At 44.3% G+C, this 121,896-nt stretch overlaps 1 protein-coding gene across 3 annotated transcripts; it reads left to right on the top strand.

Annotated features, from left to right (window-relative positions):
• The first annotated feature begins 61,741 nt into the window (after positions 1-61,741).
• Positions 61,742-121,602, top strand: GLDN (gliomedin). Of its 3 annotated transcripts, XM_005900466.3 has the most exons (10): positions 61,749-62,264; positions 84,643-84,694; positions 96,148-96,165; positions 96,534-96,641; positions 104,838-104,975; positions 107,215-107,352; positions 110,665-110,748; positions 112,291-112,416; positions 113,416-113,566; positions 116,340-121,602. In XM_005900466.3, the coding sequence occupies exons 1-10, from the start codon at positions 61,902-61,904 to the stop codon at positions 116,815-116,817; spliced, it is 1,656 nt and encodes a 551-aa protein (XP_005900528.2). In that variant the 5' UTR covers positions 61,749-61,901; the 3' UTR covers positions 116,818-121,602. The 3 variants fall into 3 exon arrangements, with proteins under 3 accessions (XP_070233996.1, XP_005900528.2, XP_070233997.1); XM_070377895.1 differs by lacking the exon at positions 96,148-96,165 and having other exon boundaries at positions 61,742-62,264; XM_070377896.1 differs by lacking the exon at positions 84,643-84,694 and having other exon boundaries at positions 61,850-62,264.
• The last annotated feature ends 294 nt before the right edge of the window (positions 121,603-121,896 follow it).

Raw genomic sequence — 121,896 nt, forward strand, 5'->3', positions numbered from 1 at the left:
CCCATACTTCCCCAGCTCCTAAGAGTTTCCTTTTATCTCACATTCCTGCTCAGATTATTCCCAGGAACCACTTGGGAAAGATACAATGTGTTTCTCTTTGCACAGTGCCTGGCACATAGTAAGCACTCAGTAAATGTTAGCTATTAGACATTAAAGAACAAATCCAGAATGAAATCCAGGATGCTTACATAGAAGCTGCTAGGAATAGCCAGGGGACCAGAAGAGTGGTGGGCAGCTAAAATCTCAGCACGTGGTGGACTACTTATTTAACGGTTATGAAATGGAGGGAGCTGCATGCAGTTCTTTAAAGGAGAAAAAGAATGCATTTTAGCCAAATGAAAATGATAAAGAGTATTTTATTATTCCTAAAATCTCCAAGAAAGTTGAAAAAAGTTTTCTCGCACTGGCTGAGTATAGTGCTCAGTACCTAAGATGGAGGTTTATGGCAAAACATCACCCATCTGTCTTCTGTCTTGGTTGTGAGAATTCCTGCTCGTCAGATGATGTAAAAGATTTCATAGGACCCAGTGCCATCTATGGGAGGAAAGAAAGCTAGTGAGAGGTGTAAAACCAAATAAACAAGCAGAATTTGCAAGATTCCCACCTAGAGCCGGGGAACAGAAAGATAAACAGCTGAGGTTCTGCCTTCAGAGTCCAGAATTCATCTTACTGCCTAAAGCCCAGGATCACAGCCCTGCTTTCTTCCCTCCCTCTCCTTTGTCATGTTGCTCTCCACATGGAGGCCGGAATTCTTTCTCCATTCCCTGAGTCTGTCTTGATTTCCAGCTGGTCCTCCTGTAGTGCCTTGATTTCTAACCGGCTCTGTGGGGGTACAGGTTTGCTTCCCTGCCCAAGACTTGCCAGGACGAGGGCAAGAGTTCAGCACCTTGGTGCAGGTAAAGCCCACACTTCACCTTGACCATCGCCAGGACCCCAAAGCTCTAGACTGGATGCCTTTGGGTAGAACACTGGCTCTCCTTCCCACCAAACGCAAGATTCTGTGCCACTTTCACCCCAGCATGCCCTGTGATTGAGCCAGTCAAGGTCTGGCAGAAAACTAGGTTGGTGGCAGATCCGAAACCTTAAAGTGAAGGCGTGGAGTGGGGGTGGGGTCACTGCAGGTGTTCAAGCAGGGAGGCCGCATGTGGGCAAGATGGACTGGACAGAGCCTCAAGGCATAGAGACTGGTCACATGGACTTAGATAACTTCCCCTCAAGGTGGAAAGGAGGCAACCAATGTGAGAGATGGTTCAGAAGAACTGACATGAATCCGGGGAGGTGTAGGGGAAGGGAAAGAACATATTATGTTAAACAACTAGGTAACTGCAAAAACGTCTTTTGAATGGTGCCTTCCCCTATGAGCCCGCTCTCCTAACCCCTTGGTCTCTGTTTACTTGAGGTTCCCACTCAGTTTCCCAGGAAGCACCCAGGGAGGCAAACCCCCTTATAGGAAAGATGTTCGTGCTAAGAAGAAACGGACAAGGTGACCAACATCTAGCAAGTTCTTACTATGGAAGGAGCATTGGTAGCCTACAAGGAACCTGAGAACCAGGGACCTTACCTCCAAGGCTACCCATTAAAGTGCAGAGCCAGAGTCCAGCCTAGGAGCATGACCCTGAAGTCCTTGCCCCTGGCGGTGCAGAGTGTTTATCTACAGAAGCCAGAAAGAGGAGCAAAATAGAGGGGGAAGATGACCACTTTGAACAGGTTGAGGGGCTGGCAGTCCAGTCAGAAGTCAAGAGCTGTGGGCTTAGAGATCTGTAGATAGATCAGGACCTGGAGAGACAAACCTGGGCATCAGCCACTCCTGGACACGTCAGATCTCCAGCATAGATACAGAGATCAGAAAAGAAGGTGCAGGCCACCACCCTGAGGGACACCCTCGGTTCAGGAACTAATGAAGAAGCAGAAAAGAAGCCACGGGGTAGAAGGAAAACCAGGAGTGGATCATTTAACTGGAGAGTCCAAGGAGGGCAATGTAAAGACAGGAGCAAGAAGCCATAAGCTTAGAACACTATACTGACAAGCTGAAAAAGCAAGAGGAGGCTAGTGGCTTCAACCATTAGAAGAACACTGCTGCTCTGCCACCACTCAGATTCTGTCAGATGGTGAGCAGAGGAGCTGCTGAGCAGCGAGTGTGGACTCTTCTTTCAAGAAGAGTCAAAGAGGAGAGAATTGGAAGAGGTGGGGGAGGGTGGGGGAGGGGACCCTCCCTCCTTCAGGCAGGATTGCACAGATTTAATCATTCATCTCACAATCCCTGCAGTGTGCAAGAGAGAAATCATCCCCAACCAGATTATTTATTGGCCTGGACAGACCATACTTCAGAGGCAACAGTTTTACAGCACCTCCCTTTCAACTCAAACTCTCTGGTGGGGGTCATTCTGCCACCACCACTGGCTGTAAAAGTAGCGTATCTCTAACATGATGCTAGAATCTTGGCGATCACCTCAACCAACCCGCCACTCTGTGTGGGAGCAGTAATGGCTCAGGCTGACAAGCAGCCTTGGGGATCCCCAAATCTGTAGAAAGCTCCGAGCATTTCCAAAAGGGGCCAATCATATCCAACTTGTGTGGATTTAAGCTGCTTATTGGTCTTACCTATTTCGTCAGCCTCTGATTCAGGAGGAACAATGTTAAAGGCCAAGGAAAAGACCTCTTTACTTAGGGCCAAAGGTGCAGGGGCCAAGTGGGAATGAAATCCAGCTCCTGCTTTCTTGCCTAGTCCTGGGTCCATCCAGATGCGACACCTTTTTCTAAACTGCCCAAAGGAGCGTAGGCTAGTGGGGGCTTGCTTATACATGTACGTTGGGAAAAGGTCTGAGGTCCCTCTGTGTGGGTGGAGGGCAGCTTTCTCCTCAAGAGAAGGATTTTTTCTTTTTTTTCCCCTGACTGCCGTCCTCTCGCCCTCACAGGCCTAGTCTCCAGTCACCAGGCTCTCTGGCTGGCAGTCCAGGGTTGAGGAGAGGCCGGGATTGCTAGGGCTGAGTGCTCCACAGGCCATGGTAGTCTCAGGTAGAAAGGTCAGCTTCCAGAGGAGCGCTGGATGGAAAAGGGGAAGGGGCCAAATCCGCTGAGTTACGGGAACAAACTTTAGTGGTCCAATGCCTGGTGCAAAACACTGTTGACTGTCTGTGCAAATTATTTTAAACACAAAATTGGCAAGTCTTCACTAAATAATGCTCTCCCTGGTCCTTGAATGAACCAGCTGAGACCAGACCAGAAGAGGTTAAATCATGTGGAAATCCCTATTTTAAAATGGAGCTACATTTACTCAAGAACCACTTATGTAGGATATGTCTTCAAATTGTTGCCATTTGCCAGAGAAAATATGCTCTAATTCCTTGATGCCAAAGAATGTCTGATACATTGTATAATGAAAGTAGAATAATTGAGCTACTTGTTCATTACAAAGCTCTCCAGCTGAATACCCTAAATTCTTCAGTGGCTGAGTGGGCTTGCAGTGAATTAACAACGTTCCTTATAAAAAAAAAATATATTTTGAGGTAGGGCACAATATTTACAATAGAATTTTCTGTGAAGTGTTACTAAATTCCTTTTACTTCAAGAAGGATCATGCATTATTCTTTGTTGGTAATGCCAGGGTGATTCAGGACAGGCGAAACATTAGCCAACGTGTTACTCAAAAGTCTAGACAAGCTTCAGTCTGGTCACTTTTCTCTCAGTTTCCACCAGGGATCTTCCTTGACTTTCATTCTCCTAATTTCCCGCCCCTCTCTCACAGAATTCCTGCCAGCTGCCTTGTCTCCAGGTAACTGAAACACCAGGATTTGGGGAGCCCCGTAAAGGGCAGCAAAGCATGTAGTGTTATCCTTCCCGCCCACAGAAGCAGGCAGCAGGGTAGTGTACGCCTGGGAGGCTTTCAGGGGGGCACTGGTGTTGGGTACAGAAAGCTAGGGTTAGGTGAGAGACGGAATAAAAGCCGATAAACCAAGACCAAACTCAGAACGACTGATGCTGCCAGACAGAACTGACACTGTCTCCACATCTTTGCACTTCCCAGAAAGAGTGAATGAAGTGCCAGCCCAGTCAGGGCTCTCTTGTCCTCTTCTGGCTGTGGCTCTGGGAAAGCAGGCTGCAACGTCAGTCACAAAGCTCTGGCAGCAGAGAGGTTTGGGGAGTGGAGAGAAGAGTGAGAAAAGAGAGAAGGGACACAATGAGACGTGGCCAGGCAGGCAGAGCCTTGTTTATAGGAGCACAGGAACATTTTAAGGATCACAAGTTGAGTTTGAGGACAACCAAGAAAAGGCCCTTGATTTCCAAAAGTTACTTTTCAAGTTTTCAAGTGATTCCAGAGGGGTAAGGATAGATGCTAGATAACAGGAGGGTTAAAGAGGGGCTTGGGGCTGGGGCTGAGGAGTGGTGGTGCAGTAGGGTGCAGTAAGGCAAAGACCACACATTTCCAAAGCAGCAGAGAATAAAAACTGGCATGCGGGGCTCTGTGTGTGTGTGGGGGGGGTGGGGGTGCTGTGTCACTGGGGCCGGGAAGGGGAGTGGACACTGGAGTTTTATTTTAACAGCAACCCTCTGGGCAGCCATTATGGCAGAAGAGGCCTTAAGGGAAAGAATCTGAGGAGCAGAGGAACTGTACTGTTTCTCTGAAGTCGGAAGGAAATAGAAAAGAAGGGCTATAGGTTTGATTTGTGTTCATGAGTCTCGCTCTCCCACATCCACATGGCACAGTGGGTGGCAGGAGGGAGCCATCACCGTCGGTTCTCTGTAGTGTGGGCTAGTGGCTAAAACAGGCAAACGAGCAGCGGGGTGGACCCAGTGACCACCATCAAAGGACACTCTCTCCTCTAAACCAGGGGGCCCCAGGGCCAATCATGGACCAGTGTCCTTCCGTGGTGAACTTCTCACTGAAATAAGGACAATGAGGTCCTTTTTTCATAGAGCTAAATTCAGTGTAAAAGGTCTGTCCTTTATGCTGAGATTACATCCTTTCCCTTTTTTTTTTTTTACATTAAAGTGTTTTGCTAAACATGAAACAATGATCACAGATCAGAGTTTGGGTTTTTCCCTTAATATCTTAGAAAAAGGAAAAATGCTGTTCCTGGTGCAGCCTGCCCTTGCCGCCACCACCTTTTTTCATATTTTTGTTTGTAAAGTGAATTCTTAGGAACCACTGTTCTCAAACTCATGTTTATACACCTCTAAAATACAGTACAATTATTTTATATAAAGTATTTCAGAATGCTGGAAGAAAGACGTTTTGGGGTTGGTCTCCTGGGTCAGGATTTATCACCTCCTGCCGGTGCACCAGTTGAACTGTGAGCTGTTTTCTGCAGGGAAGGTTCACCTTGAAGATGAGTGGGAAGTCAAGTCTTTTCAACTCTTTTCCAAAAGGACCACATGACAACTCTTATGTATACACCTCCCTCCAGAGACACCAGTGAACAGGTATGTGGTGGGAATGGGGCTTGTGGAGCCCTAGGATCCCAGCCCTCGAGACCTGGAAGGAATTCCAAAGTTCATCTTGTCACCTAATCCGAATTATTCTGCCTGAGACCCTCTTTAAGGAAGCAGGTTTGTCTGAGGCCGAATCATCAACCATTAGCAGGGTCAAGAGGAAAGAGGGGCCAGGCCCACTTTCCAAACCCCCAATCAGGCCTCTCCCATCTCCACCTGTTCCTAACTCAAAATTATGGCAAGCCACCTATTTCCCAGCAAGCAAGCTTCAAGCCAAACAACGGCAGCCTTGGCCCAGCATGCTAGGCCTACCAGGTGGTACTTGGAGGAGAATGCCATTTTATCCTTTGTAGTAATGGCTATTTGCCTCCAATCTTTAATGCCTTTCTGACTGTGTGACTCAGAGCTGCTGCTGTAGCCGTGATCCCCTCCTGGGGAGGAGTTTTCTTCCAGTGACCCAGAGGTCATAGTCCACCTCAGCCTCCACGATTTCAACAAGGCTTTCCTGCAAACGTCTCCGCTCCCTGTCCCCTCCCCAACCTCCCTGGTTCAATACCGTGCCCTCACACACCCCCACACCCGCCCCAAGAGTGAAATCTTTGTCTTTTACAAACTTCAGACCTCATGAGCGTTCCAGTTGAACTGATTGGCATAAAAATTCTCACAGTACTCTGTGAGGCTAAAACACTGGGAATTACAAACAAGAGCACCTCTAGGGCTGGCACGACCTAGCAGAATCACCTCGTACTTTGGCTGTAAGGGACATGGTGAATAGGGCCACTGTGGAGAAGTTAGAATGGGGAGGGGGGGATTGGGGCCACTCTGAGGAATGGGGGGAGGACCCAGGAAAGCTTCACAGAGAAGACATTTGAGCTGGGTCTGGAAGAATGAGTTAAGAGGCAGAGAGGGGACTTTCCAAAGCCAGCTCCCTGCCCCTTGCCATAGAACCAACACACCCCAGAGAGCATAGAGCAGTTACAGAGGAAACTCACACTGAGAGCCAGGGAGGACCCACCAGCTGGGGTGCAGCTGCCATTTGCGGTAGTATAAAACCAAACAGCCCTTCCTTACTCACTTGCATTATGGCCCCCACCTGAAAAAATAAGGTCATCTGTCCACTGGCTCTAAGCTGAGATTTAATGCCTAAACTCTGTATTTTGGGGTTGTCTAATTATCTTTTTTAGACATTGTGGAAAAACTTGAAGCTTTATTGAGCCTGTGCCATAAAAAATAAAATGTAGTAAATTAATGTTTTAACTTTGACACTGGCACGTTTGACAAGTTATATTGACATCTCACTATCCTTTACGCCCTTCGGTAATGATGTGGCCACTTCATGATGCTTGCAATGATAAGGTGTTTAGCTGGGGATATGTTGTGAGCATGTGTATCTTGGAAATTAGCATAAAGAAATCCAGAAAAAAATTCTATCTCTGGGGAGACAGCATTCACATGGGAATCAGAAAGACCTGGCTTCTTTCCCCAGCTCTGCCCTGACAGTAAATGCCTCATCTCTAACTACCATCCACTTCACTTTCTCATCTGTAGAAGGGAAGCAGTTGCCTAGGGAGGGGAAAAATGGAATAGATGGTTTCTAAGGACTCTTCCAGCTCTGCCATTTCTATGATGAAATTCTAAAGGATTCCTTTATTGAACAGTGGTCTAGGACATTCCCTTCCATGCCAATCAACCTTGTGTAATGTTTGCTTCCAAAATCCTGAATCCTTGCTTTCTCAGGAACCTTTGCATTAGTAGTTAAGAGTTTGCCTCAACCATTAATACTGTTCTCCCACTTTAGATGTTGCTGAGAAAAAGCCAGCAGGGCTGGAACAAAGTGTGAAAAAAGGAGCTGATCTGGGGGCAAAGAATCGCCCTTGGGGTCATGGATCACTGCTTTTCCTCAAATTAGAAAAACGAGGCCTGAGCTGAGTGCAACTGTGAGCTTGTTCCTACAGCTAGCAGAAAGCAAGGAAGGCAAGTGCCTGGGGCCAGGCCCCCATCTGCCAGCTCCATGCAGGTTCCTAGGAACCAACAAAGGCACTTTCTTGCTCCTTCAATACTCTGCCTCAGAAGGCTCCATACAGAAGCGAGGTACCTTCTGCCAAAACAGAGGACCCTTTATCCTGAGCCCCTATGCACTCCTTTTCCATTGTGGGTGGCATCTTCTGTCTGGTGGCGCCTGGGCTTCTTGCCATCACCAGGGCTTCCTTTTGATCCCTGGTTTGCATGGCTTTCTGTTGAGCAAACAAACACATCCGTCCCCCCCCCACCAACAAGACAAAGGCGATTCATTCATAGGAGCTGTTGCCCAGCTGACAGATGTTCTGGCCTTCTTGCCCTGCAGCCAGGCATGTTGCTGACCCCAAAGGTGAAAGGCCATGCCACCCATTCTCATCCCCCAGTTGGCCAGTTGCTACTCAGGATCATACAAGAATTTTGATGTTTGTCTTTCCTCCCTACTCCTGCCTCCACAGTTCTTAGTGGCTCTTAGGACAGAGCTGTTTCCAAAGTGGCCTTTGATCAGGTCAGCTACAGCCTGGAAAAGATGGGCCATGTGGTCAGAGATGCCCTGCCACAGCTGCTCAAACCCTACATCTGCAGACCTGACCGTGTCTTCAGGAAGAAAAGGCCGTGAGGAACCCTTTTGAGGTACTTCCACACACAGAGATAGTGTGTAATGGTTCAGAAAACAAGCGTCGCCCTTCTGGTTTGTCCTGACTTTGGGGCTCAGCAGTCTACTTTTCACGTTTAGTTTATGGCCTATTGGGGGGGGGGACAAGATCGTCACTAACTCTCCAGCTTTTAGAGTTCAGATAAGCTCCTGACCAAATGGCCACTTAGTCTAGAGGAGGGAATGTGCACTTCCAACAGGATACCCATGGGGGGGGTCCTACGGAGGCAGTGACATTTGAGCTGGCCTAGAGGAGAGGTAGGATTTCACTGGGCAGACATGGAGATGGGCAGGCTCTCATCTGTGCAAATTCTTCTGTGTGAAGGCAGGAGAATGTGGAGCCAATCTGAGCAGCAGGGAGAATGGAGAGGCAGCCAACGAGGCAGGACAGATCACGCTGCCACAAATATGCTCCTTGAGCTCGTCAGCCAGCCCACCAGGAGTTCTGAGCTCAGTTTGAGTCAATGCTCTTTAGACCCCTTTCTTCTTAGAAATTCACCAAGAGATTTTTGAGGGAGAAGTAACCCCTATGGAGTCCACTTAAAGGGCAACTCTACGATCTCAATTCAACTTACTTTCTCTAGGCTACTTTGGAAATCATTGCAACAAACATTTGGAATCTTCCAGCATTTTTCTACATAGGTTACTGAGTGCTCTGTTTTACCCCAAGCCACAGCTGACAAGAAGAGCTACCAACAGCATACTAACTTGTTGTGTAGAGCTAAGAGTCTCTAGAAATCCCTTTGGTGCTTTTCAAAGTCATCTTCAGGGTGCAATAGAAAGGTTTGACAGCATTGAGTGAAACTGACCCTTTGCTCCCCTGCCAATCAATAGTCAAGGCAGAGAGTTTCTGGAATAAGATCCTGAAGAGCGCTACCACCATACGGGGCAGGCCTGCAGCTCTAGCACCAGCTCCTTTGCTGGAGGCCTGCAGAGTTTGAAGAGGGCTGCCGCTAGCTCCTCCTCTAGCCCTGGCCCTACAAGGGGAACTGGCTCCCTGCTGCTTTTCCCTCCTACAAGGAACAGCCTTTCTTTCCCCCAAATTATACCCATCCTCAATGCCCTTTCAGTATATCAAGTGATTAGAGATCCCTGTTAGTGTAACTTTTGTTGTTGTTGTTTAACAATGTTCAATAAGAAGGACATTCCCTTTAAGAAAATCATCGCCCCCCCAGAAGTAGAAAACAATAGTAAGGGGACAAACTGAGTTAGACACCAATATGATTGAAGGCCGGCAAAGTGTGATGGGAGAAACAGCAGGAAAGAGAAAGAGCTGAAGAGAAGTGAACATAAAGCTAAGAAAGGAAGCCACCTCCCCAAGGAAGATAATGGAGTCGGACCAGGGGCGGGTAGGAGCAGCCATCAGAAGAGAAGTCAGATCCAAGGAGACCTGCCACGCTGAGGGCTGAAGATGTATTTTCATGGGCTTAGAACGGGCATGGGAAAGTTAGTCTTTGGTGGCAAACTGTAAGGCAGAGGCTGGAAAGACTGAGTTTGGAGGTTGAAAGAATACCAGTGTGGGAAATCCCCGAAGGCAGTTTCTTGCATTGGACTTGGCCATGTTGCTCCTCTTCTTTTCCTTCCCTTTCTGGTACCCTCAGGTTATTTGCACTCTTCTCTGGTTCCCACTGCACAAGGGCAGACACTGAGCAGGTACCTGAGAGGGCACAAAGCTTCCTTTCCAAATCAGGTTTAGCCTTTTATGGTCCTGAGCTGACCAATGGCAGGATTCACCTAATTCTGGATGCAAGGCCTACACCTCCGAGGCCAAGGGTCCTCCCCTTTGAGCTAGGTGTATAAAAGGTCAAGCAGAGAATGAATGTCCCCTTCCCACTCCTGAGGGTTCACAGGCCTACCTGTTTGACCCTACTCTGGCTTGACCAACAATGCCTTTGTTCCTTTTCTTATCTGGCGGTGAAGACATGCTACTGCTGCTCTCTCAGGCCGGAGTGTTCTGCTCTTCATCCTTTGATGGACTAGACCTGATTTAACTGCCTGTTTCTTTTCCATAAAGTATCTTCAGGTTGCTTTGTCTTTCCAAGGCTAGGATTACTGCTAATTAAATTCAGACTACTGGGAGTGACTACAATCCTGGGGAAATACTGGTTATGGTTGGGCTTAAAAAGCAAAAGTCTAAAGAGTGTGATATCACTGATAATTAAGCAAAAATTATTCTTGGAAGTTATATAAACATTTTTAAAACAGTAAAACTTAGGTAACAATATCCTTGCCAAACAAAAATTTTCACAAATTTTCTACAAAAATTACAGAGCTACAATTCTAAAATAGCAATGAAGGAGAAAAGGAGAACTAGATTAAAGTGTAGACTTCTTACATACATTTCCCCTTTTGTCTTTGTATTATCTTGTTGCCCTTTCTTGAATGTGTGTGTGTGTGTGTGTGTTTGCATCAAGCAACTCTTTCCTTCTCCTCCCCACCTTGGGTCAGCTCCAGTCTTCTCACTTCTGCCTACAGACACTTCACAACATGTGCCCATACTATTTTTGCTGGCAGACATGAACTAAACATGGACCTGACATTCTTGCAGATTCAAATGAACAGTCTTGAGCATCTTCACTCTATGGGGTCCCATGTCCCATTCTGCTGTGAAGCCTCATTGTTCACTTAAGGGCATTCACTGATCGAAACATCTTGCCTGGGTCTAAAGGTGTATCATTAGCTGCCCTTCCAAATCACAAACTCATAGGATGATGGGGCTGAGGGTCACCTTAACTGCCTTCAGAGAGCACCTGTCATTCCAACCCTGAGTTCTCAACTTTTAATCACTGCTCCCTATAAACAGAAGCCTATTTTCCTCTAAGCAGTATTGGGAAAAAAGGTAAAGCAGGCCAAGTGTCATCTTTGGTGTCCTCTTTCTAGAGAATACGCCCAGAGCCTCCTTGGCCTCTTTTGCACCTTTCTCCAGCTATCCTCTCTTCAGATCACAGTTTTAGACTGCAGCTACCCATCACCATAACTAGTACCACCTTCAATCTCTGCCTGTGGAAAATTTCCTCTCAGCCTCCTAGGTCCAGCTCAAATGCGACCTCCACTGACAGGCCTTTCTTGATGCCCAACCTGCATCTTTCTCTCTTCTGCAGCCCCAGTGACCTTTAGAATGGTATTTGCTATGGTACTTGGCATTTTCTACATTAGACAGTAAACTCCTCGAGGGCAGGACCCATGTCTGATACATCTCAGGATCCTCTGCAGGGTTGAGCCCTGTGAACCCTTTCTGAGGCATGCAGAAAAGGCTAAGGAAGGAGGGAGGCTCTAACAATGATACAGTGTGCTCTGCTGGTAGCCTTGAGTGTGGAGTCTACCTCTTCCTAGGACTGGCCTCCCTCTTCCCTCCCTTTCTCAATCCCAGCCATTGCTGAAGGACATCTCTCTTTAACTGTCTTCAGCCAACTGTCACTGTGGGACTGAGTCCTCTGGGAAGGCTTCAGCTGTTAACAGCTTAGAATGTTGCTATTCCCAGAAGTCTTTGCACTGAAGAGAGGGAAAGATGGAGGTGGGGTCTTTGAAGGAGGTGAGGGTATGAACCTTTACTCCTCAAAGCCATGTATGTTAGAGAATTTGGGCATGACAGTCTGGGCAAGCGAGGAATTTAGGGGATTGAGAGGGCTATTTATTGACACTCTTTCAATCACTGTCCCTTAGTATTCTGAGTGGGTTTCCTTCTCTCTATGCCTTTGGCTTTTTAAAAGGTGTATGCCCTGGCACTTAGCAGCCCTTAAATAGTAATCATTCTTAGTATTGTCATTACCAATAGATCAAGAATATCAACAAGACAGACAAGTGAAAACATACAGAGCCCACCCTAAACACATGAGCATGTGGAGGTGCCAAGCAAGAGATGTAGATGGATTTTGTTAGGCAGAATTTCTGAAAATAAGTTTCTGAAAGGAAGTATCTGCCTCCCTGGTGGTGGAAACAGTCTGAGCAAAGACAAGGAGGTGAAAACAGCAGGTTATGTGTGCACAGGGGATGGCCAATGACTGGGAGAGGCCCCTTCTAAGAGACTGACCAGTGGAGCTGGTTAGATGGCAGGAGGCAGTGGGCCAAGATGAAGGAGGTATCATGAGGAATTCAACTGGAGTTGCAACCGCATGTGCTGGTGGGTCAGTAAGAAGTCCCCTAGGAGCCGAAAGTTTCTAGGCTGAGAGTGAAGAGGTGGAGCCTAGGCTCACCGGAGTGAGTGAATCTTGCAAAGGAGCAAGTATGAGGGAAAGGGAAGGGTGTGGGATGCAAGGGGTGTCCCAGTGGAAAGTGTTGGGGATGGGGGTGACAATAGAGCGATAGGAGTGGAACTTCTAGCTCTTCCAAGCTCACCAGTTACAGCAGAAAAATCCAGAAATATAAGGCCAGGAAGGAGGAGAATGTTGTTAGAAACCTCAAATGTGCTCTACATGCAACTTTGTTTAAAATGAATATTGATGTGGTCTTTAGTTACTGATTTAAAAGATTAACATCTTTATTGTTTTTCTGGATTGGGAGATATATTGAGGGCTTGATAAATGTTGAGTTGAAGTTCCCACTTGGCCATCTCCCTGGTGCTTGGTTTGCATTAATATGAATATATCTCTTGCCTTGGGGGTGTTGCAAAAACCGTTACTTTCTCCCAGTTCTTCTCTCTTTAGCTGCCAGCCAGGTAGAAAAATATCACTGAATAAAGTCACCTTTCCATCTACCCACTGTCACTTAGCTAATGATTAATGCACATTTTTGAAGGGGGGTAAACAGTCCTTTGCAGGAGTATAACTCTCTCCCTATTTTTTCCCAGTCCAACTCGTGTTAATGATGGTTTTCAGTAGGTAATGAGGTTATGAGGAATGTTTATTTCCTTTACATTTTATGCATTTTCCAAATATTACTTAGTTAATTTTCTTGTTTTGAAGGAAGAAAAGCAGACCGGACATGATTGGAGTCATCACTCTTAGTCTTCCAAGAGAATCTCTGTAAGCCGTGAGATTCCTAGTGACATGACAATACCTCTGTGCCTCCTTTGAGAGAATATCCTTGGCATAATATTCAAGATTTTCAACTTACTTTTTAAAAGATGCATGAGCATAAACTCTACAAGGTAAACTTTAGGATTGCACTTCAAAATTGAGTGTTTACTAGCCCCCACATGGCTGGTTCTCTTCTTCCAATGTAATATCAACTCTTATAGGAAAATGTGACTTGGGAAGATTCCTAAGAATAAGGCATAACCTATACGACTTATGTCATATTTCTAGCAGGAAAACTCAGCTAGCGGGGAGAGCAGTCGTATGGTTAGGACTGTCTCAAAACCAAATTCACCCAATACGAATTCAACCCGTGAACACTGCCGCTGCTCACTGCTCCACTTGTGCCCTCATCACTGCCTTCATGCCCCAGTGCTCTGGGCCAGTTGACGACTCCCTCTACATCCCTACATACTCTCTGCTGGCCGGCTGCTGGGCCTTGCTTTGGCCAGGGGGCCACATCACGATAAAGGCTGGGGAATGTAGAGTCACCTGCAGCCTGTTCTGCCAAAATATTCAGTGGAAGACTGAGCCACGCTGACCTCGGACATGAGGAAAAGAGATGTGGTAGGTAGGATTCTAAGGTAATTCTTATGATTCTACCTCTACAGTCCCCAAGATTCCATCCCCTCACCACCATGCACATGTCTGTGTTATCCCCCCACCCCTTGAGAATGAGCTGTGCTTAGTCACTCGGTCATGTCCAACTCTTTGTGACCCCATGGACTGTAGCCCACCAGGCTCCTCTGTCCGTGGGGATTCTCCAGGCAAGAATACTGGAGGGGGTTGCCAGTGAGCAGGACTTAATGAATATGAGGGAATTTCACTCTTGTGATTATTACCTTGTATAACAAAGGGGATGTTGTAAATGAAGTCAATGACCCTAATCAGTTGACTTTGAGTTAATTTAAAGGGAGATTTCTCTGGGTGAGCCTGAATTAAGCAGGTGAACCCTTGAAAAGAGTCCAGGTTTTCGAAGTCAGAATGATTTCAAGCAGCTGAGATGCTCTTCTGTTGGCCTTGAAGAAGCAATCCTGTCATGTTGTTGAAAGGGCTACGTGAAAGCGAATAGCAGGTGGTTTCCGGGAGCTGAAACTGAATTCTTCCAACAAATAGAGAGCTTGGAAGAGAAATCTAAGCTGTGGATGAGACTTCAACCCTGGCCAACACCTTGATTTCACTATAAGCAGAGGACACAGCCAACTCATACGTGGACTCCAGACCCATGCAAGAAAGATTTCTATTGTTTGAAGACACTAAGTTTGTGGTAATTTGTTATGTAGCAATGGAAAACTAGTACAATCAGTAAAGGATGTCTTCTTACATCCTTGAAGACAGAGGAAGATGTGAGATCTAAAGTCCTTTGAGAAGCTTTGGAAGCAAAAGAGCATCCTTGCCAGCTAGAGTAATTCAGTGAGTGGTGCTGAAATATAAAATCAAGCAAAGAAGCCTCCCCCTCTTCCTAAAAATCCCTGAGGTAGGGGTTAAAACCCATGTCTTCCCCTCTCATGAAGAAAGCTCAAGTAAGTGGTGCTGGCTGCCGGTCTCTGAGTTCTCCACCTAATAGGAGATTAGTGCAGAGGAGAGGATCCGGAGATGAAATTTACACCCTGGGAAGGTATCAACAGTGGGTTTCAGTCAAAGACAAGCCCTTCACTTGTGTCTCTTGAAACTTGGCAAATTTCTTCCCTGAAATTTACTCATTTCCTAGGACTTTATTTCATGTTGTGTGTGCATGCTAAGTCACTTCAGTTATGTCAGACTCTTTGTGACTCTATGGACCATAGCCTGACAGGCTCCTCTGTCCATGGGATTCTCTCGGCAAGAATAGTGGAGTGGGTTGCCATTTCCTTCTCCAGGGGATCTTCCTGACCAAGGGATTGAACACATGTCTCTTACATCTCCTGCATTGGGGGCAGATTCTTTACCACCAGCGCCTCCTGGGAAGCCCTTTTGTGCTGTTACTTGCTACCAAAGGCACAGAAACAAGTTGCACTGTTCTGTGGTGCATTTTTTTAAAAAATAAAAGCACAACCAGTTTGCTTTTCCCCCAGAAGAGCCAATATTTGGTTTTTCTTTCTTCTTCTTTTAAAAACAATTTTGGAAGGGTGACACCAGTTTCTTTCAAACTGGTGAATCATATCAATGTTTAAATAATTTTAAAGGGTTCAGAGGGATTATTTCTTTAATACTGGGAATAATTAAGAGATTATATAATATCCACAGGAAAGACAAATAGCTTTAAAAAGAAAACCCTTCATCTCTTTTTCTGATACCATCTCAAGGGCCCTAAGTCTCTACTAAAAACAATAAAACAGTCTAAGTGAAAAAGTTATCTTTAAATTTCAGATCTCTAGTAGATTGTGCAATAGAATATTTTTTTCATCTCCCTAATTTTATTTATTTTTTCTTTTTAATTGAAGGATAATTGCTTTACAGTGTGTGTTGGTTTCTGCCATACATCAACATGAATCAGCCATAGGTGTACATATGTCCCCTGCCTCCCACTTCCAACCCCATCCCATCCCTCTAGGTTGCCACAGAGCACCAGTTTGAGCTCCCTGAAACATAAAGCAAATTCCTTCTGGCTACCTTATTTTACATAGATACTTCCAGATGTCTAAGCTGGGTTTAGAAAAGGCAGAGGAACCAGAGATCAAATTGCCAACATTCACTGGATCATAGAGAAAGCAAGGGAATTCCAGAAAAACACCTGTCTCTGTTTCACTGACTATGCTAAAGCCTTTGACTGTGTATATCCACAAAATGTGGAAAATTTTTAGAGATGGGGATACCAGACCATGTAACCTACCTCCTGAGAAACCTGTATGCCAGTCAAGAAGCAACAGTTAGAACCTTGTATGGAACAACTGACTGGTTCAGGATTGAGAAAGGAGTACAATAAGGCTGTTTATTGTCACCCTGTTTATTTAACGTATACACAGAGCACATCATGAGAAATGTCAGGCTGGATAAGTTACAAGCTGGAATCAAGATTGTGGAGGGAAATATCAACAACCTCAGATAGGTGGATGATAACATTCTAAAGGCAGAAAGTGAAGAGGAACTAAAGAACTTTTGATGAGAGTGAAGAAGGAGAGTGAAAAAGCCAGCTTAAAGCTAAATGTTAAAAAAACAAAGATCTGGTCCCATTACTTCATAGGAAATAGAAGGGGAAAAGGTGGAAACAGTGACAGATTTCCTCTTCTTGGGCTCTAAAAAGCAGTGAAAGGAAAGACATCACTTTGCCAACAAAGATCCATACAGTCAAGGCTCTGGTCTTTCCAGTAGTCAGGTACGTTGTGAGAGCTGGACCATAAAAAAGGCAGAGTGCTGAAGAATTGATGCTTCAGAACTGTGGTGCTGGAGAAGTCTCTTGAGAGTCCCTTGGACAGCACGGTGATCAAACCAGTCAATCTTAAAGGAAATCAACCCCAAATACTCATTGGAAGGACTGGGGTTGAAGCTCTGATACTTTGGCCATCTCATGCAAAGAGATGACTAATTGGAAAAGACTCCGATGCTGGGAAAGATTGAAGGCAGAAGGGGAAAAAGGCAACAGAGGATGAGATGGTTGTACAGCATCACCAATGCAATGAACTTGGGCAAGCTCCTGGAGATGGTGAGGGACAGGGAAGCCTGGTATTCTACAGTCCATGGGGTCGCAAAGAGTTGGACATGACTTGGCGACTTAACAACAATAGCAATCTGTTTTACATATGGTAATGTATATGTTTCCATGCTACTCTCTCCATGCATCCCACCCTCTCAATAGAATATTAAGTGCTATTCTATTTTGTGAGCTGCTGTCACATCCACACGTGGAAACACATTTCAGATATAACAGCGATCTAATTTCATGTGACATGAGGAGTCCAGGCAAAGGTGTGATTGCAGAGGATGGGGAAATTGCTTAGAGACCAAGTGACCAACCTTGAGCCCATCTTTAAAGGAAGGTTAAAGTCCCATCAGTGATGAGGACTGAGAAGGAAGGGACCGCTGGTCCACGCAGGAAAAAGTTGGGAAGGTTGGAGGAGTCTGGGCATATTTGTGTAATATTAAGTGAACCAGTTATGTTGGAGGTGGAATTCATGGCAGGAAGTAGAGATGTCTGGAAAAGCAAGCAGCTATGGAAAGTTTTGGTTACTGAGCCTAGATCTTTCCTGTATGTAGTGGAAAGCCACTGAAGTCATTTGGATCCATCAAAAGCAAATGTTTTATGAAAATCCGTGTTTAGCTGTGTTTGTCTGAATTGATGGCAGGGAGCCGATGGGGAATTTACAGTGAAAGTGATAAAGACCTAGCCAAGGCAGTGGAAGGAGAGGAGAAGATAGCAATCAAAATACAATACACACACGCACACAAATTCAAAAAGCATGGTGCCTCTCTAGGGAATCTACTGGCGTCACAAGCCTTCAAAGGTTTTGGCTGGGACCCTGTTTGTTTGGTGCAGCCAAGTGGCCTAGGCAAACTTCTTTCTCTTTGCAGAGAAATATAATCATACATGGGCTTATTCTGACATTTTTACAGAATTAGCTCATGCCTAATTGAGAATTTCAGAGATTAAAAATTAGCCACATCAGGAACAGAGCATGGTAATGGTGTGAAAGGCTGCTTCCTCCAGGGCAAGTGTGAGCCAAGATTTAAAGATGCTCTTTGGGTCCAAACTGATGCTGAGAGATGCTGCTTGGGCCCTAAGTTTCTATAGGCTTCCACATATCTTCTTACTTGGCTCCCTGCTAAGCCGTCAGTTTCTGGGTTTCCTGTTTCCTCCTCAAGAAGTCTGTGTGATCAGCCCTAATGTTAGTTTCATTTTAATCCCTGCCATTTTGACATTGTTCTTGCCTACATCTTCAGCAATCAGACTAAGGAGTCACCTACTGCTTAGGTGGATTGTACCTGGATTCTAGTGAAATGAAGAGACGCTAAAGGTAAGAGCTAATTATCTGTTGAATACTTACAATGTACCAGCCCCTCTTCTAGATGAACGTAAAGTGCTTAACAAGGTGTCTGGTACAGATGGGGCTCAAGCAACATTCACTTCTTTTCTCCCTGTTATTAAATTATAGAGAGGGCGTGAGATGGTGAAAAAAAAAAAAAAGGAGCCAAAAGGGAGATGGGCAAGGAGAAGCCCTGTCTTGTCTGAATGCAACATGCAGGTAACCCCCACCCTCCTGGAGCAGGAGGAGAAGCTGCTCCTCACCAACCAGTTAGGAAGAAGAGAAGTCTTCCCCTCCCCCCGCACCTCAGAGCACCCAGCTCCCCTCTGAGCAAGGGCCAGCACTGAGGCCTGGGAGGAACTCAGAGGGATAACCCTGCTACTTTGCTACTTGCTGGCTGTCCTCTGTTCCCAAATCACCCTTCTGCTCAGAGGAAAGTGTCTTGGAAAATGAGCCCTCCTTTAGCTTAGCTTTTCTTCCTTTGTATAATAATAGGTTCTGATTTTTAAATTTTTTTAGAGAGGGTGATTAACACTTGCTTGAAGTATACTCCAAGGAGATCTAGGTCTGAAGAAGCTGGGACGTGGCTTCCTAGCAGAATTCTTCCTCTTTTGTGAGCCTGTAGATCCCATTGTCAGGGGCAGGATATCTTTCTCCCAAAGTCCTCAAAATGACACACTCGTCATGCAGAAGACTGCTATGGCTCTAGTAATGTGAGAAGGGAACATATTCAGACTGAATCTTAGATGCTGATGCAGTAGAGAAAATAGAACCCATACGCAGAAGACCTGGATTCTAGTCTATGGTCTTACTGCTTTAAGAGAAAATCATGTCACCCTTTGAGTCCTGGTCTCCTTGTGTACCACCTAAGAACCACAAATCTTATCACAGTGTGGTAAGAATGGCAAGATAATCAGCACCCTTGCTGATGTTTAGTACCTGTGCTAATTCAATGGTTGGCCCCTGTTCTTCCTCACATTTTTATCTCCTTTCCCAAATTCAATACTCTGGTCTTACTTTTATGTAGAAAGAGAAGGTAAGTTCTTTCAAAGAGAAAAGGCAGCAAGGCAGAGGCAGAGGGAGGGAGATGTTCATCTTCCTTACGAAGGATTATCTCCTTGGCAGGTGGCCTCCTCTTCTCCCACTCTTTTTTTCTTTTTTCTTTTTTTAATATAATTGCACTCATCTCACATGCTAGTAAAGTAATGCTCAAAATTCTCCAAGCCAGGCTTCAGCAATATGTGAACTGTGAACTTCCTGATGTTCAAGCTGGTTTTAGGAAAGGCAGAGGAACCAGAGATCAAATTGCCAACATCTGCTGGATCATGGAAAAAGCAAGAGAGTTCCAGAAAAATATCTATTTCTGCTTTATTGACTATGCCAAAGCCTTTGACTGTGTGGATCACAATCAACTGTGGAAAATTCTGAAAGAGGTGGGAATACCAGACCACCTGACCTGCCTCTTGAGAAACTTTTATCCAGGTCAGGAAGCAACAGTTAGAACTGGACATGGAACAACAGACTGGTTCCAAATAGGAAAAGGGATACGTCAAGGCTGTGTATTGTCACCCTGCTTATTTAACTTATATACAGAGTACATCATGAGAAACGCTAGGCTGGAGGAAGCACAAGCTGGAATCAAGATTGCTGGGAGAAATATCAATAACCTCAGATATGCAGATGACACCACCCTTATGGCAGAAAGTGAAGAACTAAAGAGCCTCTTGATGAAAGTGAAAGAGGAGAGTGAAAAAGTTGGCTTAAAGCTCAACATTCAGAAAACTAAGATCATGGCATCTGGTCCCATCACTTCATGGCAAATAGATGTGGAAACAGTGGAAACACTTGCTGACTTTATTTTTCTGGGTTCCAAAATCACTGCAGATGGTGATTGCAGCCATGAAATTAAAAGACGCTTACTCCTTGGAAGGAAAGTTATGACCAACCTAGATAGCATATTAAAAAGCAGAGACATTACTTTGCTAACAAAGGTCTGTCTAGCCAAGGCTATGGTTTTTCCAGTGGTCACATATGGATGTGAGAGTTGGACTATAAAGAAAACTGAGCACTGAAGAATTGATGCTTTTGAACTGTGGTGTTGGAGAAGACTCTTGAGAGTCCCTTGGACTGCAAGGAGATCCAACCAGTCCATCCTAAAGGAGATCAGTCCTGAATAATCATTGGAAGGACTGATTTTGAAGCTGAAACTCCAATACTTTGGCCACCTGATATGAAGAGCTGACTCATTGGAAAAGACCCTGATGCTGGGAAAGATTGAGGGCAGGAGGAGAAGGGGATGACGGAGGATGAGATGGTTGTATGGCATTACCAACTCAATGGACATGGGTTTGGGTGGACTCCAGGAGTTGGTGATGGACAGGGAGGCCTGGCATGCTACGATTCATGGGGTCGCAAAGAGTCGGACACGACTGAGGGACTGAACTGAACTGAACTGAATATCTGATTCCATTCTTTTTCCATTTCAAGTACTACTTTGGAAACTCCCATGTCTTCACTTCCCTTTTGAGTTCTGGAACCCCAAACCAGGCTGTGTTCTCTAAGACTATATGTAGTGGACAAAAAGATTTCTATACAGAGTAGTCTTGGCAGTTTGTCAAGTTCACAAAACTACAAGTAGTACTTTACATACTGTTTGATAGAAGTGCTTCGTGGTTGGTCCCCCTTAGAGGAGAGAAGCAATTAAAGATGTTTTCTAGAAAGGCAGAGCCCCAGAACAGGTGGGAAATGCTCTCTATGTATTGTGGTTTGGGGGCTAACAGGAGATCTTGAGAAAGAACTAAGTTTGGGTCCTAAATTTCTAGTCCACATTCCTGTTATTCCACTATACCGTGAGCTCTTTGAGGGCAGGGGTCAAGTTTTAGGCATTTTTGTTTCCCCAGGATATAGCACATAGGGGCATATAAATACATCTTTGCCAAGTGAACATGTGCAATGAATATCTAGCCAAATAAGGCAGAAAACTTGGAGCCACAGACTCTTGGGAGCTGGCACCACCAGACTAAGGTATATAGGATCCCCAAATACAAGTTCTATCAGTGGGCAGCTACCAGTGACATTCAGAGGAGCGCCAACAAAAAAAAAAGGATTCTATGTGTGCTACTAGACTTCTGGTTCCAACCAAATGGAGGAGACACATTGCACTCTCTCTCCCACTTATTACAATTAAACACTCTGAACAAGATAAAAAAAAAAAAAAAAACAAGGCAATTAACTGAGGACTCTGAAAAGTAGGTAAAAGCAAAAAGTCTGGGGGGAAAATAAAAATACAATGAATGATCAATATGATAGAAGCCAGTTTCTTGAAATTTTTTTCCTGGATTTGACCTGTCCATGACTGCTGTACAGTTATGAAACTGCATGGCAGTCATGGACAGCAGCAGCTCCAAGAAACAGCCCATTTTTCCGGTCAAATGATCTGAAAAATTGAACCCAATAATCCAGAGAGTGGGAGAAAACCCTGTTCTTTTTTCTCATTTTTTTATTTTTTCAGTTCAGTTCAGTCACTCAGTTGTGTCCGACTCTTTGTGACCCCATGAATCGCAGCACGCCAGGCCTCCCTGTCCATCACCAACTCATGTCCATCGAGTCAGTGATGCCATCCAGCCATCTCATCCTCTGTCGTCCCCTTCTCCTCCTGCCCCCAATCCCTCCCAGCATCAGAGTCTTTTCCAATGAGTCAACTCTTCACATGAGGTGGCCAAAGTATTGGAGTTTCAGCTTTAGCATCATTCCTTCCAAAGAAATCCCAGGGCTGATCTCCTTCTAGCTCAGCCTTAAGGCCAGATGCAGCTCCCAAACTGTCCTGCCACCACCATGCCAGCTGCTCAGGTACCTAAAAGCCCTGAGAGAAAACCTCTACCTCTGGATTGAGGAACTCAGAAAAATCCACATAATCCTATGATGGAAAGAGTATGAGGGTAGTCCTCATTTTTTCTCTTGTCACTTTGTTGTGATTTTAAGAAGACCCAGAGTCTCATTACATACCATACAAAATGTCCAGATTGCAATCTAAAATTACCCAACATGGTAAGAAGCAGAAAAATCTGACCATTTATCAAGGAAAAGACAAGATAATGTTGTAATTACTAGAAAAAATTTAAAGCAGCTATTATAACCATCCTTCATGATGTAAAGGCAAACACTTTTGTAAAGAATGGAATGCTAGAACTTCTCAGTAAAAAATCAAAAACAATTTTTTTAAAAGTAAAAGAACCAAATGGAAATTTTAAAACTGGGAAATACATGAAATAAAAATTCACTTGATAGGTTTAATACAGAAGGCGAAAGACAGAAGAAAGTATCAGTAGGCTGAAAGAGATAAATAGAAATTATTCAATCTGAAGAACAGAGAGAAAATGTTTGCAAAATAATGAATAGAACCTCAGGAATCTGTGGGAAGATATCAGATGGTCTAACATCCATGTCTTTGGCGTTCTCAAGAAAGAGGTTGGTAGAGAAAAAATATTTGGAAAAATAATAGCTGAAGATGTCCCCAATTTGGTGAAAGGCAGAAATTTACAGACTCTCCACAAACAGGATAAACTTAAAACTGAACATCCCTTCCTACCATCTTACCCACCAACGCCCTCCTTCTCGCCTGCCTGGACCCTAAACACATCTAGAGTTCTTGACCCTGGTGTCAGGGAAGGAGCACATAAATATAAGACACTTGGGAGATGATTAATCCTGGCTCACTGACTCAAGTGTGAGACCCAGGAAAAACTAGGTCCCCTGACTAGTCCTCAGTTCCTCATCTGGAAAATCTCAAGTTTGAGCTAAATGGTCTCCTAGTTTCCCTTCCAGCTCTAAGATATCCATTAGCAGTTCTTATGTAGACTTTTCTATTCAAAAATAACATTATTTATCAAACCCAATACTGTGGAACAAGAGACCATTGTCCTCCCACAAATTTTGCACCCTTTGTAATGACTGAAAGGCATTGACTGTAATGGAGATGCTCATTGAACAGAACCAAAAATGGAGTTTCAAAGCAACCAGAATCGAGGTCGACTTTCCCCAGCAGCTTCCTAACAGAACATCTCAAGCACTATGGAAAGGCTGGAATTCATTGCAAAGGAAAGGAAGCGCCATAGAAAATATTCACTTTCAATAATTTCATTTCAAACATCAGCTTTTTCAGATGCTAAAAAATGGAATGTCCCCCTTGCCTTGGATTCCCAGGGTAACATCAAGTCTGTCAGAAAACATTTAATTTACCACGTCTGTAAACACAGTGATAATACCACTGATGTAGCATCTTACAGTTAGTAGAATAGGTCTCATTTCACACATTTTGTCATTTCATCCTCACAACCACCACCTTCTCAGGTAGTTGAGAGCAGTCACCTCCTGTTTTCTCAGAGAAACCAGTCTGAGAGGTTTTACCCCAGACCATCCAGCACTAAGCCGGAGAAAGAGCCAACAGTCTGGCACCCAATTCTGTGCTCTTTTCCCACACCAACAATCAGAGGCCCGGGGTAATGCCAGAGTCAAGCTGTGAGCTACAGCTACTGGGAGCAGGGCCAGTTACTCCACTTTAGGAGGGCAGGATGTAGTAGATTAGATCCTCTGGGCTCATTCCTCCCAAGAGGAACACAGTGTTGAGAGTCAGCTCCAAGATATGCTGTCCCTTTCCCATCCTCTCATTTGCCTCCGGCCAGGCCGTTTGGCTGGGGAGGCTCTCTGGTATGAGACACACAGAGTTCTCCATCCCCCCACCCTGCATATGAAGGCTCTTTTGCAAAAGTCCTTTCTTCCCTCCCTCCAGTGCCTGTGAAAGTGCTTGCTAAATCAAGCAGACTTGGGGATTGGTGCTTGCTTCTTCAGGTTTTACCACTGAGGAGTTTTGAAGGGCTTTGCTGCGTGGCCTTGTCATCTGCTCCTCCTCACCATGGAATTCTGTCCCCTCGCATTCCTGCACATTCATTCAGCCTCCAGGCTGCATTGATGTGCTCAGAGGACTTCTTTCCCTCCCAGCATGAGCCATTTTCAGTTCATTTATTTCATTTCATTTTCAAGAAAAAAATACAAAGTAGTCTTCTTTGAGTGTGAATACTGAGTCATTGCACACTGTCATTTCAGAACAAAAAGAAGGACAAAAGGTGGGTAGGCTCATTTCATCTAGCAAAGGAATAGACCTCCTCTTCTTTGTTTTACCCTTAATGACTCATTCAATCTGAATCAAAGCTGAGTAGTCTTGGCTTTGGAATAGGAGGCTGGATGGGGGAGGAGGGGGGTGCAGCGAGTTGGAGGAGTGGAGTGTAGGCATCACATAAGCGGGGATCATGGGCCAAACCCCTGGAACCATATCCAGGAGACATGAAGAGAGCAGAGGGACTGAGAAAATAGAGTGGCTGAATGGCGCTATGCAAAGCCCTTGCTCATCTCTGGTCCTGGTTCTTCCCTCTACAGAAACTTTAAAAGGCTCACATGAGGGGGCTGGGAAAGGACCTCAGGCACACAACTCTAATGTAACTATGTCCCTGGATCTGTGTGCTTTCTACGTGGGCACTGGAGTCTGGATTCAGGAAATGAGGTTTGATGCTCACCTGTTTAGGAAACTGGACAGGTGGAGAGAGGAAGTTTTGGTAACAGACTTAGGTTTGGATCCCACCTCTGTCTCTTCTTGGCTATGTGACCTTGGAATAAGTAAACTGAGTCTCAGTGTTTTTGTTTGTAAAAAGGGAATAGTAGTACTTGTCTTGCTAAGCCCTTGTGAGGATAAAAATGTAACATTTGTGACGTGCCTTAGCACAATGCTGCTGACGTTTTCTCTTGGACTTCCCTGACTCACAAACAGGACAGTGGGACAGAGAACAGTTTGGCTTGGTGGCTTTGGGCAGCCATTTAATCTCCCTCAATTTCTTCTTCAGTAAAAAAGGATAATATGTGCTTCACAAGAGGATCGTAAGCATTAGAATTGATGGCATGAAGAGTCCGGCACAGTTCTAGGGCACTGTGGCTCCTCAAGTGGTTGTAATTATTTACCTTAGAGGTCACTGTCAGGGTCCAGTGCCCCTAGAAAGGGGTCCCTGGGAAGATTGCAGCAGCCCTTAGAACTAATATCAGAGGCTAGAGGCTGGACCAAGACAGGAGATACCAGCAGATTTTGAGACAGGGTAGATGGGATGAGGGTGCCATCAGCTGGAGCCAGTACCCAGAGGTGTGGGGCAGGGTGCTCAGAGGGCATGGTACCTGGCAGGACACTTGCCCCTATGGCCAGAGAGGCTGCTCCACACCCCTGGTTATGCAGCCGTGTCTTTCATAGTCTTGGGCTCAAGAGTCTTTCTGCTGGGTCCACAGGCCCTACTCAGAATGTAGGCTGCCAGACAGGCTTCTTTAGGGGTTTAGAAATCGTAATGCAACACCCAGGCATAGCACCTCTAACCATGGGACCTGGGTCACTACAAAAACCCACAGGCATAAAAGCATTCCTTTGGGGGAAGGAGGACCTTTTGTCTTTTTTTCTGGTGGAAACTGGGATCTGTGGGATTTTGGTCATGCTGGGTTGTCTAATGATCCACAGACCCCTTGAGGTTCCAACACAAGGGGCCTTGGGATGCATGACGAACACTCTACCACTCTGAAAGAGCAATGAGATTCATCTCTCCAGTCCTTCCTTTCATCAAAAGTTTTAGTTGTACCCCTGGAGGACCAGCTCTTTGTGGCTCTCCCAAGAAAACCACAACCAAACCATATGCTTAAAAGAACACACAGTTCTATCTCAGTACTTCTACTTGCATCATTGTTCAGCCTGGAACATCCTCTCCGTTCATCAAAATCCTACCTATACATAAGACCCAGCTCCAATCTCAACTCTTCCAAGAAGCCCTCTAATATCTTTTCAGCCCACAGCAGTTATTCTTGCCTCTAAATACAGTCATGCAACCATTTTTTTTTCTGGATAGCCCCCTATTCCATGGCTTTGTTAACATCTGCCTTTGTTTAACTTTTTTCTTTATGAATATTGGTTTCCTCTATCTTTCCTTGTGTCTTACTTCCAATAGTCACCAAAGACCATTGGTTGTGCCTCTCAGCAACATCTCAAATCTATCCACTTCCATCTACCTCTCAAGGCCATTTTCTGGTTCAGGCCACCATCATTGCAACAGCCTCCAAGTGGTCTCCCTACATCTAGACCTGGCCCTCCAATCCATTCTCTACCCTGAGGCTAGAGGACTCTCTAAAATACAACTATGCCACAAGCACTTGATCTCACTAGCATCAAGATAAAATATGAACTCTCTAACAGACCTTTCAAAGTCCAGCCCACCTTTCCAATCACATTTCTCAATATTCCCCACCCCTCTCTTCCACCACCATCACAGAGGCCTGTCTTACTCTGGTCATGATAAATCCTTCTCAGCTCCTCAGGCATACTTCTTTGGACATTCTATCTGGATCACTCTTCCTTTCCACCCTCCATGCACCTCACACAGCACTCAGTCTTCGATCTTCAGGCCTCCTCTTCAATGTTATCTCACCCACTAAGCCTTGACCCTCCCCCTAAAGCCCGGTCCAGGTGACATACCTGGAGTACCTTGTCCCCTCCCTCTCAGGGCACTTTTAATTCTGTTTTGTCGTTGCCTGCTCACTGGTCTGTGTCCTCCACTGGACTGTAAGCAGTTTCAGAGCAGGAAGCATGTCTGTACAGTTACTGTTGTATCCCCAGTCTTGGACCCAGCATCCACCTTTAGTAGAAGCTCAATACATAATTTTTTTAACAGATGAATGAAAAGAAGACTGAATCTGTACATCCACATCTTCAAGGGCAGCGACCATTTCTTATGCTTCTCTTCAGGACCTCGTTCAGGACCCTGTGCATTCTAGGTACAAAGGAAAGGAGGTAATTATTTGCTGTGAGCGAAAAAGTCTCGTTATTTAAATAGCACACTCCTCCATTTCGTGAAGTTTCCCCCTCTCAGATGGAAGGCTTTAACTACATGCCAGCAAGGATGCAGCTGACAACGTGGTGACCTAAATCTGCCTACAGGGGAACTGGACACGTAGCACCCCCAGCCAGGACTGGGAGACCCACAGAATTCAAGGCCTCTAGAAACCGAATGGGCCACTCCTCCACAGAGGAGCAGAAAAACCCTTGACAGAGTCCAGAAACTCACATTCTAGCCCTGGTTCCTTCCTTAATTATGGGACAACAGGCAAATTACTTCACCTCCCTGGAGTTCAGTTTCATCATTTGTAGAATGTAGAAAGGGGGAAGGGCCGATAATGTATCTTCACTTAGAACTCTGAATTATCATTCCATGAAAAACCATGTCACCACATTCTTACCTGAGGTGAAAAAGAATCAAGATGTTTCCAACCTAAAGATAAGGACACGCATACCATTTCAAACAAGGTGTTTTGTAATCATAATCTTATCTGTTGTATGAGGCTTTGAACTTGGTAGTGGGCTTTCATAACTTTCATTCTTTTAAGTAACTGACAGAGACAACCATATGGGTATGTCAGTATCTCTTCCCTCCCTCTTCCCTATCAACTTTATTAGAAATAGCAATATGCTCACTTATAAAGAATATTCCCCAACCTCCCTTACAGCTAGAATGACCATGTGACTGAAGTTCTAGCCAACAAAATGATATGAGCAGAAGTCGCATATAGCATCCAGAACATATTCCTCAAGGGATAGAAGACACCTTTTGTGCTTTTTCCCCTCTCTTTTATGCTGGATGAATGAGAATGAGATGACTAGGACTTGGCAGCCATAGTGTACCATGAGGTGATGTGCTAAGAATGTTGGAGCAGGAAGACAAAAGGAGCATTTGTTCCTGACTTCTGGAGCCATCATCCCAGCTCTAGGCCAATTCTGTTGGATCTCTTTTCCATAAGAGAGAAATCATTCCTATCTTGTTTAAGATACTATTTTTATTTTCCTGTCACATGTAAACAAACCTAATCCTGATTGATAAAATGATCATCTGTTTTATGAAAGATCCTGTACTGTAGGGAATGCAGAGGTACATAAGATTTAGACACAAGACTTAGGCAAGAAGGTTCTGTCTGGGTATGAAGGAAAAAAGAAGAAAGGTTTGGTTTTGCAGGTCCATGTGGGTATGAAAAGAATTTATGGGAGTCAAGACCAGAGAATGTAATGAAAGGAATTTGACTGCCAGGCCAAAGAGGTCAGATTTGATCCTATGACAGACAAGTAGATGACCTTGCCCCCATTGCAAACAAAGAAATCTGTGCCTAGGTTACAGGACTTGCCTAAGGCCACCCAGCCAGGGAGGGACAGAGTCAATCTCAATTCTCTTGACACTCAGTCTGGTGTTATCCTGCAATTCTGTTCTGCATTTGAAAGGATCTGGAGCAGCAAGAGTAGAAATGGAGGTTCTACACTCCGACATAGCCAGGGAGTTGGAGTGTGCACTGTTCCAGTCGCCTGCCCCCCAACCCTCCAGGACAGAACTTTGTGAATTGCCAAAAATCTAGGAGCCAGACCTACCTTTAAATCTGAGGACCCTTTCTGGGCCCCCTGATTAGCCACCTCTGTGTGGCTACCATGGCCAGGGTGCTCCTTTACTGTGTAGTAAGCCCCTCCCCGAATGTCAGGTACAGCTCTGCCTGCTCTTTATATATTATCTGATTACTCTCATTTATTTGAGCCTAATAAAGTTATAATGTCCATTCCTGTTTTACAGATGAAGATGAAGAAACAGAGGCTCAAGAAATAAAGTCGCCTATCCAATGTTGCTCAGTTGACGGCAAAGTTGAGGTAAAAAGCCATGTTTGTTCAACTCCATAGACCTGTTCTGAGCCCCACATTCTAACATCTCCCCAGTCTCTGCCAAAGCATGGAACAGTCTCCTGTTCCTGCTCAGATTCCAAGGACTTACCTGGTTTGATGGGTTGACCAGCACTAAGAATCTCCTGCCAGATTCCAGCTGTGCTCATTCCACCTGCATCAGGAACCGGCACCCCATCCAGGAGTCACACCACCATACTCTGCACCTGACCCTGTGTGGGTGAGGCATCTCCTGGAAGACAGTGGACCCACGGATGCCCAGTCCTCTGTGAGGGCTCTCAATTTTGTCTGGTCATGGGGCAGGGATATCGGAGTCCTCCCATTCTAGGTTCTAGAGTTCACAAATTCCAGCAAGCTGTTTCATGGGATCAGGGACACTTCGTTCTTTGCGTCCATCCTGTGACTGTCATGGTTAGAATGCATTTGTTCTGATTTGCACTGACATTCAGTCAATAAACAACTGGTCATTGGAACTGAATCTCCTATCACTGCCAGCATTTGCAAAGCTGAGTTTCATTTTGCTGATCATCCAGTGTGTGTCTCTCCAGTAATGTGGTATGTCCAGTGTTCCAACATGAACCGCATATTCCCCTAAGCTGACCACCCTGGCTTTCTTCTGGAAATTCCACCGGAAACACCCTGAGATACTGTAGCCTGCAAAGCTGAAGGCAACGGATAGACCTTGGTCCTTCTACATCCACTGCCTAAGTGTGAGGGACAAGCCCTATGCCAGGCTTTGCCCTAGCCATCACATGTCTACCCTGTTCTTGTCTTGCACAACCTCCCTTTCCTCTGTCCAAACAGTTGCTGTTTCTTTCCAAGCTCAGTCTACGATTCTCACCCCTATACATGCTCCCCTAATCAGGCTGAAGACAGAATATGCTCACCTTATTTTACTATGACTAGATATATCAGTGATATATCAGACTTAGCCTAAGTCTAGCAGATTTTAATAGTTATTAATAGAATATTCGTTCTTTTCCTTATAAACACTATAATCAATATTCTTGTTCTCTCATGTACCACTTAAAGTATCTGAAATCAGACATGAAAGAGTAATTTAAATTTGTTGAAGACAAAGCTTTCTCTTTATTTTATTTTTTAAAATGTTTATTTTATTTTGGAATATAGCTGATTAGCAATATTGTGGTAGTTTGAGGTGTACAGCAAAGTGATGCAGTTACACATATACATGCATCTATTCTTTTTTCATTTAGGTTATGACAGAGTATTGAGCAGTGTTCCCTGTGCTATATGGTAGGTCCTTGTTGGTTATCTGTTTTAAATATAGCAGTGTGTACATGTCAATCCCAAACTCCCAGTCTGTCCTTCCCCTCTACCCATACCCCCAGTATCTATAAATTCATTCTCTGGGAATCTGTTTTTGTTTAAGTTCATTTGTATTATTTTAAATTAAATACCACATAAGAATGATTTCATATATTTGTCTTTGTCTGACTTACTTCTCTGGGAATGATAATCTCCAGGTTCATCCATGTTGCTGAAAATGGCATTATTTCATTCTTTTTAATGACTGAGTAATATTCTACTGTATAAATGTACCACATCTTCTTTATTCATTCATCTAATAATGAATATTTCTTCCATGTCTTGACTATTGTATAAAACAATAAACATTGGGGTACATGTATCCTTTCAAACAATGTTTTTCTCTGAATATATACCCAGGAGTGGGATTGTTAAATTATACAGTATCTCTATTTTCAGTTTTTTAAGGACCTTCCATAAATTTTCAATAGTGACTGTACCAATTTACATTCCCGCCAACAGTGTAGGAGGATTCCCTTTTCTCCACACCCTCTCCAAACATTTATTTTTTGTAGACATTTTGATGATGGCCATTCTTACTGGTGTGAGATGATATCTTATTGTATTTTGAGTTACATTTCTCTAATAATTAGCAAAGAATGCTCAAACTACCACACAATTGCACTTATCTTACACGCTAGTAAAGTAATGCTCAAAATTCTCCAAGCCAGACTTCAGCTATACGTGAACCATGAACTTCCAGATGTTCAAGCTGGTTTTAGAAAAGGCAGAGGAACCAGAGATCAAATTGCCAACATCTGCTGGATCATGGAAAAAGCAAGAGAGTTACAGAAAAACATCTATTTCTGCTTTATTGACTATGCTAAAGCCTTTGACTGTGTGGATCACAATAAACTATGGAAAATTCTGAAAGAGATGGGAATACCAGACCACCTGACCTGCCTCTTGAGAAACCTATATGCAGGTCAGGAAGCAACAGTTAGAACTGGACATGGAACAACAGTCTGGTGCCAAATAGGAAAAGGAGTACATCAAGGCTGTATATTGTCACCCTGCTTATTTAACTTCTATGCAGAGTACATCATGAGAAATGCTGGGCTGGAAGAAGCACAAGTTGGAATCAAGATTGCTGGGAGAAATATCAATAACCTCAGATATGCAGATGACACCACCATTATGGCAGAAAGTGAAGAGGAACTAAAAAGCCTCTTGATGAAAGTGAAAGAGGAGAGTGAAAAAGTTGGCTTAAAGCTCAACATTCAGAAAACGAAGATCATGGCATCTGGTCCCATCACTTCATGGGAAATAGATGGGGAAACAGTGGAAACAGTGTCAGACTTTATTTTTGGGGGCTCCAAAATCACTGCAGATGGTGATTGCAGCCATGAAATTAAAAGACACTTACTCTTTGGAAGGAAAGTTATGACCAACCTAGATAGCATATTGAAAAGCAGAGACATTACTTTGCCAAAAAGGTCCATCTAGTCAAGGCTATGGCTTTTCCAGTGGTCATGTATGGATGTGAGAGTTGGACTGTGAAGAAAGCTGAGCACCAAAGAATCAATGCTTTTGAACTGTGGCGTTGGAGAAGACTCTTGAGAGTCCCTTGGACTGCAAGGAGATCCAACCAGTCCATTCTAAAGGAGATCAATCCTGGGTGTTCTTTGGAAGGACTGATGCTAAAGCTGAAACTCCAGTACTTTGGCCACCTCATGAGAAGAGTTGACTCATTGGAAAAGACTCTGATGCTGGGAGGGATTGGGGGCAGGAGGAGAAGGGGACGACAGAGGATGAGATGGCTGGATGGCATCACCGACTCAATGGACATGAGTTTGGGTGAACTCCGAGAGTTGGTGATGGACAGGGAGGCTTGGCGTGCTGCAGTTCATGGGGTCGCAAAGAGTCAGACACAACTGAGCTACTGAACTGAATTGAACTGAATAATTAGCAATGTTGAACATCTTTTCACATGCCTCTTGGTCATGTGTATATCTTCTTTGAAGAAATGTCTATTTAGATCTTCTGTTGGTTTTTTTGATTGTGTTGTTTATTTGTTTTAATATATATGGAACTGCATGAGCTGTTGTAAATTTTAGAGATTAATGATTTGTCGGTTGCTTTGTTGCAAATATTTTCTCCCATTCTGTGGGTTGTCTTTTTGTTTTATTTATGGTTTCCTTTTCTGTGCAAAAGCTTTTGAGTTTAATTAGGTCCCACTTATTTATTTTTGTTTTTATTTCCATTACTCTAGGAGACAGATCCGGAGAAGGCAATGGCACCCCACTCCAGTACTCTTGCCTGGAAAATCCCATGGATGGAGGAGCCTGGTAGGCTGCAGTCCATGGGGTCACTAAGAGTCGGACAAGACTGAGTGACTTCACTTGCAGTTTTCACTTTCATGCATTAGAGAAGGAAATGGCAACCCACTCCAGTGTTCTTGCCTGGAGAATCCCAGGGACGGGGGAGCCTGGTGGGCTGCTGTCTATGGGGTTGCACAGAGTCGGACATGACTGAAGCGACTTAGCAGCAGCAGCAGGAGACAGATCAAAAAAGATATTGCTGAGATTTATGTCAAATAGTATTCTGCCTCTGTTTTACTCTAAGAATTTTATAGTATCTGGTCTTACATTTAGGTCTTTAATCCACTTTGAATTTATTTTTGTATATGGCATTAAAGGATGTTCTAATTTCATATTTTTACATGTAGCTATCCAGTTTTCCAAACACCATTTATTGAAGAGACTGTCTTTTCTCCATTGTACAGTCTTGCCTCCTTTGTTGTAGATTAATGGATCATAGGTGAGTGGGTTTATTTCTGGGCTTTCTATCCTGTTCTGTTGATCTATATTTCTGTTTTAAATGTGTTCATAACAAGGTTTTCTGAAGATATAAGCAGATTTTGTCAAATGCAGAAGCACATACACTTCTCGCAAACACATGTTGTAGCATAGTCAAAATAATCATTAAACCTTGTCGACATTCTTAGAGTTTTTACACAATCCTCATAACCTATCACTGTCACCAATAAGTGACAGCCAGTTAAGTAGCTGAATCCACATGATTAGCAAAGGCTTATTGCTTCATTGGCTACAGAAGTTTTAAGAAAATCATGCAGTAAATGTCTTGTATACAGCAGTATGTTGCATTTATACACCCTTCTACACCCTTTTACCTGGAAAATTCCATGGATGGAGGAGCCTGGTGGGCTGCAGTCCATGGGGTCGCTAAGAGTCGGACACGACTGAGAGACTTCACTTTCACTTTTCACTTTCACGCATTGGAGAAGGAAATGGCAACCCACTCCAGTGTTCTTGCCTGGAGAATCCCAGAGATTGGGGAGCCTGGTGGGCTGCTGTCTATGGGGTCGCACAGAGTCGGACATGACTGAAGTGACTTAGCAGCAGCAGCACAAACACTCTTTTACACCCAGCTGATGGGCACAAAAGGAACTCTGAAATCTGTACCATGCACATGTACTAGCTTCTCTTTTAGCCAAGCAACAGCAGAGACTGGCCTAAGTAAGGCTGGGATCCAGGCCCAGTTTACCTCTTAATAGTGTGTGATCTCTAGTAGGTCAACACTCTCTGAACCTCAGGTTTTTCATCTGCAAAATGGAAATGATACCAATGCCCACCTTATCTGAGGTTAATCAAGGATGAGAAATCCCTGATAGGCCATGAAGCAACAATCAAAGGCCATGAAGCAACAATCAAATATTAGTCATTTTTTTCACACACATTTACTTTTCACTTTGCCCCTGTCAAAGTGACAGTGGCCCAGCTTCTTGGCCCGGTCCTTTCTCACCACTCTGTCATGAGCCATTGGCCCTAAGTCTGGGAGCAAACTGGTTGTCTCTGGGGAGAAAGGGGCTGAAGGAAGGTAGTCAAGCCCCCGACGCCTCCACTGCCCATGAGCCCTCTCCCAGGCCCCAGCCACCTGCAATACAAGTGTGTTTCCCAAACACCTGTGGAGGGAACCTCTGCCTCCACCCCAGCCCTGAGCTGAGTAAGCACTAGGGCGAGCAGAAGAGGCTTGTCATCTGGCTGAGGCCAGAACTCAGATGCACAGGTAAGCCACAGTCCTGAACAAAACAGCACATGGTCAGGTGCCAAGGGAGTGAGAAAAATAGACAGTCCCGGAGGCTCTGTTTGTGGACACTGGCAATTCTTGCAGTGCTCTGTGGCCCCAACAAGCTGAGAGACGCGATGTGCACCATCTGCCTCTTCCCCGCTCTGCCCTGTCCCTTCATGACCCCACAGCCATCTCCCTCACTGGCCTATAGGAGCCACGGGGTCAGACAGTGGACAGCTCCATTGCCACACATACCAGGCTGGACCCAGAGGCTGTCCCCAGTGAACACCTACTGAACTGAGCAGACGGAAACAGAGAGGGTGGACAGCACCAGGGGCTTGTCCTCTGGCCTTGGAGGCCTGCCTGCAAAAGAGCGTGCAGGAGGGACCCTGTCCTGGGAAGGAGGTTGCCTAGGCTCTTGTGGGAGGAGCTCCCTAGAAGGAGAAAAAGGGAAATTCATCAATGTCCCATGAATTACATTGAGAGCAATGCTGTTTAGAAAAGAAGCCTGGAAACTGAAATTTCTGAGAGCAGCAGCTAAGCCAGGGAGCACATTACTCCCTTGTCAGAGGTGAGAATGTAGAGCTGAGGCTCTATTCCTAAGTCCTGTCTGCAGGGCCTTCCCACTGCTGGCTGCCAGGGCTGCTTCCTGGACTGCAGGTGGACTGAGTGCTGCTTCCTGCCACCTTGCTGGGTCGGGGTGGGGCTCATCTGTGAGTTTGAAGGGCCCTGGCATTCTTGGAGAAAGGTGGCCTGCTCACCAGGCCCTGTTCTTTCCTGACCTCCCGCCGAGAACAGATGAAGCTTTCTCTGAACTGTTCAGTCCCTTACCTGATTTGGAAGCATGAAGGGAATATTAAGATAGAGAGCTACTGTATGTAGATGTCTGTCTCTTTTTGTACTATATTTACAGAAAGGAACTGCTCTGGCTTTTAGAGTGAAGTGTGATGTAAGAGTTTGTTGCTGCTACTGCTGCTGTTCACCACCGAGCAGTAAAAACAAATTGGAAATATTCAAATGTCAATAACACCATCAAATTGCTTTAAAATATATCATAGCCCCCCCCCCCCCCACTTCAGCTGTCATTTTTTAAATCCTTGGAAGAATAGAGAACTTTGTGAGAGAAACTGTCATACTCTAATGCTTGACAACACGGTGTCCACCTTCGCCCTCCAAACTCTCCCATCAGGGCCTTGCAAATACCTTTAATTTCAACAGTTTGGGGTGAGACTAGCTCACTGTGTGGCCTTGGGCAAGTCCCTGATGTCAGGACCTCCAGGTTTCTCTTCCACTCTGGAGCCCCTTTCAGTTCCATGAGTCTTTAACTGGTGATCCCATTAGGAAACAATGCAGTTGCTAGAATGATGAGTCTTCAGGGAGCACAGTCCACTTCTGGCTGAACTGTTCCCAACACTGCCGCTTACACAGAGGTTCCAAACTTTCAAGCCTCAATAATGACTCCAAGGAATTCAGCTTTTTCTTCTGTACCAAATGACTGCCGGAACCACAGGGGCCCTGGACAGGCCTTAGCTGGCCCAGCAGAAAGAAGGAAATTGACCTTCTGCCCTCCTCCCAAGCTCACTCTTTCAGTGGCCTCCTGGGCTGCCTCCTCTGGACCCCTCTTCACAGCCCCACCACCCCACAAATCCAGGCCCTTGGGCAGCCTACAATTGCCCACTTTGTGGGGCTTCTCCGGCCCTCTCCTCCCCTGACTGCTGAGAAACTCCTTCTAGAGGATCTGCACTCAAGTGGGAAGGAGACTTCTGACTAACTCACACTCAGGTTCAGTGTTTCCTCAGGAATGGAAATATGGATGTCTCATAGGAGAAAAAAAGCCATTACATTCCCACAGAAATCAATTTTGAAGAGTTGAATTCGAAGCATCAAAGATGAACCAAGAGAGGGAGATGTTTTGTGGCGCAGAAGGCTTCCAACACCAAATTTCTGGGTTTGGGTTTGGCCCTACCTTGTCTTTAAAAATTGTGTGCTCTTGGGAAATTTATCTAACCACTCTGAAATCTGACTTTTATGACCATAAAATAGCTCTGGAGCCTCTGACCTACGCCCACTCCATCATGTGAGAGCGCTTGCAAATAGTAAAGCTCAGCACAGACAGCATGTCGGTGCCCCTCACCACTTCCTCCTGCGTGTCTGGAAGCGGCCCCCTCCTCAAGTCAGCTCTGCCACAGCTCTGCCACTCAGAAGCCCTGGGGAGGGAGAGATGCCAGCCAGCACTTTCCCTTCCAGCCTGCAGATCATGCTCTGTCCCCTTCCCACCTCCTAATCCCTGTAGGGATCCTCCCCCCACAAGAAAACACCACAGGCAGGGTTTCTGGCTTGGGCTGTAACAGGGCAGCAGGAGACTGGCATGCAGGGCAGAAGAGAGGAGGGTCTGTGTTATGGATAAAACCCAGAGACATGTTTTGTTTTGTTTTTTTTAAAACCAAGACAAGAATGTGGTCCTTCTGGCACTGTTTATAGCATCTCTCAGCCCCCTTGAAGACTGGGCAGCACTTCTTGGTGCTATTTTAAAATGAGGCAGCCCATGGAATGGGGCTATTCTCACACTTCTTTCAGTCAAAGGACAGCTCTCCAACACCCAACACAATGGACACTCTCCTTATTTAAATGTAAACATTTCTCATAGTTTCCCAAAATCAATATTTATAAATACTATGCTGGCAATTATTCTAGTTATTCCTAATTACCATTAGGCTTGTATGATGATAATGTGCTCCCATATAAGCTTGAAAATATTTCTAAAAATGCTAACAGAAATGAGTGAATTATTTTTTCTTAAAAAGCCAATTCATAGGACACTCAAATATTGTAAAGAGAGGTGCCATTATGTTTATTAAGCCACAGTCTGATGAAATTAAGTAATGCATGCTGGATGACAAAGTCACACACTGATCAGAGCTGGGGGAGAACCCAGTTCTCCTAATCCACTCATGGCTGGTTGAGAATGAAACAGAAAATAATATAAACTAAAAGGTAATTATGAGCCAAAAAGATAAAAGGCCAATTCAAAGCTGTTTTAAAACAAACTAAACACTGATTTAAATCCAACAGTAAACAAACATATGGAAATTAAATTTCAATGAGAAAAAGCATAAGTGGGTAATGCAAGTTTCAGACAGACAGAGTAAACCCATTTCAGCTGTCCTCTGATGCAGTTTTTTTTTTTTTTTTTTTTGATGCAGAGTCTTTACTGTCAGCTATCTGGATCTCTGTGGGTCATAATTCTGAGGAGGAAATGATTACTGGGAAAACAAAGGTCATCGGTAAAAAATACTGTAATAAAATGCTGGGTCTTTTCTTTGACACAAATTGAAGTCAGAAGTGGAGATATAACCTCATTTTTGGTGAAAATGACCAGGAAAAATAAAGAAAACAGTTCTTTCTCTGCTTCCCACAAAAGGGAATAAAATACCAAATAAACAAGAAAGACAAAGTAATTAAGAGAACTCCTAAGCCCAGATAAACTGGCCCAGTTTGATTGGAGTGGGTGCGCACTGCAAAGCCCTTAGAGTGCTTCTGGAAAGCACTGAGGAGAGATGTGCTGTGGGTTCTTGTAAGAACTTGCAGCCTAAAGATGTTCACCTCCTTCACCATCTGCTTTCCCTGTTCTGTCTTCTTGTGCTCACAGTATGATGCTAAACCAGGGGGCTTGTCTCATACTTACCCAACAAGTAACACAGAGAATTCCTGAGTCTCCCTAGTCTCTCCCATTTGATTAAAGTAGGTGTCCAAATCAGGTTGCTATGGAGTAAGGACCGATTTTACTGAATGCAGTCAGCTCAATCCATAATTCACCTAGCGTCTCCTAGCCATGGTTTCCAAGAGGCCAGAGGCAAAGCTCTTCTAGGAAAATGAAGAAAGAAAAAATCCATCTGCAGTAACTAAGTCAAATGTCCAGAACTCCTGGACAACAAAGAATAAGACAATAGCAAAACTAATAGGAACATGACATGGACCTTACAGTAAAAAACAAACAAACAAACAAACTTGTTGGAATAAATCTCAACTGCAATGAAGTGTAAAACACGGCTAAAGCTTAATATTAAACTAGTAAATCCCAGGTATCTAAACTTTCATTTTTTTTTAATCAAAACTGTCTGAAGTTATGGGAAGTACCTAAAGAAAGGACCCATGTACATAAGACAGCATTCAAACACCAAGGCACAGGGCTTTGGGAAGAGCCGGTATAATGAGGGGCTTTAAAGCTTGAGTGTCTTTCACTGCATGGCACATCTACCTCCGCCAATGCATCACTGTGAAATTCCTTCAAATAGTAGTTTACTGCATTTCACTGACTCGTAGACTTTTAACCTGGAAATATGAACTGGCTTGTCCGTGGCCACATAGCTAGTTGGTGAAAAGTCAGAGATCAAGTCAGTCTCTTGAATCCAAATCTAGACCTGTGTTCCCTACACCCTCTACACCTCTAACTACTTTGTATACACTCCTAATCAGCCAAACTGGCTCAGGTTCTTGGTTTCAGGCAATCAATAACAGATCTTAGATATCTAGCATCTCAAAAGAATAAACACTTCTAGCATTCAGAAGTAAAGTAACCTACGTGGAAGCTGGCAGGTGATATATGGCACCATATGTCACACTGGTGACAGCCCAGCTCTCTCTGGCTTGAGCTCATTGCTGTTCTCCATTTCTTCCAGAATCAGGTGCCAGGGCTAATTAAATTCCTGATTAAAGCCCAAGGCACCACTAGGGGTTTAGCTGGTGAGCTGGCTGGTTAGAAAGTACAAAACAGTCCCTTCTATTTTATTTCCACAGACACTAGGAATAAATTAGTAGAGCTATCCAATATTCCTTCCACATGATAATACATCCACTTATTTATTCACTTATCCATTTATTCATTCAAAATTCTTTCATGAGTACCTTGGGACACAGGACACATCAACCTCTCCCCTCAAGGAATTTACAACTCATTTGAGGAGATATGAAATGAATCCATGAAAAGAAGTTAAAATGGAGAAGTATAGGCAGATCAGGGAAGGAAGAGAGAGGTTCCTTGAGGTGGAACTGATCCAGACAGCCTTCATGGAGGAGGCAGAGTCGATAAGCTCCTGGGAGTAACTAAGTAGGAAGCCCCTTGATCCTTCCATCCCTTGGTTAAATAAAGTAATATCTCAATGATACTAAGGAGCAGGACACATCAGCCACTTGCCTAGGGATTTGTTAATCTCTGAAGTTAGCCCGAAGTGAAAGATAATAACCTTATATTACTATCTTTCACTTTGGGCTGTGAGGACCCAGTATCCTCACTGTACAGGCCCCTTGGGGCCAGGCTTGTGACTGACGGATAGAGAAGCATTTCTTCAGGACACTGGATCACCTGGAATAGTGGCTCTCAGTAACATTAGATCTGATGCACTTTTTATAACAAATAATTTGTAACTCTCCCTTTCTCATACTCAAAGCCAAACCAGAGATAAAACAATCTGCCTGTACACAAAATTTACCCTCTAAAATCCATAATTTCAAAAAAATATAGAATCATACATTCACTGCACTATATTCAAGGAACAAAGAAAAATAATTTATAGTAAAATGATAAGTACGTCAATACCTGAAAAAAAAAAGTACACAGCTACAACTGTAAGACCTAATGAGGAGTTGGATGTCTGCACCTATATGCAGAATGACCATGGATTCAATACGTACGAACACACACAGGTTCACGTGTGTTTTAAGGGCCACTCAACTACTGTGACTGGCATTGCCATTTGTAATATTATTTTCCAGAATGGTGAACAACCCTCAGTAAAGTTCTGAACAAAATTTACCATGTTCATCCAACCTTGCACTCCTGAGAAATTCAATGTGTGTTAAAGCTAAAAGCAAAAAAACAAAAAAAGCCCACCTTTGTGTTTATATATAAAATGAAGTTGGAAGCTCAACCCTGATAGTTATGAATAAGATTTTCACAGACATGAACGTCCAGTTTGTTTGAAAGTCAAGTAAGATAGTCCCTTGTGGTGTAGACTGTCCTGACCGCTGCAGAACATCTGACATTTCTGCCCATGTCCACTAAGTGTCGGTGGCAACCCCCCATCATTGTGACAAATGCCTCCATAAGTTCTAAAAATGCGTCTTAAGAGGTGGAACAACTTTCTCTGGGAAGTCTAAATTAGAGGGCAGGGGTGTATTGTGGGGGAGGGAGTGTCTTCCAGTAGCTAGAGTTAGGGATTTTCTGCTTACCCTATTGCCCTCTATGATGCTTAATTTTATGTGTCAGCTTGACTGGGTCATGGGGTGACTGCTATTTGGCCAAATATTCTGGGTGATTCTATGAGTGTATTTTTGTTGCTGTTTTTCTTTCTTCTTTTTTTTTTTTTTTCACTTGTCTTGAAATCACTTATTATCAGGGAGGAGGAAGTTACAATAAATTGTCACAGAGTTGGTACACAAACATAAACTTTCTTCAGCATTAGTTATTTTTTTTAATTGAAGTATAGTTAATTTTTACATTTTTATTTTTTTTTTTAACACCAAAAACATTTTGTGTTGGGGTATAGAAAATTAACAATGTTGTGGTAGTTTCAGGTGAACAGTGAAGGGACTCAGTCATACATATACATGTATCCATTCTCCCCCAAACCTGTCTCTCATCCAGGCTGCCACATAGCATTGAACAGAGTTCCATGTGCTATGCAATAGGTTTTTGTGGGTTATCCATTTTAAATATAGCAGTGTGTACATAATCTTCCCCAAATCCATAACTATCCCATCCCCCTGAAAACCATGAGTTCATTTTCTAAGTCTGTGAGTCGCTTTCTGTTTTGTAAGTAAGTTCATTTGTATCTTTTTTTTTTTAATTCCACATATAGAGATGGCATATGGTATTTCTCCTTTTCTGACTTACTTCACTCAGTATGACACTCTCTAGGCCCATCCGTGTTGCTGCAATTGGCCTTATTTCATTCTTTTTAATGGATGAGTAATATTCCATTATATATATATATACATATATATACTGCATCTTCTTTATCCATTCCTCTGTCGATGGACATTTAGATTGTTTCCATGTCTGGGCCGTTTTGAACAGTGCTACAATGAACATTAGGGTGCATGTATCTTTTTGGGTCATGTTTTTCTCTGGATACATGCCCAGGAGTGGGATAGCAGGGGCACATGGTAGCTCTATTTATTTAGTTTTTTAAGGAACCTCCATACAGTTCTCTCTATGAGTAATATTTTTGGATTAGAGTCCCATTTAAATCGCCTGAATAAGGCAGATTGCCCTTCCTAATGCGGAGAGACTTCATCCAGTCTGTTTAAGTCCTGAATAGAACAAAATTCTGGGACTCCCTTGGGTACGAGAGAATTCCTCCTGCCTGTCTTCAAACTGAAATGACTTCTTCCTGTCTTAGGCCTCAAACTGAAACAAGGACTCTTCCTGGGTATCAAGCCTGCTGGCATTCAGAATGGAGCCACACCATCAGATTCCCAGTTCTCCAGCTTGCCAACATCCTGAGTAATCTGTCAGCCTCCAAAATAACGTGAGTCAATTCCTTTTAATAAATCTGTGTGTGTGTGTGTGCGCACATGTGTGTATATAGACCATCTATGTATTATCTATACTTATCTATATACACATTATATTGGTTCTGTTTCTCTGAAGAGCCCTATGTAATACACTCCCACACAAGTCTGAGCCATGTCCTTGCCCTGGCCTGCCTCCTGCCTTCTGGTGCCTCCTTCCAGGGTGCTGGGCTCTCGCCATCATAGCCCTTGGTCCACTCTAAGATACCCTGAAGCACTGTATTAGGAGGCTCCAGCTACAGCACACAGGACCCCACCCCAAACTCAGCATGAAGCAGGCAGTGGCAAACAGGAATGGGAGGGACGGCCAACAAGCAGCTTTTACAACTGATTGGCCCCCCGGGGCTTGGGCCCTTTTGCAGTATCTGCTTGGACACTCAGGTTTAGAGTGTTCTGTGAAACAGAGAGGACCTTTTCAGAGAGACATTGGTATTAGTAGTGTTTCCCAGGAGGCCAAGAAGGCTAGGACCAAAGACGGGAATTTTACAAGGTAGGCAGATATATAGAGAACCCCTTCAAATACCACCTGGGATGAAGACAGTTTCTCAAAGGCGCACCCTCTCTCTCTGGGCAGAGGGAATGGCAATGTGAAAATTTGATTAGTTCCCCTTTAGTGACTGAATCTTGTGGTCAGGAAAGAAGCCTTCAGAAAGAAACTGTAGAAAGGGTATTTCATTTTATCAAGTATTCATTCACTCATTCAAAAATGCGTTGAATGTCTCCTGCATGCCAGGCCTGCATTAAGTTCTGAGACTTTAATGATGAACAAGATGTAGGCCTACACTAAGAAGCTCACTGCCTGACAGGAAGATAGACAGGTAAAAAGGCAATTATAAAATGACGGGATGCACACCAGGAGAAGTAAACACAATCACAGTGGAAGCATATAGTTGGGGCATTTATCCCACCCAAGGATGAGGAGGTTTCCCCAGAGGGAATAGCAGAGGTAAGATGTTCTGTTTATTAAAGTATAGTTGACATACAATATTTTGTTAGTTTCAGGTGTAAAGCATAGTGATTCAGTATTTTTATACACTGTGAAAAGATCACACTATGAGTCTAGTTACCACCTATCACCATACAAATTATTACAGTATTATTGGCTATATTCCCTATGCTGTACATTATACCCCCATGATTTAGTTTACTACTGTAAGTTTGTACCTCTTAACCCTCTTTACCTATTTTGCCCATTTCTCTGGCAACCACTAGTTTTTTGTCTGTATCTATGAGCCTGTTTATTTGTTATTTTAGATTCCACATATAAATGCTATCATATGGTATTTGTCTGATTCATTTCACTCAGCATAATTTTGAAGTATGAATTTAAGTTGGGGCAGATAGAGAAGGGAAGAAGGATGAAACAGGCTAGAGATGAGTGCTGCTGTAGCAGAAGTCAGGGAAGGAGCGGGTATCTCCTGGAAGCTGGAAGAAGGAATATAAGGCACAGTGTGGGATGGTAAGAAACAGGCCAGAGAAAACAGACAGGGGGCAGGTCATGGAAGTCCCTGTGTGAATCATGTCAGCAAGTTTGGTTTTCACTATGAAGGCAGTAGGAAGCAGCTGAAATATTTTAAGCAAACGAGTTACATGATCAGATCTGTGTAGTAAACATATCACGGAGACTGAAGAGTCAAATTTAGGTGCATAAGCTAGAAGACTGGGAACAGGACAAACATTAGGGACAATATTGCAATAGTCTGGCTGAGGCAAATTAAGGCACAGGGGAGGAAGGAAGGGGTATAAGGAATATCAAGGGGGGAAGGGTTTGTGTGTACACACACACACACAATTGATAAATAAAATATGAAAAAAATATTGCCATCACTAATAAAGTAATAAAAAGTAAAAGGGATGGTGTTTCCTTCTATGAACTTGATAAGGGTTTTTGTTTTGTTTTCAGGGAATAAAGTGAGCTTAAAACTCAACATTCAGAAAACCAAGATCATGGCATCCGGTCCCATCACTTCATGGGAAATAGATGGGGAAACAGTGTCAGACTTTATTTTTCTGGGCTCCAAAATCACTGCATATGGTGACTGCAGCCATGAAATTAAAAGATGCTTACTCCTTGGAAGAAAAGTTATGACCAACCTAGACAGCATATTAAAAAGCAGAGACATTACTTTGCCAACAAAGGTCTGTCTAGTAAGGCTATGTAGTCATGTATGGATGTGAGAGTTGAACAATAAAGAAAGCTGAGCACCAAAGAATTGATGCTTTTGAGCTGTGGTGTTGGAGAAGACTCTTGAGAGTCCCTTGGACTGCAAGGAGATCCAACCAGTCCATTCTAAAGGAGATCAGTCCTGGGTGTTCATTGGAAGGACTGATGTTGAAGCTGAAACTCCAATACTTTGGCCACCTGATACGAAGAGCTGACTCATTGGAAAAGACCCTGATGCTGGGAAAGATTGAAGGCAGGAGGAGAAGGGGATGACAGACGATGAGATGGTTGGATGGTATCACCTACTTGATGGACATGAGTCTGAGTAAACTCTGGGAGTTGATGATGGATAGGGAAGCCTGGCATGGTGCAGTCCATGGGGTCACAAAAAGTCGGACATGACTGAGCAACTGAACTGAACTGAACTGAAGGGAATAAAGCAATAGGAGACTTGGGGAAAGTTTGGATGTGAATTTGAAGTCCTTATGGGCCTCCAGGTAGAGCCCATTGGTAGTTGACTTTGTGGGTCTAGAGCTCAAAAGAGAAGCATAGGCTACAGAGTTTGAAAGTCTTCCATGGTAGGCGGTGATCAAAAGCTTTGGAAGTAGATGAAGTCACCAAGAGAATCTGAGTCTATAGAGAGGATGTAAGGCAAAACCCAGGCTTTCCTGATGGCTTAGCAGGTCAAGAATCTGCCTGCAATACAGGAGACATGGGTTTGATCCCTGGGTCAGGAATATCCCCTAGAGTAGGAAATAGCAACCTGTTCCAGTGTTCTTGCCTGAAAATTTCCATGGACAGAGGAGCCTGGTAGGCTACAGTCTAATGGGGTTAGTCCAATGTTGTTGCAAAGAGCTGGACAAGACTGAGTGACTAAGCACGCACATAAGGCAAAATCCATAAGTATACTGGCCATTGAGGTGAGAAGAAATTGAAGAGCAGTTGAAGGAGGTGAGAAAGAATGCTCAGAGAAATATAAGGAAAACTAGAATAAAGTGATATCATGGAAACCAAGGGAGGAAGGAGGGACAAGAAGGAGGGAGTGAGTGGCTAAATGTTGCAGAGAGGTCGAGCAAGACTGACACTGAGGCAGAAAAGTATATGTTGTGTTTAACAAACAAGTCATCGGTGACTTCTTTCTTTTATTTCACTTAATATTCATTACTTATTTCATCCCTCCCCCTATTTCCTTTGTATTAATTAGCTCAAGTTGCTGTTCATTTCTTTTATTTTCCTTCTTAGTTTGGGAGCTGTCCCTTTCCATTCTACCAGCTGCCATCTCTTTTGTGTCACTCACAGGCAGACCCATTAAATGAAGATGCATCCAACTATTTCCTCCAAATTCGCCATTCTCCTGCTATTTCTCTTCCTCTGCAGGATAAAATCTTTAGAATGCTTTCACTTCCCACTCTCACACAGCAACATGAGACCTGTGGCAAACTTTTACTTCCCCTCTTTCTCCTTTAGTACTTTTAGTTTCAGGCTATTATTAACATTTCCCTTGAAATATGTCTCTTCTATTTTGTGCAATTCTATTACACATTCCTAAATGGACTATTATTATCCATCCAAATGTAACTAATTGTATATTTTACAGATCCTTGTTCAACAGATTTTTTTTTCCCTTTCTATCCTCCCTCCATTCTGAAGCCTTTAAACTGATTCATTCATTGTTTGATTAGCTCTCTTCTTAATATTATTTTCTCTGATAAAAGATGTGGGTGACATGTCCTTTGAATTTTTGCATATCCTCAAATATATTTCTATGGCTCTGACAGGAGGGTAAGATCTTGCTACAGGATTCTCAGTACGCAGTATTTTTTTTTCTGGTAATCCTCACATGATTCACTCTAGTCCTCTTTCTGCTTCAAGTGTCATAGACAAGAAATTTGATGCCCTCATGATACTTCTTCCTCTGTAAGTAACTTGTACTTTCTTTCTGGAAGAGAACAAGCTTTTCTTTTTATTCTCAGACTTCAGGAATTTACCAAGCTATGACTCATTTGTCTTGCCCACAACTTACCGAAACCTTCCAATCAGCAGAGTTTAATTTAGCTTGGTAATTTTACTTCCTATTACTTAAAGTGTTAGTCGCTTAGTTGTGTCTGACTCTTTGTGACCCCATGGACCTCTTTTCCATCTACTTAATTTGTCTGCAGAGCTTGCCCTCTAGTTTCAGAAAGTCTTTTTGTGTTCAGTGCAATCTTTACATCCTAATCTTATTTTTAAAGTTATCATTGTTCTCTATTGCCTTGGTTTCATGTAAGTCTCTTCTACGAGTATTGCTGGGCCCCTTAGGTATTATGGTAGTCTTTCCTTTTGTCTGATCCCTGGGCTCAGTGCCAGCTGCTAGGGAAGCTTAAGAAGCAGCAGCCCCACAAATGGTGGTATTAGTCCCCTTATCAAGGCCACAGGAGGAAGACTCTCATTCCCCAGTTTTCTCTTACTTGCTACTCTCAGGAACAAAGATAAACTCAGTGCACCTGTATGATTCCTCTCCCTCTCACCCAGCTGGTCCCTTTGCCAGGATACCTACTGGTGCCAGATACTGGTGCCTTCTTATGATCACAGAAGAAGGGGCAGTGTAGAGATCAGGTGCTCACATGCCCAGCTTTAAGAAAACAGTATGATTCCATTCGAGAAATCATTTCAGAGTGATATCTGAGATGGATATTACAGTAGAGAGACTTAAGCCCTCTTTCCTATTACAAACACACCAATTTGGCAACAATTCATGGACAAAATTACTTCAGTCAGAAACCCAGAAACCAACTGAAAATTTCATGTAAGCCAGACTTGCTGAAGCTAGTAAGGAAAGTCAAAACACCTGTTTGCAATAATTGCTACCCCAGTACAGTTCCATATGACCAAGAAGAGAAACCATAGCTCCAAGTTTCTCCTAGGAAGGAAAACAGCTGTTCCACATGTCCAGTGCCACAATCTTCTTTCAAGGGGGCTACTCAGACAACTGGCTTCTGTCTTGCCAGTCTTGGAGCTCTGACATGTCCAGCATAGTCTAACCACACAGGGGAGAAGAGAGACAGCCATGTGGCCTGGGAGATACCATGGCTTCTCCTCTCTATTTAGCACAGAGTGACCAAACAAAAAACATAGCTGCCTGATTCTCCTTGGCAAGGGAAAGAGTTGGCCCAGATTTCCAATACCACAACTTTTCCCGGGGCTCCCTGCAGGACTAGCTTCTAACTTGTTTGTCTTGGAACGTTGATGGGATCTGGCAAAATCTATCCAACTGGGGGCTAGTGAAAACAAAGACATAGATTTGAGCTGGCAGTCACCATCAGTTCAGTTCCGTTCAGTCGCTCAGTCGTGTCTGACTCTTTGCGACCCCATGAACTGCAGCACACCAAGCCTCCCTGTCCATCACCAACTCTGGGAGTTCACCCAAACTCATGTCCATCAAGTCGGTGATGCCATCCAGCCATCTCATCCTCTGTCGTCCCCTTCTCCTCCTGCCCCCAATCCCTCCCAGCATCAGAGTCTTTTCCAATGAGTCAACTCTTCCCATGAGGTGGCCAAAGTATTGGAGTTTCAGCTTTAGCATCATTCCTTCCAAAGAACACCCAGGACCGATCTCCTTTAGAATGGACTGGTTGGATCTCCTTGCAGTCCAAGGGACTCTCAAGAGTCTTCTCCAACACCACAGTTCAAAAGCATCAATTCTTGGGTGCTCAGCTTTCTTCACAGTCCAACTTTCACATCCATACATGACTACTGGAAAAACCATAGCCTTGACTAGACAGACCTTTGTTGGCAAAGTAATGTCTCTGCTTTTGAATATGCTATCTAGGTTGGTCATAACTTTCCTTCCAAGGAGTAAGCATCTTTTAATTTCATGGCTGCAGCCACCATCTACAGTGATTTTGGAGCCCCCAAAAATAAAGTCTGACACTATTTCCACTGTTTCCCCATCTATGTGCCATGAAGTGATGGGTCCAGATGCCATGATCTTCGTTTTCTGAATGTTGAGCTTTAAGCCAACTTTTTCACTCTCCTCTTTCACTTTCATCAAGAGGCTTTTTGCATAGTACCCTTTCATGTTGCAGCATAGAGCAAGCAGTGTTGTTTTTTTTTTTTAAACCTAGTTTCCAGATTCTCTTTAGGAAAGAAAAATGTTACACAGAGTGTCCAATAACCCTAGACATCTACAGACTGCAAATAACAACAGAAGTGGACTTAGCTTAGCTTAGCATGAAAGACTGAGAGGCCTTCAGAACTGCTGGCCAGGCTAATTGGTGGGTGTCTCCTCCTATACAAGGCTACTGTACTTTGTCTAGCACAGACACTAACACAGAAAGTTGAGGAAAATAAAAAATCATGCAAAGATCTCCCAAACAAGGAAAAGACATAAATCTCCAGAAGATTACCCTAATGAAATGGAATTATATGATCCACGTGACAGAGAATTCAAAATAACTGTCATAAAGATACTCACTGGGGTCAAGAGAACAATGCATGAACAAAATTATAATTTTACCAAAAAGGTAGAAAATATTTTAAAAGACCAAATGGAAGTCATGGAGTTGAAGAACACAATAGCTAAATTGAACATTTTTCTAGAGGAATTCAGCACCTGACTGATAAAACAGAGAAAGGATCCATGAACTCAAAGACAAATCATTGAAAATAATTCAGTCACGGGAGCAAAAGGGAAAGAGAGAGAATATAGACATTTTAGGGACCTATGGGGCATCATAAAATAGACCAATAGCTGCATTGTGAGTATCCCAGAAAGAGAAAAGAGAGAATGGACTAGAAAGCTTATTCATAGAAATAATGACTGAACACTTAGCAAATATGGAGAAGGAAATAGACTTCTAGACCCAAGAAGCCCAAAGAACATTAAATAAGATGAACCAAATTAAAAAAAAAAAAATCACCCCACATTGAGACAATCAAATTGTCAAAATTCAGACATAAAGAGAGAATTTTAAAAGCAGCAAAGGAAAAGAAACTTGTCACATAGAAGGGAGCCACCAAAAAACAATCAGTGATTTCCCAGCAGAAAGCTTGCCATCCAGAAGAGAATGGTATGATATATTCAAAGTGCTCAAAGGAAAAAAACTGCCAACCAAGAATACTACACCTGGCAAACTATCTTTCAAACATGAAGGAAAGATAAAGAATTTCCAGACAAACCAAAGCTGAAGGAGTTCATCACTACTAGACTCTCCATATAAGAAACGCTAAAGGGAGTTCTTCAAATTAAAATAAAAGTGTCCTAAACAACAACACAATAGTATAAGAAATATGAAAACCTTGGTAAAGGTAAATACATACACAAATTCTGAATTTTGTGTTCCTGTAATGGTGGTAGGTAAATAATTTTTAATTCTAGTGTATACATTAAGAAACAAAAATATTAAAATAACTATAATTTTAAAATATGTTAAAAGATACATACATGAACAGATGTAAATTGTGACAATAGTAACATAAGGAGGGATCAGGAGAACTTACAGGGTGGAACTTTTGTATCTGATTGAATTTAAATTATTAGCTTAAAATAGACTCTGATAGCTATGAGATATTTTATGTAAGCCTCAAAGTAACCATAGAGACAAAATACCTAAAGTTACACAAAAGAAAAATCAAGACATAGCAATACAAAAAAATCAACAAAATACAAAGTAAGACAGTAAGAGAGGAAAAGACAAGCAAAAGAATTACAAGACTATCAGAAAACAAGAAAATGGCCATAGAAAATCCTTCCCTATAAATAATTACTTTAAATGTAAATGGATTAAACTCCTCAATGAAAAGACATAGAGTGGCTAGACAGATAAGAAAACAGCACCCAAATACCTGCTGTCTATAAGACACTCAATTTAGATTTAAGGACACACATAAGCTGAAAAACAAGAGATAGAAAAAGGTATTCCATGTAAATGGTAAACAAAAGAGAGCAGAAGTGGCTAATCTTACATCAAACAAAATAAACTTTAAGGCAAAAACTGTTACAAGAGACAAAGAAGTATATTACATAAAAGTGTCACTCTACCAGGAAGATAGATAGATATCACACATATACATACACACACATATACATAAACACACACTCAACATCAGAGCACTTCATCATATAAGTAAACATCAACAGGATGTTTACAACAACTGAAGGGAAAATAGAGAACAATAAAAAATAGACTATTTCAATACCCCACTTTCAATAATGGATAGAACATTTAGACAGAAGATTGATAAGAAGGTGTACGACTGGAACAACACTATAGACCAAATGAACCTAACAGATATACACAGAGTATTCTAGCCAACAGCAGAACACATTCTTCTCAATTGTTCATTGAACTTTCTCCAGGACTGATCCATATTAGGTCACAAAACAAGCCTTAATAAATTTAAGAAGATTGTTACCTTTTCTGACCACAATGGAATTAAACTAGAAATCAGCACCAGAAGGAAAACTGGAAAATTCACAAGTGTGTTGAAGTGTGTTGAAACTAATCAACACACTGTTAAGCAATAATAAGCTCAAAGAAGAGGTCAAAAAAAAAATTAGAAAAATACCTCAAGACAAATAAATACAACATGTGAAAGTGAAAGTCACTCAGTCATGTCCGACTCTGTGACCCCATGGAAGTGGATAGCCATTCCCTTCTCCAGGGGTTCTTCCCAACCCAGGGATTGAACCCAGGTCTCCTGCACTGCAGGCAGATTCTTTACCATCTGAGCCACCATACTGAAACATATAAGATGTAGCAAAAACAATATTAAAGGGCATTTTATTGAGATAAATACACTACAAATGAAGAAAGATATTAAACACCCTAACTCTACAGCTCAAGAAAAATAAAGAACAAACTAAGGTCAAAGTTAGCAAAAGAATGGAAATAATAAAGATTAGAGCAGAAATAGAGTATAAAAAATTAATAGAAAATAATGAAACTAAGAATTAGTTCTTTGAAAAGATAAACAAAACTGATAAACCCTTAGCTAGATTAAGAAAAAAAAGAAGACTCAAATAAAATCAGTAATGAAAGAGGGGACAGAACAACCCATGCCACAGAAATAAAAGGATTAAAAGATACTGCTATGCATGATCATGTACCAACAAACTGGATGACCTAGAAGAAACTGATAAGTTTCTAGAAACATACAATCTACCAAGACTGAATTATGAATATATAGAAAATATGAGCAGACCTGTAACTCATACAGAGATTGAATCAGTAATCAAAAACCTTACAACAAAGAAAAGCCTAGGACTAGATGGCTTCATTGGTGAATTCTACCAAACATTTAAAGTAGTATTGGTGCCAATCCTGTTCAAAGTTTTCCAAAAGATTTAAAGGCGGGGGAGAGCAGTTCCATATTCACTTTATGAGACTACCCTGTTACCAAAAGACAGACAAAGACACCACAAAAAACAAAAAAACTGCAGGCTGACATCCCTGATAAATATAGATGCAAAAATCCTTACTATTAATAACAAATTTAATTCAACAGCACATTAAGATTATCATACACCATAACCAAATGGAATTTATCTCTGGGTTGTAACAATTTTTCAACAAATGAAAATCAGTTAATGTGAGCCACATTAACATAATAAAGGATAAAAATCACATGATTATTGCAATAGATACAGAAAAATATTTGACAGATTCAACATACTTTCATGATAAAAACTTCTCAACAAACTAGGAATAGCATAAAGGTACCTCAGTATAAAAAAGCCCATAAATGAGAAGCCCACAGCTAATACCATACTCAATATTGAAGAATTAAAGCTTTCCTTCCAAGATCAGGAACAAGGTAAGGATGCCTACGTTCACCACTTTTAGTCAACATAGTACAATACCAGAAGTCCTACCCAAAGCAAATAGACAAGAAGAAGGAACAGAAGGCATCCAAATTGGAAGAAAAGAAGTAAATTTGTCCTTGTCTGCAGACAACATGATTTTATAAATAGAAAACCCTATAAGCTCCATTAAAAAAAAACTTAGAATAAACAAATTCAGTAAAGTTGTAAAATACCATGTTTCTATACACTAACAACAAACTATTTGCAAAAGAAATTAAGAAAACAATTCCTTTACCACAGCACCAAAAAGTTAAAAGTCTTTTTACTAAGGAAGTAAAAGGCTTACATACTTAAAACTACAAAACTGACAACAACAACAAAAAAAAAATCAAAGAAAATATGCACAAATGGAAAGACAGTTTGTGGTCATGGATAACAAAACTTAATATTTTTAAAATGTCCATACTACCCAAAGTATCTACAGATTCAATGCAATCCCTATTTAAATCTCAATGGCAACTTTTTTTTTTTTTCAGAGATAGGATAAGCAATCTAAAATTCACATGAACCAACAAAAGACCATGAATAGCCAAATCAATCTTGAGAAAGAACAACATAGCTGGAGGCATCACACTTCCTGATTTCAACATATATTTCAAAACTGTACTAATCAAAACAGTATGGTACTAGCATAAAGACAGAAATATAGACAATGAACCAGAATAGGGAACCCAGAAATAAATTCATGCATGTATAATCAACTAATCTTTGACAAGGGTGCTAAGAATACATAAAGAGAAAGGATAGTCTCTTCAACAAATGGTATTGAGAAAACTGGATATAAATATTAAAAAGAATGAAATTGGACCCTCATACACAAAAATTAACTCAAAATGGATTAGAGACTTAAATGTAAGACCTGAAATTCTACAACTTCTAGAAGGCAATATAGTGGAAATCCTTCATGACATTGGTCTTGGTAATGGTTCCATGGATCTAACATAAAAAGCAAAGGCAATATGTGATAAATGAGATAACTGAGACTACATCCCACTAAATAGCTTCTGCACAGCAAAAGAAACAATAAACAGAGTAAAAAGACGACATGCTGCTGCTGCTGCTGCTAAGTCACTTCAGTCGTGTCCGACTCTGTGCGACCCCATGACGGCAGCCCACCAGGCTCCCCCGTCCCTGGGATTCTCCAGGCAAGAACACTGCAGTGGTTCACCATTTCCTTAGGGAGTGGTAAAAAGTATTTGCAAACCATATATCTGATAAGAGGTTAATCTCCAAAATATATAATGAACTCCTACAATTCAATAGCACAAAAACTATTAATAACCCGATAAAAATAAACAAATGGGACCTAATTAACCTTAAAAGCTTCTGCACATCAAAGGAAACTATTAGCAAGGTGAAAAGGCAGCCTTCAGAATGGGAGAAAATAATAGCAAATGAAGCAACTGACAAACAACTAATCTCAAAAATATACAAGCAACTCCTACAGCTCAACTCCAGAAAAATAAATGACCCAATCAAAAAATGGGCCAAAGAAATAAATAGACATTTCTCCAAAGAAGACATACAGATGGCTAACAAACACATGAAAAGATGCTCAACATCACTCATTATCAGAGAAATGCAAATCAAAACCACTATGAGGTACCATTTCACACCAGTCAGAATGGCTGCGATCCAAAAGTCTACAAATAATAAATGCTGGAGAGGGTGTGGAGAAAAGGGAACCCTCTTACACTGTTGGTGGGAATGCAAACTAGTACAGCCACTATGGAGAACAGTGTGGAGATTCCTTAAAAAACTGGAAATAGAACTGCCTTATGATCCAGCAATCCCACTGCTGGGCATACACACTGAGGAAACCAGAAGGGAAAGAGACACGTGTATCCCAATGTTCATCGCAGCACTGTTTATAATAGCCAGGACATGGAAGCAACCTAGATGTCCATCAGCAGATGAATGGATAAGAAAGCAGTGGTACATATACACAATGGAATATTACTCAGCCATTAAAAAGAATACATTTGAATCAGTTCTAATGAGGTGGATGAAACTGGAGCCTATTATACAGAGTGAAGTAAGCCAGAAGGAAAAACACCAATACAGTATACTAATGCATATATATGGAATTTAGAAAGATGGTAACAATAACCCTGTGTATGAGACAGCAAAAGAGACACTGATGTATAGAACAGTCTTATGGACTTTGTGGGAGAGGGAGAGGGTGGGAAGATTTGGGATAATGGCATTGAAACATGTAAAATATCATGTATGAAACGAGATGCCAGTCCAGGTTCGAGGCACAATACTGGATGCTTGGGGCTAGTGCACTGGGACGACCCAGAGGGAGGGTATGGGGAGGGAGGAGGGAGGAGGGTTCAGGATGGGGAACACATGTATACCTGTGGCGGATTCATTTTGATATTTGGCAAAACTAATACAATTATGTAAAGTTTAAAAATAAAATAAAATTTAAAAAAAAAAAGAAATGGGCTAACTGCTTGAGTAGACATTTCTTCAAAGAATATATACATATGCCAATATATACATATGGCCAGCAGGTATATGAAAAACTGCTTAATGTCACTAATCATTATGAAAATGCAAATCTAAACCATAATGAGATATCATTTCACACTGGCTATCATCAAAAAAGCAAAAGTCAACAGTGTTGGTGAGGATGTAGAGAAATTGAAAGCTTTGTACACTGTTGGTAGGACTATAAAATAGTGCAGCTGCTGTGGGAAACAGTATGAAGCTTCCTCAAAAAGTTAAAACTATCACATGATCCAGCAATCCCACTTTGGGGTATTCATCCAAAATAATTGAAATCAGGATCTTAAGGATATTTCTGCACTTCCGTGTTCATTATAGCACTATTTACAATAGCCAAAATGTGGAAACCATAAATGTCCATCAACAGATGAATGTATTAAAAATATGTGGTATATACATTCAATGGAACATCTATGTGTATGCTTAGTCACTCAGTCGTGTGTTGCTCAGTTGTGTCTGACTCTTTGCGACTCCATGGACTGTAGCCCACCAGGCTCCTCTGTCCATGGGGATTCTCCAGGCAAGAATACTGGAGTGGGTTGCCGTGCCCTCCTCCAGAGGATCTTCCCAGCCTAGGGATTGAACCCAGGTCTCCCGCATTGCAGGTAGATTCTTTACTGTCTGAGCCAACAGGAAAGCCCAATGGAACATTTACACAGCCTTAAAAAATAAAGAAACTCTGCAATATGAGACAGCATAGATGAGCCTTGAGGACATTATACTAAAAAGGCTTCATGAAAAAAGACAGTCATGAAAGGCAAATACTGCGTGACTGCATTTATGTGAGGTATCTAAGATAGTCAAGTTCATAGAATCAAAGAGTGGAATGGTGGTTGCCAGAGACTGAGCAGGGGAGGAAATGGAGAGTTTCTAATCAAAGAACATAATATTTTAGTTAAGCACAAAGAGGACATCCTAGAGAACTGCTGTACAACATTGTACCTACAGTCAACAACACTGTATCACACACTTAAAATTTGTAAAGCAGGTGGAGCTCATGTTAAGTGTTTTTACCACAATAAATGTTTTAAAAAGAAAGAAGGTAAAATGATACACAAGAGTAATTCATTCCTAATTGTTGTGTAAGATAGTGGGGAAAAAAAAGAATGAGAGAGAGAGAGGGAAAGATAGGTGAGACATAGCCCAATATCACAGCTGTGCACATCTCTTAAAAAAAGAAAGTCATCGAAGTCAGGATCTGTAGTCTGACCTGCACTCCCCCTGGCTGGTGGCAGTCCTCCAATGCCTGGTTTCAGTCCCCTGGCTCTGTAGATGGAGTGCCATCTTCACCAGTCTTGATATTGGCAGGAATCCCTTTGGTCCCTCCCACTTAGCCGCTGGAGAGATGAGGCATATATAATCTTGCTTGTCACTCTGCCTTTTGACCCCAAGAAGAAAAGGTCCTGGGCTCTTAGTCTCCTAGTTCATCTTTCTTTCAGGTTTATTATTCATCTCTGAGATGCAGAAATGATGGTTGCACTACCTAGTCTCCAGGAGATCATATTCTGACATCATTGCTCTTTGTAAACCCACCATAAAATGCCAGATCTAGGACTGGTTTCCTCTCCCTTGTGAAGCGCACACATTCTAGCAGTGAGTGCTTACCCCGCCTTTGTTTTTAAGCCTTGGAGCCAAGTGCCTCTCTAAGCCCTTTTCCATTTCATCAAATTGAATCCTTTCCCTGTCCTATTTTCCCTACTTCCTGCCCATCATCTTGAGCATTCCTGACTGGCCAAGATTTAGGCCCCAAAGGTTCCCACTTTCAATGAAGAGGGCATGGATAGATGTTGGTGAGGTTACACCAGGATGATGTTCGGGCAAATTGCTTACCCAACCTGAGCCTTGTTTTTCCATCTGTGAAATGGTTGTAAGACTTCCCCTGCAAACTTCACAGGCTTATTATAGGGCTCAAATGACATGAGAAAGTACTTTGAAAACTGAACTGCTCTACACATATAAAGCTTTGTTTTATTTTTCGAAAACAGTGGTTCAAGTTTCTTAAGTGGGGCTTTGCAGTATTAACTTACTTCCATGAATTTAGCCATTTCAGAACCACTCAGAGCTCCTCTTCATATTTTTCCCTTCAGTTTCTGAAAACAATTACTTCTTTTATTTACTGAAAGACCATAACTCCAGTTGAAAAAGAAAGCTTCTCTTTACGGTGTAACAAGGTTACAATTTAGATTCTACTAATGTTGGAGTCTGGGGCCCTGTCTGTCACCAATCAGGTGGAGATGTGGACATGGAGATGTGCCCACATCCCCCGTCAAGGGAGGACTTGCTGCAAGGAGTAGGGGAGGTGTGCCTCAGCTTCAAGAGCTGCCTGGCCCAAGGCCACACCCTCCCCAGTACAGCCCACATCTGCCCGGTGACCCAGAGAGATGAGGGAGAAAGCCCAGTCATTCTGGCCTGATACAGTATACTGATGGGCAATACTCAATCCAGAGCCTCCCAGTTGGTCTGGCTAAGGCTTGGTAGGACTACACTAAACTGGACTTCTTCTGCTCAGTTCTGCTTCCTCTCTTTCTTTCATAGGTACTGATCCCTAATGAATATCTTGTACCCCAAATTCCATCTCAGCATCTACTCCAGGGTACCCAATCTGTGACAACTGGCTACCATGCACTAAAAGGGCAGGATGGGATTGGTGGAGGGGTATGTTTACTGCAAACAAAGGGAACAAAGAAAGCACAGGAAAGGTAGAGCGGAAATCTGAAATAGCACTACTGTACAACCTGGGACAGCTCCAGTCTATCAATGATTGGGTTACCCAGATGTCTAAGAAACTATAACTATGATGGGTGGAAATCTGCTACTACCAAAATCTCATAAGGGACGCAGAATCATCCAGCCTTATTCAGGGCATCTATCTCATCATCTCAGTCCTAGGCATAACATGATTTGGTGGTCTCAGCCTAAGGCGCCGAAGGCTGACTTCTCAGAAAATGCAAATGTTACTGGGTATAATACAAAAACCTCAGTTAATATCAAGACTAGCCAAATCATCTAAATGTTAGTCAGGGTTTTATGTTTCAACTGCCTTCAAATGTGCAGTGAAAGAAAAAGTGGCATTTTCTGAAACTCAATGTTTTCTTATTTCATTCATAAAAATGGCTTTAAAGGCTGAGATGTAGTCTGGTGGGGGTAGAGATTAGAGTTTCAGTAGTGCCAGGAGCCACTGAAGATCCAACAATAAGAGGTAATCTCTGAAAATGAAAATCCGTCATCTGTGATCCACCAAACCAACCTCCCACCACCCCAGTACACACACTCAAAACTCCTCACTGGCTTCCCACTCCTCTTACAGTAAAGACCCCAGCCTTATGAGGTCTAACCCACAGAGACTGGCCCCTAACTCTTTCTCCAGCCTCACTGCACGCTCTCCCTTCCTTGTTTCCAGTGTTTTCCGCGCTGCAGCCACATTGGCCTTCTTATAGTTCCTCAGGGCCTCACACATACTATCCCCTCTGCCTGCAACTCCCCCACCCAAACTGTCACCTATTAATGACAACTCACCTTTAGTTTCCAACTCAGCCATCGTCAGTTCCTTTGGGAAGCCTTCCCTGGCCCCATACTCCACATGTAAGATGGGTTCCTCAGTGGTACAATCTCACAGAATCACAGTCAGTTTTTTCAGGGCATCTATCTCATCATCTCATTTGGAATTATACCCTCACATCTGTGAGATCTATTTGGTTAATTATCTCCCTACTTAGACTGCAGGTTGCAGGAAGGCAGGAATGATGTCCCAGTTCGCTCTCCATCTTATTCCTAGATCCCAGCACAGTTCCTGGCAGAAAGTAGGCACTCAATTTGTCGAACAAGTGGATAAACAAATGTTGAATGAATGAGTGAGTGAACAAACAGGGAAAATGAGAGAATTTCTCACTTCGGTTGGGTGACTTGAAGTTTCTTGGGGTTAAAATGTAGAAAAAGGGAGTTAAAAGCAGAGATAGTTGGGTGGGAGATAGATGTACATGCTGACAAAAATCAGAGAGACTTTCTCCCTAACTGGAGGTAAAGAGGAAGAATAGGACCGGGGAGGTAGCAAAGCACCATCAGAAGTCACAGCATAGCTGCCAACCTTTGGACCAAAATACCCAAGTGCCAGGCCTTAAAATAAATGAAAACTATTCACTTCACCATCAGGAGAAAATGCTATGGAATTCAAGTTGGAGTGTATTATTGAATTGGATTTTATACTCCAGGGCCTTAAAGCTAACCTGGAATCATTTTTTAAGACCGTTCTATTTAACCTTTGAAAATGAAGCATCTGCCTTTTAATGGAAAAACTACTTATTGTAAAGACAGCACATGATGTTCTTGGCTCCCTTGGTCTCCAGCAAAGGAAACTCAGATATCTCCCCAGGTTCCCATTGTACCTTGAACCCCCTATGTCACCACAACAGGCCAGATTAATAGCTAACTTTATTTTTTAATAATAAGTACAATGTACCAGCTCATCCAGATGATACTAGGCAGGGCAGTCTACACAGACATACCTGCCTCTCAAAAGTCTCAGGAGACAAGAAGCCAAAGATTGAAGGGCCGCCTATAACCAACCTCAAAGGCACTGTATTCAGACAAGAGGCTAAGTTTACCAGCCACTCAAAGTTCTGTTCCTGAAAACAACACTGACAATCAATTAATCAAATATTCTTACTTGGCACAAGTCCCTGCTGTGACAGACACAGTGAAGAGAGATCCCTTCCTTAAGCACACTATAACCCAACAAAAGAACTAAGATCCAGAAGAACTAAGAAATTGAGTTGAGTAAGGTACCTAAAGTTGCATAAAAAGCAGTTTCTGGTTCAGGTCCATCTGATTCCAAAGCCCTTGCTCAGAACCTCTGAGTACCTGAGGCTTGCAGAGTTCAGGGAGTGGGAAAGCTTGAGGTGGGCATGGATGGCAAGGCCTGACGAGAAAGGAGGTTCTGAGCTAGATCTTAAACAGGGGCAACCCTGAGATAGACCAGAGAAGGAGAAAGATGGGTGTGCGGTGTACAGGGCACAGGCAGGAGAGAGGAGAACAGGGAAAGAGAACAGAGCAAAGTCAGCTGCTTGGATACAGTTGGTCTGGGGTGAGGGATGGGTGAAGAGATCTGCCTCGTAGGCCACCATAACATGCCCCAGCCTTCTCCTTTCTTGTAAAACACTGTATTCTTGCACAGAAAGACTTGGAGAGGGAATGGGAAGAAGAATCAGGTGGAAGATTCTGGGAAATCTGGCTTTTCCTTTGTCCTCTTCTTGCCTACTTCTTAGCCTCTCAATACAATATCTCGTGTACTCTAACCATCTAGCCCAGTGTTCATGCCAAGTGGAGTCCTATATCCCAAGAAGGGCAGCAGCTTGTTCTGAGGTTGTCAGATAAAGCCAGGCTTGTTCCAAGGGGAACTCCTTCTACAGGCTGTGGGCTCTGAACCAGAAGGGATGGGGATGTGTGTGTCAGGCTGCATTCACTCCCATGACCATTAGACAGGCAGCCTGCCAAGGACAGGGGGGCATGTTCTGTGGCATAAGCAGTTTCATGCTTAAGCTCTACTATCACTACACACACATCATTTAACAAAGCCATGCCCTCACCATACAGCCTTTCGTTCATTCATTTGTTAATCTGCTCATTCAACAGGTAACTGCTGAATGCCCATTTTAAGCCAGGGACTGTGTTAGGTGTTGGGAGGAGACAGGGTTAAACAAGATGTGGCCCCTGACTTCAGAAGCTGTACACTGTTGTTAATGGTGGGCATTGGTAACAGATAGTCAGGCAACAGTAATTGTATGAGCATTGGGATAAAAGGACCCTCAAGAGGCTCCTTTTGCTTCCTCTGCAAACTGTTTGTCTTGTTCATTTTTTTGTACTCAGCACCCATTACTGTGCCTGAAATACAGTAGGCACTCAGTAATCTTTTAGTGAATTAAATGAAGATCTTACTGGGACTGACCTCCAATCTGCCTCTCTGTGACTTCTCCCTATTGGTTGTAAGCCTGAAAATTGGCATCCTAAGCCTAAATGAAAAGAGAGGAGGATAGATAGCAATTCTTCCAATAGGTCATAGTATGCTGGGATTGGGACACTGTCTGTATCACTTCCATCCCCTACCAGACCTCATGTCCCCATAGTTGAGGTCGTTCATGAAGCACTTGGGCCTTTATGCTTTCCTGATTCCTCATGCTGGATGTTCTTTTAAGAATACGCAAGCTGGTCAGCCTCGATTAAAACTAAGGAATCCAGACCTTGACACAGAACCTTGACAGCTCCAGCTGGCTCAATGGCAAGGAGCCAGCTCCTTCTCTGAGATAATGGGCTGTGGAAACAGCAATCTTGGTTTTAAGTTGTGGCTTCCCACACCACCAGGGCCTCCTGCAGGCCCTGGGGCCCCAGGGAGGTAGTCATTCTAGAGGAAACTGAGAAAAATGGGGAGTGAAGAGGTCCTGGGAGAGACTGAGAAGTGACTGCCTTGGGGGCCAGGGGCAGGGGTGGTTAGTGGCCTTTGAGGCACAACAAGCATATGAGCTAACAGGAGTTGGAGGGAGCTGTGAAGAGGTAGCCGGGAGGTATGAGGCAACTGCCTCCCTCTTGCCTGGAGAGTCCCATGGACGGAGGAGCCTGGTGGGCTGCAGTCCATGGGGTTGCACAGAGTCGGACACAACTGAAGCGACTTAGCAGCAGCAGCAGCAAGGTAAAGTCCAGTAGTGGCCTGGCCACCATCCCAAACCTTCAGCCAGAGAGCACCTCAGAATCCGACCAGAGTGTTCTTGGGACAAATCCCTCCAGCTGGGTAGCAGCAGAATAAGGTTAGAACCAGGAGTATTTTTTTTTCCTCCCAGTTTCCACTCTGGAGTTTTTTTTCTCATCACTGTGCTACCTCCCAGATATGGATCTCATGGGAGAGTTCTTGGCCTGTCACATTCTGAAAATCTCCCTTCACAGATGACCCCTGCTTGTCATGCAGGGCTGGGCCTTTCTCCTTCTGATGGATGGCTTTTTGAACCATCCAATGCCAGCTGTTTCCCTGTCTGTATCCATTCTCCTCCCAGGAAAGATGGAGTAGGGTCTTCAGTGGCCACATGAGGCCTTGTGACCCTGGGGAGGAATGACAGGCAGCCTGGGACTCAGCCCAACAGCAGACTGCCCAGGGGCAGTGGGCACATGCCTTGGCATCTGGGCATGCTGATCTTTTTCTCCAGAGAGGGCAGTGTAGGGGGAGGAGGGGGTGGAATCCAGCGACATCTCAGGCCATAAGAATTCCTGCTCTCCCCCTCAGTCTGACCCTCCTTATACCCGTCTAGGCCATGGCAATGCCCACGGTCAGGGCAGTGGGGGAGAAGGAAGGAGAGGCGGGTTTGCTAGTTTGCTTGGCCAGGCACCAGGAGTGTGAGCCTGCCCTCCTCCGCAGACTGTCTCGCTCCTGTCCCCCACTCCGCCGGCCTGTCCCTCCGGGCTGCTCGAGCCCCATTACTACTGTCCCCAGCCCGCCCCGCCAGCAGGGCCAAAGGGCGGCGTGACTCACGGCGCTGCCACCAGCCCACGGCTTGCCCGAGGCGTATAAAGGCTGCCGGGGTGAGAGGCGGCAGAGCCTTGCCGGACCCGGTCCGAGGCGCGCAGAGCATGGCTGGAGGCGCGGAGCGAGGCCGCGGGGGCGCGGGCTGGGGGCTGCGCGGCGCCCTGGCCGCAGTGGCGCTGCTCTCGGCGCTCAATGCCGCAGGCACGGTGTTCGCGCTGTGCCAATGGCGCGGGCTGAGCGCTGCGCTCCGGGCGCTGGAGGAGCAGCGGGGCCGGGAGCAGCGCGAGGACAGCGCCCTGCGCGCCTTCCTGGCGGAGCTGAGTCGCGCGCCTCGCCGGGCGCCCGCGCCACCCCTAGACCCCGCGAGTGCCGCGCGCAACAAGCGCAGCCACGGCGGGGAGCCTGCGCAGCACATCCGTGCGGAAAGCCACGACATGCTGATGATGATGACCTACTCCATGGTGCCGGTAGGCGGGGTCTCAGCTCCCTTTGACGCCCCCGCGGGGTGGGCAGCGGACAGTGTAGGGAGAGAGCCTCAGACATCCTCTCCTCCCCTGGCCAGATGGCACGGTGCTTGGGGAGAAGTCCTGGGTGTGAACCCGCTGGGAAAATCACCTTGGCGAGCACCTTAGCCCATCTGGGGTCAGTTTCCTCATCTATTAAACGGGGGAGGGGTGAAGGGGTAAGTCTTCCAGCTCTGACGTCGTTCAGACTGCAGATAAATTAGTGGGTAGGCAATGTTCTTAAGAGCCTACTTCGTAACTTTGAACACAGGTTTTCACCTTCTGGTGTGACAGGAGCCACAGCGGCCCGAGCTCTGCCTGTGAAATTCGCAGGGGCCCCCTGAGAGCACAGACGTAACATTTCTGGAAGAGCACACACTTCTGTAAAGTGATTCTTTCTCTGACATCATCTATTGGTCTGGCTTTTCACCTGGCCTCAGCTCATCCCACCAAGACTGACAACCTAATAGTTTAGGTTTATGTGAAAACAGTCCTAATTTTACCAACCCCTGGGACCTTTTTGAGGGGAAATTTACTCTTGGGTACCAAGTGGTTACAAATAATGGAAATCAACATAGAGCAACTTTGTCAAAACGCAATGTGAAGGTTGGGGTTTATCATGTGGGCTCAGAGACGTCTATCAGTTCAGTCGCTCAGCTATGTCTGACTCTTTGAGACCCTATCGGCTATAGCCAACCAGATTCCTCTGTCCATGGGATTTTCCAGGCAAGAATACTGGAGTGTGTTGCCATTTCCTTCCCCAGGGGTTCTTCCCGACCCAGGGATCAAACCCACCTCTCTTATGCCTCCTGCATTGGCAGGAGGGTTCTTTACCACTAGCGCCACCTGGGAAGCCCCCAAGAAGTCTATGGAACCTCAGGAAATGTCAGAGTGAGCTCTTCATAGGCTCATGCATCTAGGGGAGAGTCCAGAGCTTTTCATTAGATTTTCAAAGGCCACTGTGCTCCTCAAAAATGATTTCAGAAACACTGCACTTTAAAAAGTCTTTAAAGCAAAGCCTCAAAAATCTTTCTTCCAGTTTTAACTTCATTTGTTTTTGCTGATATTAGCTCAGTAATTATCTAACTATTACACTTGGATCACATTGCATTTCCCCATTCTATTTCATTATCCATTACAGCTGTGATGGATATTTTACTTTAAATTTACAAAGATTTCAGTTGTCATCTCAAGTCAAGTGTGAGCCATATTTCAGAATCCTAGGTGTTTGAAGATAAATTCACTTAATCCTATTATCATAGAAGCTTTTAAATAGCTTACATGAGCTGAAGTGCTTTCATAACTACATGAAAGTACTACACACTTCAAGCACATCTTTTGGGAAGGATCACATTTTTCCATTCCTGAGTTCTTTTTTTTTTTTAACCCACATTATCATTTAAAAATCTGGACCCAAGCAAAAAATTCAGAAAAGGACCTCTGTAAAGTGAAAAAATCTCTTTAGGGAAATTCACTCTTTCTCTTGGCTCTCCACTGTGCATTTTTAGGGGTTTGTTAAATCATCCAAGAAGGTTGCACCTGAGCATCAACATTTTATATTTTTAATCCTGCTTTTAAGGTAGAGGCTTATGTATCCAGATTGCATTCTGTTCATCATTAATCCAAGAGAATGCAGACACTCATATCTGTGTCAGTATGAAAGCTGATTTAACTACCACTACCTGCTCTGTAGCAAGTCAGAGAACAGACATTACATTTACCTGGATGAGAAGCACTTGAAGATTGTCCCCAGCTCATCCCCACTTGCAATGGATGTGCTTTGACCTTTAGGAGTCACTGAGGGATTTTCCATGCAGGCCAGGAGAAAGTCACCATCACAGTCCTTTTGGAAGTAGTTCCCAAACAGTAGACTTAGGGTTTACCTGGGAACACATTAAAAATGCAGATTTCAGGGTCCCACCCTCAGACTTGTAGAATTATAATCTCCAGAATCAGCTTCCTTAGGTCCCCTGACCTACCCATCTCCCACCCTCCCAACCCCTTGGTGAGTTTGATACAAGTGGTCCAGGTGCCAACACTTTGAGAAACGCTCCTCTAGACCACCACTTCTCTAATGTGCATCTGAAGATCTTGGAGATCTTGTAAAAAATACAGATTCTGATTCAGAAGCTATAAGTTGGGGACTGAGGCTCTGTGTTTATAGCAGGCTCCCACTTATATTGGTGCTGCTGGTCTGAGAACCACACTTTGAATAACTCCATTCTAGAGCAGTGGTTGCACAGTGAAACCATATGGGGAGTTTAAACATGACTGATGCCTAGGACCCATCTCCCAGAGATTCTTAATTAATTGTTAGGAGTGCACCCGAGGGCGGGTGCCCACTCACCAACACAAAGGGCCTTGGCATGCCTTCCTGATGGTGGTCAGTTGTATTAAGCACCTCACTCTCACCAGGTCTCCCTTGAGGCCTCTGCTTTAGGCAAAGGAACAAACTTAACGGTGAAAAGCTTTTTACATACTTTATTGTGACAACATTCTCACCATTCACCTCTGCAGATTTTCCTCATCTTTACTCTCTGTGTTTCTCAGAACAGAGAATTATTCACATGAGGAAACAATTTTTAAAAAGAACTTTCTCAGGGCATGTAGAGTTGGACATAACTTAGCGACTGAACAACAACAGGGCACCTAAGTAGAAAAATTGCTAAGAGAACTATTAAAGATGTAGGATACAGCATGGAGGTAAGTGTACCAACTTCTTAGGGTTGAAGTCTACACTTTACCTCACCTTTCTATATAGTGCCAGTAGGTCTTCAATGAGGGTGAGATCAGAGGTCCCCTCACTACTGAAGTCCTATGTCCTGAGAGATCTCGGAACAAAGAAACTGCATGCAGACTAATTTCAGCATTGCAAAAAGTCTTCCAAAAATGGCTCATTTATCCAAGATGAGCCTTCTCAAGCCAACCAGTACTTCTAAGTTCTATGCTTTTGGCTGAAAGTACTTCAACTCAGCATGTTAATTCTGGTTAGCACAGTCTGACCAGAAACTGATTGGCAGCTGTAAGTGATTTTCTTAAAAGGACAGAATAACTAATTATTACTTAAGTACAATTAGTTTGGTTGTTATTGTTTAGTCGCTAAGTTGTGTCTGACCCTTTCGTTACAACCCACCAGGTTCCTCTGTCCATGAGATTCTCTAGGCAAGAACACTGGAGTGGGTTGCCATTTCCTCCTCCGGGGGATCTTCCCAATCCAGGAATCGAACCCACGTCTCCTGCTTGTCAGGCAATTCTCTACTGCTGAGCCACCTGGGAAGCCCATTAGTTTGGTACAGCCATTAAATCTTTAAAAGGAAGTGAGTATTTTTGAGAAAAGTAATGAAAAGGGTCCTGGGTACCACTGAGCTAGACCAGTAATGGGAACCCATCTGCCAGGAGCTCCTGCAAGAGATGTTGGTGCTGTATAGTCTCCACTCCCTCCCACTGCTCTTCTCACTCCTCCCCACATCAGTTTCTCTCTTTCATCCTATTCTTCAAATCTCACCCTTATTGATGTTCTGGTAGCTTTATCATCCTCCCTAAAATCTTGGGTTAAGCACCCAGTTGGAAGAAAGTTTTACTACTTATAATGTGTGCTTTAACAAGTTCTAAATGAATCAAAAGTTTACATTTAAAAAATGAAGTTCTAAAACTGTTAGAATAAAATATGAGTAAGTTCATTTTTAATCTTGGAAAGGGAAATGAGAACTATAACTCAAAAGCCAAAAGCAAACAATAAATGAATAAATTTAACCACATTTAAAAAGGACACACACAACAACAAAAACTGCATGACAAACAATTATAAAAACAAACACATACACCATTATCCAAGGCAAATGATAAATGATAGACTGGAAAGAAATATTTGCAGCTCATATCATAGGTACAGGGCTAATCTTCTGCATATATTATATATGCAGATTATATATATGCAGAAGATATATATATATATATATAGCAGTTCTAGAAGCCGATTTAACAAGGTAAGAATTTAATAGGGAAACCCACAACAGAAATAGGAATCCGGTAGGAATATGGAACGCATAAGTCTCAGGAAAAGAAATGCAAATTTCTCTTAAAAACACAGGAAAAGAACTCTTGATTTAAAAATGCAATTACTGCTCCAAAATATAATTCTTACCTTTCTGAATGGCAACTGCAAAAGTTTGACAACATATTCTGTTGGGGAAACTAAAAGGAAACAGACTTGCTCTTATACTGCTGTTTGGAATGCAAAATGCTACAGCCCATAAGTAAGGCAATTTGGCAATACCTTTGGATAACAAATACATTTACTCTCTCACCCAGCAATCTTGCTTATGGGAATGTATCTTGCACAAGACTTTGTCACCTATGAAATGACATATGCACATAGTTATTCACTGCAGAATATCGGTAAAAACAAAAGACTAACATCCTGTGTCCACTACAGGACTAATTAAATAAACTGACGTATATATCCACTGGGATACTAGATAGCTATAAAGCAAGAATGAGTAAATTCTCTGTTCTGCTATTGGAACAACCCCCAAGATATATTTTTAAATGACAAAAGTGTAAGAAAGAAGGGGAAAAATAAATGAAATGAACAAAATCACTTACTTAGGGAGGGTCGGGATAAGGTGGGCATGAGACTTCACTGCATAGCTCTGTGCATTATTTTGACTTTTGAACCACGTGATTGTGTTACTCTTATTGTGAGTGAAAAGGCTGCAAGCCCAAGGTTACATGGCAGCTGCCACTGGGCTGGGGGCTATAGGGCACAGTAGGGACTGTGCCCACCCAAGGCTCATGTGCTCTGTCTACAGGGGAGGCTTTTGCTGATGGTTGCTGTACATGAATGAGAGCCTCGTGTGCCTGATCTTTTGATTTTTGTTAAGAAAAGTAAAAAATCTGTCTTTTTATGTGAAATCTTTTGGCTTTTAAGTATTGACAAAAATTTTCTCAACATGTTTTTAATTTGACTGACAGTGTGTTGGCCGAACAACACTCACATTGTTAGGGGCTGAGTTAAGACTTGGTCTTGAACAAAACGGTTTTATTTAGTTCCACCACAACCCCCACCCGCACCACTGATTTCCCAGCCTAATTTTGAAAGGATAGTGAAATCTGTACCATTGTTATCATTGTTGGTGGTTAAGTGGAGTTGATTTTTTGCATTTCATTTGGTTTGGTTGGTTTCATTTTGTTTTGGTTTTGGCTGTCCCTAAACATCAACTATAGGGGCTTTTCTGGTGTCTCAGTGGTAAAGAATCTGCCTGCCAACGCAGGAGACGTGGGTTTGATCCCTGGTTTGGGAAGATACCCTGGAGAAGGAAATGGTGATCCAATCCAGTATTCTTGCCTGGGAAATCCCATGGACAGAGGAGCCTGCTGGGCTACAGTCCATAGGGTCGCAAAGAGTTGGACACAGCTTAGTGACTAAATGCGAGCACAAAACATAAATTCTGCCTTCAGTGGATGGAGATTTCCAGTCACTGTGGCTTTCAAAAACATTTACTGTGGGCAGTTCTCATAGAGGAGATTCCAGCTATGTTAACTAGTAATGCATTGTAGCAAACAGCTTTTCATGATGACCACTCTGAGGTACATGAATCTGTACATTATCTTATTTACAGGGGACAAAAGTCACATTACCGTAGTCACAGCTTCTGCTTGCATGGATGCTGTATCTCCTTGAAGGCCTTAGCTTGATCATGGCAGGGGTTACCTGCCTTTCCCACCCCTTGAACTGGGTCACTTCCATGGTGTAAAAGCTGAGGATTTAGATCAGGAGTCAACAAACTATGGCCTAAGGTCAAATCAAGCCTGCTATTTGTTTTTGTGCAGCTTGTGAATTAATGATTTTTACATTCACACGTGCATAGGAAAAAAGTAAGAGGAACAGTATTTTGTGACACATGAACATTGTATGAAATTCAAGTTTCAATAACTATAAATAAAGTTTTATTGGAATTCATCCATGCCCACTTGTTTATGTATTGTCTGTGCTTACTGTCACATGACAACCACAGGATTGAGTAGTCACACCAGAGACCATATGACCCACAAAGCCTAAGGTATTTCCTATCTTGTACAGAAAAGTTTACCGACCTCTCATTTAGACAGTGGTCCATGGGACTGGAGGGCCCTAGGCATTGTACTTTTGGAGAGCTAAGCTACTAAATCGGGGTTGTTTAAGCAGAGTGTTAACCTTGGGGTTTAAGCCCTCCTGCAGGAGGGAGTCCAGGACAGAGCTGCACTGAGAGTAGACTCACTCTAGAGGAAGGCAGTGGGACTGAGCCAGCCCTCAAGCCTGGTTCCTTCTAAGCTGACTTCCCAAGTCTGGAGTGGATAATGTTAGAATAGCCACCCCTTTAGCCTCATATCTAGGCCTTGTTTCAAACCGCATCTATTTGGTTCAGCTGCAGGGGAGAAACTTATACCCCATTAGGTCCTGTTGTATAGACTGGGCCCTGATGAGAGCTCAGAGGCCTGACAGAGCAGAACAAAATAAGACAGGCGGCCAAAGCAATAACCCACGTGTGGAGCCTGGCTGTGGTGGGAGAGGAGGGCAGGTTCTGTGGCCTTTCTCATACCAGCATGTGCTAATGGGCATTTGGGATGTCACACGTTAATTTGCGTGTCAGAAGCCGTGTCCAAGTATCAGTTAAGGGTAAGAGAGAACCTGAAGCTACATCTCAGCTAAGCTGTGTCTGGTGTTGGTACTATGAACACACCCACAAATTTTGTTCATGTATCAGGTTGTGATGGTATGTGAGGAAGACAGGAGAGGGCTGGCCCCTTAGCTACATCCTTCAGACACTTTCTTCATTGATACATATTCTGCACACATGCAGATAAAACCTTCAGGGAAGATATACAGTTGTCATGCTTCTCTAAGGACTTATGGAAGAAACAAGTGGGTTAAGACTGAGCATCTGGACCTGTGGGGACAGGAAGGTTGTGTTGGCCTGCATGAAAGGCATTGAACTGTCTGGACCTACTCTCAGGTCCTGCGGTTATGCGAAAGCTCCTAGTTTCTTTCTAGCTATAGCAGCAGAGATGAGGGCAGCAGGAATAAGCCCCCTGAGCCCATACAACCTGAGCAGGATGAACCTCCCAGGGCCTGGTGACTTGTCCACTCCCATCTTTTTCTGCTGTTTCCCCGCCTTTCCTTCAACCTTCTGAGCCAAGGATAAAATGAACTCAAGGTCATGTTCCACCCTCTGGAAAAGCACCACTCCACTCTGGGGAGACGGCTGAATCTGTCAGACCTGCCTGTCATTTCGCACCACTGCCTACTAGATGACAGGCTGAGAGATCTCTGGGTAGAAGGCTCTTTCTGGGTGCGTTGCAGAACTTCTCAGACCATGAGTCTTCCCATGCTGAGATGCTGCTCACCCTCCACAAAGCCCTTATCTCAGGATCTCTCTTTGGCTGGTCCAGGCTTGCCTCCACACGATGCTGCTGCCATTACGTGCCTGCCCTTAACTCGGGAGACCTGGAATTCCTTCTTCACGGTCAGGTTCCCAGGCAAATTCTCTCTCGCCAGTGCTTCCCTGAAGTACGTTATGGCAGTAAGTAGTGTGGGCCTGGGAATCAAGCAGATTCATCCTGGGCCCACAGCTTGGTAGCTGGGCACCTTTGGGCAAGTCTGTTAACTTCTCCCAGCCTCTGTTTCCTCCTCTGTAAGACTGAGATAATAATATTGAGTATGCACCTCAAAGGGTTGTTTGGAAGTTTAAGGGAGATGATATAGTTAAAGGACAGTGCCTGGTATAGCCAGACTTCCAGTAACTGTTCATTGTAGCCGTTTCTGAGGCTAATCGCTGTGAGTTTATCTTGTAGCCCTCCTTGCCCCATGCCCTCAGTATCGTGTTTCTGGCTTTACTCTTTATCTTCAGTCTCTTCAGAATGCCGAGTTGTCTGATCATATGTGCTGTTATCAGCTGCTGCTTTGGGATCCTATTTTGCCTTTTGAAGCCTAGGGTGGCATCGCACCAACCTAAATCATCTCGTCATTGAAAACAAAACAGAATTAGCCTTGATGTGGCTTCTTCAACAGTTCAGGCTTTCCCAGCGCCTCACCCCTGTTCATGGCCACTGATGACGAGGTTTGACACCCATGAGGAGAGTCATCTTCACCCCCATTCTGAGATACTGGCATAGTTCTTGTGTACTCCTGTTGATTTCTGTTGATGGCAGTTCTGAAAAAAAGTTCTGGATGCTTTCATTTGGAAGACTGACAAAATGTGAGTGGAAGATAGAGCAAAAAACTTCTAAGAAAGGGGAACAATTTACTTCTTGGGGTGGGGTGTCTCATGTTATCCAGGATATGGGTACCTATGTGGGAACTACCAAAATAGTCCTAGAGCTTATAAGACATAACTTATCTGGCGAAAAAAGACATTTTAAAAATCTACATTCTTTAAACTCTTCTTCCCTCCCTGCCTCAAAAATATCCTTGGCCAAATCTAGTTGACATTCAAGCTTGATTTACATGCATTTTATCTACAGACTAAAGGTCATGTTGTGTAAAACAAGCTGAAGCTTTTAGGTTGTAATTCTGCTACAAAGGGAGCATTTTTCAGCCCATCAAATGCTTTTTTTATGCAGCTCTTTGAGTTCTAACAGCTCTATATTTTAAGTAGATATAATTTACTTCTAGTTTAACTGAAGTTCAGACACAATTTTCTTTACTGAAAGGTAGAGTTAAAAGAACAAGGCCAACTAAAGATCACTTAAAATGCAATTCGTGGAATTGTTCAGAATGCTATAAGTAGAGTAACCCCATCTTCCGGCCACTCAGAAAGTTTCTTGTGTTCATCAAAGTGCTGGGAATTTTGGAGATGCTGCATAAGCTATATGTAAAACTGTGAAGGACTTGGAAATGCATTGTGGGTAACTGTACCCAAGCTAAAATGATGAGCTAGCAACTGCAAAATAATTCCCCAGTATTTCAGTGACTCAGTGCTTTTGGGGTCTGGAATCTTTTCACTCAAAGGTGGAAAATGCCTTCTTCCTGTAGGCAACACTTGAGGTCCTTGGAATCCATCCCTCTGAACAGGCAGGCCTTTAGAGAAAATTCTTTAACAGTTAGCATCAGGGCAGTGACAGAGAAAACTGGTCCTCACTCAAGTGATGAAGGAAGGTTTTGTGGAGCAGACAGAACTGGAAATGGGTAATGAAGGGTTGATAAGATTTGAGCAGGCAAGGAGGGGAAATCAGTGCAAATGCAGTTAATAACTTGAGCCAAGGTCTGGGGACAGGAATGAACATGGTTGCAAGGCTGAGAGAGCAAGAAGCTTTCCTACACTGAGGAGTTTGGGCTGTGGGAGAGGAATTAAGGGGGCCACAGGAGAAAGAGCCTTGAATTTCTACTTTTGAAAAGCTGAGAATGAATCTGATGAGCAATTGGGAGAATCTTCCATGGGGCACTCATGAAGGAAGCAATTTTATAGGACTGATCTGGCTGTACAATACAGGAAAGATTGTACTGGGGAGAGATGAGAGGCAGGAAGAAAGTTAGGAAGTTATTGCCTTAGTCCAGGCAGGAAATGATTCTGTCTAGCTAAGGTGATGGTATCAGAAATGGAGAAGATCTATATCCTAGAAATACCACGAAATAAGGATGAATTGAACTTGGGAACTAATTGGATGTAAGAAAAGAGAAAGAAGCCACCTGGTCCACATCCATCCAAAGACGGTGGAGTGATCAGAATTGAGGGAACTGAAATGGGTTAGTTTAGATGTGAGAATGCTGCATTTGTTTTGAGATTGAACGTGAGATGAAAGTAGAGGAAAAGGGGAAGGAAAACTGAAGAAGGAAAGAATATTCAAGGAAAAGAGAATACCCTTCTTCCAAGAACTATGTGTTCTCCACCAGAGAGGTCTTTACAAGTCTAAAAAGTAAAAGTCAGTTCCCAAAGCCTATATAATGACCTCTAGAAAGAATGTTATTTCCCAGATAGTCATTTTTATGTATGGTTCATGGGTTCAAACCATACATATATGCTGGGTATTGAATTTAGGGAAGTTAATTACACTAAGCATAATTTGTAAATATTCATGTTCAAGGTGAACTCATGCATTCATTCTTCTGTTGATCCAAACTTTTTGAACCCCACAGAAACAGCATGTTTGTCAAAGCAACAGTTTCATCCAGCCAATGTTTCAGTGCTAACAACATCCACAACTGTTGTGGATGAGCATCTCAACCCAGCTGCTGCTGCTGCTGCTGCTGTCGTTTCAGTCATATCCGACTCTTTGCAACCCCATAGATGGCAGCCCCTGGAGAAGGCAATGGCATCCCACTCCAGTACTCTTGCCTGGAAAATCCCATGGATGGAGGACCTGGTAGGCTGCAGTCCATGGGGTCGCTAAGAGTCAGAAATGACTGAGCGACTTCACTTTCACTTTTCACTTACATGCATTGGAGAAGGAAATGGCAACCCACTCTAGTATTCTTGCCTGGAGAATCCCAGGGACAGGGGAGCCTGGTGGGCTGCAGTGGGGTTGCTAAGAGTCAGAAATGACTGAGCAACTTCACTTTCACTTTTCACTTACATGCATTGGAGAAGGAAATGGCAACCCACTCTAGTGTTCTTGCCTGGAGAATCCCAGGGACAGGGGAGCCTGGTGGGCTGCCGTCTATAGGGTTGCACAGAGTCAGACACGACTGAAGCGACTTAGCAGCAGCAGCAGCAGCAGCAGATGGCAGCCCACCAGGCTCTTCTGTCCACAGGATTCTCTAGGCAAGAATATTGGCATGGGTTGCCATTTCCTTCTCCTTTAAACCCAGGGACCTCCTCTAAATATTTTCTGGACTAACCTCTTATAGCTGTTTCTTGTGCAGAGGGAGGAGGGGGCTGAGCAGGGAGTAGCTTGACAAAACATCTTCACAAATGTTTTTGCTATGTACAAAGAATGCCAAAGGGCAGAGTTTGGGATAATGGATTAATTCTTTGTCCACCCCCTCAACACTGGACAAGTTACTTAACTACCATTTATGTATACTTTTCTGACTATAAGGTGAAGATAAGCATACTTAGATAAAAATCAAAATTATCTGAAGATGCTTGTTGAAAGGAATAATGGGAGCACAGAATATTACTATTAACAGTTAGTGAAAGATTATTCCAGCAGCACTCCTGCTTCAGAAAAATCCATTAGAGGCCTGGGGGAGACAAGTGATTCTTAGCTCACTTCAGAATACTCATCTCTTCCACCCATAACCTCTTATGCACTTATTGTCTGTATCACAACTAAAACTTTGTTTGTGTACAGTTTTGGTCTCTAATTTGTCATCTCTAGTTACCTTTGTCTCTTTAAATATATCTCACCACTCTGCTACACCATTAGCGAGGTATTTGATGAATATCTCTTCATTGATACAGGCATCTACAACTCAGCAAGGGCAAATATAGACTAAGATACCTGCCAGTTTCTGAATCTAGTTTCTTTACACATGAGGAGTTTTGGAGATGAGTCCTGGAGTATTTTTAAAGTCTTTTCTAAGAATTCTTGCTAGCCATCAAATAGGAGTTTGTGTCAGGTATCGGTAAGACTGATTTAGCAGGCCTGCTCTACCTGTTGGAGATTGCTTCATTCATCTGACATGTAGTTACCTACTGTATCACAGGCACACCGTGGGGGCACAAGAAACAGTATAAGCAAACCATGCAAATCCCTGTCTTGTTGGGGTTTACATTCTGGGGGGGTAGCGACAGACAAGAGCCAAGGTAAATAAGTAAATTACCTGCAGTATTAGAAAGTGATAAGTGCTATGAAGAACAATAAAGCGGCATGAGGATTAGGGAGCAGGAAGGGGGAGATGCAGTTAGAAGTCTTCTGGGTGGGAAAGGCCTCACTAAGAAGGTGACATTTGAACAGAAAACTTGAAGGAGGTAAGGGAGTGAGCCATGTGGAAATCTACGGAAGGGCTGTTCAGGCAGAAGGAAGAGTGAGAGCAAAAGCTCTGAGATGGGGGAGTGTACAGAGAGCACAAGGAACAGAAAGAAGAGGGAGTGGGTGGGAGTAGTAGGAAATGGGGTCAGAGGATAACTGGGCAGAAAAAGGACCACAGGACCAGTTCATGTAGAGCCTTGCAGGATGTTGTAAAGACACTGGCCTTTGTGGGCAGGGGGACGGGGGGTCTTTGAAGGATTTTAAGCGGAGTGATATGATCTGACTTGCCTTTCCCAAGGATCACTACAGTGGACTAGATTCTTTGGAGGGGAAGCATGGGCAGTGGTAGCAGGGAAGCTATTTACTTGGCTATTGCAGTGAAAAAACGGTAGTGGCTGAGGGGTGGTAGCAGTGGCTGAGGGGTGGAATGCTAACTGGACTCTGTCTAGATATGTCTGATGTCAAGCTGCTAGAATTTGCTGACAGCTTGAACATGTGATGTGAGGTGGGGGGCGGGGGGAAGGAGTTCAATGACTTCAAAGTTAGTGGCCCAAGTAGTGGAAAGACAGAATTGTCATTAATGAGCTAGAAGAACTGCAGATGGAACGATTTTGAGGGGAATATCAAGAGTTCAGCTTGGGGTATGTTAATACCAAGATTTCTGTTAGATGTTTAAGAGAAGATATTGAAGAGGCAGCTGAATACCTGAGTCTGTGAGGGAGGGAATCCCTGCTGGCAGTGTACCCAAGAAATAGTGGAGAGGCCGAGCATGCTAATATTCACTACCTGGACACAGGGAGACTCTAACCAATAGTCCATCTACTCCTGAGGTTACTGAGGCTTAGAGAGATAAAACATCCTGTTCAACATCACAGAGCCAGTGAGTGAAGGAACTGGCACTCACATCAGACTTAACTGTGTCTGACTCCCAAAACCCATGTACTTTATACCACACCTTTCAGCCCTGGGTGTTATCTTTTAATTCTTTTACAGGGTTTTCATTTTTTTTGGGGGGGGGGGTGATTTTGTTGTTCAGTCTCTTAAGTTGTGCCCAACTCTTTGCAACCCTATGGACTGCAGCATGCCAGGCTTCCCTGTCCTTCACTATCTCCCAGAGTTTGCTCAAACTCATGTCCATTGAGTGGATGATGCCATCCAACCATCTCATCCTCTGTCACCTTCTTCTCCTCCTGCCCTCAATCTTTCCCAGCATCAGGGTCTTTTGCAGTGAGTTGGTTCTTGCATCAGGTGGCTAAAGTATTGGAGCTTCAGCATCAATCCTTCCAGTGAATATTCAGGGTTGATTTCCTTTAGGATTGATTGGTTTGATCTCCTTGCTGTCCAAGGGACTCTCAAGAGTCTTCTCCAACACCACAGTTCAAAAACATCAATTCAGTGCAGCCTAGCCTTCTTTATGGTCCAACTCTCACATCTGTACATGACTACTGGAAAGCCATAGCTTTGACTATACAGACCTTTGTTGGCAAAGTGATGTTTTTCCTTTTTATCTTTTTTTTTTTTTTTTAAATTAACGGTCCTCAACCCGTTCCTCCTGGCGGCTGCTCAGCCGAACGCAGAGACCCCAGGGCTTGCTCACAAGGCGGCCGAGCAGGAGACGGGAACAAATCAAGTCTGCCTCTGTTTTTCCTTTTTAATACACTATCTAGGTTAGTCATAGCTTTTCTTCGAAGGAGCAAATGTCTTTTAATTTTACACTGCATTTTCTTTGATGTTTGAGACCACTTTTCATTCAGCACCCCAGTCTCTGTCTGGCTGACTCAGCCCTAACCAGATGTCTCTACTCAAGAGAGCATGAAAGGTTTGTGTTATTTCCATCCAAAGCAGGGGCACATCAATAGCTCCTGCTTTTGCGATGATATTGCTATGGGCAGGACAGAGATGGCCACGTCTCAGGGACCCTAATAGGATAATCCTCAAATCTCCGGGTTCCCGTTTTCTAGGGATTAGTGGAGTATTTGCCAAAATAAAGTTATCTTAGGCAAATAGACACAAAGAGAAACAGTAACCACATGCTAGATGTTTGGTTCCCATAATCTACTGGTTAAAAAGGAATAATATCTTTGGCTGAAGAGCACATTCCATTCCTGGTAATCAATCAGTTCAGTTCAGTGGCTCAGTCATGTCCGACTCTTTGTGACCCCATGAATCGCAGCACGCCAGGCCTCCCTATCCATCACCAAAACTCCCAGAGTTCACCCAAACTCTTGTCCATTGGCTCGGTGATGCTATCCAGCCATCTCATCTTCTGTCATCCCCTTCTCCTCCTGCCCCCAATCCTCCCCAGCATCAGAGTCTTTTCCAATGAGTCAACTCTTCACATGAGGTGGCCAAAGTATTGGGGTTTCAGCTTTAGCATCAGTCCTTCCAAAGAACACCAAGGACTGATCTCCTTTAGAATGGACTGGTTGGATCTCCTTGCAGTCCAAGGGACTCTCAAGAATCTTCTCCAACACCACAGTTCAAAAGCATCAATTCTTCAGCACTCAGCTTTCTTCACAGTCCAACTTTCACATCCATACATGACCACTGGAAAAACCATAGCCTTGACTAGATGGAGGTATTAATACTTATCAAATATCCACTATATGCTGAATGTCATTCTAATGCTGGCAATGGGACCAGATGAGAGAATGGGGCATACAGTAAGAAGATGAAAGAGTTCTTACCAATAGATGCCTATTTGGTTGGGGAGCCAGAACAACATGAAGGAGCACAGTGATGTTGCTGGGCTGTAAAGGAAATCAGTCAGTGGGGATGGAGGTCTTTGGGGAAGGTTGGGCAGGATTTGGCTGGACTCTGAAGATACCATTTGAACCAAGAGCACTCAGCCCCAAGCCATCGGCATGGGATGGCCAACATTTGTTCCCTTGCACCAACAAATGCCTGGACCTTTGGCTGATCTTCCTGTGGCACTGCAAGAAGAAGGTCATGCCTCAGTATTTCATCCACAGACATGGCAAAGCCTACCTTCCTGTTGGGGTCTGTAGATTGTCATCACCACATCTTGGTCCCAGTGTGAATTCCTGCCTTTCAGAGGGATGAGTCTGGGGTAGCTGACCCCAGCTTCAGACTCCATGAGGGATTCCTCTAACACCTGTGGTCAAATTCTTCAGCAGCTGGGCCAAGGCTTTCCTAGCTTAATCCCAGGCTGATTATCCACTCCCAGGAAGCTGTTTCTAAAGGACTATTTGCATGCACATAATAGCAGCAATTTGCACAATTAAGGAGAGCCATACAGCTGTCTAAGAAAAATGGAATTTAAGTTACAAAATAGGTCACATCTGAAAGGTGACTTGGAATTAAACAGCATCCTCCACAGCAAACCAGAGCCAGTACTTGGGGAACGGCAGAGAAGCCATGACAGACACATTATTTCAGCAGCATGCAAACTGGTGGTGATGGGCAGGTTCGCTCTTTTACTTTTTTTTATGATCAGTCCTGACAGTCAAATGTGAGAGGAAGGGAGTTCAAGAGGGCAGCCGGCCAACCGCCTGAGGCTTTGTGTGCAGATGAGCAGTGGCAGTACACTGCATTTCGCTCTATTCATCTTGATGAGAAAGAAACACTTTTGATTAAGCCTTTCATTTTTGAACAGAAGAGACTGCTTGAAGCTGATGCAAAATCAACTAGTAAAAATCTAGTGTCTTGTTCACATTCAAAGTAAACTAAAGCAGAGATTTGCATTTCCTGTTGAATTTCACACAATTCCTTTTGCAAAATCTAAATGGTATAAAAATAGTAGTGTGTGCTAAGTCACTTCAGTTGTGTCCAACACTGTGTGACCCCATGGACCACAGCCTACCAGGCTGTCCATGGGATTCTCCAGGCAAGAATACTGGAATCGGTTGCCAAGAGATCTTCCTGACCCAGGGATCAAACCCTCATCTCTTAGGTTTCCTCCATTGACAGGCGGGATCTTTACCACTAGCTTCACCTGGGAAGCCGCAAAAAATATAGATGTGGTACGAAATAGGACTTCTGTCCTGGAAGCCAGCTCTGGGAGCCTGGGCCAGCTACTTCACTTGATTTCTTTGGACCTCAGCTTTCTCATCCCTCCTCCGCTTGACTCTAGGTCTCTGGGTGTCTCCCCCTACTTCCTCCCCAATTCCTCCTGGGAGTAGAATTTGAAATCATCTGTCTACTTCAACTCTCTCATTTTATGGATAGGTCAACCCAAAGTAGCTCCATTCTATTTGTTTTCTATTTAGGGGGTTGGCAATTTATGTGGGAAAAAGAAAAATCTTATGATTAATAAACAACTTCAAAATCACTAGACAGCTATTCTAGTTCATTCTACATTCACTTGTCTAGAAGAAACAGAGATCTGTCCAAGTTATTCCAAGTGATGGGCGTAATGAGGAATACATGACATTGTGATTCCTAGGGAAAGCTCTGTAATTAAAACCATCCTTTGGGCTCATATAATGTTTGCATGCTCTCTTCTCTCACTCTGAATTATTAAAAACACAGCAAGTAAAAACCACCCATAATCCCAATGTATCTTTTCAAATGATATAAACTAATAAGTGAAAATTACCCTTTAATCTCCTAGTCTCAGTCTTCAATAGGAAACAAGATCTCAATGGTTTGGTTCATGAGCCTTCAAACTTTTCTCTGTGCTTATCCAGACATATCTAAATGTTCTTTTTCAACCAAAAAGTTCTACTGTTATGTGGCTTGTGCTGTTTTTATCACTCAGCAGTATGCTTTCAAGATTAGTACACATAGATCTACTTCATTCTTTTGCACCTGCTTAATAAGTGCCTTATTCTAAAGGAGATCAGTTCTGGGTGTTCTTTGGAAGGAATGATGCTAAAGCTGAAACTCCAATACTTTGGCCACCTCATGCGAAGAGTTGACTCATTGGAAAAGACTCTGATGCTGGGAGGGATTAGGGGCAGGAGGAGAAGGGGGCGACAGAGGATGAGATGGCTGGATGGCATCACTGACTCGATGGACGTGAGTTTGAGTGAACTCCGGGAGTTGGTGATGGACAGGGAGGCCTGGCGTGCTGTGATTCATGGGGTCGCAAAGAGTCAGACACGACTGAGCGACTGAACTGAACTGAATAAGTGCCTTGTTGTGTGTGTGTGTGTATGTGTGTGTTAGTCACGTAGTCATGTCCAACCCTTTGTGACCCCCTGGACTGTAGCCCACCAGGCTCCTCAGTCCATGGGATTCTTCAGGCAAGAATACTGGAGTGGGTTGCCATTCCCTTCTCCAGGAGATCTTCCCGACCCAGGGATTGAACCCAGGTCTCCTACATTCCAGGCAGATTCTTTACCATCTGAGCCACCAGGGAAGCCCAATAAGTGCCTTACTGATAAACATTTAGATTGTTTGCATGCTTTTGCCATCACAGTGTAGAGATGAACATTCTCATCAGATATCCTTGTATAGTGTTCTTACAAGTGAGGTTCCCAGTTCATAGCGTTTTCTTTCTCATAGAGGCTGCAAAATTAGTCCCATCTATTTTTAGTTTTAATTAAAGACAACTCAAGCCAACTGGTGCCAGATTAGCAAGAAGTCCATTATTTTTCTTCAGAGGCTTTTTCCTTGCCCCTGAATTGCCCAAGATTCCATGGGTTCTACTAGTCCAGTGAGACCAGTTCTGTATCCAGAGAGAAAACTGGGAGATCTGGTCAGGCCACAGATGGGACCTATTTGGGCTGTCTTTTCCTTCATTGCTGCCATATGGTATAAAAGTTGAAAGCAAGTCCCCATGTATTGTGATATGTCTTCGTCCACTGCAGCATGACCTCAAGGTGACCCTGAGATGCCACAGCATTTCTTCTGGGAGGATGGCCCCACCTCCTCAGCAAAACTGACCTAAGCTATCCGGGGGTACCATTCTTTATGTTACACCCGGGTTGACAGCCGTTGTCACCTGCTCTCAAGACAAGCTGTCCTTTGGAGACCATTGACATACTTTCCTACTTGAACCCTATCTCACCAGTGGAAAAGTTCTAGGTCTGGAAACAGGTACTGTTCTGTGCACAGGGATACAGACAAAATAGCAAATTCTCCTGCTGTCAAAATGCCTTCATTCTTTGGAGGAAAGGCACAGGTAATAAACAAATGCATACAGAAGCCAAGATAATATTGGATAAAGGTGAGTGCTACACAGGCTGAAAGCCTTGAGGTGATGGGGACTGGCTGCTGGGGTTACTCTCAGGTAGGGAGTCAGGGAAAGCCTTCTTAACGATGTGGCATTTGAGCTGAGGCCTCTGTGAAGATGTGAGCAGTTTATAAGGCTTGGCAAAGACCAGAGGTGATGGTCAGTGTGATTGGAGTCGAACAGTGGTGGGGTGGGGGTAGATGGCCTCGAGAGAGGGCAGGGCCACGTCCTGCATGGATCCTGCCTGACACCCCCAGGGCTATGAGTTCTGAGGCTGTTTTCAGTTCACCATTCTCAAATCCTAAATGAAGATCTAGAAAGCCTGGTATACTAAATATGACTCCTTAACTTGACAAGCTAGGTTTTATGACTTTCAATTTTGAATTTTCTGATTTTCATCCAAATTCATAAGCATTATTATTACAGAAAAAAAAATGTTTCTGGTTTTCTTATGGTCATACCTTTTCATACCATGTTTTACTTTGATACAATCTTATATAAACCATGTTTGTTAAAGAATATTCCCAAGTGAAGACTGACACAATTTACTGGTAAATATCTAAGTTAACTTTTAGCATATAAATGAAGCCAAAAGGTCAGGAAATGAAAACTCCATCTTTATCACTTTTATAGAAGCTATGCTAACACCAACTCCAGTGATGAACATAAAAGAGAGAAAGGTTAATTTTCCCTATTGATGCTCCTGTTGTTTCCAACTACTTCTCCTGCTGTGATCCCCCAGGCAACAAATGAGGCATTTATGAAGTCTCTAATGGTTCTCTCAATGAACAATTATGCATATTTTAAGAAGATAAATTTTGTAGTGCAGCTGATTGCATGAATTTATGAAAATGACCCAAAGCAGTGAATCGAAATTTCTTCTGGCTATGTTATAATACTCATCCGAGCCACAACAGAAAATACAGTAGACCTAGAATCAGGAAACCTGGAGTTGAGCCCAGCTTTTCCACGCGCAAGCTGTGTGACCTTGAGTAAATGACATCACCTTGCTAAGCCTCTCTGTTCTTATCTATACAAAAGGGAGAGTCCCACTGCCCAAAATACTTCAGCTTAGAGAGTTTTGGGGGCTAGGAGGGAACGGTTTATGTTGGGAGGGACACCTGGGATGTCCTAATGCATTGCTGGGCTGGAGGTGGTATATGGATGTTTGTTTTATTATTCATCTTATACTGTAGGCACACATTTTATATTTTTGTGGTATATATGATATATTTCACAATAAATTTCCAAAGTAGTCAGTAGGCACCTGTGACACACTTCACAAACAGTAAATACAGTACAAGTCTTCCTCCAGGTCCCCTAGAAAACAAAATAAACCTATAGAAGACAAAACAAATTTTCTCTTCAAATCAAAACAAGTTTTCTTTAAAAAGAGTTTGAGAGAGAAATCAGCAAAATTTTTGAATAAAACAAAAGTGCATTTTGTTTTATTAAGTGCGGGCATTAGTATAGCTCCTTCCCACCCTGGCTCTCTACTCCTCCTTACTTAAGGAGGAGTTTTTAGGTTTTAGTTCTCCTTTTTAAGGTTCTCTCCAGAAATAGTCTAGAAAGTCATAGACAAAGAGAATCTGGAAAGTAGCAAGAGAGAAAGTGTATAGAAGCATTTTCATATGTACTACTTTTTTACTTAAATGAAAGCTTCTCTATATCTTGTTTGTTTTTTTTTTTCATTTATCTTAGCAATCTTTCAATATTGGCTTTATGGATTTAAATTTAGTCTTTACCACAGTATTTCATTGTATGAATATGCTACAATTTCTCTAACCAGACTTTGCTGATAAATATTGAGGTTGTTTCTAACTTTTGCTCTTGCCCACATTTCTAAAATAACCATCTTTGTACATATATCCTGTCATACATACATGAGTGTATCTGTAGGATAAATCATAAAATATAATGAGTCAAAAGACAGATCCATTTAAATCTGAGTAGATATTGTCAAAATGCCCTCCAAAGAGGCAGTGTCCCTTTGCATTTCCATCAACACAGTATGAGAGTGCTCCTTTCCCAATACCCTTGGGGAAGTACTCTGTTATTCTTTTTATTTACAAACCGAAAAGGTAAAAATAGTATTTCATAATTGGATGTGTTTCTTCAGCTATAAGTGAAGATAAGACACTCTTATTTTCCTTCTTTGAGCTTTCTGCCTGGATCCATTGCTGATTTTCCTTTGTTTTTTGTTCCTTTACTCATTGCTTTGTAGCAGCTCTTTGTATACAAGCTCTTTGCATAATTATTCTAAGTTTGTGTTTCTCCTTTGTTATTGTTTATACTATTTTATGTCTTATAGAAATGTTTAATTATTAGACAGTCAAATTTATCACATTTTTCCTATATATAGTATGGGGATTGTTTCTTCCTTAGAAAAGTCTTTCCTACTCTAATACCATTATAAATATTTTTCCAAAGGTCTCCTTCAGTATTTTTACTAGCTTGTTTTTAACTTTAAAATTTTCAACTAATGCTGCTCAATTAACTTTTTTAGTGTAAGGAGTGAAATAGGGATCTGTATTTATGTTTTCCCCTAGATGTGTAACCAGCTGTCTCAACTCCATTTCCCAATTGATAAGGTTTCTTCCCACAGTTTTGAAATGCCACCTTACTTGGGTTTAAAATGTTCTCTATGTATGAATTTGAAATTCTTAGATGGTAAACTGATAAATTAACTAAATCATTCCTGGCATATCCAAGAGACCATCAAAACAATAGCATAAATAGAGTTTGCTTATCCCATACCAGGCCCTGTTGTGAGTGTACTGCATGTATTCAATCATGTATCCACATAACCATGCTATAAGTAAGGTAGGTACTGTTAGCTCCTTTATAGACAAGGATGCTGCAGCACAGAGAGGTTAAGTAACTTTCCCAAAGTCACACTATTTGTGAATGACAAACCCGTGATTTGAACACAAGCAATTTGACTTCCCGATTCATGCCTTCATCTGTACTTTCTGCTGCCTTCACAAAATAGAACACACTTTTGTGTAAGCTTCCTACATCCAAGGAGCTGTTCTAAGAACTTCATATATAACTTCACTTAAGTTTCACAGCAATCCTAAGATGTTGCTGCTAAGTAGCTTCAGTCGTGTCCGACTCTGTGCGACCCCATAGACGGCAGCCCACCAGGCCCCACCATCCCCGGGATTCTCCAGGCAAGAACACTGGAGTGGGTTGCCATTTCCTCCTCCTAAGATGTTAAGTACTACTAATAGCCCCATTTCACAGATAAGCAAACTGAGACAGAATGGAATTTGTTGTTTTAGTCTCTCAGTTGTGTCCAACTCTTTTGCAGCCCCATGGACTATAGCCCCGAATGTAGCCCACCAGGCTCCTCTGTCCATGGAATTCTCCAGACAAGAATACCGGAGTGGGTTGCCATTTCCTTCTCCAGGGGATCTTCCTGACCTAGGGATTGAACCTGTGTCTCCTGCATTGGCAGGCAGATTCTTTATCACTAAGCCACTAGGGAAGTAGAACTACAGAACAGAAAGAGAGGGGGGGATGGTGTGAGATGAGGCCAGATATAGAGGAATTTTGCTATATCTTTAGAGCAGCAAGGCATCACGAAAGTGATTGAATCAGGGCTGACCCGATCAGATTTGGCTTTTGTGAAGCTCACAAGCAACAGCATGGAAAATGAATGGGGGCAGAGGGGAGAGTGTATAGTGGTGTGTGGAAATCTTGTGTCAAGCTGATAGCATGGTGCAGTGACCATGCATTCCAGATGGACATCCAATGGCAAGTAAGCAGTGTCCCCATGACATGAGAATCACTGCTCTAAGGGCAGTTTCCACACGCCATGCATGGAGCTCCCTAACCCTAAAAGCAGCAATTCATATAATCTACATTTTCAGAAGAAACTGAAACATCAAGGAGTCAAGTACCTTACCCATACCCACTTACAGAGTTAAGTATGTGCTTCAGACTGCTAAGTTCACCAGTCCTGTTTATTCAGATCCACAGATTGAGTCCTTCAGACACTGGGGAGCCAGCTTGGGTTTAGATTTGGCTGTTCCTCCCCCATCCTCTGCCTTCTCAGAGTTTGATAGAAATCAAGGAGATTCTGTTGATGACGTCAATAGAAATAGCTGCTGATACAAGAAAAATCTTTATCTTTAGCTCTTTCAGGGGTGTCTTTTCAGTTTTAGGTTAACTTTTCCTCGGACTTCTACCTGTTCTTCTGAAGCTATTTTGGAAATTTTTATAATTGTTTTCTGCTTGTCTGAATAAACAGCAAGTTCAGGGTCTACTGCCTACCGTGCTGCTGGTAATGGTCCTCTCTTCCCACAGATCCGAGTAATGGTGGACCTGTGCAACAGTACCAGGGGCATCTGCCTCACAGGTAAGCTGGCCAGCATTGACCAAGAGCAGCTCACATGGGGAGCGCGTGTGCTGGCCGAAGGGCCTGGGGCAGAGTGAACACCTAGGAACTCCTTAGCTTTATGAAAATGCTTGCTGGTTTACTTGTATACCAGATGTTTTCAATGGGCTAAAACTCAGTAGTAACATAAATTTTGAAAAACAATAATATTTTTGGTATTGCCATAGAAATCCAGCCATGGCAAAGAACTAGGTCTTGGGTAATTAGAAATATGTGGTACCTTGAACTGAGGCCGATACTAATTCCCATTAGTGTTTTAAAAGGGAAAAGAAAGGAAAAAGACCTTGCTAAGTAGTAGAGAGCCCTTACCAGAAGTAGTTATTTCCCCATATCGTACATATAGCTTTAATGGGAAGCTCTAGATGCAAACTGCTAATTAGTCAAGAAAACTTTTTTTATGACGATTTCTCTATGCGGTGCCTACTATGTGCTCGATGGGACTGGAAGTTGGTCACACCCTGTCCCCTTCTATTCAATGAATCAAAGACAAATAGAAAGGAAGGACGGAATTAACCTCAAGGCACATCAAGCCTTAGGACCTGGAATGGCTGATGGATGGAGCAGGGAAAGAGAGTCATGGTGTTTGGTTTTCCTTGGCTGCAAGGCATGTGGACATGCAGGATCTTAGTTCCCTTGACTAGGAATCAAACCGAAACCCGTGTCCCCTGCAGTGGAAGGGCAGAGTCTGAATCACTGAACAGCCAGGGAAGTCCCTGGGGAGTGGTCTTGGTGTGATTATACCTGACTCTGGCAGAGATTGGCTTCTCATCTCAGGGGAGGAGTGCCTGCCCACTGCCTTCAGAGCTCACAAACTCACATGCGGAATGCTGCTCTGGCCAAAGGGCTGGGGACAGAATGAGTACCTAGAAACACTTTAGGTTATGAAAATACACGTTGATTTGCTTTTACCAGACATTTTTAATGGGCTAAAAATCAATTTAAAATTATGAAAAATTATTTTCATTATTACCATAGTCGTATGACCATGGAAAATAACTAGGTCTTGGGTAATCAGAAATGTGTGGTACGTTGAACTGAGGCCAGTCACCCAGTCATCACCCTCTGCCCCAACCAGGCACTGACCACCAGGGACAGGCCCACAGTGCCTGGTCGCAGACACTGCATTTCCTGTCTCTTTGAAGGGGGTGCAGCATTCTGAGGAAACAGAGGGAAGTTATTTTTGCATTAAAAATCTATTATGGAGAGATCCGGATCTTAGATGGCAGGGTAGGAAGATCCTGAGCTCTCATCCTCCCATGGACACACCGAAACTACGACTACTTACAAAACAATTATCTCCGAGAACAACCTGAAGTCTAGCAGAACAGATTTTCTAAACTAAGGACAGAAAGAAAAGGACACAGTGAGGGACCCATGTAGGATGAACAGAGACACAGTCTAGTCAAACCTGCATCCCCAGTGCAGCAACCCACAAGCAGGAGGGATGTCACAGCCACAGAGATTCCCCCCGAAGAGCAAGCCTCACATCAGGCTCCCCAGCTTGTGGGACGTGTATGGGGAAGACAAGCCCCCACGACACCTGGATTTGAAAACCAGTGAGACTTTCATTCAGGAGAGCTGAAGGGCTGTGGGAATCTGGGACTCTGCTCCTTGCATACACATTCATTCACTCTAACTTCCAGCACAGAGGCAGCAGCTTGAAAAGTGCTTGGGTCACATAAGAAGGAGATTCACTGATGAATTTTAAGGCATGTGCTGGAGGGACAGGGATCTGGAGGAACTTCCTCTGGGAATGGAAGTGCTGGCAGACACCATTTCTGTTTCTTTCCACCAAACTGACACTGTGTGCCCCACCCCAATGCTCCCTTGAGGACTGACTCCAGCCAGTCCCTCCAAAATACATCTTGCCTTGCCCTACCCAGAGGGCAGCCCTAGCTGGCACCAACCCCCCTCCAAAGCAGCTCCCACTTTAGGGGGCCAGCCCCACACCACAGAGCACTCACAATAGTCCCAGCCTGGCCTTGAAGCCAGTGGCACTGGAGCTAGCTCCACACATCAGCAGGCCTGCAGCAGTGCTCTGGTGACCTGGGGCGATTGCACCATTGAGCCGCACCTTCTACATAAGGCCACTCTTCTACAACTAGGAGATGTAGCCAACACCCTTAATACATAGAAACAAGCACAGAGAGTTAGGCAAAATAAAGAGACAAAGGAATACCTTTCAAATGAAAAAATAAATAAATAAAAATAACACAAATCACCAGAAAAGGAGCTAAATTAAACAAAGATAAGCAATTTACAAGATAAAGTGTTCAAAGTAACAGTCATAAAGATGCTCACCGACTCGAGAAAACAATGGATGAACTCAGTGAGAATTTCAACAAAGAGAGAGAAAATATAAGAAAAAAGAACCAATCAGAACTGAAGAATACAGTAACTGAAATGAAAAATACACTGGAATGAATGAACAGCAGATTAGAGGATGCAGAACAGATCAGCAGTCTGGAAGACTACAGTCTGGAAGAACAGTGGGAATCACCTGATCAAAATACTGAAAAGAAAAGAGAACTTTAAACAATCAGATAGTTTGAGACCTCTGGATCAAGAGTACTAACATTTGCATCACAGGGGTCCCAGAAGAAGACAGAGAGAGAAAGGGACAGAAATCCTACTTAAAGAAATAATGTCTGAAAACTTCCCTTGCCTGTCAAAGGAAACAAACATCCAAGTAAAGGAAGCACAGAGAATCCCCCAAAAAGACGAACCCAAAGAGGTCCACACCAAGACACATTATAATTAAAATGTCAAGAATTAAAGAGAGAATCTTAAAAGCAGCAAGAAAGAAAACCTAATTATGTACAAGGAAACCCCCATAAGACTATCAGCTGTTTTTTCAGCAGAAACTTTATAGGTGGGAAGGGAGTGGCATGATATATTGAAAGTATTGAAAGAAAAAAATTTACAGCCAAGAATACTTTACCCAACAAGGTCATCATTCAGAATTGGAGACATAAAGAGTTTTGCAGTCAAGAGAAAGCTTGTAAAGGAGTTCATTACCACTAAACAGACCTTACAAGAAATGTTTAAAATAAAAAAAAACCTCTTTAAATAGAAAAGAAAAGGCCATAGTTAAAATTATGAAAGAAAAACATCTCTGTGATAAAGGCAAACATATAGTAAAGGTAGTGAATCAACTACCAAGGAAGTTAGTATTAAGTTTAAAAGGCAAAAAGTAGTAAAATTATCTATAACTAAAATAATTAGTTCAGTGATGCACAAATAAAAACATGTAAAGTATGACGTCAGAAACAAAATGAAGGAAAGGAAGGTAAAAGTGTAATGTTTGTAGAACGTGCTCAAACTTAAGTGACCACCAACTTAAAAGAGACTGTTTTATACATAAGTTGTTATATGTGAACTTTTAACTAAGGAGACAAAAGTCTTGTACTCAGAAAACTGGGCTTTCCATGTGGCTCAGTGGTAAAGAATCTGCCTGCCAATGCAGGAGACACAGGTTCAGTCCTTGGGTCAGGAAGACTCCTTGGAGAAGGTAATGGCAACCCACTCCAGTATTCTTGCCTGGGAAATCCAATGGGCAGAGAAGCCTGGCAGGCTACAGTCCATGGGGTCGCAAAAGAGTCGGACATGGTGACTGAACAACAAAAACAACTCAAAAAACTACATTTCAATTCAGTTCAGTTGCTCAGTAGCGTCTGACTCTTTGTGACCCCATGAACTGCAGCACGCCAGGCCTCCCTGTTTATCACCAACTCCCAGAGTTTAATCAAACTCATGTCCATCGAGTTGGTGATGCCATCTAACCATCTCATCCTCTGTTGTCTCCTTCTCCTCCCACCTTCAATCTTTCCCAGCATCAGGATCTTTTCCAATGAGTCAGTTCTTTGCATCAGGTGGCCAAAGTATTAGAGTTTCAGCTTTAGCATCAGTCCTTCCAATGAATATTCAGGACTGATCTCCTTCAGAATGGACTGGTTAGATCTCCTTGCAGTCCAAGGGACTCTCAAGAGTCTTCTCCAACACCACAGTTCAAAAGCATCAATTCTTTGGTGCTCAGTTTTCTTTATAGTTCAACTCTCACATCCATACATGACCACAGGAAAAACATAGCCTTGACTAGATGGACCTTTGTTGACAAAGTAATGTCTCTGCTTTTTAATATGCTGTCTAGGTTGGTCGTAGCTTTTCTTCAAGGCACTGATAAAAGAAACTGAGGATGACACAAACAGATGGAAAGATGTATTGTATTCATGACCTGGAAGAATTAAGATTGTCAAAATGACTATACTACTCAAAGCAATCTACAGAGTCAATAAAATCCCTATCAAAATGCTGATGTTATTTTTCACAGAACTGAAATAACCCTAAAATTTGTATGAAACCACAAAAGACCCCACATAGCCAAAGCAATCTTAAGAAAGGTGAACAAAGAACTTCAAATTTCCTCATTTCAAACAGTATTGCAAAGATAGCAATCAAAACTGTGTGGTTCTTTTTTAAAAGAAATATTGGAGAGTAGTTGATTCACAGTGTTGAGTTACTTTCTGCTGTATAGCACAGTGACTCAAAACTGCATGGAATTGGCACAAAAACAGACACACAGATCAACGGAACAGAGTAGATGCTTCTATCATCAATTTATTATGACAAGGGAGCCAATAACAGACAGTGGAGAAAAACAATCTCTTCAATAAAATGGTGTTGGGAAACTGGACTGCCACATGCAAAAGAATGACGCTGGATCACCATCTGCAAAAATAAACTCAAGACAGATTAATGGCCTAAATATAAGATTTGAATCCATAAAACTCCTAGAAGAAAACAAGAAGTATACTCTTTGACATCAGCCTTAGCAGTAAATTTTGGCTCTGTATCCTCAGGTACAAGCAACAAAAGAAAAAATAAACAAATGGGGCTACAAAAAATTAAAAATCCTTTGCACAGCAAAGGAAACCATCAACAGAAAAGCAAACCAAGCAAATGGGAGAATAGATGTGCAACTGATTTATCTGATAAGTAGTTAATTCAAAATATTGAATATGTAAAGAACACAATATAAAAATCTATTTAATTAAAAAATGGATAGAAGACATGAATAGACATTTTTCCAAGGAAGACCCACAGATGACCAACAGACACATGAAGAGATGCTCATTTTCACTAATCATCAAGAAAATGCAATTTAAAACCACAATGAGATATCACCTCATTCATGTTAGAATGGCTGTTATCAAAAAGACAACTAAAAATAAGTGTCAAGGAGATGTGGAAAAGGGAACTCTTATGCACTGTTGGCAGGATTGTAAATTGGTGCAGCTACTATGAAAAACAGTATGGAGGTTCCTTTAAAAATTAAAAATAGAAGCATATGATCCAGCAATTCCACTTCTGGGTATTTATCTGAAAAAAATAAGAAGCTAATTAGAAAAGATATATGCACCCCTGTCTTCACTGCAGCATTATTTATTATTTATAATAGCCAAGATATGAAAACCTAAGTGCCCATTGATATATGAATGGATAAAGAAGGTATGGTATAAATACACACAATGGAATACTACTCAGTCATTAAAAAAGAACTAAATTTGAAGCAAAATGGATGGACCTAGAGGGTAATATGCTAAGTGAAATAAGTCTGACAGAGAAAGACAAATGTATGATTTCACTTATACATGGAATCTAGAACACAAAACAAGTGAACAAGCATAATAAGACAGAAACAGACTCACGGATACACAGGTGGTTGCCAGAGGAGACAAGAGGGAGGGGTTAGGGGCTAAGTGAAATAAGTGAGGGAGATTAAGGGGTATAGACATCCAGTTATAAAATAGATGAGCCATGGGAGTGTAGTGTCCAGCATAAGGAATACAGTCAGTATTATCACAGTAACTTAGTATTGTGAAGGATTACTAGACTTGTGGTGATCAGTTTGTAATATATATTAATGTTGAATCATGATGTACTACACCTGATACTAATATAATTTGTATGCCAACTATTCTTCAATTAAAAAAAATTCTCTTATGGAATAAATGCACCGTTCCCATGGACTCTAAAGATAAGCACAAGACTTTGAAGCCATCTGGAGCTTGTGCTGGGGCTCCTCAGTCTAAGGCTGCAGGCTCTGAGGAGGTCCTGGTCTCTTCACAGGGCTGCGCTGGGGAAGGCTGAGAAGCCCTGCAGTGTGCATGGACATGCAGAAACCTGCTGCAGTATTCTCCCCAGGGCCTCTCGCTACCTGCCCGGCATTAGGAACTCTGGTTGCGTTTGTAGAATGACTAAATCTGTGATTTTTGTAAGTGATTAATGGGGGTGGTGGGCTAGCAAGAAAGATGCTTCCTGGAGGAACTCTGAGTCCAAACCCGACTCTTGTTGGCTTAGTTTAACCTCAGAGAGAAAAGCTGTAATCCTGTGGCTTCTTAGAAAATGCTAATTGAGTTATTACTCAAGTCACATTTCGGCCCTCACAGAAAATTAAATATCTTCAGAACAGCTTAGTCCTTTATTCTGAAACCCTTGTGGCTTAAGCACAAGGATTTCTTACATCTCTGGGAGTCCCTTTTCAGCGTTGCTGCATGTGACAGTAATGAGCGCTAGAGAAATGCTCAAATGGATAGAATTACAGGCACAAAAGCCCTGTTGAGAGGCACAGGAAAAGCCTCTTCCTTTTTGATTTTTATAGTGATAGAATGAGAGCCAGGCTGTTCAGTGAATGTGGGCCAGAGCTATTGAGACCACTTAGGAGAGATTGACGGGATCGCATCTGTGCTGGAGATGGGTTGAGGAGGTTATTCTTTGGCACCTAAAAATGCTTTTCAAAAGCCAGTTCCTTTTTTCATGACAGCTTGAAATTGGGTCTTCTTTTACACAGAAAGCTCTTCAATTAAAACTTAGGTGTGAAAAGTACAAGTTGTATGTACTTTTTTACAAGGCAAGGAGGCACCCAGGGATAGGCCAAGGTGCCTGGATTGGGAGCAGGGAGGTGAGAGGACCCAGGACTGAACCAGGGAGCTTCAGGGGAAGAGGCAGAGAGCAGCAGTCCAGAGGTTACAGGGTTACAAGGCTCCCAGATGACACCTTCAGGAAGGGTTGCCAGGACAGAGCCTGGGTTTGGGCCTGAGAACAAGATCTAGCTCTTCACTGGAGTCATCTTTGAAAAAGCAGGTGTTTGTGACTTGAGGCTAGTCCAACTGTGACCAGGAAAGCCCCTTCCTGTTCCTTTCCCAGGACTCAGCTGTGGCTGCTCTGGGGACAAGGACAGAGCAGTCAGGCTTTAGGATTTTGCTAATGCAGAGTTTGTCAAATGACATATGGTTTTCTGGATGCATCTTATCCCTGATCCCAGTTTCCTTGGAACCCCAGAAGCATGTCTTCTGGAAGAGCAGGTTATCGTGAAGAAGGCAGGTCTTGGGTAATTCTTCACTTCCAGTGGCCTCCACATACAGGCTTGTTGGAAAATCTCTAAATCATCATATTGCTGAACTGCTTGTTGGGACCAACGTGCTTCAAATCCACAGTGCCCATTCTCCTTGCAGAGACATGACTCCAAGTCTGTGATAACACTTGTAATCCTATACCCAGGCATCAGTCGTGGATCACTGTTGCCACCTAGCATGGCCTCAGGTCCCAAGTCATTCTTTTCTCGTGTTGCAGAAAGTTGTACTAACTGATTGGAGTTGGCACTTGAAATAATATCGAACTCTTCTCATTTTTAAGGTTGTCATGGCCATAATCCAAACTTGAAATGCACCAAATAAGTGAGATTAGACCAAAGCTCCACTTTAATGGGGCATGTGGGGAAAGATACATATTTTTCCACATCAGGTGCCCTGGGACTGGCAGAATAGCTGTCAGCAGGGCCAGTTGCAGAGGGTGGACCAGCACACAGAGGGTGGGAGCTGAGGCCTCAAAGCTGTAGCCAGTCCAATCCAAGTGAGGATCCCCCTTCTTAGCATGGAACCTTGTATAAGTGCGCTGGTGGCAGGCCCAGGGAACAGCTCTGCGTACAGCCTTAATAGGAAAGTGACTGCCTATGCGTGTTCCCAGAGGGTCTGTTATTCCAGAAGGGGACAAGGGTCAGGAGCTGAGAAAGCATCCTGCAAGACAGTTTTCTAGGGGCTAGTTGGCACATGTTATTTGACATCTGACATTATTATAATGACTCATATCTGGGGCTTCTTCTGGGTGAGAGGGGCCATGAGCAGCTCTGTTGGTATCCTGGGGACCCTGGGACAGTCACCATCACTCTGTCCCTGAGCTCTTTGAAACTGTCATCCTTTCTCTTCTGAAATTCTCTAGTTTCAAGGCCTGAGCATGGACTTCACAGGTGGTGTGCAGTGTTAAAGAATCTGCCTGCCAATGTAGGGGACGCAGGAAATGTGGGTTTGACCCCTGGGCCAGGATCATCCCCTGGAGATGGAAATGGAAACCCACTCCAGGATTCTTGCCCGAAAAGTCCCGTGTACAGAGAGGCCTGACAGGCTACAGCCTGACAGACTCTTTGAGGTCACAAAGAGTCAGACACAGCTGAGCATGCACACATGCATGGGACCTGCTGGGCTGGCCTCACTCTTCCTTCTCCAGAGCACTCTCTCTCTCTTTCCTGGCGCTGCTTCTGTCTCCTGCCTCCCTCCAGGTAGGGTGTGTCCCCCTCTCTGCATCCCCAGATTTGGCTCAGATATTTCACTCTTACCTCAAGGCTAGTATCTCCCAGTCTTTCTAGGGTTAGGAACCCCTGTAAGGATAATGACTGATTCTTTTCCCAGAAAACTTTCACATCAGGTCCAGGGGACCCAGGACCACCTGCACGCCAGTAACTTGTGGTGCTTCGTGAAAATGCAGGTTCCCGGGCCTCACGCGAATTCAAACTGGATCAGAATCTCCAGATTGGTCCCAGGTATCTGCATCTTTACAAGCATTCTAGTCGACTCTAGGCCTCAAGTGACTAAGAACTGTAGCCGTAAGATGTCAAGGACGTCGGGTGAGGGTCAGTAAACCCTAATCTAAGCACCTCATCATAGCAGTATCCTTGGCCCTAACTAATGTGCCCTAAGTATACAGCTCCGGCCAGGACCTCTCTCTAATACTCCACTGCATGGCAATGGACTGTCCTGAGAACTCTTGCAACCTACTATATACAGTTGATTCTTTCTTGTTCACCTTTTTTTTCTACCAACCTGCACATCTGATTTTGGCTTCTATCAGCAGTCCGGATTGACTGTGGATTGATTTCTGACAGCTATGGAAAGTCCACATTGCATCCTTACCAGGGCGTTTGTGGCGCCATCTGGTGGTATGACTACAGGCTATCCTGATCCTAGAAAATGCCGTGCCATTTTCAGCAAATCATTTTTGCGCAACATAGGACTATATATATATAAAACATACTGTCAAACACTTTGCTCTTTTGAAAGTTTTCAAGTCTGTCAAATAGGCTCAGCAGTATCCGGGCACCGAATCATCTGAGAGGCCTTCTGTTTTGCCTCCAACCAGACATGGAGTCCTGCCCGTTCTTCTGCTGAAAATACCTCTCGCATTTCTAGCTCCCTCTAGAACGCTACAGTCACCAACCACATTTATCTTCAACCTTGTCCCAAGTTTTAACTACAAACATCCTATGGATAATTTCTCCTCCCCACCCCCACCCCGCCTCTTTCTCTCTCTCATCTCATTCCCTAGTTGTATTCCATCTACAGAAAGGATCGCAAACGCGCACTGATTTCAGTGTCATCTTCCCTTCTTAAAACTCTACTATGGCTCCGCGCTGCCTTGCAGATACTGTCTGTGCCCCGCTATCAGGCCTTCAAGTGTTGCTGTGCCATATCCCTCCGCCAAGTACCCCGGCTTCATCACTACACATTCCAGCTGGGCCAGCTTCCCTCCTCTCGCTCACTCCTGGACCTTTGCTCCAGTTGGTCTCATGCAGGGGTGCCCAGCCCTCACCCCTGCAACTGTCTCAGGCCCCCTGGGTCTTCAGAGCTACAACTCAAGGCTTACCCTCTCTGAAGTCCTGCTCAGACTGCCCTTTGCCCAGACTGTCCCAGCACCTCTGTGGTTGCTTCTCTGTTGCTCCCTCATATCTCGCTGTGGTGTCAGAGTATTCACCTTCCTCAGTTCGATTATAAACACGACAGATTCAAGGACCAAGATTTTTTTTTTTTTTTAATTATTTTATTAATTTTTTTAGCTGCACTGAGTCTTCATTGATGCACGCTGGCTTTCCCTAGTTGCTGCAAGCCGGAGCTAGTCTTCACTGCGGCCAGACCGTGGGCTTCCCCTTGCAGTGGCTTCTCTCGTTGCAGGATGTGGGCTCCAGGGTGTGTGGGCTCAGTAGTTGCAGTGCAAAGGCTTAGTTGTGCTGAGGAATGCGGGATCTTCCCAGACCAGGGATTGAGCCTATGTCCCTGCATTATTAGGCGGATTCTTAACCACTGGGCCACCAGGGAAGTCCCAAGGTTTCTCTGAGTAGATTTTGGTGCACACAGTAAGTGCTTTGTAAATGGTGGTTTTCTGAAAAGTCACAGGACTTGGATCTTTAGACAGACCTACTCACTCCAGTTGGAGAAGGGCATGGCAACCTACTCCAGTGTTCTTGCCTGGAGAATTCCATGGATGGAGTAGCCTGGTGGGCTACAGTTCATGGGGTTGTAAAGAATCGGACATGACTGAAGCAACTGAGCCAGCACGCACCCACTCCAATATTGGTGATTGTTTCTGTGGTCAGAGAAACAAAGACCCTCAACTGTTCGTGATGCAACCTGACTGGTCTGTATGAGTGCTTATTAAGTGGAGTAATTGACACTAAAACTGTTTGTGGAGCAATTTATTGTGTTAGATTATGTGTAAATGATTCACCTGAACACCTTAGATCCTTTTTAGGGTGATTACAAATGAAGAAAGGTATTTGTTACCTGATCTGAGCCCTCAGGTTTTCTCAGGCAATTTTGTGCAACAAAATAGAAACCCAGCAAACCAGCTTTTGCTCTCAACTCCCCTGGGTGGCCTAGAGGAGACAGGCTGTCTGGATGAGTGCATTCGGGGCTGCTCCCAGGACAGCTGGCTCTTAGCCCTGCAAATGCAGCGCTTCCTGACACCTAGCTGCACACAGGCTGCAGCAGGGCCCACCCACGTGGTCACCAAACCTCATGTAATTAAGTTGACTTCGGAGTCTATGGTGACGCAACTTAGAAATTATTCTTAGTCCACTGGAACTTGAGCAAAAGTGGGTTTGATTGGGCTATGGGTGTTTGTCTAATTGTTTTTAAGGATCTTTGGGTAAACATATTGAGTTCTAAATAAAAGGCACAGGGCAATTCCTTCGGGCCCATAGATGATTAGTATGTTTTAAGAGGGGGAAGATGCTCTTTGTTCTTTGGGTTCGGGAGTTAGCTTACTTCTATCTGTGGTTTATCATCTAAATTTTTCTTCTGTTGTAGGACCACCTGGCCCAGCAGGTAAGAACCTATAGATATTTTGAGTTTGCAGGGAGGATGTGGGTGGCTGGCTCCCATGATCCCTCAGAGGGGACTGAGGCAGGGAAGGGGGAAGAAGCCAGAGGCAGCCTTGACTACAGCTGTGTCCCTACCTTCTCTCTACCCGAGTCACCAGCTCTCCTGCTCCCTCCTTCTTGAGAGCCTGCCATCACCATTCGCTATCTGACACTGCTTTGGGTGGTGGTGGGGACGGTGGGGAAGGAAAGGAAGAAGCAGGAGAAGCTCTGGGAAAGGCATTGATGCCTGCCCAGTCTCACTGGCTAAAGGAAATAATGTTAACTTCAGTGAACATTTTTTTCAGTGTTCCCATTTCCCGTGTTTTGATGCAGGGCCTCCCGGAGCCAGTGGATTACCAGGACACAACGGATCAGACGGACAGCCTGGTCCTCAGGGCCCAAAAGGCGAAAAAGGAGCCAATGGAAAAAGAGGAAAAATGGGTATTTAGGCACAGTTTTTCGAATTAAATCCCTTGGTTGTTTTGTCTCCATCATTGCGTTTTGGATGAGCCAGCGCTGGTGCAGGGGGGACAGGTGCTGTATCTCTGAATGCGAGGCCGGTTAAGTGTTGCCTGGAAGCCGCTGTGTCCTGGGGCTATAAGGGCCTCCTTTCTGGTCCGACCCTGATGACGGTGTATGTCCAGGCTGCCTGGGAGAAGCAGTGTTCCTGGGAACTGATGGCCACTCCTCTGCTTGCTCTGACGCCAACAGACAGATGGAAGGGGCGAGAGTGTCTATACTGGTACCCCAAGTTCTTTCAGGGCTCAGTTCCTGCCCTAGCCAGGGTAGCTGGACAGAGAGGATGAGAGGTGAATGTGGTCAAGTTGACACCAGAGAGGCAACACAGCCAAATCAGGTTAGCCCTGGGCCTTTTAAGAACCAGGGTTTGTACTCAGCCCCTTGCCCTGCATACCTCCCTGGGCAGCCACACAAGGCAGGCTGCAGGAGGGAAGGGAGGAAGCTGTGAAAAGCTTTTCTCTAAGGACAGGCTGTCGGGAGCATGGCTCAGCCCTCGACCAACTCAGACTCTAGCCTGGACCATCTAACTAGAAAGCAAGGGCTGTGCTGTCCCCGCCACCCTGCCAAAGCCCCGGGCCTATGAATGCCCTCCCCTGCTCCCTTCCTGGGCCCAGGATGCATTCTCATCCCACCCAGAGATCAGTGTAATTGCAGGGAGTGGGAGGAGGGGCCAGAGCTGGCAGGGCCACAGAGAGGAACTGGCTTTGTTCTGGGAGCCATGAGAAGCCACAGAGGGGTTTTGAGGAGGAGGGTGACATGATCAGATCTGCCTTTCTGTGATACCCCCACTGGGGGAGGACAAACTTGAGCAAGCATGGGAGCCAAGACAGGGAGACAGTGAAGAGGCTACTCAGCAGGCAGGCAGAAGGGATGCAGGTGGGATGTGCAAAGGCTGATGAGCTGAGTGATATTTGGGGGTAACATCAGCAGTACTTGGGGAAGGCAAATGTAAGTAGGAAGGGGGAGGGAAGCACCAAGGCTGACTCCAAGGTCTTCCTCCTGCCTGACGGCTCTTCCCTAAGGTAGTGAGCCCTGGACCAACTTAGGTCCTAGCATGGGACGTGCTCAGTTTGAAATGCCTTGAAATGTCATGAGGAGGTGTCAGAGGGCCTTGAAGATGCAGGTTTGCAGTCAGAGGAGACCCTGGGGCTCGAGGTGTACCTTAAGGAGTCACCCGAGGCGATGGGCTTTTGGGCCATGAGCCCAGCCCGTTCGGGAGGGAGCCACCCAAGAGGAGAGCCTGGGCCCATCCAGGAGGAGCAGCAGTATCTAGTGACCAAGTAGAAGGGAGGAGCCAGCAAAGGAGGCCAAGGACAGGCTGAGCAGCAGGAGGAACCCTAGGAGATGGTGGGAACATTCCTCAGCAGGCATTTATTGAGAGGGTTCCCAGTGCTAGTGCGGAAACAAAATAGATGCAGCCCCTATTGTATAGTGGAACTTTCTGTCTTTGGTGGGGAGGCAGACATAAAGTCAACAATCAGATACATCTGTAATCACGATGTGAGGTGCAGAAAGGAAAGAACAGTATGTTATAAGCAGGGCGGAGAATGAGGGTCAAGAGGTAATGTCTGACGTCAGACCTGAGGGACAAGAGCAAGGCAGACGGTGGCCCAAGTGGAGTGCACACACCTGCCAAGGCCCTGCTGGGGCAGCTAGGGGAGGGGGCGTACAGCCAGGTGAGGTGGGAGGCGGGAGCCAGGCCCTTCCAGAGCCTTCTGCATGGTGGTCTGGGTCTCTCTGCCAGCCACATGCAGGATGTGACCCTCAGGGCCAGGGTCATGGCCATGGAGAAGGAGGGGCCATCGTGTCAGCAGAGAGCTCCAGGATCTTTAGTGGTTTGGCAGGGAGGGTTGGGAGAGGGGAGGAGTGGGCATGCCTTCCAGAATGAGGGAACAACAAGTACTGTTTCCAAAAACAGGCTAAAGAGCCCATGTTCCACAGAGATAGGACTGGGTTAGGCTGTGCACGTCTATGGGGTCACACAGAGTTGGGCACGACTGAAGCGACTTAGCAGCAGCAGCAGGCTGTGCACTCTAGCGGTGATCTCTTAACAATGGTATATATTAATAGCTGACATTCACTGTCAGGCACTCTACCAAGTCCGCTTTACATTTACCTCACTGAGTCTTCACAACAGCCCCAGGAGATGGGGATATTTGTGGGCCTTATTTTTCCAGATGAAGAAGTCTCATCTTTCCATTTTCCAAACAGACCGGGGCCCTCGGTCAGGGCCTGTGCACCACTGTGCCCCCACCCATCCGTGACCTGGAGCAATCGCAGCTGATACCTCCTCCTCTTCAAGATCGCCCCTGACCTCGGTGTCTGGCCCCCGCCTCACCAGCTCAGTTACATCCCCTGCTCTCCTCCGAAGCATAGATCCCTCCCTGAACTCCTCTCCTCGTGTTGCTCGCTGATGTGCTAATGGTCTGGCCACCTAGGGAGAACGTGAGGTCCATGAGAACCAGGCTCCGGAGCCTGGTGCACCCAGTGAAGGCGGCAATCAAGTCATTGTTGAACTAGTGGACATAACATGCCCAGTGTCCAAAAGCTAGTAAGCATAAGAGACAGGCTTGACTCCAGGCCTTGACTCCTGGACCCCTGTTCTTAAACACGACAGCACAGAACACTTCCAGGCTGGAGGGGGTTGAGTCCAAGAGGCATTACTGGAGGTGCTACAGAGCAGGAGCAGGGGGAAGGAAGCCTGGGCACTGGGAGCTAGTGCTATTGATTGTCTAAGGATGTTGCTGAGCCTCATTCTGAGTCTCACCAGGAGGGTGGGAAGGCGCCAGCCCTTCAGAGAAGCCCTTAGGACACAGGCAGGATGCACAGTTCATCAAGTATCCACGTGTCAGGCAGAAAGAATTATCCCTGCTCTGCAAGCAGAAGGGAGCCAGGAAAGGCATTCTGGGCGCACCTGCCTTGAACTCTGACTGGCTTCGAGGGCCTGGGTCTCCTCACCTGTACACTGAGGAACAGGGCTTCCAACAACTCTAACATGGCTTCTGGTTTTGAAACAGTCTGCTCCAGTGTTTGTCTGTGAGGGAGAGGCTGTGCCTTGTGCATCCTGTTGTTTGACACAGCTCTCAGCCAACCCCAGCTAAGGCTCAGTAAAGAACTGAGAGAACAGCAGGACATAGTTTCTGTCCATAAGGGCTTGCAGTCCTGTTGGAAGAGAAGATAGTTTATATACAGCATGAATTCTGTAACTGGTTATTCTGATATGAAGATGCTTTATACTGTACAGCAGGGAATGCTGCCAGAAGAAAACTTAATTGTGCAGATAATGGACAAATAGGATCCTGTATAGAGGATGAGTTATACTGTAGAGCTAAGTGTAAAGGACAAGAGAGACGTGTGATCCACACCTTGGAAATAAATAGAGGGGAAATGGGGAGGGCAGTGCAAGGAGAGAAGGGAAAGGCCCTACTTGGAGGCACTGTTCAGGAGGCTGGCCCTGCCTATGAGAAGGGCCCCAGGTGAGGATGGGGTGCAGTGGGAAGGGAGCAGGGATTTTAGCTCTGTGTCTGCAGAAGGCAGCCGGGAGCCACTGTGGGCTCTTGAGAAGAAGACCAACCTAGTGATACCAGAGTTTAGAGCTCCAGACCAACAGTTGTTTCCAGGATATTGAAATATGAAGCTAACCCTCGCTTTCTGATCTTAGGAATGCTAAGAACAAGAGTGGAATAGGCCAGAGTCAGAGCTTGAAGTCTTGGTTTGGATCCCAGCTCTTCTGCTTACTAGCTGTGTGCACTTGGGCAAGTTACTTAATTGCCCTGTTTCCTCAACTGGAAAATGAGAATAGTAATAGTGTTTTTAGGAAGACTAAATTTATATATAAAATATATATAAATATATATCAAGTGCTTAGAATAGGGTCTGACACAGAGCAAGTGCTGCATTCATTTTAGATATTAGGTGGTGGTGTTGTTTCAAAGGGTGGGGAAGGAAATCTGAGTGGAAATGCCTACATTTGTTTGAAACCATCAACTTAGATTTAGAGAGAATTGGACTTAACCGTCGTCAGTTTTGCAAACAGCGTCCTTTCCGAAGTTTGACGTGCTGTGCCCCAAAACCAAGCATTTTCTTTCTTTCCATCTGCCTCTCACTTTCTCACTCAAGAGTTAATGCTTTTATGTTTTCTCTAAAAATTGAGTCCCCACAAAAACAGAAATAAACATTCTCCTCCTTATTCATCCCAGCCTTGGGTCTGGGTTTTGCATAACACCCTCAGCTCCCATCTCCTCCGCCTCAGTGGGTGACAGATGGTGCTACCAAAAATAAGATGTCCTCCTTCACCCCCTGCAGTGAAGATGGCGTTGACCCCAGTTGATCACACAACCCCAGACTCTAAAGCTGGGAAAATGACTTGTTTTGAGTGGGCACTGCCAACGGGAAAGGAAAACAGCAGAAAGCCACACCCAGCACCCGAGCAAGGCGAGCAGAGTCTGGCCTTTCTTCTCCTGCAGAATGTGCTGACTCCAAGCCTGCCAGCAGCCATGGGACAGACACTGCCCTGATCCAGGCCACTCAGTGGTTAGCAGTGTCCCTGCCCATATCCAAGTCGGGGAAGGCAGACAGTGCCACATCTGGCTCCTCTGCCAGCGAACGTGATGAGGTGGTGGTGTACTTCTGCATGCCATGGCCAGGGCACGGCCGAGGTGGTTGCACCAACCAAGAAGAGGGAAGACTCTGTGGAGGTGGCGAAGACTACATAAACAGAACGTCCCCTCCCCTTTCTTGAAGAAAGTGATCATGTGCACACACAGCTGAGCGTCAAAATACACCTGTGAGCAGAAGTCCTTAATATCCTGAGCACTAAACACCAGCCCCTGTGCATTATGACAGCTGTGAGAATGTTCTCCTGTTTCACACCTGGCCTTTTTGAGAAAGGGGGAAAATGCATAAAAGGAAGGAATAAAAGAAGAGGAAATCGAACGATGATGCCAAAGGCTCTTTGTGACTAGAATAAATGCTTGAAAAAGAAAACCCTCAAGTAACTAGAAGATACCATTTCCCTGAGCACTGCTGAATGTGAGTCACACGACACCTTTCGAAGGTGTCAGTTATCTTCGGGTGCATTGTGCTGGCTGGACTCTATGGCAACGTTCTCATCTTTTGTGTCCTTCAGATAATGTGCCAAATTGCCTATTTAAAATACTGACAAAAGAACGTCCGCTCGTGCAGAGGTCCCTGATTAAGGGCTTTTCAGTGAGTGAACCTCTTTCCAGAAAGATGTCCTGATAACTGTGGACAGAGGTGACCCCCCAGCCATGGGATCTCAGTGTGGTGTGAGAGATGCATTGTGGGACCTGCCTCAACCATGTCGCTGACTCCACGGCACAGCCTCCAGTACCTACACTGCAGGCGCTTCCCTTGCTCTTCTTCACGTGCTCTTCCACTGTGTCCCCAGCAATTCCATTGGCAGAAATTGAGCAAATGTTTCCCTGTTTGTTGCATTTTTTAACAGTGATCAACACTTTCAGGTTCTTTCATACGCTGCTGTCTTCCTTGGGATGGTCTGTGTAGGCTCCCTTGAATCTAATAGAGCTTATCAGCCCCTTGGCATAGAGAAAAGGTGGTAGGAGTGCCAGCTGCACATTTTAGGGAATAATGGGCTAGGATGGCAGTGCAGGGTATTCCAGCGCCGTCTGTGGTGTGACACGATTTATTAATAATAACCTCCCCATTGCTGCAAGGGCTTGAGAAGAGCCAATCAGGTGAGGTCGAGAGGTGTTCAGGGTTGGATGGGAGGTTAATCTAAATGACCTCTAAGGTGCCTTCCTATCTGAAAGTCTATGATTCTCTTGGGATGGTTGTATAGGAATCCTGTGTAGCTGGTAGGAAGTTGGGGGTGGGGATCAGAATTGGTTTTAAATCTGGAGGGAGGACAGTGGCGATATCATAAAATGACAGTTGGGGAATGGGGACTCGCCAAGCTGGTGGGGCACTCAGCCAGAACCTTTAAGAACGGGCTTGGGATTGGCCACATAATTAGAAAAAGCAATGAATCCTAAGGCCTCTTGGTTATAGAGGTTGAGAGAAACTGAAGTTTTTCACTGAAACTTGCCTCTGGCTCTTCTCTGTTGCCCAAAATCTCTGCCCCTTTGAAAAATATCTCTGTTGAGTGATATCTCCAGGAGGCTCTTGTCAAAATGAACAAACAATGCCTGCAATGGGATATCATATTAATTTATCCATATCTGGCAGTACCTTTGCACATAGTAAGCAATCACTTTCCCTCTTAGTATCCCTAGGTGCTCCTAAGTTCTAGCAGCTTTTTAATAAATTTTCTAAAAGACAGTTTTAATGCATCCCTCTCCAATCTGTTTGCCTCTGTTTCTTTTTCTTTGCTTTATTGTACTTTATTTAAAGTGACAAGAATAGGTACCATTGTCTTGTTCCTGATCTTAGGGGGAAAGCGTTCAGTCTTTCATTATTAGGGACGTTGTTGCTGTTGTTTAGTCACTCAGTCATGTCCGACTTTCTGTGACCCGATGGACTATAGCCCACCAGGCTCCTCTGTCCATGGCAAGAATACTGGAGTGGGTAGCCATGCCCTCCTCCCAGGGATCTTCCCGACCTGGGGATCATACCCGAGTCTCCTACATTGGCAGGAGAATTCTTTCCTATCTGAGTCACCAGGGAAGCTCCAGAGATGATGTTAGTTGTAGGTTCTTTTCACAGATGCCCTTTTTCATATTGAGGACATTTCCTTCTATTCCTAGTGTGATGAGAATTTTTATTCAGAATAGGTGTTGAATTTTATCAAATGTCTTTCCTATATCCATCAAGATGATCACGTAATTTTTTCCTTGCTTAAATTATTAATATGCTACATTACATTGACTAAATGATTCAGATTTTGAATTCTATCCTGGCAGGCAGTTAAGCTTACTGCTCAGTATTTTTAAGGTTTGTTATGATAGATCCACAGCAGCCTTGACTGCTGAGCTAATTTAGCCTCACTACTAAGACAAGTCTTTCCAAGGACTCTGTCTCACAGCCTGCCATTTTCTGAGATCCCTCTGCTTTGACTGGCGGGAATGAGGACCCTTCCCTGTTCAAGCTCTGAGAGCCATACAGTGAGTGGCTTTCTGTTCATTCTTTTCCCTGCCTGGTAGACTTTCACCTTATACAGACTATTACTCTGCCAAAGACTTGAGGAAACCCCTGGGAAGTTCACCAGAGCTCTTTCTACACAATGACCTCCTCTCTCATATTCTGTCCCATGAATCCCAGCCACCTTTATCTGCCCAAACTCTACTTTTTTGTCTCCTCACCTCAGCGAAGCTGCTGTGTGGAAGCTGCTACGAGTTGGGGCATCTTATGATGCATGAGATTGGCTTCCTTTCTCCCCAGCATCAGAATGCTGTGCTGCCCATTTTGCAATGCTGCAATGAGTCACTGCCTGATCTTGACTACTCCTAGTAGGACTGTGGTTCCTATAGTGATGTCTCCCTGTGGGCAGAGACAGAAATTTTGTCCATTACCTGTTGTTCACACTATCTCCTTCCTTCATAATGCTTGTCCTAAAGCAGTGTGACCTGTTTTGCTATTTTGCTTAAAAATATTTTGTATCCAAATGTCACAGAAAAGGGCATTGGAGATGGAATCAAGATTTTTGCTGCTCACTTTTCAGCCTCAGTTGTAAACCCTGTAGGCCTTATTTCCAATTTCTACCAAGTGAGAGTTAGGAAAACTGACCAGCCTACCACCCCAGTATTGTGAGGGATACACCAGATAATGCAGATGACAACATCCACTGTTCAAGGGCCTAACAAAGTCCTCCAAGTGCTCAGCCTTCCCTCCTGGGGTGGGGAGGGCAGATTTCTGATGAGGCTTCCCCTTCTTTCTGCTCTCACTGTGACTGTCCCTCTTGGGGTTCACTCCTCTCTCCAACCTGTTGGCCCAGCAAAATGTCTCTAAAAAAAATTCAACAGAACTACCTAGAAGTATATTCTTTCATGAATTTGTACCTTGCTGCTGTCCTAAAATAATTATGAAGTGTTATGTATTTGGTTTTGCTTCACCTTGAAAACACAAAGCACAGTATTACAAAGTAGTATACCAGAATTTCCTGCACAACAGGCTCATAAATCTTTTTTTTTCCCCCTTCAGGGCCACCTGGAGCCACAGGAACTCCAGGGGAAAAGGGAGACCCTGGTGAGCTGGGCTTGCCTGGAAACGAGGGCCCAGCAGGGCAGAAGGGTGACAAGGGAGACAAAGGGGACGTGCCCAACGACGTGCTCCCCGCAGGTAAGGGGCTGGTGCTGCGGTCTCCCGGGGTGAATGGGCCCAGAAACCATCCTGGTTTCTTGTACCAGGGCTGCTCTGGGTCATCTCTCCTTATCTTCCCTAGATGCCCCTCTGTTTCATAGCATGTTTTACAGTCCTGTGCTTTTGACAAGGAGAAAACCATGTGTAATGTAAGCCCAATGTTGGTAAGACCAAATCTGAGATCTAAGCATAAGCAGTTGAGATAAAGCACCATGCCATAGTTGGATGGATTTAGGATGAAGGAAACTTCCTTTTCCCAAATATCTGTTAAATCCAGCGCAATCCAGAACAAGTGAGAAATTTCAAAGGACAACAGACAGAAAGTACAAGCTTCAGAGTTGAGCTCAGGCCATCTTCAGCCCCTTATCCTAAGATTCTTAACATAGGATTGAGGCAAACATGGTTGCTGATCTTCTTTATCTGGTTTCCAGCCCAGGTTAAAAGCAGGGAATTGATGTCTGTGGCACAGCAAGCTTCAGAAAGGCAATGACATGGTGGAAAGAGTAAGTGCCGGCTGATGGTCATGGAGGAGGAAGAGGCAGAATTTTAAAAGCACTTTACTTTGGGGACCATTTGTACTAGAAAAGCATAACTATCCTATTCGTGTGTTCAATAAGCATTTTTGAATATCAGAGAACACCATTTATGAATTAGGGACTTTGCTATAACAGCTGAAAATGGTAATATGAAAATGAGTAAGACATGATATCTATTCTCGAGAAGCCAGGATGATAGATGTTCAGGACAGTGACCCAGAATCAGTGTCCCATCCAGCTTTAAAAATTTCTTGGGCACCTGCCATTTACCAGGTACTGTGTAAAGATCAAAGCACCCAGGAAAAATCAAATTGGGTTCAGCATGCCTTATTCTAAAAAAAAGGAGGTTGTGCACAAAATATGTAAGATTTAAGAGGTGTTTTGACAGGATTCATATATATATGTGTGTGTGTGTGTGTGTGTGTGTGTGTGAATATATTTTGAAACTATAAGATCATGTTATATTCAGTTATATGGGAAAGCTACACATCCAGAATGTCACACACCCCTATATTACCAAACAAATGAGGGTGACCTCAAAGCATTCAGGAAAGCAGCAGCTCTGAGTGTACTCCAGCTCTAGAGACCAGGCCAGAGCTCAGTGTGTCCTCTGGCCAGAGGGCAGAGAAGGAGTAGGAGGGCTGGACCACATCTGCCATGATCTCTGCCCTTTCGGCTGGGGGCTTAGAACCACCCTCAGCCTCTGTGACTCCTGCTTGCCCCTTCAGTTCTAAAGCAGCTGAAAAGACCTATTTGGTGGGGCTGGGAAGAGGCAGCTAAAGAGATCTCAGATCACCAGTCAGCCCAGGAAAGGCGTGTAGAACCAAAGGACTGAATATCCCAGACTAGCGGCATCTTTATGCAAATTGCAGAACCAAAGGCCCCTGCAAAGGGCTGTACCCACACGGCCACCTGAAGTTAGAAGTGTGTAGTGACTCCACCTGCTGATGTGCAGGGAAACCAACCATCAGAGCACTCACCCTGGTGACCTCAGTGGGTTCTCACAGGGCAGGGCAGGGAGTATGAGACTCTGGAAATGAAGCACCAGTCTCAGAGGGATACACTGCCTGCCCAAGGTCACAAAGCTGGACAGCCACCCCGATCTCTTCCACAGCATGGAGCAGTGTCTCTCATGCCTGGAAGCATCCTTGGAGGTTTTTAAAACTACAGATGACCAGCTTCCCCATCATTTTGATGAAGTGATCTGGGATGGGGTCCAGGCATTATAATTGTATTTGAGCTCCTTGGGTGATTCTAATAAACAGTCAGGGTTGAGATCTCCCAACATCAGCCAAGAAGAAGAGGATGAGCTAAGGAGTGAGACAGCCCTGAGTGTTGGGGTGGGGGGCAGCTCTGCTCCAGCTGTGACCTGGGGCAAAGCCCTGAACGTTCCTGAGACCCGGGTCACCCGAGGAGCTGCTGGTACTGCCTCACAGAGTACTTGGGAGAGACGAAGGGAAGATTTCTAAAATTCCCAGCACAGTTCCTGGCACCTAGTTGAAACTTAGCACCTTCTGTGGGAGCTCCCTTGACCCTGTGTGAGTGAGTGCTGGAGGACCACTGTCCAGGATTTGGCCAGCTTCCCTGGAGCGGCTCCATCTCCTTTTCCCCTGTGTGGAACCCATCTCTGCTTACAGCTCTCTAATCAACTCCCACCCCTGCTTCTCTCTCTCTTTCTCCAGGTGCCAAAGGTGACCAAGGCCCACCTGGCCCACCTGGCCCACCTGGGCCCCCAGGCCCTCCGGGTCCTCCAGGTCCCCCTGGAAGCAGAAGATCCAAAGGCCCTCGGCAGCCAAACATGTTCAACGGCCAGTGCCCAGGTCACACACCCCTGCCCTAGGGAGCTACCTCTTCAGTGAACAATCCCAAGCTCTCAGGCTTCACCCAGATTTTGTGACCAGATTGTTTTAATAAGGGGAGATTTTACCCAAAGCGAGTATTCCCTCCCCTTCTCCACCGACCTGGGAGGCCTGAACAGCCTGCCCAGGTTAAGGACTGGTGGCAGGTTTAGAATTGGGCCTCCTGCCTCCTGCCCTCATCCCTCTTCCTTCACTTGAGCTAGTCGCTCAATCATGTCCAACTCTTGGTGACCCCATGGACTGTACCCTGCCAGGCTCCACCATGGAATTCTCCAGGCAAGATTACTGGAGGGGTAGCTATTCCCTTCTCCAGGGGATCTTCCCGACCCAGGGATCAAACTCAGGTCTCCTATTTGGCAGGTGGATTCTCTATAAAGGCTGAGCCATCACCAGACTATTCCTCTTTCTTGCCAAATCCACCATCTCTGGAGCATGGAGGGCTTGACTGATGTTGGAGGGATGGAGACTATGGGGAAATTCAGATCATCTAACTCCCCATAGATACCCCAGTACTGCCATCACCACCTCTAAGCTTTGCTAACAATGCTAGCGATGTTGTAGGCATAGGGCTAAGTGCTCAGTTCATTTAATTCTACACTAGCCCTAAGATATAGGAGTCGTATTCTGACCAGTTCACAGATACAAAGCTGAAACCCTAGGGAGCTACGTAGTCTGTCCACGGTCACTCAGTTAGTAAGCAACAGCTGGGATTCAAACCCCAATGTGCCTGCCTGTAAAGCCCCTGCTTGGAGCATTTTCTTTTCGGAGACAGAAATCCACACGTTGAGAATAAGCCAACAAAGGGCAGTTCATTTCAGTCACTCAGTCATGTCCGACTTTGCGACCCTATGGACGACAGCATACAAGGCTTCCCTGTCCTTCACCAGCTCCCGGAGTTTACTCAAACTATGTCCATTGAGTCGGTGATGTCATCCAACCATCTCACCCTCTCTTGTCCCCTTCTCCTCCCTCCCTCAATCTTTCCCAGCATCAGGGTCTTTTCAAATGAGTCAGCTTTTCGCATCAGGTGGCCAAACTATTGGAGTTTCAGCTTCAACATCAGTCCTTCCAATGAGTATTCAGGACTGATTTCCTTTAGGATAAACTGGTTGGATCTCCTTGCAGTCCAAGGGACTCTCAAAGAGTCTTCTGCAATACCACAGTTCAAAAGCATCAATTCTTTGGTGCTCAGCTTTCTTTATGGTCCAACTCTCACATCCATACATGACCACTGGAAAAACCATAGCCTTGACTAGACGGACCTTTCTTGGCAAAGTAATGCAAGGGCGCCTGATCTCTGGCAGGCCTGGGCGGCTTGTTCTTTGGCCAGTTGTGACAGGGGTGGCCATGGGGTTGAGAGCTAAGAAGAAATCAAGGGCCGAGTTAATGAAAAGTCCTTCTCAGATGCTGCTATAACTTCTCCACACAGAGATGTTCAGGGACTTATTCCCCTAACTTGGGCCATGAGGAGGCACAACTGGATGCCTGGCTTCCTGGCAAGCAGAGAAGAGGGTCCTGACTGGGGTTTCTTTCTCACTTTCTGTGGATTTCTCCACCACTTTCCTAAACACTCTTTCATTCTGTCTGGTGCACTGTTCTTTCTGGAAGATGTTTGGGTTGGGGGGCTCACACACTCAGTTTCAGAGTGGGTGAATCTGAGCTTTCAGAGATGTCACCGTCACGCCCAGTAAATGGAGCCTGATTATGACCCTGCCCAGCAGTGAGCAGGCTGTTAATTCAATACCACCCTTTCCCTTAGCATCAGCCCTTTGTTCAGCCTCCCTGGGGGTGCAGGCTGAGCGGAACCATCCCCTGAGAGGAGGGGAAGTCTGGCCCTGCTTCTGTGGAATTCGGACTTGCCAGAGGCTCTGTCAGCAGTGAGAGGGGTGCTGGAGAGGTGCCCTCCCAGCCTAGCCTGTCTGCTAAGAGGCTGGTCGGCAGGAGTTGGGCTTCAGGGTTGTGAAAACTGCTTTAAAAGAGAGGCCATTTCCTTCTGCTGTGCCTCCCAGGAGTGAGTTCTGGCTGCCAGGCATCCAGCGTCTGAGCTTGGCCCTCGCTCCTGCTCCTCCTATCCCTTTCCTTTAATCCCGTCCCACCCCGTCAGCTTCAGAAGCTGGTGGGTAGGTCCTGCACGAGTTAACGAGACCCCTTCTTCAGACTAAGAATGGGAGGGTCTCTCTGTCCCTCTCTGTGCGAAGCCCAGGCCTCTAAGTGGAAACTCAGGGGGGAACTTGAGAGGCAGGATTGTGTGTGGGGAGTCTAACAGCCCCGAGACCGCTCTCATCCATGGCAGAAGGGCTTCAGAGAGACAGGGCTCATCCAGCTAAAGGAACATTTGAGAAGAGCCTCCCTATTTTACTGATAAAGACACCTCTCTCGTTTATTCTGTGTGTTTCCCTAGCGACAGTGGAGGTGCTCCTTTCTATCTAGCAACCACAGGTGATTGGAAACCCTCAGAATTTGCCTAGGGAAGTGGGGTCCTGGCCTTTCCCAGAAAGCCCGATTTGCTGAGACCTGCTGCCAGCCGGTCTGTGCCTTCTCATCTCCACACTGGCCACACTACCCCTGCCTTCTGTCCTGCTTCTGCCACCTGAGCCACCTCTTCACCAAAGGTCTGAGTTCAGCCCATTTGCTAAGGAAGATGAATCTATGCTTAGTCATAGCCTCAAACCAACTGTGAATCATGTGCCCCTCAAGGGCCTGGGTCCCACAGGTCTTCGAGCAGAAAAAAACAGATGGAAAATGGGGAGGGGAAAGGGGCCCCGACCTCTCTGGTCTGGGCTGTCTCTAGGCTTATTCTTCCTCTGCTCCCTGGCAGTTCAGGAAGACAGGATGAAATGGGCCACCCCATCATGAGGCTGCTCCCTCATCCCCATCAACTTCCCTGAGGGTGAAAATCCCTCCAGAAAATACAAACTGTGATAGATTCCCACCTGCCCAGAGTGGCCAGGAACGTGTCAGTAAGCCTTCCCCACCTCCCCCAGATTGTTGAGAGTTAGGATAGCTGACTCAGGTGACATTTTCCTATTACTGACATCCTCTCAAGATTGTACAGTCTTAGCAACTATGATCATGAAATGCTTGTTGGGAACTCACCAGGCAGAGGAAAAAAAATTGGAAGCATATGAGTTGGTGCTTAAAAGCAAGCAAGCAAAAACCAAGGATGCTTATGGAACTCGAATCTGGAATAAGGTGGCGGAAAGCACCAGTTATGAACTTATACACATCTCACCGTGCCAACTGCATTTGCTCTGATTACCTTTGTTGTTTTAGGTGAGACATGTGCTGTACCAAATGATGACACCTTGGTTGGAAAAACTTATGAGAAAGTCAGTGAACACCATTCCCCACAAGCAGGTACAGAAACAAAGCATCCTGTTTATTTTTTTAATTATTTGTGCATGGGTCTGCATTGCTGTGTACAGGCTTTCTGCAGCAGCGGGGGCTACTGTCTAGTTGCGATGAAAGGACTTCTCGTCGTGGCGCCTTCTCTTGTTGTGGAGCACAGGCTCTACGTGCACTGGCTTCAGTAGTTGTGTTGCACAGGCTCAGTGGTTGTGGCTCGAGGGCTGCAGAGTGTGGGCTCAGTAGTTGTGGTACACGGGCTTAGTTGCTCTGCGGCATGTGGCATCTTCCCGGACCAGGGGTCGAACCTGTGTTCCCTGCATTGGCAGGCAGGTTATTACCCACTGGACCATCAGGGAAGTCCCAAAGCATCCTGTTTTAAAACTCAGAAATCAGATACCTTAACGTCATATGAACTAAAAAAATAAAATAAGCACAATGTGAGAGTTGTGAGTCATGTTTCTTTTGTTGCAAAATGAGGACTATAGCCCAGGAGAAAGCGTTTCAGGTAGCTCTGAGAAACTGCTCCAGAGCAGTAGGGGGAAAGGTCAGTATATATGTGATTTTGGTGAAGGAGGAGTACATGCAATCTAGCACATGTTTTTTGCAGAAGGTTTCTGCAAGTCACATGGAGCAGTCATCCCCATGAAGGATTTGGGTGCTTTTCTAGATACTTAGAAAGTGAAAGCGTTAGTCTCTCAGTCATGTCTGACTCTTTGTGCTCCATGGACTGTAGCCAGCCAGGCTTCTCTGTCCATGGAATTCTCAGACAGGAATACTGGGGTGGATTACCATTTCCTTCTCCAGGGTATCTCCCTACCCAAGGATAGAACCCAGGTCTCCCACATGGCAGGCAGATTCTTTACTGTCTGAGCCACCATATGAAGAGATACATGACTTCAGTTCAGTTCAGGTCAGTTGCTCAGTCGTGTCTGACTCTTTGTGACCCCATGGACTGCACCATGCCAGGCTTCCCTGTCCATCACCAACTCCCAGAGTTTACTCAAACTCATGTCCATTGAGTTATCACCACACAAGTGATGCCATCCTACCATCTCATCCTCTGTCGTCCCCTTCTCCTCCTGCCTTCAATCTTTCCCAGCATCAGGGTCTTTTCCATTGAGTTAGTTCTTCATATCAGGTGGCCAGAGAATTGGAGCTTCAGCTTCAGCATCAGTCCTTCCAATGAATATTCAGGACTGATCTCCTTTAGGATGGACTGGTTGGATCTCCTTGCAGTCCAAGGGACTCTTCTCCAACATCACAGTTCAAAAGCATCAATTCTTCGTCCTGGGCTCATAAAGTCAGCTCCTGAAAATATCTAACTATCTGAAGACTTGTTCTACCAGTCCCCCACTCCTGCCTCCACTGAGGACAGAGTGCCTCATTTCTGCTCTCCACCCTTAGCTCCTTGCAGGGGATGTGGAAAGTCAGCAGCTGCATCAGCACGTGATTTAATCCTTGTAGAGGTAGGGGGCAAGTGCCAATGGCAACTGCCAATTTGTAGGTGACAGTCATAATTGGGAGGTGAGTAACTTTCTCTTCTTTTGATAGAATCCATGATCACATCCATTGGACGTCCAATACAAGTGTTGAAAGTTAAAGAGACGTTTGGGACTTGGATAAGAGAGTCTGCTAACAAGAGTGATGAACGCATCTGGGTGACTGAACATTTCTCAGGTGCTTTTACTTGGCGGATGAGCCATATCTCTGCTGTAATTTTATATTTCCTTTGTTGCCTCCCTTCAGGCTTATCCTGTTTCTGTGTCTGAAATCCTTGCTCGTTGGTGTCACAGAATTGCTTTTTTTTTAATTTTAGAAAGCCCAAATGAGTGGGCAGAATGCTGCTCTCAGTTGAGCACATTGGTGACAAACCTCACAGTTCAGATAAGAGGGACGTGACCAGGGTGCCTCCACTGCAGCTTTTTGGCAAAGTGTCCAGGAGGAAACAAATAGCATCCTGACTGATAAACCCTTTACAAACCCTGAAACCATAAAGAAGAAGAAATGCCAGAGACAATTTTTTTTTTTTTTTTTTTGCACAGGCTATCTTTCTTTAAGGAGAATCCTTTTGGCCACTTTTCTCACATACCACAGTATCTGAGAGCCCAGGGGAGTGGGTGAGGTACCATCTCGAAGGTCTACTGCATCACACTGTCCCAAACAGATGTGGTCAGGCATTGCAGTGGCCCCATGCCAGAAGAGGCCTGGCCATGCCGACTAGTCAGAGCAATAGCTCAGACATGCTACTTTGGTCTCATGCAGGCTCACTCATCAGCTGGCAGTAACTGTCCAGATGACCAGCTGAAAGGGAACCTGTGACTCTAACGGGAAGAGCAAGGCACAGAGGCAGCATGGCCCCCTTGGAAGGCAGTGGTGGGAGGTGACCGCACAGGTGCTCTTCACGATGCAGGCCTGTGGCAGAAAAGTTGATGAAATTGTAGGGGAGGGCATGATACCATTTTCCTGGGAGGAGCAAAGGCAACTCTGGTTACTGTGTTCAAAAGATGGTTCAGGAATCCACGGAAGAGAATTGGCCTTCGGGTTTGGGAGCCTGGGATCTTGAAACTGGACAAGGACCCTTGCGGGATGTCTGACTCTCACCTTCTGTCCTTTTACCCCTCCTCCCCCAGCTCACCTCCAAGCTGTGACTGTCTTTCCCTGGTTTCCCTCCTACAGGCATCAGGGTGAAGGAGTTCGAAGACCAGCCCTCACTGCTGAACGGCAGTTACACGCTCATCCACCTCCCGTACTATTTCCACGGCTGTGGGCACACTGTTCACAACAACTCTCTCTACTACCACAAGGGAGGCTCCAACACCATAGTGAGGTGAGTCCTTCAGGGCCCCGCTGCCCCTCCTCGCCCATCCCAGCTGGTACCTACTGTGCGTGGCACTTCAGTCATACTTCAGCTACTTAAGGGAAGGGACTGTGGTTCTACCCTCTATGTTCCCGGGGCCTGGCACACAGCCAGAGGTCAGTCAGGGTTTGCTGACTGAATGAACCGCAGGCCACAAGGAGTGAGCCCCCATTGCATTTATTGCTGGTCTGGAACCAAGTGTAAGTTCAGGGCCAGAGAGAAGGAAGCTGGGAGTGACTGGGGGTGGCAGGGGTGGGGGGCGGAAGCTTTCTTATCCTTTGGGGAAATAAGAGCAGAATCCAGGCCTCCCTCTGGCAGGAAGGTGTCACACCCCCAAATCGGTTTTGTTCTGAAAACTGTTGGGTGTGAAGAATTTCATGTCACAGCTGAGATCTCTGAGGACTAGAGACTGCAAGGCCTTCAGGTGGTTCTGTCATCCTGACAGAGCCCTCACCAAGCCACCTCCACATGCCCTCCATCTTCCCATGGGCAGGAGAGGTGGCCACCCAGGTAGTCAGGGCCCAGGACAGCAGCCCAGGCTTCCTGGCTCCGCACAAGAATTGCTAAAGGTTGTCTGCATGGCTCAAGAAGACATCAAGTGCTGGGCTTTAGAGGCAGACATCATCTTGGGCAAATCAAGGGAGCAGTGAACGCAATCAAGTTCCAACCCTCCCACCTACTTATTTGTGACCTTAGAGGAGAGACACCACTTCCGGTGACTTCCATGCCCTCACTACAAATGGAAAGATGGATGAGAACCTCTGCAGCCCTCCAACTGTACTCCCATTGGAAATGACAATTCCAGTGTTATGAAAGCCGTGGTCCTCATCATTCCAAACAAGAGACCTGCATCTTGAGGGAGGACTGGATTCCTCCATGGGCACGGGCTTGCTAGTACATCATGCAGTCAAACCAGCCACGCCAGACACACATGTCAGCCGTGGCTGGAGGCACCCCCTCCTGTGCCTCTGCACCACCTCCCATCCTGGGCTCCCTCAGCACCTCAGCACCTCCTGGCTACCTCATCTAGACAGAATCTTGTGCTAAAAGAAAAAGATAACTGGCCCGCCACCCATTCAGAAGCCCTCTCTCCCCACACACACTGCTTTCTGTGACATTTGTTCTCATTCAGTCCCTGCATGTGCATGTGTGCTAAGTCGCTTCAGTTGTGTCCGACTCTTTGCGACCCCATGGACTGTAGCCCGCCAGCCTCCTCTGTCCATGGGATTCTCTAGGCAAGAATAGTGGAGTGGATTGCCATTCTCTCTTCCAGGGGATCTTCCCAACCCAGCAATCCAACACACATCTCTTTTGTCTCCTGCATTGGCAGCGGGTTCTTTACCACCAGGAAGCCTTGTGGCTGCCATATATATAGAGCCACCCAGGTGGCACAGTGGTAAAGAATCCACCTGCCAAACAGGTTCAATCAAAGCAGGTTCGATCCCTGGGTCGGGAAGATCCCCTGTAGAAGGGAATGGCTACCCACTCCAGTATTCTCACCTGGGAGATCCCTTGGACAGAGGAGCCTGGCGTGCTACAGTCCATGGGGTCGCAAAAGAGTCACACATGACTGAGCAACTGAGAGCAGTTACGTGGGGTATTCTGGGGTGAATGAGGCCCAGAGGAGGATTGGCCACCCTAAGAAAGAGTGGCTTCTAATGGCACTAAGCTTGTGTGAGGTTAGAACAACTGTATTGGGGCCCTGCTCCAGTGCCTGGCTACAGTCTGGGAGGAGAATCGGAGGCAGACTGGAATTAGACCCTGTTTTTGCTGGAAGAGACAAGCCTCATCAAGAAAAGCAACTGTCAGTGCCAGTACCAGACAGGGACAGTCCTGAATCCCTGGCATTCAGAGGAAGGGGAGCCCTGAAAGCAGAGATGGGCATGAAAGACCTTCTAAAGCCCTCACTCTTGTCTAGTTTCTTTTCCAATTTACTTCAGGATTTCTTAACTGGCTTCGAGCTTGCTGTACTCCGGTGCATCCCCGCAGCTTCGCACCTGTCACAGTTCTGCTGCTGCTCAATGGCGCCTCCTAGTGCTTTTCTTTTCGTTTAGCCTTGAGTCCCTGAATTTTCATTCCTGAAGCTGAATCAAAATCCACTTTTGCTCTGATGTAGGTTTGGAGTCTGCCAAATCAAACAGCCTCCAGGAGCTGAGGGGCATGGGGTTTCACGCCGTCACTTCATTGATCTACTTGCTTACCAAAGAAAGAAAAGTGACTTTACAGCCATGACTTTGCTACTTCACCTCTCAGCTGCTGACTTCCTTCATTGAGCCTGCTGTGAAACTTTTGTCTTAAAACTCCAGCGTGGAGTAGAGGAACCACCCCCAAACTTGGAGGTCAAAAGCCTGAGTTTAAACTGCTTGTCTGTATTCCTGAGCTGGTCACATCTCCTTTTCTCATGAGTAAAATGAAATGACAGACTAGATTATCTTCTAAGGCCCCTTGCCGCTTTGAGAGGGCATATCAGGAGGTCAGCAGACACCTGAGGATTCAGGAAGTGAAGGACTTTTACCGAGGTCACATGGTTAGTAGGTGGACAGTGAGATGTAGTCACCAGCCTCTGCATCCTCACTGCTCATGGTGTTGCAGATGTAATAGCAGAATGAGCACAACCTGGAACTTACTAGAAATGCAGAATCCCAGGCCCCACCCTAGGTTAACAGAGGAGCCTAAAAACCACCCTTGTCCATAAAAATGGTGTCTAATATCTACTTTTTTTTTTTTTTTTTACACATTTCAGGTTTGAATTTGGCAAAGAAACATCCCAAACTCTGAAGCTTGAAAATGCCTTGTATTTTGATCGAAAATACCTCTTTGCGAATTCCAAGACGTACTTCAATTTAGCTGTAGATGAAAAGGGCCTTTGGATTATCTATGCTTCCAGCGCGGATGGCTCAAGCATCCTTGTCGCACAGCTGGAGGAGAGGACCTTCTCCGTGGTGCAGCACATCAACACTACGTACCCCAAGTCCAAGGCCGGCAACGCCTTCATTGCCCGAGGGATCCTCTATGTCACTGACACCAAAGATACGAGGATAACGTTTGCCTTTGACCTGTTAGGAGGGAAACAGATCAATGCAAACTTTGCTCTAAGGACTTCCCAGTCTGTTCTTGCCATGTTATCATACAATATGAGAGACCAGCATTTGTATTCTTGGGAAGATGGCCATTTAATGCTTTATCCTGTGCAGTTTCTGTCAGCCGCATTACACCAGTGATAGGAAGCATTCTATTCCCCTCAGTAAATTTCAGCTCTTCTCTGGCACCATGTGTGTCCCGATAGGAAACTTGTCTTTAAGGGCGGTCAGGTAATTAGCTGTCATAATCTCACGACACGGGTGCTTACGTGGTGTTTCCCCTTTAATTCAGATTCTGTAGGGGGAAATAACAGACTGGAACTCAAAAATGGCTGGCATTTGGTAATTCCTTCACAAAGTAGCTGCGCAAGTTACCTCTCCCTCTTTAGGTCTTGTTTTTCCCCACTGGTAATATGAAAGGACTGGCTAAGATGATTGGTAAGATTTCCTTACCTGTAGGGAATTCTGTGATTCTTAGCTGCTGCTGCTCTCGCAACTTTTGTGTATTTGGTTTTGGATTTTATTTTTGGCTTTTAGCCATGGCTGAGCAGATGTACCTGTGAGTTGATCAGCCTGGTGGTCTGAGCAATGAATTCCTTAGTGCCGACTTATGTTTATTGTCTTGGAAGCTGCACTGACCCTTTAAGGCTGTTGAGGTACCTTATTACCCCTAACTTATTACCTTTCTCTGCATCTTCATCTGCCACCAGAGCGTCAAAGTGGGCATCATCCTTAGCTCCTGATTACCACGCCAAAATTAGCCAAAGCCAGGAATAGCTGCCTGCATTGAAGCAGAAACAGGCTTCCTGGGTTCCTGTCAATTTCTGACCATGCCAATCTGCAGCTCGGCTCATACACATTGAATCTGCAGGGTCTTTCTGCCCTAGATCTGCGTCTGCTCTCAGAGCAAATACTGTGCAAGTGGACATTAATCCAGTGAGAACCTTGAGAGGCACTTTGCAGTTTTCAGAAGAAAGGTGCCATTCGTGGTTATTATCTAGAACAGGGATGGGCAAACTGTGACCCTTGGGCCAAAGACAGCCCATTGGCTGTTTCTGTAAATAAAGTTTTATTCAACACAATCAGAGGCATTTGCGTATTGTCACAGGCGTATTATAGGCTGTGACTACTTTTGCTGTATACTGGCAGTGTTGAATCACTCTAAGAAAGTTGAGTAACAGCTCCCCAAATCTAAAACATTTATTTTCTGGCCTTTAATAACAATAGTTTGCCAATCCCTGATCTAGAATAGTAAAGTGAGCCTGATTCTTAGAAGGGCTTATTGACCTGAGCCTGTTTGTTATATATTTTTTTTTGTTTCAGACTAAAAAGTGGTCATTTATATGCTTTGAGTTTATAGTAAAGCACAAGGGTGAGAACAGCATAAAATTAAGCGTGCCCCCCCCCAAAAAAAAAAGCAGTTAATGAACTGTTCTTACCCTAATGTAGTTTTTCTTTTTAATATATGTTATCTGGCTTTTTTCTCCTTGTGACTTTTTAAACAATTTTAATTGGCAGATAATTACTTTATAACTACCCAAATATAGTTTTAAAGAATGTGATCTGGTCCCTTTGGATGCCAGGAGAAAATCCAGTTTAACTTGCTCCTAGTTCAGTTCAGTCACTCAGTCGTGTTCAACTTTTTGCAGCCTCATGGGCTACAGCATCCAGGCTTCCTTGTCCATCACTAACTCCCAGAGCTCACTCAAACTCAAGTCCATCGAGTCGGTGATGCCATCCAACCATCTCATCCTCTGTCGTTCCCTTCTCCTCCTACCTTCAATCTTTCCCAGCATCAGGGTCTTTTCTAAAAGAGTCAGTTCTTCATATCAGGTGGCCAAAGAATTGGAGCTTCAGCTTCAGCATCAGTTCTTCCAATGAATATTCAAGACTGATTTCCTTTAGGATGGACTGGTTGGATCTCCTTGCAGTCCAAGGGACTCTCAAGAGTCTTCTCTAACACCACAGTTCAAAAGCATCAATTCTTTGGTGCTCAGCTTTCTTTATGGTCCAACTCTCACATCCATACATGACTACTGGAAAAACCATAGCTTTGACTAGATGGACCTTTGTTGGCAAAGTAATGTCTCTGCTTTTTAATATGCTGTCTAGGTTGGTCATAGATTTTCTTCCAAGGAGTAAGCATCTTTTAATTTCATGGCTGCAGTCACCATCTGCAGTGATTTTGGAGCCCCCCAAAATAAAGTCTCTCACTGTTTGCATTGCTTCCCCATCTATTTTCCATGAAGTGATGGGACCAGATGCCATGATCTTAATTTTTTGAATGTTGAGTTTTAAGTCAGCTTTTTCTCTCCTCTTTCACTTTCATCAAGAGGCTCTTTAGTTCCTCTTTGCTTTCTGCAATAAGGGTGGTATCATCTGCATATCTGAGGTTATTGATATTTCTCCCGGCAATCTTGATTCCAGCTTGTGCTTTATCCAGCCCAGCATTTTGCATGATGTACTCTGCATATAAGTTAAATAAGCAGAGTGACAATATACAGCCTTGACTTACCCCTTTCCCAGTTTGGAACCAGTCTGTTGTTTCATGTCCGGTTCTAACTGTTGCTTCTTGACCTGCATACAGATTTCTCAAGAGGCAGGTCAGGTGATCTGGTATTCCCATCTCTTGAAGAATTTTTCACAGTTTGTTGTGATCCACACAGTCAAACGCTTTGGCATAGTCAATAAAGCAGAAATAGATGTTTTTCTGAAACTTTCTTGCTTTTTCTATGACACAACAGATGTTGGCAATTTGATCTGTGGTTTCTCTGCCTTTTCTAAATCCAGCTTGAACATCTGGAAGTTCACAGTTCACGTACTGTTGAAGCCTGGCTTGAAGAATTTTGAGCATTACCTTGCTAAAGTGTGAGACGAGTGCAATTGTGCTGTAGTTTGAACATTCTTTGGTGCTGCCTTTCTTTGGGATTGGAATGAAAACTGACCTTTTCATTGGAATGAAAACAGGCCTCAGCAGTCCTGTGGCCACTGCTGAGTTTTCCAAATTTGCTGGCATATTGAATGCAGCACTTTAACATCATCATCTTTTAGGATTTGAAATAGCTCAACTGAAATTCCATCACCTCCACTAGCTTTGTTCGTAGTGATGCTTCCTAAGGCCCACTTAACTTCATACTACAGGATGTCTGGTTCTAGGTGAGTGATCACACCATCGTGGTTATCTGGGTCATTAAGATCTTTTCATATAGTTTTTCCGTGTACTTGCTCCTAAATGCCCTTAAATACATATATTTTCTGCCAACTCGGTTCTTCAAACATCCTTCAGCCCAGCACTGAGGTCCAGGCAGGGCCACCGAGAGTAGAGAGGAGTCCAGGGGTCCTACAGCCAGGAAGGACACCTAGGGAAATACTTATGTAAAGATTTCTCAGCAGTTTGCCCTCACTGAGTACATGCATGTGTTAGGGGGGAGCTTCTGAAACTTTTTCACTGGCGCCTCATCGATTCTCAGTGGCCCTGAGTCCTGGTTTTATACCATATTAGTGGAAGCATTTTAAAACTCAGGGAATGTGCAGATTGAAATATTTGAGTCTCCACACCCCCTGAATAAACCTAGGCAGCTATGAGGGAATTTGTTGTTGCTGTGTTCTCAAAATAATGGGTATTTGAAACTTTTCCCCCCACTTGTTAATTAGATTGGTTGTATCATGTCATCACAGCTTTTTTAAAAAAATGTCCTCTTCAGATTCATGTTTTATAACAGAGTAGAATAGAGTTTCGTGTTCAAGATCAATGTGTTTAATATGTGCTGCTCTTCTTTTAAAGTATTTAAAAATATATGTTGGCTGTTTCTGGACACAGGGACCTGAATATATATATATAATTTCATAGTGATGATTATAATAGTAATATATACAATACTAACTGTAAATATAGTAACAACCAAAAGAGGTTAGTTATTGAATTAGCCCATATTTATTTTAGAAAAAGTTTTAGAAACCCCACTCTTGGTATTTGATTTATCTTGGCACCCTTAACTGTTGGTAAGGAATCATATACTCACTGCTAGAGATATATAGATTGGGATTTCTTGCTCTCTTTTTTTTTTTTCACTATGGCAGAGTAATATAAGGACAACTGAGTCTGACCAACAAACAAAAATTAGAGAGTAATTTCATAATAGGGTTGAAAAGTTTGTCTTTACAGAGTGTAAAGAATTCAGATTTTACTCATTCTTTCCTGCAAACAGTGCTCGATTTAAAAAAAAGGTTTGAGCTCACTGCTAAAATAGAATGTACCAGCTAATGTTTTCAAATCAAGATATCATTTTAGCAGTTTACATTGATGCTTATAAGCAAAGTTACTTTAAAGCACTTTTCAAACATTTGCACTTCTGATGTCAGAATCAAACCAGATAATTCCCTAATTCTTCTTTAATCTAAAGCAGATAACTTCCCACCAGAGAGTAAATAGAACCATCCCTTTCAACCTCAGAGGTTGGGTGGACCCCGTTTCAAAGCATTTTCTTGCAAACTGATATTGTGCCCTATCACTTAGCCCAGGTGTTATGGCAAAGAAAGAGTCGGGGAGGAGAGTTTTAAAATGAGGAGTTCTGATCTTAGGTACCTCCACAGTCTGTTACCTTCCAAGGTTGCAAGATAAAAAGTCAAACAAGACACTAAAATTCTTAAAGAACCAGGTGTCTTTTTCTAACTGCACTGACTACATTTTGACTGTGACTAGCTGATCACAGACCATCTAAAGGAGAAGTTCACGACTGAGCTTCTCAGTTTTCATACAGCTGCTATGACCTGGTGAACCACATCATTAAAAGCCATAATTTCCAATCTGTAACCACAGATTCTAAGCTATTCTGAACAACGAATGGATCATGGTGAATGTATCTTTTTAGGTTGTAATTTATTTAACTTTAATTAGTCAATAAAAATAATCATTGCTGAACATAATCACATGTTGAAACAAGTGTACTGTTATTATTACCTGATGTTAATTTATACCTAATGTTTAAAAGAAAAGATAACCAAAAACCAGTATTGTGGTAGAATTATATTCATATTTGTTGCTCCTCTATTCAAACTCTCATAGTTTGCTGGCTCCTTCTGAGTACTGAAAAAAGTCATTAATATGGATTGTTTTCTCTATCAGAAAACATGAAAAATGTGCAACTACTTACTAAAACTAGATACTTACAGACGTAAGTGGAGAAGGCAATTGCACCCTACTCCAGTACTCCTGCCTGG

Source organism: Bos mutus, chromosome 10 (assembly GCF_027580195.1).
Source record: "Bos mutus isolate GX-2022 chromosome 10, NWIPB_WYAK_1.1, whole genome shotgun sequence".
NCBI lineage: Eukaryota > Metazoa > Chordata > Mammalia > Artiodactyla > Bovidae > Bos > Bos mutus.

Excerpts from the sequence above, each read along its gene's own strand:
- GLDN (XM_005900466.3), top strand. The coding sequence starts at position 61,902 with ATGGCTGGAGGCGCGGAGCGAGGCCGCGGGGGCGCGGGCTGGGGGCTG. Across the intron at positions 107,353-110,664 it reads GTTCAACGGCCAGTGCCCAG|GTGAGACATGTGCTGTACCA; the intron begins GTCACACACCCC and ends TTGTTGTTTTAG. Across the intron at positions 110,749-112,290 it reads ACACCATTCCCCACAAGCAG|AATCCATGATCACATCCATT; the intron begins GTACAGAAACAA and ends TTCTTTTGATAG.